At 36.8% G+C, this 144,179-nt stretch overlaps 1 protein-coding gene across 1 annotated transcript; it reads right to left on the bottom strand.

The window, feature by feature from the left end:
- Nucleotides 1-45,351: 45,351 nt before the first annotated feature.
- SLC6A15 (solute carrier family 6 member 15) lies at nt 45,352-81,300 on the bottom strand. The gene is made up of 12 exons (XM_064655535.1): nt 81,042-81,300; nt 70,182-70,662; nt 61,092-61,249; nt 60,515-60,641; nt 58,499-58,680; nt 57,163-57,273; nt 53,440-53,681; nt 53,142-53,334; nt 51,781-51,973; nt 50,491-50,650; nt 48,137-48,299; nt 45,352-46,711 (listed from the first exon to the last, which is right to left on the bottom strand). Exons 2-12 carry the CDS (start codon nt 70,468-70,470, stop codon nt 46,340-46,342), a joined length of 2,190 nt encoding a protein of 729 aa, XP_064511605.1. The 5' UTR covers nt 70,471-70,662; nt 81,042-81,300; the 3' UTR covers nt 45,352-46,339.
- Nucleotides 81,301-144,179: the final 62,879 nt, after the last annotated feature.

Below are 144,179 nucleotides of genomic sequence, written 5' to 3'. Positions count from 1 at the left end.
CTGTGCAGCAGGTTTGGTCAGTCATGCTTGTCAATCCTTTGCCTCAGATTATTGAAATCAGAGAAATTATTGAGCTGGGCTCATCTGGTTTCTAGCCTGCACAGCTTGATTTTACTCCCATAGAAACTCAGATCTAATAATGAAGGGAAGGAGTATGCACCTCAATCTTAACTTCTAATACAATCAGGTCACAGATAAGCCATATGCCCACTTCAGGAACTGGGAGGCACATTTGGGGTCCCACAGTGCGTAGGACTAACAATGACTAGGTAAATTGGTTGACAGATTGATCGGATTTATTTCTTCACAGACATTTTTATGTTTTTATTTCAGCTTTTTCCATAAACATATACTTCAAGGATGCAAGCATTTTGATGTCACAGTTTGCAACACAGTTAAAAACAATCAAAAAACCCTAAGAAATGGCAGAAACTGAAATGTTATTACTCTTCCTAATATTTAATTTCTAAATTTACATAGTTAAACCACAATGTATTTTTTGCTATTAATCTTGGCCATTTGAAAAATGGAACATATGGTTTGACACATACAGTTATTCCTATGTTAAGGAAACCAGATACCCTTGCAAGTGAGATGTGGCAGGGAAAAGAAATATGTGTAGTGGTGGAGGTGTTTAAAGGAAGTCTTCTGTTTGCCCCAGTAGCTCCTAGTCTATCATATATCATCCACTTCTACTTGCATCTACTCAAGGAAAGGTGCAGCAATTTATTATTAAAACCATGTACCAACATTACTATGTCCAAAATGTTTTCATGTGTGATTCAATTGAAGTGGTAAAAATACTGTCTTTGTATGCTGAATTACAAAATAATCAGCTAAAGATCTCTTCAGTTCTACTGACACAAGTAGTTGTTTATAATATATCAGGATAGAAATGATCAGAAATATTTCAAATTTTTCTTGCCCAAATAATGCAATTTTCATTATTCCCCATTGTATAAATAGGATATGGTTTAGGAATTTTTTCAGTTATACATATTTCAAAAATTGAATTCTCTATCTGTAGGTCTAAAATTGAGTTTAAAAATCATAAAAATGGAATTAAAATCTTCAGTATGACCAAAATGTGTTGATTTGATAAGCCTTGACCTATTTGGGTTATAACTTGCTTTGAAGGACTTTTAAAAGGTTTCTGATTTGATTTGGAACATGGGAAGATATGAAAATCATGGAAAATTTTATGAAATAGAAAATCTTGATCTTGACCAGTCTATTCCAATTCCTGCTCATCTAAATCCCGTTGTTTTTCAAAGTGCAAGTTAATTAAGTTTCTTTGTCCCATAAGTGTGTTCAATGACTTCATATTTTTCTTCAGAATATTCTTGATCTCTGCCACAGCCATCCAGGCCTAGCTTTGGGGTTTTTTATGAGAATGTCTTCTTAATATGAACAAAAATAAACCAGGACCTTTAAACTCTGGCTTGAAAGTCTACTCATAATTTGTTTTTCTTTATTCAGTAAAAATCCTGCGTCATGTTGAATCCCATGGCTGTTGTTTACAAATAAACTGAACACCTTGACCACAGAGATTTCTAGAAGAGTGGAAATACCAACAGATCATTAATTTGCTGAAGTGAAAGATTCAACAGATATTAGGAGACTTCATGTTTCTGAAAAAAATATCTTATGTAAAATATAATGTATTTTAATATAATTTTGAAATCTGTGTAGTTGGAAAAGTTCTGTTCTATCATACTACTTTTTAGTGTATAGTCTTTTCATCATGGAAACAAATCCCCAAGTAGTATTTAGTATTATTTGCTTTTTTTATAACAGATCAAAACATACTGACATTAGTAAACTTACTAATAAATATGTAGAAAATAAAGTTTGGGCATTTTTCTCTTCATGGTTTAGACACTTTTGTAGGATAATAGAAAGCCCCAAAGCTAGTGCTGCAGCATGTTGTTAAAAATGTGGGTTTGCTTGCATTGCTTATATTAGGTAGGTTTTTCTGTCTATTGAATGAGAAATGGATGAAATAATTTTCAGTGTTTACTATGGCAAGGAAAAGCAGTAGTTGGACCTGATGGATTTTCTACTGTGTGCCCATCAATTCAGTGGCGCCAGTCCTAACCAGCTATTATTAGCCAAGGAAAGATTTCATAATGTTCTTGTCTACAGTTTGTATCTGAGGTTTACCACATACTGTAGTGTCACCCTTTACAGACTGAACTGTGTTGAAGTTACAAGAAGGCTTTCATGACTGTGCATGAAAGCATGGACTGTATAGAAGTGGTAAGTAACTTGTAGAAAATAACTTATTTAACTGGGAATTTTTTTCTGGTTTTCAGTTCTCTAAGTAAATTTTTTTTCTAAACCTTTATAAACTTGAATGTCTTCATAACTCAGTGAATTTTTATTTTCTCCAGAAAACAATTAAGTCACAAAAAAGTACGTTGAAAATATAGAAAATCCTGTGAACAGTCACTTTTACAAGGAAATCTAAATCAAATTAAAGAGGTGTTTACAGAACAATCCAAACATCAATGCTAACAGCAGGCATTTTAGAAGATATCAGGAAGACATTAGACAAACCAAATAGAATTTTGAAGGGTAAAATGTAGGAGATATTTGGCATGATTCCTTTCACATACAAAGCAGAGTTTGTCCTTGTAAACACCTACACTGACAGGCAATATGAGTTACGCTTGCATTTATTTACTTATGTTTAACTACGTTCCTTAGTTAAAGGACATTATGTTCTTACATTTCTGAAGAACATAATGTCCTGAGGATTTGCTCAAAATATGTTTCGGATTTTTTTAATATTTATTCCACTATTGCATTTGCAATATATTAAGGAAAGTCCCATTTTATCATATTTCCTTTTATTTGGAGATTACCACCAATACAATTCCAGCCAAAGGTTACTGTGGCTTTGTAGTCTTCTTTAGGCTTTGCTTTTCCAAATCATATTATTTTTAGTGAATTATGTATTTAGAAGTGTATTTTTGTGCTTAGGTGAAGAACAGTAACAAAAGGACAAAGTTCAATGCATGAAAATCAAAGGTAATTTTTTATGCATTCTCTATTATATAAATTGCATAATGCAGAATATGTTCAGATGATAAGGCAAATTTTTGAGGTCTTTTTGGTTAGATACCAGATACTTCATGACAGTACAAACATAACACCCTCTGACACCCTCATCAATCTTCATTTTTTTTAACAGATCTAGTAGACCACAGCACACATGCTAGACTCTCTACAGGGAATTGAAATCTTACTTTTCCAACAGGTGATCTTAGAGCTGCCTGAAGCAAATGTAGATGCTATATCACAGAAAATAGAAAGACACATACATCACTTAAAAGGAGGTTGAGAGCAACCCATCTCTTCCAGGAACAGAAACCCACAGAGTGAGAAAGAATTTACAAATTAAAGAAAACCCAAGAATAAAAAACTAGCTCTTCAGGAGGCTAGAAAGATGCAAGGAGCTGCCTGGCAGTGTGTAGAGATTTCAATATGTTGTGCTCTGTAGTGTTCATGATGGCCGTAAAGATTTTAGAATGCAATGGATTTGGAAAAAAACCTCCAAAATCAGTCAATATTTTTATTATTATAGCTAAGGAAGTTGGATTGTTTGGGTTCAATGGATGTGTAATTGCTTAGGAATGTTTCTAGAGTTATAGTCATTTAATCCATTTTAATTTATAGATGTGGCTTTGTTTATTATTTATTAAGCTAGCTGATTTGCAACATAACCTCTGTTTTCTAATCAGTCCCTCAGAGTTTAATCAATGTTTTTACCTACCTGATGCGTAAAAAAATCAATTGTATCTTATGACATCATGAATGTATTTTCAAAAGAAAATAATAAAAATTAAAGCAGAAGATTAGCTTTTCTGTTTATATAGTCTGTTTATTATTTGATTTATTGTTTTAATATTTCCTTTCCAGTTTGTTCACACCAATCTTTACGAATTTTCATGTTATACCTGATTCCTGACTTGCCTATCTACTTTTTTCTTTTTTAATTCCTGTTTCTTTTTCTACTTGGTGCTTCCTCAGCTCAGTCTTTCCATGACTGCCTCACATACTGCTGCTCTCTTAAAACATAGACATTTAGATTTCACAAAGTTTGTAGACTTTTCTGTTCCTTTATGATCTGTACTTTTCCTTGACTGTTCCTGTGTCATCTCACTATGGAATGTTTGGGGAATACTATAATCCAGTGTTACTTCATGCAATTTACAGAGTGTGAAGAAGAACAAAGGCACAGTTTTGGCTCAGTCATGAAAAATACCTGTTATAAAGTTATAGAAAAAAAGGATAAAAAAGGAAAAAAACAGAAAGTTTTTCTCAGATGCTCTCATATTGGGTAAAAATTTCAAAATATTGCAAAGCAATTGACCAAATCCAATTGCAAGTGATAGAGTCACGATGATGTCAGGTACTACACAAAACCAAAAAATTTTGATAAGTTTCTTTAGTTGTGATTGTCTATGTAAATGTTCTATTTTTTTTCGTTTGGCTACTCATAAAAATTTACAAAACTGCCTGCAATAGTTCATCACATGTAGTTCGAAAGTAAGCAAGTTCAATGACTTTTGGAAACATCTCTCAGAAAACTGTGTTCAGTACCAAAGAGACTAGACAAATATCAACTTGTCTTAATATTTAATATAGAATATTACACAGGATGTGAAAAAAACATCTTCTAATGAAAAATGTTTTATCCTGCAATGTAGTTTGGGAAGTATTGAACTTTGAATAAAAACCAAATATTTCAGTAAATCTTTAAATGCTAAACAGTAAAAGCCATCTAAAAAATACAGTTAAATTTTATCCTTTTACTAAGAGTTTAGGGGTTTTTTGTTAATAATGCAGTGTTCATTAATAGTGAAAAAAATTAATTTTAATAGAATATTTAGCAAAAATAGAAAAAGCATCTGCTTTTAATAATTTATGTTAACAGGCTCTTAACAGATACAGAGATAGCACTTTTATTAATATTTAACACTTAAAAACCTTTCAGCAGCTAAAAAAGAAAGTTAGACTATACAGCTAGACAGAAACTGGAGGATTCCTTCTATGGTATTTCATGTGAAACTGTTCAGTGACTGAAAAGTAACTTTAGAAATACCTTTAAAGCCTAAGTAGCAAGAACAGTATGTATGATACTACGCATCCCCTATCTCTTCACACCTAAAAGAACATATTCCTGATGGCAATCACTGTAGTGTTCCTCTATTCCTTCATTTATCCCAGTCTTTGCTCAATGTCCCCTCTCCCACTGTCCACCCTTCATCCTCCCCTGACCTACCACCAGTCAATATTTCAAGCAGACAGTAGTTTTGAGGCAGTATTCTTGAGAAAGGGCTCCTTCATGAGATTTTCTTTCAACTCAAGGAATATGTTAATGCAGCGGGTCACGGGGGCTGTGTGTGAATGCTTGGATGCCAACAGTCAATTGCACTCAGCAGTGAGACAGGAGTGTAACTTTTTAAGTGCTTTTGCATGTAGCATTCTGGACATTCATCCTGTAATGCTTCATAAATTGATATCATACTCCACTTTTTCAGACTTTATCTCTTAACAATTGAAGTTTAAGCTTTTATACAAAACAGAAAGTGTCACCTTTTACCTGTCCAAGGTAACCCTGAATGTGATTAGTGGAGACAGTGTTAATAGTCTGAATTTATCACAACTATTGAAATACTTTTCATATAATCTCTTCTGATTAATTATTTTTCCCTGATTCCATCATGATCTCTGGAGAATGGACAAAGGCTGCTGCAACTCAAGAGTTGTTCTTTTTCAAGAACTAATGTGGAGGTATTTCCCAAAACTATAAGAAAAATACACATAATTCATTTCTGGCTGGTCCAAACCTTGAGCAACCTAAAATAAATTACCTCTGCTTTGAGAAGATGTAGGACCAGACAGCTTCCAGAGGTTCCTACCAACCTGTATGAATTTATGTCTATACATTATGTTAGATACATATATGTTATTTCTATAGATAATGCACCATGCCTCAAGCAAAGAAAAGAAATAGTTAAGCGACTGATGGGGAATAATTTTACATAAAAGTACAATTCCTTCTTGGAATAAATTTGTCAGAGAAGTCACCACAGCAAGGGGTGCAACAGCCAGAAATGGAAGACATAAGGGAGAGAATCTTTATTCCAATCACCCAGCAGCTGGTTTAAACTGCAGCTAATTTCATGCTAAATATGAAGAGATGTACTTTAAAAATAGTTTTATGAGAAAGCATTTTTTTAACCACAGGGTTTGGAGAAATGAACAAAAATGGATTTGTGAGTTTTGAGATATATTTTGCTAGCCAAGTCGAGGATAAATTCTATCCCTTCTCACAGTTAAATCCATCAGGTTGTGCTGAAGGTTAGCAACATGGAAGAAAGACAGAATATAGCAATAGGGCATATAAAATGGATGTGCTCTGTCAGATCGCATCTAGTTCAAGGTAAATATTTTGTGCAGTATGTCACCCTGCAAAAGTCAGGGGTTAGGTTTGAAGATTGCCTTTTATACAGAGGCATCCAGGAATTTTTTGTTGTGGTTTTTTTTTTTTCTCCAAAGAGAGGCAGGGACATCCAGCAGAACTAGCAATAAGCTTTTACTGTCATGCACTTGGATGTGTACATTTTGTTAGAACATTTATGTTTTCAATTGTTTTCATACACACTCATTTAAAATGTAGCCCATCTCCATTTTTTTATTATTATCTTTATATTTTCTTCTGAATTTTTAGGGATATGAGGTTTTAACTGCAAACTCCTATGACACACTAGTTCTGTAAGTTACTCCTGGTGTGTACTTGATGCAGGGTTAAAAGAGTGAAGAAAAATTTGAATTTTTGAAAACTTTAATTGCCTATTGAGCTTGGCTAAAACTGCTGGAAAATTCCAAAGGGTCACCAGCAGCAGTGAATATGTCTTGCCAGGACAAGATTTTAAATCATGTGAAAATTATATCTATTGATTCCATATGCAATGAGGTAGATTAAAATCAGGTGCAGGATTTCCCTTCCTCACAGAAACCCAAAATTCAGGGCTTTAAAGCAGCATCTGCCTAGCAGCATTACTTGCTTGACTGTGTGTTCAAAGTTGGATTAGTCAGCACCTTTATTTTCATAATTTTCCAATGCCAGGCATTTAGTTTACTTCTTGTGGGCTTAGATATATACTTTCCTTGGGAAGATGTTGCCCTAGGTACTAATTAGAAAATCTGTGAGGAGACAATTTTTGCTACTTATTCACAAAGAACATTTTTCTTCTTGAAAATTGAATTGCTTTTCTTTACAGTCTGATGAGTACACTTTTTTCTTTTTTTTCTTTTTCTGAATAGCTACATGATTTTCCTGTTAATTTCACTGCTCATAACTCATTTTTTGGCCATCATCTCCATCTCCCTTTTAAGTGTCCTACTACAGTGGGAAAAGCAATATGCTCATCTTACTGGTATCTATCGAGCTCCATGCCTCTACCTACCATGGTCTCCTGGCAATGAACACACAAAGCGTATGAATCTAAGCAATTTGGCTGACACCTACTGACCTCTGTGGGAATAATTGTTTCATCTAGATGAGAATTTGATCCTTCTTTTAACAAGGTGTTCTTCTGATAGTTTCTTTGAAGTAATTTAACTTCTTACAAAAATCTGCATGAACCATTTTTATTGGCGAGTCCTCTCTTCTTATGTCACCCACCTTTTTTTTTTGGCACTTGTTTTTTGCGCTACATTGTTTCTGCAAGTTTTTAGACTGTACCCATATCCCCATATCATCTCAGATCATGCAGCACTTTAATTTACAGAGCTCTAACTGTACACAAATGTATGTGCGTGACGGGAAGTAGGTGATGTGTGGAGGGGGGAATGTTACCACTGGATGAAGAAAAGAAAACGTTGCAGCAATTTATATTTCTTCAATATTATGCTTTTCCTGCAGATTAGTCCTGGTAAAGATCAAGTTTTTGCTGCACTGTTTTAATCATGACAGCCATATAAGACTTGAGCTTTTTACTGCCTTTATCTTATAAACTGTTTTAATCACAAACATTTAAATTTCTGAGAAAATATATGGTGTGGTCTTCACATAAGTTGCATGCCGGACTGCTCACGGGTAAATAACACTGCTGATGTATTAACATTCTCACTGCTGCTGCTATTTGTTCTAAGATGGAAAGCTTCATAGTATTTAAAATATCAAATCTTACATAAGGTTTCTTATACTTTTTTTCTTATATTTTTTCATTACCGGAAAATACTATTCTTAAGATTCTTATAGTTATTTACGTGGGCAAATATTTTTGTAACTAAATTTTATTACTAAATACACAGAAAATTAGTTGTATTACAATGTCTCATTATAAAATAAGTGACTCCTTTATATACAGTCTTGCATCTGGTCATTTTCTGTTGAAATGTTCTGGGAGACAAGGCATGTCAGAATCTGTCCTAAAATGTGAATACACAGTCTGAGTCTCTGACTTTTACACAGAGACTTTCACACAAATGTGTCTGTGGGTGTAAGAAAATAACCTTCTCAAAAAGTCACAAGCAGATACTTACAGGAATTTAATTACTCAAGCTGAATACAAAGGCATTTTCAGTCACCACTTTGTCAAGACTAAAGCAACACAAAAGGCAAAACAGCTTGCAGAGACAGTCAGCATTTCAAACCCTGTTTTCTTCTTACCTAACTTCTTAGCACCAAGAAATGGGAACACACATCAGTACCCATCAATATAAGTCAGAGCCAGGATTTGCTACTCATAAGAATGTGTTTAACTTTCTAATAGTCTGAATCACTATCAGCACTCAACCTGTCCAACAAATCCAGGGTATAGTTGAACAACTCCCATTTTAGTCTGTCTGGGTCACCCAGGACTTAATGGTTAAATTCTTCCATTTTCAATACAATTTTTACCACTATTTAAGCTACTAATCAAATTTTATTCTATCTATTCCTTGACACAAGGGGTTTTAATGCTAATGTGCTACAAGGTAAACATGTAATCACTGTCAACATTTCCCAACAGAAATCTGTCATCAATCTGATGCAGCCATTTAAGTCCCATTGCACAAAACAACAGCTTCCTTTGTAAGGAAGGAAATTATGATGAATTTGAAATGCCATTTTTATGTCTATTTTGCTGCTGAGTTAATTTTCATAGGAAACAGGTTTTCAGGTATTCTTTCCCAGGAGACAAAATATGTTTTGAAGAATATAACTGTGGTGAAGGACTATAAAGTTCATCTCATTTTATTCTTCTAATCACATTGTTACAATTGTTGAGGCTAGAGGAAATATATCATCTGCATAACACAGAAAACATATTTTAACCTACAGGGCTAAGGCTTTCTATCTGAAAATGGATAGAAAATGCAGCTAAGAATGAAGTATGAGAATGAGTGCAGGAATTATATAGGAAGTCAGGAAATCTTGCTATCATAACTATAAGCTGCAACTCAAATTTAGAAATTAATGCATCCTGTCCTTGAAAAGTTATGCTTTCTATTCTAAAGTTATCCTCCTTGGGTATTCTTGGGATACTGTTTCTCCTAACCTTCAAACTTAGTAGAAAAAGAGCACTGTTTCATAAGACTCCTAAAGTAGATGATTCTTGTTCATTAGAGATGCTGTGATTTGGAACTTAAGACAGCTTTACACAATTTTTCTTTAAGACCATTAGTGGTGTGTAAATAATTGGAAACCTATTCAATAGTATGAGGAGGGTAGGGGGGGACCAAACAGATCTCTGTGTGAAAACTCTGGATAGAAGTAAAAATGTGAAGAATTTCTGCCTCAGTTCCAGTCAAAGGCACATATTTTATTCAGAGAGCAAGACACTTCAGCATTCTTTGTACTTTTGGAGAGCTATTCAGAATGTAAGTGAGATAGAATATGTTGGAAATTACTGTGAAGGATTACTTATTTCCTTTGAAGGAAAATAGGAATTCTCATTTTTCAGCTTTTCATTCCATCTATTTTATCTAAGAAGGAAGGGTATGATGAATGAAGTGATGTGCATTGGCTATACTTTGGTTACATTCTGCAAATCTTCTGCAAGAAACCACAAAAAGCAGCATATATTTTTTTTCTATGGCATTGAATGCTGATGAGACAAAACTTGATGCAACCACAAGTGTTTATTCTCCTATAAATATGCTCATGATATAACCAATTATAACTTCTCTGACTATATGGAGAGATGGGTTATTCTCTTACCATCAGACACCTTGGCGCTATCAAATGATTTCAAGCTGATGAGATCAGTACTAAGATTTCTTGAAAAAATTTTGGAATGTATAGATATTTTTAACATTTTAGCAATGTTAAAAGGTAATCACTTTAGTTTTCTGCTGTTTTTCAGATAGCTTTGTAGGTGCTACTAACAAAACACCTCTCTCTCTTTTGAAAACAAAATCCATGTTCGTTGTAATAACTGCAGAGAACATAGTTAGAGAACTTCTACAATTTCAAAATGCAATTCATGTTGTATTACATTTGAAACACCGTTACTTCAATGCTGATTATAGGGTTCAGTACATATATAAGGGACTTTGAAATCTGACCACAAGTGCTCTGAGCTGATGCATTCTTCTCATCAGAGTTCGTGAAACTAAGCAATGTGGTAAGACATTAATTACACAAATCTGTTTTAAAATCTTCTTTCTGCCATAAATACCATTCGTTTGTTATTAGTGCATTTGGTTTGACCACTTAGATGCTGTGACAATCCAAGAAGCTGGCAGAAGTTGCAGCTTGTGTGTGTTATACAGTGCTTCTTTTGGATAGAATTAGTTACAAGAATTCATTTTATTTATGTTACTGAACAGCTAGAAAGCTCAGATCTTGAATGAGGATCCCACAATGTTAGATGCTGCCTACACTAAAAAGGGAAATGAAGGGAAGGGCAAAGGAACAGCATTCTTGCTTTTTAGAAAGATAAAATAACTTACATTGAAAAAGGGAGATCATCAGCTCAAAGCAGATCCACTTAGATAAGGTAATGCAACCTTTTTCCAGGTGAGTTTTGAGTATTTCCAAGGATAGAGACTCCACCCTCACAGAGAATAAGGTTTTCTTTCTATCTAATTAATACATTTTGAAAAGAATCTGGTTCTATCATCTCCATACTCCGCAATACACAGCCAAACATGGCAACAGTCTCTCTCCTTTGCAGGCTGAGCAAGCCCTAGTCTCAGCCTCTCCATATGCTTGTGTTCTCTAGACATCCTGGTGATCCTCTGTTGAAATTGCTCCAGTCTGTCAATGTCTTTCTTGTACTGGAGAGGCCCAAATGGGACACAGGCCTCCAGATATGACCTCACAAGTGGTGAATAGAGGGAAGTCCAGTCTCCAGACCCAAATAGAGGTCTGGAGGCTGTTGGATTCTTCTGCAAAGACACACTACTGTCTTATGTTCAATTTGCTGTCTACCAGGACCTCCAGATACTTTCTGAAGATCTGCTGTCTCCCAGACAGGTCCAGGCTGAACTGTTGCATGGGGTTACTACATCACAAGTGCATACATATCTCATTGAATGTCATGAAATGTCTGTCAGCCCACTTTGCCAACTTGCAGAGGTACTTCTGATAGCAGCAGTGCCCTCCAGGGTACTGGCTTTTTCTCTTAGCTTTTTACCATCCAAGAACTTGCTGAGAATATGTTATGTCTCATCATTCAGGTTGTTAGCATGTATATTTTTCAATATTGCTCCAATATCAGGCCCTGAGAGATGTCACTTCTAATCAGGCCCCAGTAGGACATCGTAAATTGTTCACAACCTTCTGTGTCCAGGAATTCAGCCGTTTTTTACCTGTTTTATTCTCTCTATTATCTATTCCATAGCTAACCATTTTGGCTATGGATGTGATGGGGGACCATCCATTGCAGTTTTATGACAAGCAAAATCCTGCAGGAGCTGGCCCCAGGAGTAACAAGACACCAGAAGTTACCCAAAGTTGATCACTGAACAAGCTCCTAGATTTTTCCTGATTTTTCTTAAAGGAAAAGAAGTCAGGAATCTTCTGAAAAAATTGATGCGTTTCTGCTCACTTGTATCCTATTTTTCCATTTTTTATCTGGTATCTCAGAACAGGACCTTATGGAGTCCATTCTCCTTCTAAGATATTTATTCAACCAAAACTGCCTCAGTCCTTTGGTGCCTTGACCATTCTTCAGGGTCTCTCATTTGATCAATGGATAGATTTCAGACAACTTTGCTTCTCTGATCAGACAAATATATCCATTTCAGCTGAGACATTTGAAGGAGGCAATGGAAAACAAGAGATAAAGATAAAAACATAAGGGTGAAAATTGTAAATAATGAATGATATGATTAATATCACATAAAAATCACATAAGGTCATATAACTAATCATCATCAAATGTTTTTAATAGGTATCAGTTCTGACATAATTTTTAAGAAAGGAGATAAAAAATCCTGAAACAAATTTTTGCTGCATATGTCTCATGAACAATGGGATTAGATATGAAAAATTTAGGGAAAATTTGGGAAGACTAACCACAGTGATAGACAGCTGCTCCTTGGCAGGATGTTGTGCAATGCTCAGTATTTAAAATCAAAAAAAATAATTTCTGTTTATTTAAGTGGAGAAAGAGGAGCCAGATAAAAAGCAAAACCAGCACGTTCCAGTGATCTAGCAGTGAACTAACAGGGTGAGCCATTCATTTCCTGTGATAGTTCTCTAGCACATATTAATCTTGCAGATGATAAAATGAGGCTTAAATTCCCAAAGTGAATTTAAGGTTATTACTGTTTTAAAAAGTAGTATTTTCAAAGTGTTTTCTTCTTGCACTTTTCTTCTGTTATTGTACATTTCTTAGGACAATAGAAAAGAGGTAAAATATATAATATATTCTGGAGATAAAATTAACACTTTTAATAATACTCAACGATTTCTGAGTTAGCAAAGAACTGTGCATGACAGGTATAAAATTACACAAGATAAGCAATATAAAGGTTTTTTTTATTTTTTTGTTTTTCCTTAGTCTTGTTGATGTGAAGAGATGTTTTTTTTTCATTTCAGTGTCCCAAATTCTTGTAATGTCTTTTATGGACTATACCTACTGTTCTTGCCCTTTTTTAAGACCCTTAAGTGATAATGGATTAAAATGTTCACAGTACTATCATTTGAATTTCTCTTTGGTCATAGAATCATAGAGTAATTCAGGCTGAAAATGACCTCAGGAGGTAGCTAGTCCAATCTCCTATTCAAAGCAGGATCAGCTTTGAAGTCAAAATAAGATGCTCAGGGCTTTATTCAATTGGGTTTTGAAAATATCCCATGAAGTTACTTTGGTAATGATACTCTCTCAGAAAGCAAAAAATCTGAACTTGCTACAGAACTGATGACTGGATTAATTCCATTCCTATATAAACAATAGTCTCTTAAACCATAGTGTTAAAATAAATAAGATATTATAGGTTTCAGTAAGAGTCTCTGAATATATATTTTATGAACTTTAAAAACTTCCAATAACATTTTCTTATAAAATGTAAACGTGAAAAATAGCTCTAGAAACAAAAGATTCTCCATCTTTACCCCATCTAGGATTAAATTTAATTAGCTAAAATATACAAAAGTAACATCATGTGCAGAAAAGGCAACAATATAAAAGTTACTATATTTATATTTTTAAATTACTTAAAACAAGGGGTTTATATTTTATCCTCTTACATTTTGTACTGGTTGGTTCTTTCTTCCTTTTCTAGCAGATCTCACCATGTGATCCTTTTGAAATACATATTTTTCACTTCATACTACAGCCCTGTAACTTCAGTAGGGGAACTACCTGGGGTCTCCTTATTCTCCCTGACTCATCCATGAGACTGAGGAAACTAAAACACAGACAAAAGGCTTTGGTGACCTGGCAGCATTTTTCAGGCTGTCCTTCATCACTTCTAGATTGTGACATCATTTAGAACAGCATGACGATTAATTGTACAAGCAGTTCCCAGGCCAGTACTCTCTCATCCACGATTTACCAGCTGCTTTCTTTTCTTAGTTACTGAACATGCTCTCAGCCAACTATCTTAAATTTTCACGCAGTGGTTATATTCCCTGGAAGTCCATAATCATATTCTTATCTTCCCCCTAACATCTTCCTTATGCCAAGCAGCTGTTTTCTAGCTTATCACCTCCCAATCAAACTATCCTTGCAAACCATCCCATCTGTTGCCTTTCTGTTACAAAATTCAGTATCTGAGAAGGTTCAGAGGAGGCTACAACTCCTGCGTTACTAAGCGAATCTCCCTCCAACTTCAGAAACATTGCCTCGACTTTCTGGCCTAGGCTCAGATCCTCTCAGAGATTTTAAGCAGTGCTTATAAATGTGAGGGAGGTGGTTTGAAATGAGACTTGTGAAAAGGAAAAAAAAAAAACAAACAGAAAGAGATGAAGAAAAGACCTGGTACCAGTTCCTTCTTAAAAGTCTGTGTTTAAAGATATCAGATATTTACTGGAACAGAGATGGGGCTTTGGAGCAGGTTTACACATAATTTCAGATATGAAATTGTTCTATATCCTGGTACTTGTGTGCATTTCAACAGTGACACTTGTGTTTCATTTAAAATTGAGCTTTGTGGGATACAGCACAGTATGGAAGGTGAGGAGAAGGCAGGGCCAATGTACAACACACACAAATTTCAAATGAACCTCCTTGCTTTTGCACTAAAATACATCATTCTGAAAACAACTGCATACATCATAAGAACATGTTTCAGTGTTCCACTAGCATTATTTCAGAATCTGCTGTCTTCCTAATATTGGGGTAGATTAGTTTGGTGAAAAATATGCCTACTCATATCACTCTTCTTATTGAATCCAATCACTGTCCTCACCCTCTTTATGGCCTCTAGTATATTCTGCTGGCCTCTGTAATCAAAATAAGACAGCTTTTTGCTCTTGCTGTTGTCTTTTTTTCAGTTTTAGAAGGTAAATATCTTCTTTCAGCTGGTCATTAAAGCTTGCTTCCATCACCGTTGATGGATTTTTTTATGCATATGTTTTCTTCTTGAGAGTCTTGGGATTAATTTCCTGTAAACATTTATAAAACTATCCCAATTTCCCCTTAAAATTCCTGTTTGAAACCCTTCTCTTTTAGGAATAGAAGATATCTGAAAATTATTAGCTTGGTCTAAATTCATGCTCCTCATACCTGGACATTGTCCAGGCGAGCTGACACTTCCTTACTGTCTCCCTGGTTGTCTTTTTATTTATATTTAATGTCTCTTGTCCCCTTCCAAGACATTTCATACACACACACATACATAAACAAGCCTACTCCAATTAATGTAAACCTACCCTTCTTACCCCCTGAGATTAGCTCAGTTGGTTGGAGCATGGTGGTAATAACATCGAGGTTGTGGGTTTGATTCCCTTACAGGCCATTCACTTAAGAGTTGGACTTGATGATCCCTGTGGGTCCCATCCAGCTCAGAATATTCTGTGATTCCTTCAGTTTAAACAATTGCCTCTAGTCCTGTCACTACCTGCCTTGGTAAAAAGTCTTTCTCCATCTTTCTTGTAAGCCCATCTTATATAGTGAAAGGCCAAAATAAGATCTCCCCAGAGCCTCCTCTTCTCCAGACTGAAAAACCTCCACCCTCTCAGCCTCTCTTTGTAGGAGAGGTGTTCCAGTCCTCTGACCTTCTCTACCAGGGCTGTGTCCTTCTTCTGTTGGGGGCCCTAAAACTGGATGCAGTACTGAAGGTAGAGTCAGACAAGAGTGGAGTAGAGGGGCAGAATCACCTCCATCAGTCTGTTAGCCACACTTCTTTAAATGGAGCCCAGGATACTATTGGCTTTCTGGACTGCAAACTCACATTACCACATCATATCCAATTTTTTGTCCACCAGCATCCCCAAGTCCTTCTCTACAGGGCTTCTCTCAATTAGTTCATTCTCCAGACTCTAATGGTATTGGGAATTGCCCTTTGTCCAGGGGGAGGACCTTGCACTTGGCCTTATGGAATGTCATGAGGCAAAATAGAAAAGTGAAGAGATGCAAGTTCAGTGAGGCAGCCTGGACAAAGTGCTTGGTTACCACATCTATTAATAACATTAAAAGCTTATGTAGTAAAAGTTTTACAGAAAAAAAGTCAAAACCAGATAATCAGAACTTTGGTTAAATGCTTGTGTATGTAAATTATTTACATAAAATATTAAATATATGTTATAGTAGCTCTAACAAGGCTTAAAGATATACTTAAACTGCTCAGGCCTGGCAAAAAGAGTGAGCTAGCAGTTCAAAAAAAGAAAAAGTAATCCTCTCTCAGAAAAATGAAAAAAATACCTGCAGTTATATAGATTCTACAGCTGGTTAAACTATAACTATTTTTTCAACTGAATTGAGCCATCAAAGAAATATGAATTTGTATCCACAGTCTAAAATCTAGAAAGTAATTAAGAGATAAAGATGTACATCTTAAGGCATACATGTATTAGACATGAAACCAGGTTAAGGATGAAAAAATATTATGAATAACTCAGAAGAGGAAGAGGATGCCCAGTCATCAGTCCCAAAGCCTTGCAGTTTCTAGCAAGTTTTGTCTTCAGAACTGATGGAGACCTTTAGGCAGGTGACATTTCCTGAAGTGTCTCAGGGAGGCTAGCTCAAAAATACTGCAGAGACATCTGGTTGTTGTATTTAAGCAAGACCTGCATTTTGTATTTGTTTTACTTGTAATCTTTTGCCTCTCTTCCTAAATAAATCTTTTTTGTTTTACTATTAAGTTTGTCTGATGTGAAGAAGCACTGTAAGTCAGCACCAGGTGATTTAGAGACTATGCCTTGTAGAGCTGCTGGTAATTGTTATCAAAGAAGCCAGCTTGATAGGCCATTTCAGGGACGCTCTAGAGCATATATAAAGACATAGAAGGTAGATGACTATTAACTAGGTAATAAAGCCTAATAAATTTGTAGGATTTTTTGGTTTTACCTGTTAAGGGGTTTCAGCTCTTTACCTCCTTGCTGAGGTGGGTAGTTGGTTGGTTTTTTGTGTTTGTTTTTTTTTTTTTATTCAACTTGGGAGGGAGGACAGCCCAGGATGAATCAGAATAATGCAAACTTCAGTGGTCTGTATGAATGCCTTTGACATCTATATGAAGTGGCATGCTATGACTGGATAACTAAATAGGAAAAACAGGTAGGTGAAGCTGAGAGTAAGGAGTGTTGTCTTGTAAAATGTTAAGTTTGTATGTGAATCTTCTTATAAGTCCAAAGTTAGTGCCCTTCTTGTAAAAATCGGTTACCTCTGAGTCTCTGGGTCTACTTTTAACCTTCTGTGAGGTATGGGGAATAGTAAAAACATCTAGTCTTTTTTCAAAGTAGAAAAGAGCATTTATATTAGTTTTGATGCAAACCTCTCCCACCTGAAAGGCCATGCAGCTTAAAATCAAGGCTGATCATGATAGAAACAATGTGAGATGCTAATGGTGCTAATTTGAACATAGCAGTTGAGGTGAGGCTGCTTTGCAGAAAGTCTGAATACCATGTTTTTCTCTTGTACACAAAACTGTTTGTATATGGTTGAAAAAACAGTTAATATTTACTTAAATCAACTTGTTTCAAATGCTGGGAATGGACTGACAAGAGGCAAAAGTAGGGTCAAATGCAGACACAGGGACTATTATAGACCTGTTTGCTGTGACTGGTACAGATGATACTTTCTGACTCTGTCACCTGAACACTTACTAGGGGTGAAGCCCAGCTGTGATACTCCTGTGTTTCCTCTCTACTAAGCTTCCAATAGATCATTACTCATAAATAACAGTCTTTTAGCCTGATTTTGGAGGGATCCCAAGGCAGTCTCAGACAGTTCCCACAGATGTTTTTCTGGATATGCTGTGCCTAGGCCTAAGAGGGAAATGGGCATAAGAATCCCCTAGAACTGATTGACTCAGCAGAACTAACATCTTTCTGTTTCTATTTCTTTTTGTTGATGCTACAAAAAAGTCATGGATGGATGCTGTGTAAGATGTTTCATCTGCTTGGATTCAAGGAGTACATTGTAAAAATCCAGTCCACAATGCCTTTATTATAGTGTACTCTTACACCCTCAGCAACAGCATTCTTGTGTCTCACTTTTGTAATCCGTTCATGGTATTATTCCTATGTGTGTTTCTTATCAAATCCAGATGTTGCACAATCTCTTGTCATAAACTTTGCCAAGGCATCTGATGCTAGAGCTGTGATGGCATCCATCTTCTATCCACAAACACATTAATACACTGGTCCCCTAATCATAGAGCTGAGCACCTTTTCAACTCACATTCATACTAAACCAACTTCTACAAAATAGTAGTTTTGAGAGCCCCTTTTCTCTTTGATGTTGTTCTTGTTGTAGCACATCAAGCACAGATGGTTTGATACTAGGGAAAGACTTGCCTAGCTAGAAATCAGGATGGTAAGGGTGACCCATTGGGTAATCCTGACACAAAGTTTCAACCAGTTTAAAGACAGGGCTGCCATGCGTATCCTGTCAGTATGCCCCTTGTACACCGTGTGAAGAAAGGTCAGGCACAGTGATTTGCAATCAGCTTTCAGACAGCTGTTCAAAGACAATGTTCTCATAGTACTGATGTTTTACCTCCTTGAAATCAGTGAACTTAGAACCCTGCTGAATTTCTTTGATGGTGACCTGCATCTTGAAGTGTTTAAGAATCTGACTCTGAATTAGTAATTAATTTAATAAATAATACAAATAAACCAGCTATGCTTTCCTCAGAACAGAGCAGATATTTATGCCCTCTTTAATAAATGTTACATCACCAGTGAGCAGCAAAAAGAAGTCCCTCTGAAAAAAAAATAGTATTTTTCCTTTTTTTATTTGAAACTGTAATATTGCATTTCTGGCACAATGGGATGCTGTTCAAAGAAGAAAATTGATGGTACTTCCCATATCACTTTGTCACTCAGAAATCTGCCCTTCAGGAAAAACTTATTTTTTCCAAATTTTTAGTGTAAATGAAATCCAGAGCAACCAGCAAAAAGAACAGGCAATACTGTCCTGCAGTAATGTAATACCCACCTCTGCTGGAACTCTGTATTAAACTTCGAATTCCATTTTTCATGTTATCCAGATTTTTTTTTCTTTAATATTTTTACTGAGTTTTCCATTGAACTCTCTCTTGCTGAGATGGTAGATTACTGCCCCACTGAGAATCTCTGGCTTATACTTTTATTTACTTATCTGTCCATCTAGTTATACATTTGTGGCTATGCAATATATAGAAACATAAACCAGAGAGTTTTCATATTGAGGTCTTATGTAATATATTGAATTCACACATTTTGTTATGTGGCTTTTATTACCTTAAGCTAGCATGAAGGAAACGAGAGGTTAAAGGGAGAATTTTTAGTCTGATCAACTACAGACATTTCATTTTTTTAACTATTACATTTTCCTTAGCATCTTTTGTCCCTTCATCATCTTGAAGAAATTTTTGGATACCTTTGTATTTGAAGATGTTGACAGTGAGGACAGCTGTTTAGGTACCTGTTACAATTTCTTTTTCTGTTTAGTACACAGCTACTTCTGAAAAGTACGAGAACTAAGCAAAGCCCAGAAAAAGTGAGCTTTTACATTGTAGCTTCACATAGATACCCCCAGGAGTAAAAATACAATTCCTCTGTGTTATCCATGTAATTGCACACATTCCTTCAGATGACACATAGGAGCAAAGTGATTAACTGGTATTTTTTATTATATTGCATGTATTACAAGGATTGGCTATTAACTAACTTTTTGAACTATATTTCCTAGTGTGAAAACATATACTGATTTATTTATTTAGCCTCTGTTGGCATATGAGCTCAGACCTGTGCAAGTCCTCATTCTTGAAGTAGACTTGTCCTTATGAAATTGTTGTAAGTCTGATAATACTAAAGAAAAGAATGGCACATCTGATGATTTATGCTCTTAATATAGAATTCATGTATATCAACAGAATAATGCCAATTTTACATAATTATTAATAATAGTATAGGAACCAAATTTAGGCAAGTCAATAAAATGCAAATATTTATTAGCCCTAATAATGTGAATCAGTTATAAAAATGTGCAAGTCTCAGGATTTCAGCTAAAACAACTGAGAAACTGAACAAGTTCAAATGTCAGTTTACAGGGTATCATTTTATTACTTGCAGACTTTTATAAACTCAACTTCTTGCAAAATAGTAAAGTTAATTGGAAAGTAAAGATGGAGAACATTCCTCATAAGCATATTTTACCCTTTCCTCTACAATTTTTTAATGGGAAATCTACATTTTTTTGTCAAATCTAAAAACCCAAACACTGATTTTTCTTCTTTAGAAAACAGAAACCTAGACATTTTTGCTCATAAAATTCAGAGATTTGTATATGTGTTGGCTAAAGATTCAGCATTCTTGCCAAAATTATGTGTTGGTCAAAAAAACATTTGAGGAAACTATGCATTCTTTTCATTTAATTGAAAATTAATTTAACTATTGAAAAAATATCAATAGAATATATTTCTTAGCACAAATAATAAGCCAAATACTGTGTGATTTAGGTTGCCCACCCAAAGGAGCAACCACTTATTCATTTTTCTGCCATCAAACATAGTTTTGAAAGTATTTAATGGCAGTGGTCACCAAGATAATAAGTTTTCATGTTCTACAATTCTATTCAGAATTTTTAAAGAGCCTTTGAATCATTTTCCTTATTTCTCTGCAGCCGAAATACTTCAGGGAAAATATGGGCTCAAAAAGGGAGAAAAAAAAAGCAAGTCATTATAATGAAATTTTTAGTTGCACACAAACATCAATTTGGTGTTTCATTTTGTTTTAAAGGGAATACTATAACCTTAGGAAGCAAAGAGATTTCTGAGTTTTTAGGTTATGTAATTATCTAAAGTCCACAGAAGAAGCCTGAGTCGCTTGAAACTTGTGTTTTTTCTTAAAGAAACATTTAAAATGTAACAGCAACTCAGTTTATGAAAGTACAAATATTAAATCTCACATTAAAAAAAAACCACTTTCCTGTTTTGACCTTGAGAAAGATTTCACTGTGTGGTCTGTACAGGTACTTCTGGTCAAATTACAATAATGAGGCAGATTTCCTCTCTACTTTGTGCTGTGAATAGGGAATGCAATTAATGTGGAAACAAACATTGCATAAAGCAATGTACTTTATTACAGGATGCTGCAACAGACACGAATTCATGTAATGAATTGTTATTGACTCACGTTCACCCATTCTGCCTCATGGAATGAAGGTTGGATAAACCACGTTTCCACACCCAACCAATATAACTGTAATGTATACTGTAGCTTTGGGAACATCTGTGCACCAACTTTGTCATGCCAGTAAAGATTAAAGATCAAAATGCTTAAATCATTTACCTGTTTTACAGCAGAGGGAAATAGGTGCTGACACTACAAAGCTAGCTAAAATAAAGAGAATATAGAGGACAACAAGAAATTCCGGTGAAAGTCATTGAATATTCCAGATGTCATTGTATGATTATAATCTGAAAAAAACCCAACAACCAACAACGTGACCAGTTTAATGTCCTGTAAAATAAATGGCAATCTTTCCTTCGAACAATGTACCTGTCCCATACTGCACAGTGTGCATTCACCATTGCATTGGTTCAATTTTTAAAGCTGTACTCATTTCAAATTATGTGAAATTGAAATCTAAAAGGAAATGCAGAATTGTAGTATATGTAGAAGAAAATTTTATTAGACTTCAGAAATAGTTAATAAAATGCAGTCTTGAAATAGAAAATAGGTTTGCAAAACAGAAATATGAGATAAGACTTTTGTCTCAATCAAGAGGACTTTTCCAAAAAGTGTGAAATGTAACGGAAAACAGGGTTACATTTTTATATCATTTTTAACAACTTGGAAAAAAGAGTACTAGAGCCACAATGTTGCCTTTAATGTTATTTTCAATATTCCATCATGATTTTTATCAGTCATCTCCCTTTGTAACAAGTCCTTTTTTCTCTTTCCATGTTCAGGCCAATCTTACTACAAAGCAAAACAGATCTTTATTTCCTTTTTCATCTTTAGCACAGTCAAACACTGAGTAGAAACATACCATCCGAGACTGATATGCTCCCACCCTCTCTTTTTTATTTTGTAAAATGAGATGTCAATAAAACCTTAAATCATTTCAAAGTGTTAGGTAGAGAAAAGTGAGCTATCTTAGGTGCTAAACACAATAGGAAAATCACAAGCCATATTTTAAAAAGCATCAATTTTCAACTGGTTTTACAAGGACTAGGCAAGGAAGGTGAAAATAAAACAATGTTCAAAAAAAAAAGAAAAATATTTGAAGGAAGACTTCTTTCAGCAAGGAGGAAAAAGCTAATACAATAAAAATCAAGTTTTTTTAATAGATGTGGGGGAGGTACTTGCAGGCAGTTGAAAAGAATTGGAAAATGAGAAATCACAGGGAGAAAAAAAGTTTAAAAGGTGAAAATAATGAAATGTAAATAAATGAAACATAAATCAGAACCAGACTGGCTAGAATAAATTGAGCAGAATTTACAAGGGAAGAAAGAAATAAAAAGAGGCAGATTTACTTCAGAAACAAAGACCCTTCAAAGCAATCAGAAATGTGTAAGAAAGTTGACCTAAGTGAAATGATGTGCAGTTAAAACTGGAAACATAATTAAAAGTAAAGTAGTTGGATATATTATTATGAACAAAATCTGAAGACTTAAAAATTGAAAATAACTAAAGAATAAAAATTAATACTGGGAACTGAAATATAAAACTCCAAGCAAATAAAATAGAATTTGATTCAGAGTGCAAAAATAATAGCACGAAAAGCTGTAAGAATTGAATTTGTTCATTTCGAAAACCTAACCCAATGGAATAGATCTGATCTTCATTTAAATATACAAATTAAAATGGGAAGCCATTCTTTTCCATGGGCAAACCCAAGAGCTGTCATTTTTAATTTGCAGCACAGTTTTGGTTTTTTTCTTACAATTTCTCAATATAGTAGTTGAAACTCACACTGAAAACACAGATCTCTTTTTTTATTGTTATTGACATTACATTGGCAAGTACATACCCTGAAACAAGCCAAGACAATACTCTTTATTCCCTGATTGATTCTCTCTTGACTGACATGTGGCTACAACAGGGCACAGAAGTTTGTTCATACAAAAGCTGTTTTCTTTGCATATATATTTATGCCAAAGGACAAAATTAATATTTTGTTCAATAAGTGGCAGAATAAGTGAGAAAAATCAAATTTCTAGCAACTTTCTTGAAGTCCCATGAAAGTTGCTATTGAAGTTCCTTAACTGATCAAAAAGGCAGGATCAACTTCATCTTTATTTTATGTACTGTTATAGGCTACATGAGGTAGGTAACTGTTCTTTTTCTGTACTCAGTAACTCAAGATGAGCTCTGAAGATGGCACACCTTTCTGAAGGTTCCTATAGAGGAAGACTAGACTTTTAACTCATCAGCAGCTTAAAGGTATGTATGTGGACATAAATGCCTTTTCTATTTCAGCTGTTCATTAATTTCAACTTGAAATCAGTGAAAAATAAGAAACTGCAGTGTGAGTTTGGTGAAATGAGGCTGCCAGGATGTGTTTCAGGTATTTTTACTTATTCTGTTTTTAAAGTTTTAAATTTGCTAATAAGATTTTATTCATAGTATTTCCTTGAATCTGCTTATTTGAAGTATCACTACAATAAATAACTCTATTTCTTGTTTCAGAGTCATTTTCAGGTTATAATATGTGGATCAGAACTAAGGAAAAGCAACATTTCTAAAACTGAAATACCATGCCACCTTTGTTTTCTTAAAAAAACTTTAGGAATGCAGTATAAAGTTATTCTGATCCACATTTACAGTAAGTAAGCATGTGAGAAAGAGACTTTCAAGACATAAAATCTTACTAATGAGTATTGTATTTCCTACTATTGGAATAATAATATGCCATTCTCTTTTAAATAGAGTATTTTATTTCAAAGTATTACCTTTGGTTACGATTATAGTAGCAACCCCAAAGGTTTAAAGATCTTTTTAAAACTCACATTGATGACAATAACAGTGAACATGTGTTTCCGTTGCCTGATGATTTGGCTAATGTTCTCATACTAAGAGACATCATTTTTCTATTGTCTCCAAGTCAGCTGGCACAAGGACTCATGATAGAGAAAAAAGGTATTCTCTCATTTCATTGGAAGAGATAAACTTCAAGGAGATCCTACATCAGGAGTGCAAATCCTTCATGATTCATAGGCTGACATACAGGATCATAGGGCTGTCACAGCAATAAAAGCATTGACACAGTAATAGGCTAGGAGAGGATGATTCTTACAATGAGGGAAAGGAAGGATGAACATCTGTTAGTGCAGACAAAGGCTACACTTCTGCACATTCCTGGATAATGTCCTACAGACTATATTCCACAAGACATAAGACTAGGTGTCAGGATCATTAAACCTATTCTCGGTTTCCATTTGCCATACTCCCACTATTTCAGCAGTGCCAGTGCTGCTGGGTTTTGACCTATTCAGACAAGAATTCTGTGTCCCTAAGTTAGACCCTTCATTGAAGGAAGGGAGTCTTTGCTATAGACACTATCCAACTTCCACTGTCTCAAGCACAGTTTCTGAAAAACATTTGTGAAAACGAACTTTTCCTAACCAGAGGAGGGGAGTTAAAAAAAAAAAAAAAAAGCACTCTTTGCTCTTTTGTCCATACTTACTGCACCAGAGGGGGGTTTAGCAGAGTTTCAAATTATTAGTAAGTCTTCCAGTTAAAATATGGCCCTATGCTTCAGTGTAACTTACTGTGGATAAGAAAACACACTACTGAAAGTTAAATCATCTGTATCAAATGTAATTATGTCGTATGAAAACTATCTAAAGGAACACTATCAAAAGTTTATGAAAAAAAGGTATTGAAATTCTAGAAAGATGATTAATTGCTACTTGCCACAAACCTGGTGCATGATTTGGAAGTTTTAAATACATTTATCAGTTATCTAGGGAAAATGAGCAGATATGAATACAGCATGCATTTGTCATTAAGCTGAGAGGACAGTTAAAAATAAAGAATGAGAATAAAGAATACAAAGGAATCTAATATGTACGTGGCTAGTGATTTTTAGTATATTTATTGAGAGAAAACACAAAATTGTTCTTCATTAAACTTGTAGATGACACAAAAAGAGAAAGGGTATTTGTATTTGATTAATGTGGCAGAGTTTGGCAGCAGAGGAGCTGCTGGGGTAGCTGCTGTGAGGTCAGAGCAGGTTAACACACCACAGACTTTTCTGGTGCCACACGTGGGCTCTGGAGGAATTCAAGAAAAGGACAGCAGGTAATGGGCAAATCTTGATCTGGACACTGCTAGAAAGGAGAATATTTGTGGGGAATGTTTTGTTGTTGTAATTTGGTATAGGAATGAGATGTGTGGTTTGCACGTGTTGTCCACCGTAGTTAGTGCAGCCATGATATCTGTTCAACCTTGTTGTGGGCAATTCTGTTTATTGATGTGAGTGAAGTTTATGCAGACTGTATGATGAATGTATACTTTATGATAATTCTTAAATATGTGTTTCACAAAGGTGAGAGGTGGATGTCTGGGGTGCAGATGACCCGGTGCTGGCAGTGGGGGTTGCAGAGGCTCCTTGAGGAGAGGCCAGGGCTGCCCTGGGCCGGTCACGGCCAGTTGCAGATGTCAGACTGTCCTGCAGGGCACAGCTGAGGCTCTGGCTGAGGTGGTGGCACTTCTGGCAAAACAGATTTAAGGAAGAGTAAAAGATGCTACATGGCAGCTGGGAGAGAGGAGTGAAAGAAAAGTGAGAGAAACAGATGTGCAGGCACCAAGGTCAGGGAAAAAGGAGGGGGGAGGAAGTGCTTCAGATGCTAGAGCTGAGATTTCCCTGTAATCCATGGAGGAGATCATAGTGGGGCAGGCTGTCCCCCTGCAGCCCATAAAAGACCACATTGGAGCAGATATCGATTCTGCATCCCATGAAGGACTTGATGCTGCAGCAGAATAGATGTAACTGAAGGACACTGCAGCCTGCGGGGGACCCCCACTGTAGCAGTTCCGGAAGAGCTGCAGCCCATGGGAAGGACCCCACGATGAACAGGGGAAGAGCATGAGGAGGAAGGAGCAGCAGACCTGAAGCATTATGAACAGATCACAATCCCATTACCCATCCCAGTGCTCCACTCTGGAGTGGGGAGACAGAGGTAGAGGAGTCAGAAGAATTTGAGCCTGGAAAACAGTGGGAGTGGTGAGAAGATGCGTTTAGTTTTGGCTTTGTTTTGACTTTGTTTCTCACTATTCTACTCTATTTTTAATTGGCAATAAACTAAATTAATATCCCTCAAGTTAAATATGTTTTGCCTGTGACAGTAATTGGTGAAAGATCTGCCTCACTCAACTCATGAACTTTTTCATCTTATACTGTTCCCTTGTTCTGCTGAGGAGCAGAAGAGAGAAAGTAGCTGGGTGGGCACCTGACAGTCAGCCAAGGTCAACCCATTGTGGTATTGAATAATGAAAGATTAGTTCTTATCAATACCCATGTTCTGTGCAAAGTTTGTGCAGATAAAAATAAGGTCAATCAGCTAGTGATTTTTAAAAAGCAGTGACTAAGAAAAAGGTACTGAGACAGCCATGTGAATGATAATCAGTTGAAATTGCCTTCTGGTAAATGTAATTTTTGGGAATGTCATGGTGAATCTCTTATGTGTAAGCAGAACATAAGGATTGAAAGGTGCAAATGTATATACTGTCATTTCCTACTGCTTTTCTCTGCATAGCATTTGTGAAATCATTATTTGATGATGATGTCCACATCTGGTGTTTATTCAAGAGAAAAATAAGGCGATTGCACTACTTTCTGTAGTTAAGTGTGGAATAAATTTCTTAAAGTATGAGCATCTTTAACAGGCAGAAACTTCACAGTATGAAATGGCTGGAGGCTAATGTAAGACAAATTCAGACAGATATTGAGGAAGACATTTTTTAACACAGAGTATCTAACCACTGAAATAGCTTTTCTAGTGAGGCATTGGATTTTACATCATCTGCAGTCTTTAAATAAAGCCTAGATAATTTTTCTAAAAAATCTCTAGCTCAGAAGTTGCAGACTGGATAAATCACTTACCAGTTTAAAGTCTACAGCTTCTACAAGCAGGTCAAGCTAAGGTGATTCCTTGCAGACTTGAAATCTGTGCTAATTCTTGAGAGATATTAAATGTGAGTGATAGTTTGGAAAAGCAATTACCAAGAACACCAAGGAAATCTAGGCACAAATTTGCAGTGAGACGCAGAGGTGAAAAAGGCAAACATAGACTTTTTATAAACACAAAGGTCTGCATCCAGACAAAATGTGTGGATTCAATGCATGACTAGTGATCTTTTAATGCATTTTACTATAAGTGTTACCTTATAAGACAAACTAGAAAGATTTTGGAGAAAATCAACAATTCCATAGGACAGAGTTGCTTTTTTATAGTAGTATTTGAATTTAATTATGTACATTTCATGTCTGAATGGTAACATTTTAGTCAATGGGTAAAAATGGCAAAGAAAGTAAAGATAACATGGTGCAGGATGCTTATATTTCTGTATATTTACCCCTACACAAACCTGGTTTAAAAGTAAGATCACTAGTATTTTAGCATGTCCAGATTTTGGATGTTTTCAATTTTCCTAATTCAAGTGATATTTATTGAAGAAACAGTTCTAAAATAGGGTGAAGCCAGATGCTTATCACAAACCATATTGCACATATAGTCGCAGATCGTTTGCTATGACTATAGATATCCACGTACCTCCATTCAGGCTGAGACTTTCACCAATTTTTAGAGGTGTTTACAGAATGCTTGGAGGAGCTACAGAAGAAATTGCTCATAAATGTATCCAGCTTGGAATAATTAGGAAAGTGTTTCTCCTTGAACTTTTAGACAACAAGAAGCTGACTTTTATGCAGTTGCTTACAGCAGGAGAAACCGGCAAAAATAAGGCATCTACCATTAAACCTGAAGCAAATTTACAATTAAGCAAATAACCCTAATAAACTGGTATGTCTGACACCATGCAAATGGTTTCTTGCTTTCCAATCTACTTATTCCATCAGAGTAGCCATATGCTGTTATTAACGATAATGATTTACTCCAGAAAATAAGAGTGATTAATGATGATTTGCCATTGTACCATACTTTACCATGTGGTTCTTACTATGCTTCAATTTAAATGCAGGTTTTATTGCCAACAGCTTTGTTCTACATCCCTCTAAAATTGCTTTTACACAGTAGGAATAGCAAGGAAAGCTGCCAAAAGAAGGCCAAACTTTTCACATAGCACCTGTGCACACAAGAGCTGCACATCACTAGTCTGTCACAGAGCAGACCAAGTTGACCAGTATGGTTCTCCTTTCTTTTAAGGACAGCATATCTTGTGGAAAAGCAATGTCTGAAGTTTTAGTGACTCTTTCTTTCAACCTCCTGCTATGCACTTCCTAGTCTGACAAATAGAAATTAGAGTTTTTCCAGTTCATATGAGGGCTGTTCAGATTTGGGAGTCACATATAGTGCAAGTTAGTTAGTATCAAGTCCATTTTCAGTTCTGATTTGATTATTCCCCCTGCTATTAGAAGTCTACCTGGTCCAGCCAAACTCTGTTCTCTCCTTTTTTTGGATGGCATTCACAGGCAGCTCATTTATCACTTCCACACTGGAACAAAGGTTTCCTGGAGCAGTTCTCCTTTCTCACAATTGAGGATGACAGCTCAAATGTTCTTAGAGCCTTTGTTAAATGGATTTTGAGTGGTCTCTTAAGAAGAGGCAGAGCTGGACAATGATTAGGATGTCTTCCTGTACTAAACTAAGATGCATGGGTGCAGCAACCTCAACCTTTTTTTCATTTTCTCCTTGACTGCAGGGAAAAGGCATTGTGCTAAACCACAGCAATGTAGATTCAAATACAGGCAGAGTTTGAAATAATTTTATGATAAGTATCCCTTGATTCTCCCTCTTCTTGTGGACCCTACTAGTTCTGCCTCTTAACTTACCTGGCACCAAATCCCCATACTTGAATCCCTTAGGATATAGGGATTATTTTTAACAAGTGGAGCTGATGTTTTCCTTATGCAGTAGGTGGAGTGGCAGCCACTGACACATTCCAATATTATATCCTGATTCTAGACAATGTTTACCCTGTAAAACACATTCATCAAAAAGAATTCTACATCATCATGAAATCTTTTAGCATTCGTGTTATATATCAGCTGATTTCCACTATCCACTATCTGTCCAAAAAAAAAAAAAAAAAAAAGAAATCTCTGATTACTGGGTGTTGACTATGTGTGACTCACTGGGGAAAGTATATCACTACTTGTGAAATTTGAAAAGATACACCAGTGTTCTCATTGTGCAGTTTTATGAAAATATGAAGCAGTGAATTGGTTTGCTTCAAGTTATTCGTTATTTGGTTTCTGTTTTACAGGAGGATAAAAAGTACTTTCCAAGTGCGAAAACCAAACAGACCATTTTTATATCAAATCATTCATCTCCCTCCACACAAAAAAAACACTAACCCTGGAAATGTTGCAAAAAAAAATTGCACAGTTGATTTAGGAAAATTGGGGTTTGGTCATAGTAAAATGTAAGTATGAATTCCTTTACAGTAGCAAAAGGAATGAAATCTCTTCCTGGCTTATACTTCTGGATTGAAACAAAAAAGGGCAAGGTTCTCAAAGTGGGGGTGTTGTTCGCCTTTAGAAACATCTCCCTTCATGTTTTAAAATTAAATTTATGTTCTGTATATGGAGAAAGTAAATTGAAGATCTATTGATAACTGGCTTTTTCTGCATCTTAAGGGGTTTCCCTAGTCCATTGTTACTAGATATAATGAAACTCAACAGCATGACATGTAATTCATTTTCTGCTTAACTTACTTGGCTGGCAGTACTGTACGTTTTCAGCAGCTACATGCCTATGCTGTACTGTGTCTTTTTGTGTCCATGAATTGTATGTTTCCAAAGCTCAGAAATCTGATTCAAAGAAGCTATTAAAATGCACGCACAGCAGAAATGGTAACCTGCAATATCTTCTCTGGTTCACGATAATGTGGGCCATGACTTCTTACTCTTAGTTCTTTGCGTGGGTGGTCACTTGACAACTTACACAAGTTATCTACAGGGATATTACGAACACACTGATTCTTTTATTTGAAGTCCAAGCCTATCTGTTAGAATGAAATCATTCTGAAGAACAAACACATTTTATGAGGACAGGGAAGATTTTGAAATGAAATTTAGCCTCATGAAATCCACAGCTCTGGCAAGTGTCTCCAATTGGCTGACCTATTTATCACCAGCAGTTTCTGCAGTGGGTTGAAGAAAACTATCAACAAAACACCTAATTCCCACAAGCATCAGAAAATCCCTGCTGCCAAAAATAGCCTCATTTTTATGACTACATAACCTGCCAGAGTCTAAATATGACTATTAGCCACAACACTATGAAGAAAATAACTGCTTTGATTTTGTGAGGTGTTCCCCATGACACAATAGTCCTAATAAGAAATCCAGGTCTCATATGGCCTGAATTTCTAGGAAGAGCTGCTCCAACGAATTCTCAACATCTGCATGCACATTAGCTATAGAGGTATTTCACCAAAAAGCCACCAAAACTGCTTGTACCAGTCTATAAATGGTACAATTTTTCCAGAAAAAGATGAATAAATACTTCCATTAAAAATAAAATCAATCCTTAATAAAAGGTTTCAAAATGTGTTGTTCTCACCCAACAGGGTGCTTTTTATTTTATTTTTCTTACCAGAAATAACAGGGGAAACTGTCATATTTTCAAGAAAATTTCAGTACCAAATTAGCATCTTTCTTCCACAAAGAATTTCCAAGCAACTACCAACTTCAGCTTGTCAACTTTGCAAAATGATTACGAAGTTCCAAACCCTCCTTGAAACCTGCACATAAATTATTCTTTTCGTCCTGCAGTTCTTTGAATGAAAGCAGCCTTGCCTACATTCTCCTCTATGTGGTGTGACTGGAACAAACTTGGACTAACACTGCCAAATTATGGTGTTAAACTTCTCGAGAAGAGCTCCAGCTAATGCCCCTGCTGGATGCTTTTTCAAGTTACATTCTGTATGGGGACAGCATTATGCATCATTCTGTCTAACCCACTTCGTACTTGATTACCTCAAGCCTCTTTCCATAAAACTGAAATATTATGCACCACACTGTATTGAATGGGCTGGAGGTACACTTATGACTGCACTTGAAAATGAAATGGGTAGACACTCTGCCCAGAATATAGTGCTTTATACTACCATAATGGAGAAAACAGATCAGTGTCACAGGCAACTCTCAGGCATTTCTGACACTGAGAAGAATGGTTCTCATGGGGATTCACTGATCTATCTGTCTCTGTACCAATCCATATTTCTGTCTTCATTAATCTATTTCCAGAGAGATATGCAGTGTTTCTCCAGATGTGCTGCACAGATTGGAATCTGTGCTCTTATCAGCAAATCTTTAGACCCAAAGCACTTTAACAGTATACCATGACGGACCCACAAGAAATGAAAATCTACATTTGTTTACAGATCTGTTAATCTCAGCTTGTATTTTACTATTTTGCTTTGCTTTTGCTAACAAACTGTTGATAGAAAGGTTAAAAAATTAATTTCATTTACCTGAATCTCATTTACCTGACTCTCATTCCACCTAGGGAGGGGCATAATTTTACTGTTCTGCAGATCAGGTCATTCTTATTGTTATTACAATGATCAGCTTCGTGGATGTACTATTTCACTCCCAGTGTGGTAGAAAATTTGAGCAGTAGATCAATGACTCCTGCCCTTACAAAGACAATTTCTGTCCTGACCAGCCACAGACTAATTAAAAAAGAAAGTGAAATTACTTATGCACCTAATAACATAAGTGCAAAGCCAGTTTCCTTCAGAGAAAGAGCAAGCCTATAATTATGTCTCCAAGTGGCCGCAATATATGTGACACAAGACATGAGCAACCTGAGCATTATCTTAGATCCTAGGCTATGAAAAATCTATGTTTTGGCCAAGTAAGATGGTGGTGAATGTTTTTAGTGGAGAGCAAAACCATAGAATCACAGAACATGCTGAGTTAGAAGGTACCCACAAGGACCATAGAGTCCAACTCTTAACCCTATAGAGGACCATCTCCACGAGTCACGCTATGTGCCTGGACTATGGAAAGCTTGGTGCAATGACCACTTCCCTGGGGAGCCTGTTCCGGTGCTCAACCACTCTCTGGGTTGAAGAATCTCTTTCTAATATCTAGCCTAAACCTCCTCAAGGCCATTACCTTAGGTTCTGTCACTGGTCACCACAGAGAAGAGATCAGTGTCTATGGCTCCTCTTCCCCTCACAAGGAAGTTGTAGACTGCAATGAGATCTCCCCTCAGACTCCTCTTCTCCAGGCTGAACAGACAAGTGACCTCAGCCACTCCTCATACGGCTTCCCCTCAAGGCCCTTCACCATCTTCGTTGCCCTCCTTTGGACACTCTCTAATAGCTTAATATCTTTCTTATATTGTGGTGCCCAAAATTGTACACAATATTCAAGGTGAGGCCAACCCAGTGCAGAGCAGAGCAGGACAATCCCCTCCCTTGACCGCTGGCGATGCTTTGCCTGATGCCCCCAGGACACGGTTGGCCCTCCTGGCTGCCAGGGTACTGCTGACTCATATTCAACTTGCCACCAACCAGGACCTCCAGGTCCCTTTCTGCAGCACTGCTTTCCAGCATGCCATTCCCAGTCTGTACATACATCAGAGGTTGCCCCATCCTGAGAGCAGAATCCAGCACTTTCCCTTTTTGAACTTTCCGTGGTTGGTGATTGCCCATTTCTCTAATTTGTCGAGGTCTCTCTACAGGGCCTCCCTGCCTTCGAAGGAGTCAACAGCTCCTCAGAGTTTTGTGTCATCTGCAAACCTGCTTAGTATCCCTTGCAGTCCTATGTCCAAGTCATTTATTATGATGCTGAAGAGCATAGGGCCCAAGATGGAGCCCATGTTTGACAGGTCACCAGTCTGATGTTACCCCATTCACTATTACCTTCAGTGCTCAACTCGTGAGGCAATTGCTCACCCACCCCACAATGTGTTTATCCAGCTGTGTGCTGGACATTTTGTCCAGAAGGATCTTGTGAGAGACAGTATCAAAAGCTTTACTGAAATCCAGAAAGATGATATAAATTGGCTTCCCTTGATCATCTAAGTGGCTAACCTTGTCATAAAAGGAAATCAAGTTGGATAAGCAGGACTTTCCTCTTATGAAGCCGTGCTGGCTGTGACCAAAAACATCTTTCAGATGTTTTTCAGTATCTCCCAGAATAATCTTCTCCATAACTTTACCTCCTTTAGCTGCAAGAGTCGCTGTACCATCCTTGTCAGAAGCCTCCAGACAGACAAGACCTGCTGATGGCAAATGCAGCTCTCCAGGTCACAGGTTGCCAGGAGCGTCTGATGCCTCTTTGTGAGGCTGGGGCTGACAAACAGTTCTTTTGCAGAGGGTGTGCTGTGGTTGAAGAGCTATGTCACCAGGTGAAGGAGTTTCAGGACGAAGTGAACAGGCTTTGTAGTATTCGAGTGAATGAGCAAGAGAGACTGATTTTTTTCAGAGACGCTACAGTCTCAAGGCTCACGGGAGTCTTGAAGCTCCATTGCAGTGGAGAAGCAGGTGGATTCAGAACCCTGCAGGGTAATTAGTCAAAGGACTGTTACTCAAGGGTCTGACGAAGGTTGGAAGCAGGTCACTGCACGTACCAGGAGGAAAATTCCTCCTCCTTCTCAGAATTTGACAGGTAGGACTGGCACCTTCTACAACAAATATGAGGCTGTGGAACTAGAAGACCAGACAACTGATGAGGTGAGCAAAGGTTCTTCTGGGGTAGTGAGGCGTCCCAAAACAACACCACCCGTACCCCACACAAAGACCTCCTCTGTTAACAGGTAAAAAAGGGCAGTTGTAATAGGAGATTCCTTTCTTAGGGGAATGGAGGGCTGGATATGCAAACCAGACCCAACTCACAGGAAGGGTCTACTGTGTCCCAGGGGCTTGGGTAAGGGATACTACTGGAAAACTCTCCAGTCTAAGAACATACTCTGATTACTATCCTGCTGTTGGTTGTTCAAACTGGCAGCAATGAAATAACAAAGAGAAGTCCGAGGACAATCAAAAGAGACTTCAGGGCCCTGGGACAATTGGTAGGAGGATCAGGAGGACAGGTAGCAATTTCCTTGATCCTTCTGGTGACAAGGAATAGTATTGAGAAGAATAGGCAGATTCACCAGGTAAATGAGTGGCTCCAAGGTTAGTGTAATCAGAAAAATTTTGGGTTTTTTGACCATGGGATGATCTACTCAACACCTGCTCTACTGACACTTGATGGGATATACCTATCTCAGAGGGGAAAAAGAGTCTTAGCACAGGAGTTAGCAGGGCTTGTTGACAGAGATCTAAACTGGCTTGGAAGGGGGAAAGGGGCATAACCAGGCTGGTCAGTGATAAGCAATGGGATTGTGTGCCAAAACTCGAGAAAACCAGCACTCATGGGATCACTCAATCTACCTCAAGAGGTGTTGGCTACAATGCACCTGAAATATACCTGAAATGTTTCTATCCCAGTGCACATAGCATGAGGAACAAACAAGAGGAGCTGGAAGCTTTAGCCCAGGCCCAGAAATTTGGCATCATTGGCATAAGTGAAACTTGTTGGGATGAGTCCTGTGACTGGAGTGCCCTGTTAGATGGTTACAGGCTCTTCAGGAGGAATGGGCAGGGCAGAAGAGGCAGAGGGGTGGCACTGTGTGTAATAGAAGGGGTAGAATGTATGGAGCTCCCAGTTGGCAATGGCACAGTTGAGAGGCTCTGGGTAAGAATCAAGAGGCAAACAAACAATGGAGATGTCATTGTGGGAATCTGCTATAGACCTCCTGGACAGGAGGATGATACCGACGAATTATTCTTTGACTAAGAAGAACTTTGAGGAACTAAGGGACAAAATATTTTGGAAATAAGGAAAAAAAGGAAGGTCTATGCCCAGTGGAAGCAAGGTCAAGTGACATGGGAAGAATACAGAGATGCTGTTTGCCACTGTAGGGAGAAAAATCATATGGCTAGAGCTTAACTGGAGTGGAAGCTGGCCAGAAATGTGGGTGACAATAAAAAGAATATTTTCAAATACATAAATGGCAATAGGCAATAGAAATATCATAGGCCCATTGCAGGATGAGAATGGTCACCTCACAGAGACAAGGCAGAGGTGTTTAATCCTTTCTTTGCCTCTATCTTCAACACAGATGATCGACCAAGGAGGTCTCAGTGCCCTGCGCTGGAGGACCATGACTGAGGGAATGATCAACTCCCCGTCAACACTGAAATTATGCGGGATATGCTCCAGATGGATCCCTAAATATCTACAGTGCCTGATGGGATTCATCCCAGAATCCTTAAAGAGATGAGTGATGTAGTCGCAAAACCTCTCTCAGTGATTTTTGAGCGGTCTTAGCAATCTCCAGAGGTCCCAGCTGACTGGAAGCTGGCAAACATTTTCCTGATTTTCAAGAAGGGCAAGAAGGAGGACCCTGGAAACTACAGGCCTGTCAAGGGATAGGGATTCTCTACTGCCAGTGGAGCTGCCTGAGTCCAATATTGACTTCAAAAGACCCAGCACTTTATCACTGCTGATCTAACTTTCCTTCACTCGAGTGCAGCTAGAATTCCTTATGCCTTCTTGGAAAGAAACTATATAAAACCAGAAAACTTTTATTAACTAGAAAAAGAATATTCACTCTCCTATTTTCACTGTCTTCAATGTATCAGTGAAAAATTTATTATTATGGGAATATTAAGATCAGTGTTGCAATATATTCATACTCTATGCAGAAAATGACAGATAGAAGATAGATGAAATAAAGTCATACAAGAAATCTCTGTCAAAGTTAGGTTTAGAACTCGTATTGCCTGACGCATGATTCCATAATTCTGTACTCAGACCTTAAGAAATTCTCTTCTGTCAGCTATTTATAGCAATTGTTTGTAGATACCTGCTGAATATGTGGAACAGGCTTCAAGCTTGCTTGCATTCTATATCTGTCCTGACATTTTTGGTACTCAGGTCTTTGGACGTTTGTGCACAGAATGTCGCAGCTCCACATGTGCCTTGTCTGTACAGCATCTTATTCTCAACACAATCTTGTTCTCCCAAAGGATAGTCGGGTGCTATATTTAACTGCACACCATCAGGAAATATCAACATGTATTTAAATTTTCTACTTTTAAAATAAAAATGCTCAATTAGTTTATTTCCACCTTAAAAAAGAAATTACCAGAAAAAAAAAAGATAGCTAAATCCCTCAATTAAAGTAGGTAACTGCCTGCTCCTTCTGTTAGTTCATAAACTGCTATAAAAACCTATAGTAAGTACATTTTCCAGGGGTTATAGTACCAGTCAGCCCTGCATTAGACATGTGAAATTGTATAATTATCCAGTGTCTCCTAATCCCACAAAATTATATTTGAAAGTAAGGACACATTTCTTTTTTTATCTTAATAAGGAAAGTGTCAGCTTCTTTCTGTCCTTTCCAATGAGCATGATCTGATCTTCATTTCTAAATTTGTCACAATCTTCATTTGTGGTCTTTCTAGTCCTTTTCTTCCCTGTAAAATGGAGATCAAACATCCTATTTCATGAGAGCCTTGTGCAAGTACAGATTTAAACTAAAAAATAAGAAAAAAAATCAAAACAGAAAATGTGTTCCATAGGTCTCACAGTTCTGGGAAGGAGCTAAAATGATCTAAATTATTCTTGCATTTTCATAGGTTTGAACTGTTGGAGAGTCAACTTCAGCAAAGAGGCAAGACCTGTGTAGGTTGTGCAACACCCTGTGCACTGCCTGTTTTTTCCAACAGCAGTAACAACTCTTATTCCCTCATTCCCAGTTGCTGGCAGTGTCCTGACTCCTCTAGGTTGGCACCTGGCCCCTTTCCAGGGTCAGGGGAAGGAGATGTATCTAATGGAAATTGCACAGCTCTATCTGCACCAGAAGAATCCTCACTCATGTTGATTTAGAGAATTTTACAATATTACCAAGCATTACTCATTACAAAGATGCAATTTCACAGGTCTGGTAAAAATCTGACCTCACTAGAATCAATTCCCAAATCTATTTGTATTCCTTTTTTTCTTTTTCTGTTTTAATAGAAAGATAGAGATGAAAAATTAAAGGTGGGGAAATATCACATATACAGTGACCTACAAGTATACTTGCCCCTGCATGTAAGATATTGTCTTGGCAAAATTGTCTTTTTTTACAATCAGAATAATTTAATCTTAATGACACCTATCAGTGAGTAGAACTGTCTCCTCCATGTGGAAAGGAAGCACTTGCCAGCACAGATGAATTCTTTCTAATGCTAGTGATGATGCAGTTATATTAGTTCAAGACTAAACTGTCAACACAAATTAGGGGCCAGAGCACTGAAAATTAAAAATATACTGGCACACACTGCACAGTTTGGCACAATTATGTGACAGGCAAACCAGGATGTGTAGTACATGAAAGATTTAAAAATCAAAATCTTCATCCTTAATGGTTGCATAAGGACATGTTTTCACGGGGTTAAGGTGCATGACACCCATCAAAGTAAACAGAAGTTTAAAGCTTAAATCTTCTGTCCCACTTTCAAGACCTTCCTCTTTTTATTATATATAGAGCATGAAATATCACATTTTCCTCTTAAGATTAACTTGCAGCCCACAAAACAAGGGGTTAATCCATTTGGTTTATTATGCACCACCTGACTCACCTCCTTAACATCAAATAAACAAAAAAGCTGTAGAGAGGCGTTATTTTCTCAGTTTTGGAGGGGTTTACTCCTGTATTTTGTCTGTTAACAAAGGAAAGTGGAGAGGAATATAACTGAGCATCTCATTTAGTGACTCATTTTGTTGCTTTTTCATTTTTCTCCCTCTTTTAACAATTGTCGTAAATCTTCTGGGGTTAGGGAGATGCAGACTCGGAGGACAGAGTGATGCTACCCCACAATTTGCTTCTGTCATAAAGGACAATTGTAAGACTGTTCAAAATCTCTGAAACCAAATGAGGTTTCCTTGGCTTTTGTTCTATTTATATTAAAGATTTACATCTAGGTCTCACTAAAGCTGAGTACTCATTTCTACTAGCTCAGTAAAACACTGCCTTGAGGGAACAGTAAGTATCTCCCACTGAATAGGTTTACCTATACCACTGTCTGTCAGTACCTTGCCTGAAGAAAACCCCATTTTTCTTCATTTCTAGACACAGTCTTAAAATCTGTTATACCACATGCTGAGTTGCTAAAGTATTTGGCCTGGACAGCACTCAAAACTTCGTATATGTCTATAAATGTGTTAGGAGTCAAATCTCAGATCTGGTTTTAAACACATTTTCAGTCTTTAAAGAAATGGCTTCCCATAGCTAAGTAATGCTATACTGTTAAATAAAATTAGCTATTCAGTATTATGACTGTGATGATGAAAGGTCAACAGCACACTCAATCACATTTCAAAACAGGGAAACTTATTGAGTCAGTTCAGCAGCAGCAAGAAAGCAGAGTTAAAAACTAAAGGAGTGGCAAACTATCATATTCACTTTGAAGACATGACAAGGCACTAACATATCTCTCACAATTTGTTCCAGAGACTATTAACATGCTTTAATAAGAATGTGTTTTACCAATTCAATACATAATGTGAAAGTTCATGTACACATAAGATAGGCTTTTTATTATATAGGGGATTTGAGAATTGTTCCTACTAGGCCAAAATTTAGATTATCCAGTCATACATCTCTGTCTTGGTCTAATGTTACATGATTGAGCACATATAATAATTTCATTAGTACTAAAAGAGAGAGGTCCATCCCCTATCCCACTCCGCTGTCTATTCCTTTCCTGACTGTACAGCACCTCCTTTCTCCTGCATCTGTGCTTGCACTCATTACATCCTTGTGACCAATCACTTTGACTCACAGCTTAACAAAAAATAAATTGGAATCAAAAGTGAAGTAGTCTGCTGGGCTAATGAAATGGATCTGTCTGTGAATGTCTGATGAATGCCAAAGTGGGAAGGAATAAGAGTAGGAAGATAAAAAACAACCTCCTCCTCTTCCTCACCAAATTGCTAGATTTGTTCAGTTGCTTGTTCAGCACATCCCACAACAGCTGCTCCATCTAAGAATGGTCTGAAGTGTTTCAGAGAATAAGAATTATATCCCTGTGTCCTTTACACAGACAATACAAAGAGAAGCAGCATGTGTACACAGTCAGACTGTGATTTGGACCAGACTCTTCTGACCTATGCAGTGCTGGCACAAGGTTTTCTGTCCAGCACAGCAATACAGACTCAGCTGCTCTGCATTCAAACTGTAAAGGCAATGAAGAATGTAGATAATTTGAAAGTCATTTGTACGTGTGTGAGATAAATGCTCTTAAGTTGCTTCTACAAGCTCCAGGTACTTCAACAAACTGGTGAGTCCTGAAGGTTGCTGACTCTGTAGTGGGTAAAAGACAGATACGGAAGGCTAGAAAAAGTTATCCCTGAAAACAGAAGAAAAAGGCTGTGTAAAGAAATTTGAAATTCCAATTCAGTCCATTCTGTTGTTATTTAGTGATTGTTATAAAGTCATGATTTAGTGCCACCAGTGTTTTTTATATGGCTATATGGCCATATTATCTGTATGCCATGTGTTGTATAATTTTCAGCTACCTGACAACTTCAAATTATCTAAAACCTTTAAGAGATTGGATATTTTTGCTATTGTTTATTTGTTCATAACATAATTTTCATAGAGAGTATTGAACATTTCTAAAGCTGAAACAAAAAATCCATGTTTCTTTCTTTGGTGGCAGTACAAGTTTAAGCAATTTCTGCTCTCAGCTTTGCCTTCCTTTCTCCACACCATCACATCCATTGTGTCAGCACAGCTGTTTGTGCAGCCCATGGTGAAAATGGGAACCATCTGAGAAATCCTGGGGCAGCAGAGACGAATCAAAATCAAAAGGAAGCTTATAACAATGTGTCAATTGAGATGTATGAGAGGCTGACCTTGCATTGCAACATCTAGGAGGTCTACGGAGGCCTTGTTAAGTTGACTCCAGAGGATCTGGGGAAAATTTTAGAGTCTCTCATGATATTTCAAAATTTCATACGAGAACCTTCTTGGTTTTTTAGTTCAAAACCTCTTTCTTTATCTAGTGACCTCACTTTTAGCCTTTCACTGCTTTGAAGATTCTTTATGGAATAATATTAATCTTATTTGAAAGTAAACCTTCCGGAGGAGTAAAGACAGATCCTTAAGTGCCAACTCTTCTATCCCCTTTTTGCTCTTCTCTCAGAAAGTAAGGTGAATTGTAGCTATATATATGTTTATCTATACATATAGATAGATACAAGGAATGTGTACAAAATGTTTGCAACATTTTTCACAAACCTCTCTATTTTTTGTGTGAGGTAAGCAGTTTGTCTTTTATGTTTTTGCTACCTATGGGAGAGCAGAACATTCGTGACAACTTTATTATATACAATATTTGTGTAATTAAACTCAGATTTATTGAAAATATTTTATAGTTGAACAGAGTTGAACATTCAGTTTCTGTAGTGATGCACAGACAGTAATGCCTCACCGCTCCATCTGACAGTTTCTCCAGAGTGCCTCAGTTTCTCCTTTTGTGATAGCAAGGGGTTGTCACACTTAAGTTTCACACAAAATGTTGCCCATTTATAGGCATATAATTTTGGGACACTTCACTGCCCAGATGCATTGCATATGGGAGGCTGGGTATCTGGTTTCCATTCCAGGGACCAGGCAGTAAAATGTGTATCATTTAGGTGCTTTGAGTTTTTGGCTAATTTCAAGGCTGTGAGTAATGGCGGGTACTATTCATATCCTTGATGCTAGGCAAATGCTCTGGAAATTTACCACAATGCTAAATCACAGTAACACAGTGGTCTCCATATCAGAGCTTTTAGTAATAAACTCATTTTCCTTCACCTCCTATCATCATACATTGAGCTTTCTGTGCTTTTAAGTAATTATTTTTCTCCTTAAACCTTAAATTTATGGCACAATTTAGCTTCTATTTTACCCTGATAGTTACCCTGTCCTCAAATCAGACAGCTAAAATGAAATAATTTTGGAAGGCTGCATTTCTTTAACATCTTTCCCCAGAACATCTCAAAATGCTTTATGAAAAGTAACTAAGCTTTTCAGTATGTCAAAGGCACTTGAGTACTTGAAGGGAAATTGATTCTGACACTGGCCAAGTCTTTCCTCCCAGCCCAGCATTCTCCTGTCCTGATTCATTCCTCCTCTCTCCTTCTTCTCCTATGCTAACAAAACTTCAACTACCTTTGATTCATACCTCTATTTAACAGCTATATCTAACTGAAGACTATTTCTTCTGAAGGCTTGATTACATCATACTTCACACAGCCATCAAAATCTGTTTTCTTTCCGAAGTCCTTTTTTTCCCCTATACCTCTTAATCTTTCCGATCACTTACTTCCTATTCAATTTACGTTTTGTCATTTATGAATGAGCCTTATTTAATCAGTATCTTTTTCCTTCTCCCTTCTTTTAATACACTCCATTTCAGTTCCAGTCCCCTTCATCAGTCTTTTGACATGTTTCTTAATTCTGTATTTGCAGGATTGCAAACCTGACTCTTCTTTTGCATATGTTTCCTTTTTGCTTGAATCAAAAATCTGAAAATCAACTGGACTTGCTTTGAAGGAAATTTCTTTTGTCTTTTCAAACCATTTTTCTTTTCACCAATTTGTTCAACTTGGTTAAGAGTAGTTCATATTCTTGAACTTCTAGTGTTGGAAAACACATTCTTCTTTTTTCCACCTGTTGAGTTTGGAATGGACATGAGACATTCGGAGGACTTCACAAAACCAGAAAACAACATACTGAATAAAAAGGGAGAATGTTTACAACAGTTTTTCACTGAATATATTATTTATCTTAACACTAATTTATAGACTATGCCATGGGAGCTTTCATTGCCATTCTGTGCACTTTGTTGAGAAAAAATCAACAAAGACATGTACTGATGCTGATTTCGGACAAGAGTGTCTTGGTTAATATTTTTCACTCATTTCGCAGTAATGACGTATACAGTATAAATGAAAGGCATGGTGGCTCTGTCAGAGCTAGTGAGAAATGCTTTACACCTTCCTTACCAAAATGGTTAAACAGCTGCCCAAGGCATGTTTTACTAGCCGTACTACTTTTAAAACACTACCAGACATCTCAGTAGCTCTTTTCCTCAGAAGCAAAGTTGCAGGCTCAGGCTTAGCAGTCGTTCTGCTGCTGCCCCTTCTGAGGGCTCCTTGCTGCTCCCCCTCCCAACTTTCACCTACCTCCTTGCAACTTTCAGCATTTACTGATGATGGCAGTGAGAAGCACTGCAGTTTTCAATGAAATTATTAGTGTTAGCAGTAATATTATAGTCTGGGATTATCTTATTCCACTAATTAATTTGTCAACTAATTAATCTGCTAATTTAAGAAATGAGACTAGCAATTAATACAATATTAAAAAAAACATGCTAGAAAGTACTTATTTCAAAATATTGAATCAGGAAGCTACTGCTTGCTCTCAAGAACCAAAAGTGTACTACCTGGCAACAGGATACTGACAGCATGTTGTTGCTTTTGTTAGCATTAAAGATTTGTTTAGTCTTTCCTTTTTGAAAACAACCCCCAAAATATTATGAAACCAGCAGAAGGTACAGATTAGTAAAGTTGTGAGCTTTAGAGAGACCATGATCATTCTAAAGAGTTCTGTTTTGGTAGAGAATAAAAATACATTATCCTGCCCTTTTCAAAACTCCTGAAATTGCCATTTTACCAACATACATGAAATATGAGCACCATCCAGTGGCAAAGCAAGTAAATTACAGCTTATATGTCGATTTCCTTCTTTTTCCTCAAACTACATAACCTAACTTGACATTTAGCTGTTTATATTAAAATTCCTTCATCTTTTTTAAACTAGCATAAGTATATCTCTGCTAATTTCTCAAAGATGTGGTAGAAGTAGAAAGCTTTTTTTTTTGAGTACACTGCATCTCAGCTGAATTCATTTAGTATTCCATTGTGGATAATACACTCAAATATTTTCTGAGTATTTAAAACCCTTTTGCAAACACATAATTTTTTCTCTGCTTACCACTATCGCAATCATAACTGATTTCTCCCTAGTGTGACAAGATCAGTGTTCTCCTTATGCCAGCATGAGGATGGCCTAACATGTATCTGCTTCTCCCCAAGAGTAGGGTTACAATTGTTCAATCAGATCTCAGAAAGCATATTGGTTAGAGGACCCTTAGGCCCACTGCAACAAATCATATTGGAAATCTATTTTCACTTTTCACATGGATGATTTTGTTTTAGGCCATTTTTGATTGTGTAAGACCCAAATAGGATTTTCTTTAATTTTAAGCATGGCTGACTTTCACAGTGATCTTTTCCTTAAAAAACCCCCTGCAAATTAATTTTAGTTATGACTGACACAACATACAGTCATTCTGGCTTTTAAGTAGAAAAATATATTAAACCTCTCTCTCCTGTCCTCTTCTTTCACTACTTTGCTCCCAAAGTTGAAGTATCAAAGTGCTGTGTATTTCCTTGACTTTAACAGCAACTGTACATGCAATTTCATACTTTTGCTTCAGCAGTTCTTTCATTAATATGGAAGGACTTGGATGTCTCACTTTATAGTAATTATTTTTAATTTTTTTAAACCTTCAGATCTAACTTTTTTTTTTTTTTCCAAGTCCTGTTTCTTTAGGCTGGACAGATAGTGTCTTTTTAAGCCCATCATACTAAACAGGTCAAAGAACTTCTGCACTTGAGGGCGTTCAGTCATGGTTATGATCAAATTATGAATCGAACATCTGGCAGTAGACAAGACATACTTTCTGGGCTTTCTGAAGCCTGAAACATTTCATGAGGCTGAGGTGAGACATGCCTAACTGAAGTTAATAGGAAGCAACCAAATGAGAAGTAGTTGTTTAAATGAGTGGAAAATTTTAATACTCATTTAGTGTTCAAGGAAACAGCAAAGGGGTAGAAACAAGACATATATTCCCCAGCAGAATAATCTTCAGCAGTCTGCTAAAGTAGAATTAATCCCCGTTGTGATGCTTTAAACAGAAGTAGCTATTGCACTTTAATAGGAAGATCTTGCTACATTCATTTTAACAGATCTTCTGTAGCAGCAGACATTTGGCCATGACTTCACATCTAAAACTAGAGTCTATATAAGTAAAAGCATGTGTCGCTACAAGTAACTAACCTGTAAGAACAGACTTCTGCACCCTGTGGACTGGGCACAGAGGGATGCATGACAATGACCCTGAACAGTCACTCTAGAAGCCTGACGTTTTATGATGTTAGAAATTTGCTGCTGCTCTGCCACAGCAAGAATATTTTGTACATGCTTGCCCTGTGTCTCTACTGGTGATCCATTACACACACACTAATATTGCCAACTGGTCAGTTATAAAAGAATAACCTGCTTAAATTATGCCAGTTCTTAATGTACCATTAAGTGCATTTTAGAGGACTATTTTAAATGCTATTTTATGTTCACAACTTTTATCAAATGTAAAATAAGCCTGATAATTAAATATAGCTTTTAGTCAACTAATGCTAGTTCAACTTTTAAATGATTGGAAACATTTCAAAAGCTCTCAGGTTAGAAGCTGAAAATTATCTGGGATTATTCTCCTATGACAAAAGAGATAAGGAATTTTATCAAGTTGCTGAAGTGCTTTGGTTTAGGATTTTGCTCCTTTTCATTTGTTTGACATAGCTTTTCCACACTGACATGCTCAAAACTGTACTCTTGAGGCACAGAGCTTCAGAGACTTGCATTTATCTCAGACAAATTAATCTAGTTCTTTGATGCTGGGACAATGTAACTAGGTTCTGCCCTTTGCTTTATTAGAGGTAGCTAAGTCAGAATTTATGCCTAACTTTAAAGCTCTCTAAGGTAAGGAACAGATCATGTACTAGCTTCCAGAGCATCCTGCCAGTTTATAGTGCTACATCAACTACTGTATTAACAGTAAATGCCCCTAAGAATAAAACACTGTCCAGTAGTTTATTAAGATGATTGATTTAGCGTTTTGTTTCCAATTTCTTTTAACATCTTTATTTGGCCATTCTTTCAGATAGTACAGATGAGGGAAAAGCAGCCTGTGTTATATATAGTAAGTGTACTAGGAAATCACAGACAAACACCTTATCAATCTCTTTATTCATAGGTTAAAATGTAATGCCATACATTTCTTAACAATTACTTACTGAAAAAGAAATATCTGCATATAACAGAAGCAAAACTGAAGGAATCTAATAAAGAAAGCCATCTTGCTTCAACTTTTGAAACAATTACATACAGAATAATATACATATTTACATTATTAGTATATTATATAAATATAATATATATGTAATCTTGTAACCACAATAAATATCAAGGTCTTTTTTAGGCACACAGCATAGAAAAAAATGCAGAATCTGCACAATCTTTAAGATTCTTGGAGTGACTCACTCTAACATTGTTTTCACACTGAAAAAGAAATATTTTACACAAAATATACAGCCACGGTTTATGCAGTCCCCAGTGAACAGGGAATCTTTGATCGCCTTCCTGTAAGTCTACTCCTTGATTTTCTAATACTATTGCTCTATACAGCTATTACATAAGAAAATAGTTTGCAGGTTTGTTTTTTACTCAGCTAAAAGCCTAAGTAATTATCAGTGCTAACAAAATAAGTACAGCATATCTACACAAAGTATATACAGGTGTTTATACAAACACAGGTGAACTACTACTGAGTACACCTTTAATATTGGGGAGTTGACCTGAAATTTAGTTGAAAAAAGGGATTTTCAATTATATAACCTCGGAAATATTTCATCATTTGAGTGAGACCTGGGCTTCAGAGACAGAGAGCTTTAAACTTAGAAATTAATTTAAAAAATCAAATTCTTGGCTATGGTGGTAGAGTAGGCTGCCATTGAATTTGAATGTGTTTCCTTCAGTGCAAATAAAAGCCCAGAGAATTTAAAAGGAGTTTTCTCAACCTGTATGTACAGTCATGACATTTAAAAGACTGTCACTATGGAGCACCTGAGATCACACTCTAGTAAGTGAAGCTGACCACTTCTCATAGGAGAACCATGATCAGTGAGAGAAGAAACAAACAGCCATTTTTTTTCTGTAGTTACAAATCAGACTCCGGCATGTCAGGCATATCTGCCATCAGGTACCCAATACCATAACGTCCATTTGGAGCAGTGTCCAGAGTTGGTGAGCCAGTCTGTTTTCGATATATGTTTTTGCCAAAGTTTGGAGACGGCACTTCACTTGGACTCTTCCCATGAATCAGACTTGTACTATCTCCCTCCAGATTAACAGGTTCCTTTATTATCCGACCTCTTTTGTAGGATACAGATGCCAAACTACCAGAACTGTCATCGATAAGGTTGCAATGGCGCACCATGAAGACTATTGGGACTGGCAGTATGGCCAACACCATCAAAGATATACAGACAATCATTCCCCATGTTGGATAGCTGTGAAACTCTTCCGTAGCCTGAGAAACACAATAGAAAAACTATTAATACATCTTTACCAAAAAAGAACAACCAGGCAGTCCTCACCAAGGCCTGAAGTTTTCAAACATATACCTTTTTGTCACTCTGCACCCATGACGTGGGCACCACTGTAGATATCAAATTTGAACAGTCATGGAGGTGTAGGATTTCTATCTGTCTGCCATTGAGTAACACTAACTGTTGCACAGTTTCTGAGACATTCAGAGCATTCTAGAGGCACCCAAATCAAGATTTTCACATTAGGTTGCTACATTTCTCTGTAGTTGTTCACTGATCCTCTAAAGGATGGTCATAACAGACAAGGGTGCGGTGGTATCTCTAAACTATGCCTGGCAAATAAGTCCTTGTTCTGTAGGCTAATAATTGGCCTTAACAGAGACTGTCTCAATTATTCCACTTTAACAGAGACTGTCTCAATTATTCCACTTTGTATAAACTTCATGTAAACTATAATATATTTACTGGGGCACTGACTATTCCTCACACCTCCACCGCATCCATGCATCACTGGCCAACAGGCTTCCTTTGCCTAATTTTGTATGTGGAAAGGAATGATACATTTGGTATTCTAAGCTATTTCTCTTTCTAATTTTTCAAGGCAAGAATCAAATGCAACAGGAGTATTGTTCTGAGAATCATGAGAAACCAGTAGTTGTCTGGATAGAGGCAGGCATCTACCTATAGTAAAACCAATCTCTTGTATTTATCTTTTACCTGTCTTTGCTGCGGTTTCCCCCCAGCTATTTTGGACAATTGTCCCAAGATTATTTTCTCTGACATTTTACTCTCTATATATTTTGCATGACAAGCCTGCAGAAACAGCTGAGGGCTGATGAGCCTATAACTAGCAGAACTCTTAGAAGTTACCTTAAGTGAATCTCTTCTTGGAGCCAATGCACAGAACTGATTGCTGCTCACTCTGGTAAGTTTTTTTCAAATCCAATACTCTTATTAGAAAAACGTTTTAATGCAGCTGCTACCTATATTTTGATATGTGTTTCCAAAAGGAAAATTTATGATATGGCTAAATTTCAGTATTTAATGCCATGTAAAAAAACACTGATGAGATATCAAAATGATTTATTCAGTGTTATCACCCAATTCTTTTTTGCAGTAAAATAAGACTTCATGAATGTGAACAACGTCTCCCAGACTTAAGAATTTCTTAATCATACATCAACAAATTAAAAGTCACCAAAAGTATGAAGGTTTGTGTCAAAATTAGTTGAGACAAAAAAACACATCATTATTTATACGCATTTTGAATTTCTAATTCCAATTTTTTTGTCTGTTCATGTATTTCTGAAATACTTCAGATACGGTCATTATGATGATGATGGTATAATGTATATATACATACCACATATATACACATACATACTATATACATACTATATACATACCGTATCTTCAATCCAAGCATTGTAGCCAGGAGGACTTAATCCCATTTGGACAATGCTAGCTACCAGCAAACATAACAATACAAATGGTGAAACATACTTCCACATGTAGTAATAATACTGGCTTGGAGAAAACCCAAGCATATCCTTCAGGTCCTCCATAAATCTGTGAAGGGATTAAAAGGTTATTGTTAGTCCAGACACTGAGATTTTGAGCACTGTAATTGATACATATCACCTAACTTGAGGGAACACACTGAAACAATGCATATATAGAAACGGCTGCAGTTTAAATTACTTGATGGGCTGAAAAAACAGAGCTTGTATTACTAGTTCTTCAGAACAGATGAATAAAAGGCATTGCTTCACAGTACAGTGACTTAGTAAGCTGCTTGCTGGACTGTGCTGGAAAGATATTTAAACACACCTTTTTTTTATAAGATTCTTTTTTATATCTTCTTGTATTGTATACCGAGTTGTTTATTGAGGCATATGTCATTACTTCTGAGGACATACACAACCAGCACCTCTTACAGATTCTGCAAAATTAATTTTGAACTCACATGTGTGCTGCAGTGTAAAACACCAACTTTATGCATAAGCTATGGTTTCCATCATATAAGCTGCTTAAATAAAACTTTGCCAAGTTATAAAACTGCCTCCTTGTTCCTCAAAATTTTAAGTTATAATATGAACAAAATTCCTATTTTTGTACTTGTGATGGAGTATTCCAGAGCCAGAAGAAAGAGAGAATACTTCTAGAAATAACTTGTTAAAAGTGTTCACAAGCAATGATTGTTTTAACTCCCTTGTGGTCCTACTTCCTTTTGAAATGTCCATCTAGAAAAGGCTCTTATAGTAATAAATATGTTTTCAAAGAAGTTACACATATGAAGTTTCTGTCATATAGACTCTCAAAACATTTTTTTTAACTGCACAGCTTGGGCCATTCTATTGTTTGTTTACACTGAAATTAAACACATCATTAAAAAGAAACTGAATTTACAAATGGATTGTGCCCTTTACAAATAGCCCTCTTTCTGAGATCTCCAGTTCTTTATCCAGTTGAACATAAATCTGTTATCTTTAAAGTTTTTCATTGACTCCATCCTACTTATGCTCTTCTAAAAGCTATCAGGCTCCGCTAGCAGTGATTCCAGATTTTCTTTTTTGTTGTCTCTTTTCTATCATTTGGTTGTAGTCCCTTTGGATGCTATGTTTTGGTTTTTTACTATCTGATCAAAGACAATGTGTCTAGTAAGACATATATGTGGAACTTCATCTACAAGGAACCCTTGGTACTATTAGCCAATGACAACCTGAGGTTGTTGATTCTGACAGTGTTTGCAAAGAAGACTGCCATGTTCCTTAAGGATATTCTGAAGAAATATACATCAGAAGAAATATTAGGAGTAGTCCAGAGGGAATACTTGGGTGTCATTATGAATGAGAAGTCTGGCTGTTAACTTTAGACTGCATCCTGTCAGAACCCCTTCTGAAAACATGAATCACCTGCACCCTGAGTCAGAATCAAAGGATTACCATATTTTAGCTATGCCTAAACATCAAATTCCTCACAGGTAAACTGCTGGCTTTTGGCATGTCTATCTCCATTCACAGTGGAACACTCCCAGGTCATTTGTTTCATCTTTTGTTTGCCTGTGTAAAATCATATACATGGCATTTTTATATTTTTGGTCATAAAATGAAGAAAAAAAAAAAAAGGGGGCTTGATGGTCTTTTCTCTTCACCCCATCACTGCCAGGTCACTTTACTTCATTGCCAACTGTTCTGCTTCCAAGTAAGTTTTGACTCGGTTCTTTGCTGTCATTTCCTCTATTTCCTCTCTCACAACTAATGCAAAGAACAATTAATTGCTACAACACCCCAAACTAAATCTAGTTCATAAAATGAAACTTTCTTCTTGTTACTTCCATTGAGTTTGCTTTGTTCCTTTCTCAGACTGCCTGGAATACTGCAGACCTGTTCAGAATACTCATTCTCATCTGCTGCTTAGACCACGGCTATTACTTCTTTAAATCTTTCTTTTCATGACTTATTTTGATACAAATTCCTCATACTTTCATATCCAGCCTCCTTTCTAACTCTCTAATTTTGCCTCTTTATTCTTCTTTCTTTGGACCTCTTACAATCACTCTGGGTTTCAGTACACTGTCCTGATGTAATTTATGTTGCTCCAAACCTGTTCTTAATAACAGACTAGATTCTTGACCAGTTTCTATTTACTTGTATTTCTGCGTACATCACAAATACTTCACAAAATATAATTAAAATAGTAATAATTATTGTAACGAATACTGTTGATATGGACAGGGAGATACATTTCCTTCACTTACTTGTCTATTCCATAAATTCGGATGACCGCAATATTCTCCAAAATGACCACAATTAGCAGGGGCAGAGTAGCTGAGTAGTCATCAAACATTGTCACAAAATAATTTCCAGAGCGCTGCACGAAGATCAGGCCAATAAAAAATGCTACCAAGCAGCATATGACTGGAATAAAGAGAAATTCATTATTTCATATAATTGAAGTTGATAACATTTTACTTTTTAGAGAGTTTCAATTTTAACATTAGGTATTCTACCTCTCCCCTACATAATGGAAAAGTTATGAAATTAGAATTACTCGAATTGCCATATTACAGCAGTCCTGATTAAGCAGCAGACATTAATCAAGTGACTATTTCTCACTAAATGTAATGTGAATGCAAGGGTAAAATGAACTGGTAAGCAAAACATCATACATCACGTTACTTGGTCACTACTTTTTGAAAATCAGAAGTGAAAAGAACTTAGAAGTGAAAACACGGAAAAAGTGAAAACATTTCAGACTGTGATTCTAAAAAATATCAAGGCTGAACAGACTTCCCCAAAAAGACCATTCATGGCATGAAGTTCAATTAGGATCTGTCTAAATGTATTTGTGCATTAAGCATCAACATTTTCATCCCTTCTTTTCGTTAGAACAACCTGAAATGTATTCTTTAATGCCTGATCCTGCATAATGGATCTCAATATAATTTTTTCCTACTAAATTTGTCAATAATATTATTACAAATAATATTATTACAAAATGCTTAAGTAGACATAAAATAAGTCAAATTTCAATAAACTGTGAAATCAACTGTAGGCTGAGCATCAGTCAGGCTGATTATTCCAGTTAAGGTGCCTTCTTTTCTCCCCACTGGAAACTTAGGCTAAGGATGATCCTCATCCCTGAGTGAGCTGTGGGATATGCAAAATATTTCAGCCATTGTGTAAATAAGCACCTGACCACTCCAGTGCTGAGATAACTGGGCTAGTAGCCTGGAATTAGAGGGTAGGAAAGTCAAACAGCTGGGATCACTTTCTATGGAAGGGGGCATTGACAAAGCGATTGGAAAAGGGACACAAGTTCTTAGCCTGACAGGATATGATCCTGTCAGGCATGAAGGAAAGATATTCCCTCATATAAAATGTTATATGTCACCCAGGCAAGTGGACCATCATGGAAAGATGTATTCAGTATCTGATAGAAATGATCTTTACACTTTCATGTCAAAAAAAAAAAACAAACAACTTCATACTCTCAAAAAAAAATTAGCTTATTCCTCTATGGAGAAAAGAAAGTTTGTGTAACTCACCAGTAAGAATTTCTTTCCTGATTTTGAAGGTATCAACAATGGGTGTGATAATGCCTTCAATGGTTCCAAACATACTTCCAAGTCCCAAATTTACTAACATGAGGAAGAACATGACTGACCAGAAGGGAGAAGCAGGGAAGTGGGTCATTGCTTCTGTAAAGGCAATAAAAGCTAAACCAGTTCCCTGAACTGCCTGTCAGTGAGAAAAAAAAAAAAATTATGTTATTGTTCCTGAACTTTTTTTTTTGTTTTGGTAGTGTGACAGTCTGACTTGGTGATCATGCAGTGTCATCAACTACATCTTGGAAGGCAGAGTGGGAAGCTGCTATCTAATATGCAATTCTTCCACTTAATTAATACTATTTAGTGAAACAGTGGATTTGGCTGAGAATTTGCAAGTTGAGTGACATTAACAGTTCTTTCATAAAATTATAGAATACTAGGTTGGAAGGTGTCTCAAGGATCATCTGGTCCAACCTTCCTCGGCAAAAGCAGTCTAGAAAAGATGGCCCAGCACCCTGTCCACCTGAACCACATAAGTGTTCAATGTTGTGGAATCCACCACTTCCCTGAAGAGATTAGCCCAATGTCTGATTACTCTCATTATGAAAAATTTTCCTCGAGTCCAGTCAGAACTTATTCCTCTCTTTCACTGACGATTTTGCATGAGAGCTATTATAAAGGACTGCTACAAAATACACTGTTTTCTCCAGTAAGTATAAAAAAGACTTAATTTCTGTATCTTTGCTTCAAATTTAAATGGCAGGAATAGTACAGAAACTTTTAAAGTCTAAGTCACAGATTTTACATTTTATCTTCAGATCCTGGTGCAACTATATAGAGATCAGTGTTTAAATATGCAAGTCTCTCCCTAAAGCAAGAAAACTATAATTTCTTTTACAGATCTGTCTTACTGTAAGATTTCAAAACAGGATGCTATTCATTAAACAATTACCTGATAAGTAAAGAATAATTTTTTACTTTCAGTATAGTAGTATTTATATCTAAAAATGTATCTTAACATTGTAAGACATTGCAGTGTGAGGCATCGAATAAGTGAACCTCTGTTTAGTTTTTGAAAAAATCCTCATGGTCAATTCTTCTAAAAAACAGAACTTTAAAAACTTCTCACCTCATAAAGGGAATGATATAATGATCAAAAAAAGTGAAGACTATATTAAGACATCAGATCCAAAAGTCCACAAGTGAGCTGGAATGCTCATCTAGGTATTTACAGATGCACAACTCATAGGTACATTGTACTGATAACTCGCTGTAGGTACACTTCACAGTTCATTTCAGGCCTAAAAATACGCATCTGTTCATATTCTCTGTATTTAAGGTTTACTTAACACTCTCACCTTGTTAAGCTCATCTTCAATTTGACAAGATTTCAGACCAAGGGAATCAAACTCTTCTTCTTTAACTTTCTGTATAATGTCATAAACTAAATTGTAATCTTCTGCTGTAATGCTTGAGAAATTGATATGATGTGGGATCATATCCTGGCTGAGATTGCCCATTTTCAAAAGTTTTAAAATCTTCTCTGAATTCCTGTAAAACACAATAAAATAGAAAGATCAAACTCAGTGTTCTGTGTTAATTCATGAATGAAATAAACCATAAAAATAATTTAAAAAAAGAAATGGATATTCATACTGGATAACACATTTTTCATTTATGATATTGGCTTTGAAGCCCAGAACTGCAAACACCACCAAAGTTGCCAGCACAGAAGTGAAAAAATTGATGAAGGACACCAGTACAGCATCAAAATGGCAGTTGTTGTCTCTCTTGTTGTAGCTTGAAAAGGCAATGACTCCACCAAATCCAAGCCCTAAGGCAAAGAACACCTGAGTAGCAGCTTCTCTCCAGACCTTGGGCTCCAGCATTATTTCAAGCTGTTTGAAATTAGATATAATATATGTCAGCTACAATATGCATTTCTATTATATGAAATAAAACAACAGAAAAAAGATCAGGAAGACAATCTATATCACAAAATGATCATACTCCACTACAAACGTATTTTCATTATGATAAAATGAAAGCTGAGGCATCTAAATTTGAGCAAACTTATGGGCCAGAATTTCTATTGACTTTATATTATCTAAATGTCAGAGAAACATGCTACACATTATGTTTCCAACAATGACACACTACTGGAGCTATGTAACTGAAATAGCAGCAAGTTACACTGAGAAATAAGAGAGAACTTTTTTTTTTACAGTATATACTGTCTTTGATTTACAGTATATACTGTCTTTGATATTTGTTAGAATTAACATGTATTTTGGGATGATCAACTCTCATAAACTCAATAAGTATGATGAAAGTTGCTTTGTTGTTACTTTTCAAACAAACATAAAAAAGTGAACATAAGATACACATGCTTATATGGAATTCTATTACATGCAAATATGTAAAGCAAAACGAAATATATGAAATGAACACTGCCCATCACAAGCTGTATAGTCCACAAGTCAGATCTTCCTTAAGTCAGATGCCTTGAACTTCACCCAATATTAAATGGTATTTGAGAGCAAAACAGTTTTTTATCAAAAAAATTGAACTGTATTGCTCATTTAGAGGAATTGTATTGCTCATTCAAAAAAATCTTTGTAACAAAGTTACAAGTCTCCATTTGTCTACCTCAAATTCTTCTAGATACTGAATAACAAAAAATAAAAAAAAACTAGATGTCAAACTTAAACATTAGATTTTCTCAAGCTGATTCAGGGCCTCCATTAATGCATATGATTTTTATTTTTTTTAAGCCCTAGGTTTACTGATAACAGTAAAACTAAAAAGCATCAACACAGATGACAGCATCATTAGACTTACTGTCTTACTCTGAGGAAAAATACATCTGCTACTGTTGTAACATTTTGAAAAACTTTTCAGTTTTCCATGAAGATATAATATTTATTACAGATAGGTAGCAGATAGCCGCTTTAGTCATTTATATATAGGTAAAACACAATATATTTGGGGAAAGAAAAGGTATGTATGGGAATAAACTTGTTCCTGACTTAAAATTTTTATTATAATTACAATGCACAAGTAGCTATTGCAAGTAGTTCAACCTGCCTGTATCACAGTCATGCCAGAGTTTTTCCACCAGAGGGAGCTCGAGGAATATGCAGAATTCTACCAAATCTCCAAATGGTTGAAATATCAAAACACTTATCACTTTCCTCAGTGTATCATTTGGTACCATCAAAAGTATTGTGTTCTCAGATACACATCATCTAGACTTTCAAAATAAGCTTGTAATTGATTTCCTATTAGATACTGCTTGTGAAATTTTGGGAGCTCTGCATTTCAGTTTCAGTTCTACAGTTTAACTGCAGTAGTTGATTTAAGTGGGTTTCTCATGTATCTTTCTTTAGGTTTTCTGTTAAAATTATTATTTAGAATTTCTGCTTTGTTCAACAACCATGCCAAACAGAGAAATTCTCCCCTTCTACATTAGCCCTGGGCTTTCACATATGGGCACCAATGCGTGCCAGTCCTCTGCCATGCTGGCACAAGTCTTGTGGGAATGTGCTGTGATCGTCTGTGGTCAAAACGTGGTCATTTGCTCAGCTAACTGAAGCTGAAAAAGATGTCTCCTCTTCCTCTCTCACATCTATCTACCTGAATAATTTTCAAGCTAGATTGGTTTAGCACAATTTTGTACAGTCTGCCTGCCCAAATAAACTGTTAGCACTATGGAGTAAATGGAACAACAGATGGGGCAAGTCCGAATTTCTTCAGGTAGTCTTATATGAACCTACAGTCCAAATTAGCGCCCAGGTACAGAAAATTATAACTAAAATACTTTTGAATGTTTACATTCACATATAATACACGTGACATGGAGGTCTCCTAACTTAAATTTAAACCACAACTTAAATTTTGGGATACAGAACTAGAAACTAGCAGATAAATTAAAAACAATTTTTCTTTCGAGATCATTTATCTGAACACTTGAGACAATTGTATAATTAAGTATAACGTAACTATAAAGTAAGCATCAGCTGCAACTTATTTTAAGTCTAACTCAGATGAAATAGTGAGTAGTGAAGAGGTGTTGGTATTCAAGGGAAGTTTTTGTATTTATATTCCTTCAGCATCTAGCGGTACTTCTCCAGTCAAAGAAAGGATTAACACTGTGGTTGAGAAACCAAATTATATTTTCAAGACATCTGTATTCCACCTCTGTTCTAGACATCCTCTCATTAGTAAGCATAACATTTTTCTGTTCCTCAGGTTTCCCAAACTTGCCTGAGCAGCCTGCAAGTTCCTGCAGAACCATGACTCTCTAAAGTGGTGACAGTGACATGGAGCACAACTGCGCCAAGGTGATAGTTAACAAAGGTCATTTTTATAGAACGACATTTCTCTAGACTCAGAACACCTGGAGTCAAAACAACTGACAAGACCCTGTCATCTGGCATTAGCCACTATGTGCATTGATTTTGATCATCTTATTATTTAGCTTTCATTTTTGAAATGTTAGTCCTGTTCTTCTCAACTATATTATGAAATGGACCTGTTGGAAAGTGCATTTCACAATACAACAGGAAGCCCAGCATTGTACATTCCTGAGTACGGCTCAAACTACTCAAACATGCTGTTCCTGTAGTATAGATACAGTTGCAAGCATTTGAGATGGGTGTGGGTAGAACTTAGATCTTCAAGCTAAACAATGATTCATAACATCCCTTATCACCTCCATAGTTAGAAAATTTAAAGCCCTGTAAGGCATGCTCCTGGTAAAAATATTGGCAGTACAAAATGTATGCTTAGAACTGCTGCTATCTTGGCGTGTCAACCACAAAAAACAGGACAAGGAAAGCTGAGTGGTGAGTACTTACACTACTATTAAATACAGGTCTCCTGTACTTGGGGCTACTATGCAAACAGCATTAATTTATTTACAAAAAAGGAAAAAAAATTATTCTTTTTCAAAAGGGATGAGATAACTATGTAATGTCATGTGACAATTCAAAGTAAGGCACCGTGACATCCCAGGACAGAGCATTTCAATACGAGAGAATGGCAAGATATGAAGATTCACTTCTTCTCCATATTTGGAGCTCTCTAAACATCCTGAATCCTGTAAATAGCACTTTTAGTTGCTTTGTAGAGGCATCTAACTCCAGGAATCCTTATCTAAGGGAAGTAACTTTACACAGTCCCTTAGAATACTTAAGGGCCTTTGGACTTTAGGGCTTGATATTGTGCCACTGAGGTAAACAACAATTTTGTAATTTAACCCAACAGAAACACAGCCAAATGTTCTATGAAGACAATAAGCTTAAATGAGAGCATTCATAAATGGTCAAATTGCCACCGAAACTTTTAATACTCTACAAGCAGAAATTAAGCACATACCTTAGGTGTGAACATGTGACGAATTCCATCCACTGACCCATTAAGGAGCAGTCCTCTGATCAGAAAGCATAAAAGTACCACATAAGGAAAAAGGGAACTAAAATACATGATCTGAAAAACATTAAGAAGAAATTTAACATGACATTTAATGTGGACTTTATTTTCAATAGCTTCATTCACTACTCAGTATCCTCTGGATACATGACTGTATTGATAATCATATGCTCCAAGAACTATGCAGAACACTTCCCATTCCCCTCGTTTTTGCAGAAGAAAGCAAAGTCACATGACTATAATAGAAATTCTGTACTTTACTAAAATAATACAGTTGCCAGTGTTCACTAACTGATAACAAACCACTGGGCTTCTGGGGAAATTCAGTATGAATCCAATGAGATGACAACAAAGACAGAAGCAGACTTGTAGAAATGCTTCGCTTTACAATTGCACTTTGACTCAAGTACTGAGGATCGTAAAGATATGCAGTGTGCATAGAAACTCATTGTGTCTTCAGAAGGAAAGAAAACAAAGAGTCAATAGAAAGTACATAACCAATGAATTCAATCACTAAGTAATGCTTACTGCCAAAACAACAAAAAATATTAATCGAATCTGATCTTTCATTCCCCATCACTGAAAAGAAAACTTATTCTGTTTAGTTTAGTAAAATGATTCTCTGGTTAAACTTGCTACTTCTTTAACTGCAACGCTTTAAGGAGGCCACAGAAATTGGCACACCAGTGCCAAACTTTCTAATAGCAAAGAATTTTGATACTGGAACAAATTATTTTTCCTCTGAAAATCCCATTGAGATCAACAGATCTAGCAAATCATTCATTAGCCAACCCAGCTGGCTGCATGCAAAGCAAAGAAGACAAGGTGACAGTACTCAGATGGCAAGCGATGGTAAGTCATTAGTTAAAAGAAACAATCCAGAATCCTACAAAGTAGCTGTGTTAATGACAGAAGCTTGCATACGTGGGTGCACTGCAATCATAATGTGAGTACACATGGAAACCTAATTCCTTAGACATTCAAAACACACAGACATGCTGTACAATAAAGCTGAGGTACAGTTAATTGCAACAATTATGCTGATGAGAAGCAAAATATTTCCTTAGATCTCAATTCCCACTATATTACTACAATTCCCTCTAAAATTACTGTAATTCTAATGCTTAACTAACATTCCTCTACTTGAGGATATACAAATACTGGGGTGAGTTCCCACCTGCTCCTACAGATTTCATGAGAATAAACAGAGGGTTCAGTGAACAGAAATATCCTGAAATGCTTCAATGTAAAACAATACCATGCAGGTAAACAGTATACTCACTTTGCCTGAAGACTGAATGCCTTTGATCATGGCTAAGCATACCATGACCCAAGCAGCCAGCAAGCAGATAGTCATCTTCCAATTTAAACCCCCACTCTCTGAAAGAGAGCTGGAAATATTCAGTGCTTCTCTGTACCAGTAATAAGTGGTTGCAGAACTTTTTTCACACTCTGGCTCCACAACTGTCAAAGAGATGTTAGCAAGTAAAAAATGGGTTTGGGAGACATATTTCATAACCATGTTCTACCAATTCTCAATATTTGTAATTGTGTCATCATCATTTACTGAGAAACTAAACTCACAAAAAAGTCTTAAGACATTCTCTAGAAGAAAAAGTGACTGCTATCAGTTAAAGGTTCTGGGTATATATTTTAAAACACCCCTTTGGGCTAATGTATTTCCTCCACATTATGGTTAATCCTAGTCCAAGACAGAATTTATTTCTCACTTCACTACTAAATAGTAGGCAGGTTTAGATGAAGACATACATTCCACTTATCACACATAAGATTACATCATCTATCCATGACTTACATATTATGAAAACTATTTCTCTGAAATGAACACAAATTTGAAAACATGGAAAACAAAACCTCGATTGTATCCACTTTGATAAGACACTCAAATAAACAGGGACTTAATTACTATTATAAACAGTAAAATAATAACATGATACCAAAGTGATAAGAAAAGGAAATAAATGGCTCCTACACAGTTATGTTAAATGAAAGTTGCTATGTGTATTCCAGAAGTGATTTTTTTATTATACTGTAATTCTGTTATACTCATGTTTCCAAACAGGTTAAGAAACTGTGTGTATCTAGAAATATAACACATAAAAAGATTTCTTCAAAGAAAATGTTTAAGTTTTTGTAAATTATTTATAACTAACAATCAAGCACATAGCTAAGGTATGCCCGAGTTAACATAATTAAGGGAAAAAAAGGGAAAAATATACTAATTTTAAGCAACTTAACACAGATGTCAGATCTTCACTGAAATAGCCTATCAAAAATGATGTTATCAAATACAATAACTTTCTCTAAGATTAGTTCAGATGGCCTCTGCTGAAGTTAGCTGACATTTTGCATCTTAATATTTAGGCAGAATAAAGAGTACATAAACAACCACTGTGGCTCAATTAGTGGAAAATAGCTTGTGGACTACAGTCAACTTGACTGTGTGTCAACATTCACAAATACTGATTATTTCAAATAACTGAAGCACACAACTCTGGAAAAAAACAATATAGAAAGGTACAACTTTTCAAATGTCCCTAATTACGTTCTTTATTCAAGTGGTAAATAAACCCAGAAAAGATAAAGAAAATTTAGGATCTGAAATAAAAACAAAAATAAATAATTCATATTTCAATAGCAACAATAATGCAAAATGTGTAACTGTTACAAGATAACCAAACTCAAGGAATAAGGAACTTTTAATGCTGTTACATAATAAGCCCATGAAAGATCATCCCATTACAGAACAACCCAATGATCAGTTATCTCATCTATATTAATTTACAAAGCAAATAGTGCTTTTATCATTTGCATTTCATTGATGTTTACAGTTTTCCATTTTCTCCTTTGTTAGTAACACAATAACTTTTTGCTGGGAAGTATCCTACTAATTGAAATGTAAAAATATTCTGCCACCTTTGTTTTTCACCAAGTAAGCATAAAAAGTAGTATCAACATCAGAAAAAAAAGAAACCACATTATTTTTCTTCTCCAACACACAAATAGCATTCTCCTAATTTCATGACCATTTAAAATGCTGTTGACAGTGATGTTTCTTTACAAATACAGTGTATTTCTCTTAGATTAAGCTTCTCTGTTGTATTTTTTCCAAATACTGTAATGTGGCATCTTTTTAAGACAAAAAACCAGCTTTGCATACAACACTTTTGCCCACAAATACCTTTTTTAATTGTATTTTTTCTCCTTTATGTTTCAAAATCTCAAATTTTATATATTTTATATAATTTTTAAGAACCTTATATTATTACAGACTTACAGGTATGAGATGAATTTTTAACTAAAGGACACTGGTCCCATGGTAGTGGATGCTGAAAAGACTGGGAAAAATAAAACAGACTCCATCCAATAATGACATTGTAGTATAGAGCCACAAAGAAACATACCTATTAAAAAAAAAAAAAAGAAAAAGGTCAAAAAGTTACATTTCTAAAGCAAAATTAAAAAATCCCTGCTGAACTTCTGCATATTCTGCACGTTTGCCACTGAACCCAATTTTAATTAAGTCAGAATAAAAAGGGAATAGCTTCTCCCATTTAAGTATCTGACATTTTCTAAATTTTCATTTTTCTCTGTCTTTATCACATCACACCTATACTTTCACAGGCCTTTTTTTTGCCCAGAAGGCTACTCCATTCCATAGCTCCTAATTTCAAAAGAACCATAAAACACAGGTTGACTGGTTTAACAGACATTTTTAATGGACCAATTCAAGTTTTAAGATCATTGTAAACTGACCTTGACACCCGGCTACAAATAGAGGGCCTTTCCCTGCAGCAAAACAAAGTCTAAATCATGCAGCCTAAAAGCAAACCACACAATGTCAAAAAACTTACTACACAGCTTGCAAATCCAATTCCACCAAGTTTGGGGCTGATATAATTCCACACACCAATACTCCCTCGGCGTATCCTCTGCCCCACAGCAAGCTCCAAGAAAAAGAGTGGAATCCCTATTATCAGTAGCAAGATTAAGTATGGCACAAGATAGGCACCTATGAAGGGAACAAAGTATAAATCAGAGTAAATGAAAGAAGAGTCATAACTTGACAGAACAAATGTGAAAACTCCTAATTGCTTCAAGGTTGAATTACTGTCATGCACTGCAAAGCTTTTTGATCACATGCAAAGAGTAATTTTACCAGAACCTTGGTCATACATCTTTGTAAGATATTAAAAACCCAGACACACTGACTTTCTAAGGCACTATAACATTTTTGAGGCAAACCTTACTGAAAGGGGGATATTATTAAAACTAGTTGTTCACTTGTGTGAAATTCTGGGCATTTGATCAAACTTTTTAGAAATATAAGCATCAGGAGCCGACTTAACACTTCTTAAAAAACCTTACACCTTGACTTGTATTGTAGATCCAGATCTTACAGTACTCACCAACTCTCTCCTTCAAGGCATATTTGAAAATGCAACTATTACTTCACTGTTATGCAAACATATATGTAAAAAGAATTCCTGATTTTTGAGGTCTTATTCACATGAAGTGATCATACACAATCCTAACCAAAGGATGTATATCCATTTATTTCAGTAAGTCTAATTGCAAGCAAATATACACTAAGTGCACTGAAAAGTTCAGAGCCTAACCTTCTCCTTAATGTTGTGGAATACTTAGTACTAGAGCTAAGAACACATGTAGGCATCAGCAATTAGCAATGGGGCACTCAACTTTCTTTCACGTGCGACTCTTATACTGCAATATAGACTACAGCGCTGGCTGGCCAACTAACTCAAAGGGCTTAGAATTTCTGTTTGCAACCATTGCTTAAGAAAAGCATTTAAGAGATGCAGACTGCAGCATGTTAAAGCAAGACCACAGAAGCTTAGACTCAGAGCTATTAACTTGTATGATCAGTCTATTCATCTCTGTAATGAGAGAGATGCTGAACAAAGTTCAGAAATGAATTTGACATTTACCCTTAACTCCAACTAAGTCTTAATTCAAGTTTATTTATCCAGTGTCAACTTTCTAGGGCTTGTTTAGGAGTCTATCAAAATACACTGTCATTTTCATTTACCTAGTGGGCAGCTTATCTCATGGAATACAGTTTATTTTACAAAACTTAAACTTCCCTAGGCTCAGGGAAGGTGGTTTCAGATGTTTTGGTACCATCCATTCCTATTCAGGTCCACTTGCTATTTTGCTTTTCATGAAATACACACTGATTGGACATCCCCTTCCATCACAAGTATCTTACATAGATACAAAGCACGGAGTAACTGTAGTCTTAAGGCCAAGACTAATGGGAAAAAAAGACAGAAGAAATAAAACCTGTGAAAAACTAGGGCCCCCAGCACAAGACATTGACCTGTTGGAAGGAGTCCAGAGGCAAGACACCAAGTTGATCACAAAGCTGAAAGACAGACCTGAGAAAGTTGGGGTTGTTCAGCCTGAAGAAGAGAAAGTTCTGGAGAGACCTTACAGCAGCCTTCCTGTAGCTAAAGGGGGCCTACAAGGGAGCTGGAGAGGAACTTTTAACAAGGGCATGTAGTGACAGGACAAGGACGAACGGACTTAAGCTGAAGGAGAATAGGTTTAGATTAGATATTAGGAACAAATTCTTTAGTATATGGTTGGTGAGGCACTGAAACAGGTTACCCAGAGAGGTTGTGGCTTCCCCATCCCTGGAAGCATTCAAGGCCAACTTGGATGGGGCTCTGAGTAACCTGGTTTAGTGGAAGGTTCCTTGCTCGTGGCAGGGGAATTGGAACTAGCTAATCCTTAAGGTCGCTTCCAGCCCAAAACATTCGACAATTCTGTGAAAAACTACTGGTGGACCAGACAAAGAATACTAATCTTACATACCTCACAGTCTACAGGCTATGTTAGCAATGAACTAGCTTCCGTGTTTTATTTTCATGACATGATAACATGCTATGCAATGATAGTGTCTGAGCAGCATTTGGTCAAAACCTATGCCAGGCTCTGAAAAATATACCTGTTTTGAGGTTACAGTACTACCTTCATAGAGCCAAACATCATGCCCTATCTACCCATTTCAGCACACTACAGTGTCTACTGAAAGATTGTTTTTACTGAGGTAGCAGCTACATTCCCATTCAGTACTTTGGTGTCTCTTGTGGCTCATCTTCTATGTGCACATAATGGAAAGAATACAAAGGATTTACTTTCTACTAGGAAAAGAGAGACAGCAGAGACAGAAAGAAAAAAATGTGAGGGAAACTGAGGAACAGAGCAACAACCACATTCCAAAATGAGGGGTACTATCTGTCTTAAGAATATGTAAGACAAATACCATTAAATACCTGTGATTTATCATCAACATCCGCTCAAAACTTCTGCAAGGCAGAAGTCAATTCATATTGCAAGTGAGAAGCTCTGGCATCACTATCATTAAAAATCCGGTCATACAATTAATTGAAAGTCAACAGTACATAGTTTTTATATCATATAACTGTAAATTGATACAGTAATTGATACAGAGCTATTGTAAATGATACATTAGATCTTAATTAGGCAGGTGTGGCATAGCTGAGCAGAGACAAACCTAAACAGCTCAAAAAAAATTGGGGCCTAAGTGACTTACCCTGTATCCCACTGGATGACTGTACTAGAGCAGGAACTGAACCCAGCTCTTCAGTGTCCCAGTCCACAACCTTAATCACAAGGCTGCAAAGTTAAGCACATGTTTAAAGACTGGGTGGATGTGGGTATTTTATGGTGCAGTATGAATGTAAGTTGCAAGATTTATCAGTTGGATTCTACTAAATGAGTTAAATAAATGTGGTGTTAAATCTACATTACATTAGACATGACAAAACCCTGTAATTCAGCGTGGGTAGCCAGACAGCAGAGTTCACCACTATACTGCTAGGTTTGTGCAAAGCACCTGAAGTGCTAGTCTTCTGCTGAGCTCCTTTCAGATCTTTCCCCTCCCCAAAAAGGACATAGGGAAAGTTGTGCATGTATGAGTTTCAGTATGATACAGTTTGGATGTAGCTGGATTATACAACTGTATATCACAGGTGCAAAGGGCTTCTGTGTCTAGAGTCAACATGAAACCACAGCATCTCTGGGCATATATTTTGCTGAAGTCTTCCCTTGAAGCTAGACATACTTCAAAGTAAGACATCTTCCCTTCATCCTAAAACAGAATTACTATGGAAACAGCTCAGCATGTCTCTTACTTGTCTGGGCATGAAAACACAGGTCCTTGCAGTATTGGATAAGGACTATTTTCATTTGAATTAGAATAATAAACTATACACACTGGTCTTGAACAACATCCTCCAATCAGTTGTCTGCTACCTCTACCAGCTAAGCTGCCTTCTGAATACTACAATTCTGTGTAGTTCTGGATCTCCAGGTCTCGTTTCTACATATACGAAATTATTCTACTGTGAAGTCACTTTTTTTTTGGCATATTTTGGCCTTAAACACTGGCTTCCATATTAAAAAAATAATCTCAACTTCATAAGGAAAAAACATACCTCTTCCTTCTTCAATAGAATGAATAACAATGATACAAAAGATTTCATGAACTGGTGACTGTTAACACTGTGCACAGCATTGCTTTGATTTCTTAATTTTTTTATTTAATCAAGCACCACAACGGGATAGCTGGTAAATTGTCTCTCTTGATATTACAATAAGTACTACATTTAACAACATTATTGACAGAAGTGGAATAACAACATTTCAATTTAAGCTCTTATAAATGCTTAGGAAAAAAATCATAAAATTACATGACTCATAGTGATTAAAGAGCTGGAAAATAATTTCAAAAGCAGTAATGCAAGGTGACATAACCATTAGCATCTTGATAGTACAAAAGAACTTTTCTTCTTCTAACCATTTGTGATGTAACCTGAAAAATATATTAATTTTCCAGATTTGTTTCATCTGCTTCTGTGTGAGATTTTAATTGCCTAGTGTCCGATTTAATTCTTAGTCAGTCAAGGTGAAGTTTATCTCTGTCTTGAAGAGAGATCCCAGTTCTTATCACTTACTAGACTATTACTAATAGAATGCAAGCAAGAAGCTAACATATAGATGAATATCAAGTTATGTTCCATGTCAAATGCTAAAATTTTCAAAGTTATTACAAGCGGGCAACAAAACACTATAGGTTAACAGTCTGCTAGGCTTCTGTAAGTGAAATTATTTACCACTACAAAAATATGAACTGCTTTTATCAGAAAAACTCTGATAGATGGTTTTATGATCTATCTGTACTATCCTACTGATAGGATAGTCTTCCTGTGACTAGTTTCACTTAAAATGTTCAGGTATGCCTTTTTACAAAACTGTGCTTAAAGGATGAAAATCCCCTTAGCCAATAAGCTTCAATGAAGAATTACACTTGCAAAATAAAACCAAAACATTTTCAGCACACTACAGTACAACTAAATTTCAAGTCTGATAATACAGAACTCACAAAAAAATATTGAAGTCATCAGTGAACTCAAGGCATGGAATATAAATTATTGATCAAAAGCTAAATAATAAAGCCATTGAATCCATACTCAAGTGTTGCAATACAAGGAAACTCTTTGCTTCCATTTCTCTTGTATTAGGACATTCAAACTGCAGCTCCTAACAACTCCCTAGTCTTTAACAGGTTTTATATTTCTCTCTCTGCAGTTCTTCACTATAACTGCCATGCTTTTTATGAAATCACAGAACTGTTCCATCTGCTGGTATTTCAGTAGAAAATTCAGACTATTTAACTGTAAAAACTCAGGATGTGACTCTACCCAGGTCAATCTTTTCAAAACATACTGATGATATGTTCTGCTATAATTTTCCCTACACTGCTCATAGTTTTTATCTGTTTATCATTGTTTACTAGTTCTTTTGACTTTTTACATCACATAGATATTAAAGATTGACTTAAAAAAAATCAGGACAATTAAGTTAACGCTCACAAAAATACAACATTAAATCTTTGGGTGTGCGGTATTTTGTGGACTCTTCACTTTTCTTCATAAAAACACTTACTCATTTTAGCAGAACAGCTAATTTAATTTGCTTTTGTTACTTCTACTTAGCTGAAAGAAATATTCTACTTCTGCTAATCCTAAAGGAAAATGACAATATTTCCTTTGTTTGAAAAAAGTGAAAGGTGTGCAAGCTGTTCTCCAGATGACAGCAATGAGCAGCAGGAAAATATAGGTCTAGTTTGTCACTATTTATTAGCCTTCTCAGCAAGACTAGGTAGATAGACCTGAGGGGTTCATTTTAAGGCTCACTATCAATCACAGAAAGCTGAGGCAGCTCTAAACCTATGGCATGCTAACAGAGGTTATGAAACTGTTATATAGGAACTGTGCCTATCTGAACAAACACACGTATTCATCTTTATGTAGTAAAAGAGTAATAAACAAACTGTACAGTGCAAAATGGATATTAAAAACATTTAAAGCTAACAGAGCATACCCAGCTCCAGTGCAAATCACCTCTCAAGAATCAAGAAGAAAGAGTTTTTTTTATCTATTGGGCTGTAAAGAGTGGAAGAGGTCCCCCAAGTGTCAGATAGGGGCTGGGCATTGCCCATCAGGGGTAAAGAGGGTCTGTGGTGAGAACAGAGAGATCTATAGTCAGTTCCTCAAAACTTTACTGAACATCTTCAGCCCCTCACTCCCAGAGCTTAAAATTCCTTTAGGACTTCCTTCTCAAGTCAAGAAAACGAGCACCCTCAAGTGTGCTCAGTTACCTCCCAGCCTCTTTTTTTTCCTTTCAATACACTGTGCATTACAGCTACATTCCCAGTGTGACAAGTTCATCCCATGCATGATAGCCTTTCCTCTCACCTCTCCCAACAAACACTTTTCTGGGAATGAGATAAGTGTGAGTCAGCAAAGAGCTGCCCAGTCTAACTGTAACTTACTTAACCACAAAAAATACCTGATGTTACTCTAAATATTTATGAGTTTATATTAATTAAAGCAAGAGGAGAAACTGTTAAATAATCACAAGAAATAAAGTGCAGGAAACTGGTTTGGTGGTACAGACCAGACTCAGAAACAGAGACTGCAAAAATACCCAGGGACGCCCAAATTCTTTGTGCAGTGTAGCACTACACAAGTTACTTTTAAAGATAGTATCACAGGTATCTCATGAAGCAGTACAGAGCTCTGAAGTCAGGATCGTAGGCATACCACAGGCCATAGCCATTAACAAACTAAATCTCTACAGAAAAGAAGGAAGGAAACACCCAATTTTTTTCTGCACATAATCCTTGAATAACATATCTATTTGGGCTAATCTGACTGTGCCTTATCTATGTTTATTTTGTTAGTTTTGCTGTTCTTGTCACAGAGGTTTAAAAAGAAGATTACTACATATTTAGGATTTGCCTTTTCTTTTACCGGTGGCTTTGGAGCACAATATTGGAAGAAACCTGCGAAGCAAAGTAGTGATAAATGAGTAACTATGTTTTATACTTCTCTTTGGTTTAAATTGGAACAGGATTTATTGGTTTACCACTTTGTAATATATTCCCCTCACCTGATGGTATTTGCCAGATATAAGTTCCTTAAACACAGGGAAGAAAATGAAAAATGTTTGGACTAAACTGAAGGTGGAGACATAGTCACGCGCTTCATAGAAAGGCTGTTCACCTTATATTAAGAGACTTCAACAGGTATTTATAGTAAAGCTTTATCAGCAGAAGATTACAGAACAGTTCTGACACTAATACTTAGAATGGGTTACATAAAACCACTCTAATTTTACCTAGAATAAAATATATTTGAAATAATATATGTAGGAGAAAAACAGAACCTCATATAAAATGTGTGTAGGTTTTCTTACCATGTGTTTGAGGTTTTCCCTCCCTCCCCCTACTCTTTTATACACTTGCGAGAATTATCTGTCCATCTGTGCACACATAAAAAAGCACCAATGTACTTTACACATTTCTAAGTTTTGTGTCACCTTCTCCATCTTGCATTATGATTAACTTGAAAAATCCAGCAAGCTTTAGCTCTAATAACCACTTCCTTTTCCCTGTTGTTCAGAAGGCTGCAATTTGCTAAAACGATGCAAAATTATTGTTAAAAGCTAAAACCATCCTTGTCTCAGCCACGTGCAGAAAACATATCACCACAGACTACATTACACATCCAAGTTCCTGCAATCACAGCACAGGAGAAAACCTTCAATCTGAAGTGACACCATAGTTATTTTTTCAAGTCTGAGTAATGAAGTGCCATAATCCCTGAAGGTTGGTTGGTTTGAAGTTTCAGGGGTTTTTCGATTTTTTTCTAAAATGAGAAATTATTAATTCCTTTAATACATTTATATTTGATCTGAATTTAATTTACCGTCACAGGCAGAGTAACTTTAAAAGCACCTGACAGTATGAAACCAACACCCTAAGAAGCACACTAATGGATCCTTTCTGTTGGTTCTAAGAAGAATCCAAAGGGCTTGCAAAATTAGCAACTAACTACAATAAACACTGACTTTAAAAGGGACACAACTACACAAAATAAACTGTTGCAATGCATTATCCTTGAGACTACATCTTGACACCATATTCCGGATGAAATTATAGAGAATATAAACATCTTCATGATACACTTTAAACTATGAATCATTTTGTTTCAAAAATTGTTCATTAACAAATGTATTTCTTTTAAACTAGTAGTGATAAGTGATTAGTTCTATACTGTGTCTAGTAGTCTAGACAGGGTTGCTATCCACTGAAAAGCTACAGGTTTTGAGAAACTACATTCAACATGTTCTCTCAGTTAATATTAGTCATAGATGAAGAAAATTTTAGGTTCCACACAAATCATTAATCAACCATTTAATGACTTACTCTCCAGAATAAAAGAAAAAAAAAGGGCAGTTAAATGAGTGAAAAAAAATTTACAGTAACTAAATATAAAAGAATTTAGGCTTTATCGTGGAGATAGAACATTTGAAAGTAGAAACTTCATTTTTACTGCTTGAACTGAGAGAAAACAAATTGAGAATTATACATTTATTATATTCTAAGTTCATTTCTATCTTCCTTAATTACATCAGTTGTGTCATTCAACTTCTAAAATTCACCATGAGTAAAACGCTGTTCTTTATTTTCTGTACACATTCACTTTCTGTATCATAAAAAGTGACCGGTTTGTTTTGAATTCATCTAAGCAATTAGCTACAATAGGATGTGCCTTAAGGTAGTATAGCAGGGTACAGTATAGCATAGGATAAAAAAAACTAATCCTGCACTCATAGAGGAAGGAAAGTCTCTAGCCTCATACTTCAAACTGCATACAAGACCATAGATGGTCAATGAATAAACAGCCTGATGTTACTGTTCTAAGTGAAAGGTAACTTGTTATTTAGGAAAATAGTTAACCGTCTAACAGCACAAGAACAGATGCTGTCTCTTAGTGTAATGATTTAAATTATTCATTATCAGTAAAAGAAAAAAAAACAAACAAAACCTTTTTCCCCCCTCCTACAGAATTTTGGTCTTCTTGCCAATAGTAAATCATGAGCAAATGGCCAGGAGCTAAAAGCTAAAAAGCTAGGAAGTTAAGGTGTGAAGCTCAGAACTGCTAAACTCTAAAAGACCAAAAGCCTTGATTTATTGACCAAGTACTATAAAGAACACTTTAGCACAACAATAACCAGGTCCAATATAATGCAACCCTCCATAAAAATGTGTTTTGCTTAGCCGTTAGTTTGACCACTAGTTAAGGTCATATCAAGAACTTTCACTTGTAAAATGAGGAAATGGTATCTTAGAAGAATCTGCTACTAACTTAAATGGATACCTCTTTCTAAATAAAGAGAATATGGGTTTTTCCTCATAGGTTCTGGCAAAAATTAAAAGAAAAACCTGACAGAAAAATCAGGTTTTACTGTGGCTATCTTTGCTAACTTCAAAACCTGCAAGGTTAGCACCATCATTTAGGTACAACTAGCTATATCACAAAACTTACCTCCACCATTTTTCTGACACAGATATGGGAATCGCCACACATTCCCCAATCCCACAGAAAATCCAACTTGAGCAAGGATATACTGGAGTTTGCTGTTCCAAGCAGGTCTTTCATCTTCTACATCTGAGCCTTCTTCAACATCTACATCTTTTTCTTCCCGGTCATCAACCATAAGTTCACTCTTCTTAAAGGCATCATCAGAAGAGTCCTCATTAGAGAGTAGGTCCTTAACTGACTCAATGACCTCATCATCTAATTCTCTTTTCACTACCTTGCTGTTCTTAGGCATTTGTAATACGAGACAAAACACCAAGAAGTCAAGTTCAGCTGAGACAGACAGACAAACACTGAAGTAAGCTCTCCCTCTGCTTGGACAAAAATACTGAAGAAACAGATTGAAGACGGTGCCTGATGAGTCCTTGATACCAGCGAATCAAGAGTAATGACTTCGGTTTCTGAACGTTTGTTCTACCAAAAGTATCTGTGGGGAAAAAAAAATAAAAAAAGATATTACACTACTATGCAGAGGAAACTTAATTTTGAAATCACGTGCTTTGTTTTACCCATTTCTGCTTAATGATTTGACAAGAGGAGAAAAAGAGAAGGAAGGGATGTTAGCCACTTCCAAACTGTAGGAAATAATTGGTCTTAAATATTTACATAGAGTACATTTCATTCATTTGCTGAGGGTTTTGTTTTGGTTTTGTTCCTGAAGACTGATGGGCTAATTGCTCGTATTTTGATAGCATAACAAGATTCTTCTTAGCAGGCATAATGGGATATACACTTTACATAAAATTTAGGAGCCCAATTCCATTACTTCCTGACTTTACAGCTGTACTTGAATTTATTAAAAGTATATTTTAACCTAAGTAGATTAAGTTGTTCAGTCCATTTCAGAAAGTCATGCATCAATTAAAATTTTGATATATGGTATGCACTTGGTGCTTCAAAAGCAAGAGTGACTTATTTTCCCGTTATTCTTCACCAAGGAATATATAATCACAACCATAGTTTCGAAGGAGAGATGCTCGTCTCTTACGAGCTTTGATGCTTTAGATATTTTTAATTATTTCCTATTTCTAAGAAACTATCTGAAATATCTGAAAAGCCATAACCAAATACACTTAAAAGGCCTACTGTTTCAAACTTATATGTACGGAGACAAAAATGCCCACATTTGAATATGTGTTTTTCTTAAACACAAGGAATCTTTTAAAAAGACAGTCAGACTTTCTTGCAGCTGCTGTACTGAAGGTAACCATAATATTTTGGGGAGGAATGTTTTTCAGTAAATTCTTCTCTAATCACATGGGATAAAATAAGTATGTGCAAAGCCATCTGCACAATTAAGAGTCTTAAAAGGGATTTAAATTATGTGTTAAGCTTCATGAAAGCCCTAAAGAGGGTATACACAAGAAGTCTAATCAAGAACTGCTAACTGATGAGAATCAGAAATTACTCCAGGAAACATAAGACCTTTCAGCTTTTGCTTATGGACTTGCTGCAACATCTGGTCTGTAGTACAAAGGCTGTATCATGTCCTGACAAACTCTCATGCAGTAGAGAACTGCAAGGTACAGTTTGCACAGTAACTGAGAGATGAAGCACCTCATGGCTGCTTCTGTGACTGACCCAAAGGAAAGACACTAAGCCACTGGAACCCAGCACAAAGCTTATCAAGATGAGACTTTACAGCAACAGAAATAAAACCTCTGTCACCACAAGTACTATCACTAGCCTCCTAGTCAACAGGGCAATTACCTTTTCCAATAATTTCCAAGGATTTGGAAGTTGAACTTCACTCCAGTTGCCTACTGAACTCCATTGTAACCTCTTTTCACTCATTCCCTAGACTCCCAACACTGTCTTCTCACTTTTCCTTATGTTACTGCCTCCTCTCAGCAACTCCAGCTCTGGCAGTCAGCCCAAATTTTTTAAGCACAGTAGAGCCTACTTGGCTTGTGATCTGTTTCATGTTCACCAATGTCACTGGAGGGTTCAGGGTCCTATAAACCGTTCTTCTGCCATGCAGTGGAACTAGTATCAGGCTTTGACTTAATACCAGTTCTTAAAAAAAAAATTAAGCATATGAGCTATACACAGAACAGTAGAATGGGGAAAGAAAGTTGTTTAGACAATAGAGAAATCTTAACACAGTATCCTTCATATCTGGGCTAAATAATGTCTGTTTGAGCCTCTTTTTATCTGTTCTGTCCTTTGCATTGCGAAGTCTTCAAAGGACTCCACCCTCTTGTAGTTCATATATGATGAGCTCTTAGCTCTGACTGAGATACCTATGTAGACACGAAACGTATACACCAGTAATACATTATGTTGAAGCATTTAAGCAGTCCTAATGGAGCTTTGGACTATAAACCACAGCATCTGGTACTTCAAACACTACTTTTAGTCACATTTCAAACATTTTTTTTCCTTTTGTTCCACTGATGTAAATTAGAGCAGCTTCTCAGTTCCTGTAATTAGTAACAAGCTCAGGGATTACATTAAAATGAAACAATTTTTTCTCCGTACTTAATATAACAGCTGCACATGTGGAACTGTCTGTAGGTCTGAAATCCTTCTCTAACTGCAATAAGCAAAAGAGATTTTCAGTCAAAAAGGCACAAGTCATCCATTAGTATTTACTGAAATGTTCTAAAAGGCCATATCTGTATTAATTATTTCATATTCAGTAACTTGCAGGGCAGCAATATGATTTACCTGGAGCTCTCACAATTGAGTCAATTCCAACAGAAATTGCATCATTCTATCCCATCATGCATTAAACATTGTATTGCTACACTTCAAGATAAACTAGGCTTGATACTTTTACTCCTAGCATAATACCGTATTAATTTCCCTTTAATTAACCTTCCATTAAGCAGGACATCATCCACAGAACTACCATTATACAGACTTGCAATACTTGCAGGGCTTGAGAAAATGTGGGAGACATGCTCAGCAGAATGGTCCACGGTTTTAACAGTACTGGTTTTCTAATTGAATATGTTATTATTGGCCAGACTGCACCAAGGATACAGGACAGTCCTTCAGGACACATCACAAATCCAAAGGCAGTCCTCAATTATCAGAGTTAACAACTTGGTCTCTGTATTAAAGGAGTTGGTACTAAACCAAACGAGGAGTCCTACCTCACCAGATGCTACCATCAGGTACAAAGGTTTGAAGTGTGGTCCCAGCTGGTTTGTGCAAGGACCCTGCCAGTCTATGCTCGGCGCTCCCAGATCACAGTCAGTGATGTGCACAGAAGCCTCTCTCTTTGATCCAAGTTAAACCCACGCAGAAGGCTGATATCAAACTACTCAGCTCAAGCTCAGTCTAGATATGAATGCTCCCGAGTGAAGACTGAATAGGGAGAAACTGAATAAGGTTACTCGCCAGCACAGTTTAGATAAACATGAACCACTGAACAAGCTTGCTTTCTCTTTTTTTCCCCGATTATCACAGTATTGAACTTTGGTAATTCAACATATAAAATGTTATTTTAGGTTCCCACATCATTTGGATGTAGTCCAGTATTGAACTGAAGTTCTTCATCAGCATCAAATTAGGAAATATCACACCAAATTCTCTTAAACTCCTTCTTCAGTTAGTTCCACCACTAGTTACCTTCTACACTGCCCCATGCAGTAATATGGCATTATGTGATGGACGTTTTCTCCTAAGTATCATTTAAAAACTTAAATAACAAATCACCATTTTACTAAGGATTTATAAAACTAAGTATTGTTACATTAGGACTCCAAGTCCTAAATCCTGTCAGGAATTTTAAAACATTACTATGCTATTACCAGCACCTTGGATTAAAAGTAAAATGTCTAAAATATCATTTAGCCCTATTAAAGCTGTTTGTAGGTTGGAATTTTTTTTTCTGTCTTGAATTTGATCAACTGGCTTAGCTCTGATTTCCAGGCAGTTTGTCATCCTTTTCGTGACTCAAATGATATCACCTGTCAGATAAAACACTGAAGGGAAATTTTTATCATCACTTTTACTGAAGAATATGTTTCTCTGGACTTTTACACAACTGAAATGAGCAAATAAGGATGGCATCCCTTTTCATACGTAAAATTACATCTACAAAAAAAATCTGAAATTAAACGGACAAGTCTCTGTATTGTTTGAGGGAATTTAACTGAATGGAAATTGATAAACAGCTAGAGGAAATTGGTTCAGCTAGAAGAACATTTAGAAAATTATTCTGTCAGTGAAGTAACACCAATCTATAATCTGAGTTAGTGTAAACAAATTTTTGGAAAAAACTTACTAAACCAAACACATAAGCTAGATTTTGATTAGGTCTTACTAGCATTGTCCCAAATCTTCGTTCGCGAAGCCTAGCCACGATGACTAGCATTGTCCCTGATATTTTAAAATCTATTTCTTTCTCTTAGTGGAACATAAAACAGAGTGAGTCTTTTTTGACATATCAAGCAAACTCTAGACTCCAACTTTCTCTCTCAAAACACAGTGAGAATTTTGTTATTTTCTTCTATGGAGGAAGAATCAAGCCTTAATGCATCAGCATGCAGAAGTAAAGTAACCTGATTAGACTGCCACATTACTAGCAGATTAAGCAGTAATAATCCCTTGCCACAAGGAATTCAGATCCAAATTAGCTCTCTGGGAGATCCAGGCTCACTACAGAATTTTTACTTCAGCTGCAGGCCTGCATTCGGACATCCTGGCAAATTCACAAAATCCACTGAACAAACTGCAAGCATTTGCAGTAAGACCCAAAGGAACTTCATTAGTCAAAGCACCAAAAGACACACTGAAAAACTTTGCTTCACACTCTTTTCTCACAATCTTTCTTGTATGGAATGTGTAGTAAGGGAGTTGTGCTGATTCTGTCTGACACTCTCTGCTCCTCTTCACCGTTACACTGGTAATGAATCTTGTATCAGGCTCCTTTCAACACATCTCTATCAAGCAGTTCTGCATGCCAATATACAGGCACCCACTAGAAGAACATATACTTCTAATTGTCTCAACTGTGTAATACAAGTAAACAACTAAAAGTTATGAGGCTGGAGATTTTGCCAATATGTACAGAAAAACAGGCACAAAAAAAGTCTCACCAATTTGAAAGTATAAATGAGTACAACTGCCCCATGCATTTGTAAGGTAATTTCATGTTTAAAACATCCCACAATATTATTGCAACAACTAACTAAATGTTAAAGAACTTCTAGTGTTGCTTTTCTGACATAAATTACAACACAATAATTTTACATTGTGTTCCTTTTTAAAACCAGCAGTTCCCTCTGAAAAGGAAAGGCCAAAAAACTCTCCATTCTTTTCTAACACAGTGTACTTTTTATATTTTTATAATCTTACTTTTACATACGATGAAAACATAGCAATTTGGCAAAATTACCTACATTTAATTTTTAATGCATTACAAATAATCCTCAAGTCTTCACTGATCAATAACTGTTTCAATCCTCAATATGAGTTGGAAAGAAAGGGGAAAAAATTAAAATCATGAGTTCATACTTCATAAAAGACTATAAAGAAAGTCCAGACTTTCTAGAAGGCTACCGTCATATCATAAAACCAAACAAAAAACACAAACAAAAAAAACAGACCAAGAAAAGAATGGGTACCTTTTTAAGTTCAATGTTTGTCATTAAAGGAATAAAGATCAATGTTCTGTTCTTCAGAGCACTGTGTTCTTCTCCTATGAAGCAGTTAACATACCAATATGCTACACGAGGGTAGCAAAATGCAATAAAAAGCTGCAACCAGTTCACATTACTTTAATCTCGGCTTTGAAAAAATGCAGTGTACCAGCCCAGTCCCACAAGCTTACGTCTCACATTCCTGTTCACCAAATCTTCACCTTGACTCCCAATGAAGAAACCAGGATGATTCAGCAGAGGACACAGAACTAAAAGCCAGAATCCTCATCACGGCATATGTTCACAGAAGATTTTTATTGATATTCATGCCAAAGGTTTCAGTCTGTATGAAATCACTGCAGGAGAACTATACGCAAAGGTAAAGAACAGGAGCCTTTGCACCAAAAGGAAACCTACAGAATGCATTTTAAACATGAGTCTATGAGCTGAGAAGAAGTACAATGGGAACAACCAATATAGAAAAACAAAAACCAAAATTTTAGGAGCAAGGGACTGCTGTGAGTCTACAAAAAGGAATCTGGCCACTGGTGCAGACTGGCTGAGAACAGCTAATGACCATCACATTTGAGTGAGAAAGAGAGGAAGAAGACTGCAGGAGCAGACCAGGTTTTGTGGGAGTACTGTGATTGTGAAGAATGGCTATCGCTGGGGGAATCTGTGTACAGATAATTATTTCAGCGAGAGTTACACTGTGTTACAGTACTCATTGCACAGACTGAATTACTGCTGCAATGCAGCATTGTGTTCTTTGGCGGAAATAGGAATATGCACCATAGCCTTTTTGCCTAGCCAAGCCCATTTGTATCTATCTACTGAAGCAGCCATTCTGCTGCTCTTCAGCATGAACTACATGATCTAGCATTTTGCCCTACCTAGTTTAATACAGCCTGTCAGTAACAGATAGAGATTCGATAGGTGCTTATCGTAATTATTCTACACAAACTCGCATTAGCATGTCTCAGAAAACATCAGTGAAGAATGCAGAGAAATCAATGTTATACGTACACAACACCATTAAAAAAAGGAGCTCTGTGGGCTAGGGGAGACTTGAAAGCATTAGAAAAAGTGAATGTTTTTTATTTTGTTGTCTATATAATGAAATAATTTACACTATAGCAAAACTATTTAAAAATGCAAGACTAAATTCACACCTTCTGCAGATATAGGTAGTTACACAGACTTCAGTAACACTGCATTTGTTTCATATTGCTGGGAAGTTTATTCTCAGTTCCTACAAAATGTTCTTCCTGGCTTCATCTTACATCAAGACCCTGCACAGACTCAAATGCAGACAATTTCTGGCCCAGATTAGTCTCCTTAAACTTTAGTTACAGGAGAATACTTTCTACTATTATAAGACAAACAAAATGATTTGACAAAAATAGCAAAATTTCTTTCTCAGGATTGTTCATTATCGATACACTTGATCTTAACAGCTTGTATTACTACTTTCAAATCACTGGCCAAACAGAAATACTTAAGAGACAGATTGTTACAACCTAGAGCTAAATGTCATTTTGCTCTTTTCATTGAACATAAACTCTAAAGATTTTATTGCTTTACTGTAGTTTCTCACCTGCTTTCACAGATTTCTCAGTATTTTCTTCTCACAAATCAACTTCAATTATATACTTCACAGACTTACAGTATGAGCTAACTGTAATCTCCTATTCAGATGGAGAAAATGTATCAGTTATTCTGCAGTCTTTTATTTACGTGTACTTTATTGAAGAAACAAATTCAGTAGTTACCACTCTTCCAGCTGAAGACAAGTAAAGTAATCTCACCAACTATGAAAAAACTCTACCCCTTGTTGGTCAAACTCGAAAGGTGTAACTACTGGCAACTTGAAACAAAATCTCCATTTTGTAACTTCACCATATAAGATACAAGAGAACCATGGGTTTATTGTACAATCTTATCACAGTTCTCAGAACTGAGAGGATATAAAAGTATATTTAGTATTTCATTAAAGTACTAATGTTACTTTAAGTCGTAAAATCAAGTACTGAAAGTTTGACTTTATCAGACACATAGTTGCCCTGAGACCCTAATTGTCTGCCCTCAGTTTACTTGTTTTACAAGTAAATCAAGCAGTCCTTGGGAAGAATTTCTGTGATTATTTCTTCCTCTGTTTTTTATGCATAAGCAAATAAGCTGAACTGATCATAGATGAGTTAGCAGAAATCTTAGTTCCTCTGATTATTTAATTTCATTATATAAATCATGCTTTTAAGTAATGTTACAATAAATCCCTATGTTTTTAAAAAGAAACACTGCAAATGTCTTATTGGAGTTACCATCCCTTCTCCATTTTGGCTTAAGGAGAGCATGCTGAATCATTAACACTGCAGTACACATTTCTGACTCTTGAAATGCAAAAATACCATTTGCCAGCAGCAAAAAATTATTTTCCCAAATTGGGAAGTAGAGTAGTGGCACCATGACTCAAGGCACTGCTGTCCACAGCGTTACATAACCTTTTCCTTTGCTTTCTCCCGTACAAATAAGGAATCCCTAGTCTTAAGAGTGAAGGATAAGAATGCAGAGATCTGTTTCAGTGTAGACATATGGGAAGTTCAGCCCAGTTATTGCCATCGCCTAAAGCAACCATTCTGGTAGTTACCACCGTGCTTTCACATTACTTTGTATGGGCTTGCCAGGTTTTGTGCTCCCAGCTCTTCAGTAGAATAGCACTGTTTTGTCAATGATACTTTTTTTCCTAAATTATTTGAGAATATTTTTCGAATAATGGCAACGTTACTTTGAATCAATTTTCAAGGAAGAAGGAAGTTGCTCAAGATGCCACCTGCTGATATGTCAAAGTTATTCTGCAACTGAGAATTCAGAGATCTTTAAAGTCACATGGAAAAGCTGCTACCATTGCTATGGTGATCTATAAAACACAGGACTGAAAACTGTCCTTCTAAAATCAACAGGTATTTTGTCTTTTAATTAAGAACACTAGTGCTTGATATGAGTGAAACAGCACAATGGAAAGTACTTGGGGATACAGGTGAACATGTCCTTATATTGTGTAAACTTCTGGTTGTACTCTAGAGAATTTCAGAAAAAAAGTCTTCCCAAAAAGATTCCTACCATGAATACTTCCCAAGTGCTGTAATTCCTTGCCACCTGAGCAGCAACTACTCCAACAGATCTTAACAATGCAATTTGTATCAAAAGGAATAGCAGCAATTAGTAGGTTGTGCTTCTGAATAACCTGTGATATTTTTATTTTCTGACAAATTCAGTATTTTAAAAGTTTTGCGCATACAGGCTTTTCAACGTGAAAAGAAAAAAAAAACTCTCTTAAGAATAAGACATGAAAGGTCAACAGGAATCAGCTTATGCCGTAAAACTAGTTTCAAGATGCCTTGGCAGTTTCACATACTCAAGTTGCACTACTGGTGACACATCTGAACAGCTATAAAACGGTTTTGTTTCTCATGCACAGATCAAAACCCATGGGACTTTTTGTTCTCGAGTCTCAACTGCACAGCTGAGCCCAAAGGGAGTGTGTGATAGGCACTGAATGCAGGCTGTAATTCTATCATTATCTTAAGATGGTCTATGTGCAAACAAAAATCTTCTGTATTAGCCAAGACAAAATTAAGCAATCTTTCCTAAGTATTTTTTACAGTTTCCTTTTTAATGTGATGCTGATAATGGGAAATACACTGCTAAACAGAAAGAAGCTGAGTATGTTGTCATTATTTTTTTAATCAAATGGAGTAAGCTGGCTGCAAAATACATCCAGTGTACATCAGATAACAAAATCTTTACCTTATTTATAATTTTCTTTGGAGGGGGAAACAGAGAATTGGATCCCTGTCACAGCAACTCATCGACAGTGACGTACTACTTAAAAATTATTAGGCTTCTCTTAGAAATCCACCTTACAGCAGTGAACTTGTTATGTAGCAATACCACATGGAAAATAAAATGGCGGATGTGGTCTTTTACAAATAAAACAAAGTGCAATTTACTTAAACACATCAAATCCCATCACAACCTCTCATATGGCAGGTCAATGTGACTGTGCAGCCACATTTCAATTGTCTCATTTACTTCCACAACAAAAGCAACAAAATTCTTCTTGTGCAGAAATTGCAGTCTGCTCTAATACTACAAAAATCAGAACAAAACCAGTCAATGTGAGCATAGAAAATAAGAAGGATTAACAAGCAAATCAAAGAGAAGAAGAAGGAGAAAACTGAAGGTCTGAATCCAGTCGGTGGATATGCCGTCGCACACGGTGGGCTGCAACCATCAAAATCCTGAACAGAAAATAAATCCAAGAGGCACGAAGGCAGGGAGAAGGTCCTCATTACCATACCCACCCAAACATGGCTGACACCGGGGCGCACCAGCCCCCCGCCCGCCGGGGTTGCCTCCGCCTTCGCGGGGCGAGAGACGCGGGTGGCGCTGCGCTGGGAGGCACCGTGCCGGGCGACGCCCACGCTCCGCGGCAACAATGCAGCGCCCGGGCCCGGCCCTTGACCCCGGCGGCGATGATGCCCCGGGCAGCTTCCTCACCGCCCGGCACGGTGAGGCTCGCCCTGCTCTCCCAGAGCCCGGGGCAGCCCGTGCGGGGAGGCGCATCTCCACGGTGCTCCCGGGAAGGGAACAGCCCTCGCCCCCGCTCCTTCCGAAACACGCGCTACACATGCATTCGAGGTGTTTTACGCAACACGCGGGAGATGAATGAAATTTCACTCGCGGTAGAAAAAGGATGTAAATTCTTCACCCTTCCCAATAACAGTAACTGAAACAGCCCTGTACATCCTTTTAACCTACCGCCGAGTTAAAGCACATGGGCGGCTTCCAAGGGGCGCTCGCTATTGTTTCCCGAGGGCCGGCTCTCTCCCCACCAGCGAGAGCTGGCGCCGGGGCGAAGTCAGCCTCTCTGGTGGGCTGGCGACATCCCCCCGCCCCCCGCAGGAAGGTGGACAGCGGGCAGACAGGAACCCCCCGCACATCCTGCCCCTTCCCGCCCGGCGACACACACGAGGCCGGCGGGGCGGCCACGCTGCCCCCGCGGCGGGGCCGCACGGCAGCACTGGGAAAGCCCGGGGCCGCCCCGCCGCGGCCACTGCCCGCCCGCCCGCCCCGCGCACACCCGCACAGCGCTCGCCGCCCTGCTGTGCCGTGCCTTTTTCTTGCCCTGCCGTGCCTTGCCATGCCTTACCTCCGCCCGCCTGGCGTCAGCTGCGGAAAGGGGGGGTCGGGTGCCCCCGCGGGCGCGGATGGCGAGCGGGGCCGTGCGGGCGCGAGGCTCAGCGGCGGGCAGGCGGCGGCAGGCACATCTGCCCAGCCCTCGCTGCGGCGGCGTTTAAAGACAGACATAAAAGCGGCGGGGGGAGAGAAAGGGGGAGGGCAGCGCCGGGCCGGGGGAGCCGCACCTCCTGACGCAGGGAGGAGCGCTCACCACCCCACGCCGCCCCCCCCCCCCCCCCCCCTCGCCTGCAGCAGCATCTCCTCCGCCGGAGGCGGGCGGGGAGGAGGTAGACGCGGCAGCGGGAGGAGGAGGAGGGAGGCGCCATCAGCAGCGCCGCGCCAAAATCCCTGCGGCCACGCTTAGGCACCGCGGGTGCCTCATTTCTATGCTCATCTCTATCCTCTGCCGCCTTCGCTCCCCGCCCGAACGCGTGACGACTCCCAAGTCCCTTGTGCCGCTCACACGGGCTGCGAGCGGCCCGCCCTGGGCTTCCTGGCGGCGGGAGAGAGGAATATGGTCAGGGGGTGGCCTCCGGGGAGGCCTGGAGGCGGGAAGTGGGCACACAGGTGGGAGCTTCCTTGGGGAACGCAGAGGTTTTCCAGAAGAAGAGGTTGAAGGGGAATGAGGAGTGTGAGTCCGAGGAAGGAAGAGGGGGCAACCAGGAGCAAGGGGGCGATCGCAGCGAGTACATCTGTGTGCTAGAGTCCGGGAGGCGGCTGGGAGCGACCAGGGGTAGAGAATCACAGAATATGCTGAGTTGGAAGGGGCCCACAAGGATCATTGAGTCCAACTCTTAACCCTGTGCAGGACCGTCCCCAAGAGTCACACCATGTGCCTGAGAGTATCATCCAAACGCTTCTTGAACTCTGGCAGGCTTGGCGCTGTGACCACAGTGGACTGAGTAGGAGCAAGCCTAGAGGCTGAAGGAATGGAGAGAGACTGCGAGGAGGGTGGAAGGCACCGACCATCCCCGTGGTGATAGCGCACAGGTCTTGTAGCCCAGATTCTGGTATTTACTGCAGTCACATGAAGGTGATGTTTCGCTTCAACACCCCTCCTAAACATTCTGTCTTGAAGTTTGTTTGTTCACTGCCCTTCTGTCAGTTTTTTCTTGGCTTGCATTTTACTTTGGGAAATGAAAACAAAAAGGCAGATCGATCATGTCTGGAAAGGAAGGCTTGTAGTAAAGATGAGGAAGTGAGCTGTTCAAAGGCGCAGCAGCCAGATGGGAGAGACACATGACTTTGATGAAGATAGGCACGGTGGAATGGAGGGTGAACTGGTTTTAGTGCTCACTATGTGAGCAGTTATTGCAACAGCTTCAATCTTAACACATGCTGAATAAAAATACATAAGCTTATTAAACCATGTGAATCAAGGAGGCATCTTCCTTGAAAGAGTAAGGAAGATAGTCTGCCTAGCTGATTTGCATTTCCTTCCTATTTTAGTGAGAAACCTGTGATACAGACTTATTTTCATTTTTGCTTCTTTACAAAAGTAATTCATCATAGCATTGTGCATTTCTCATTGTTGCTAGTACATTTAACTAATGATTTCCACAATGTATGTCAATGATGTGTAAAAACAGTCCTGTAACAGATTTTGCATGGAATGATTAAATATTGTTTGCAATTCAGTAAAAATGAACTTACCTTGAGTAAGTTTCTAATTGTGAAATAAGCTTCTTTTATAGTAAGTACTAATAAGAGGAATAATTCATGCTCTCTTTTGGCAGATCATGAGTGATACTTTTATTTAGTAAATTAACTAGTAGTGTTATCAGATGACTGCATAGTTAATAGAAATAGGAAAAGGTCATTCCTGGATCCCTTTAAATTCTGTGTACCGTAATGATGAGCTTAAATCTGAGTTGTGGTCCTACACACACACAGAAAAAGCCTCATTTGCTGGTCAGACTTTCAGTGTATCTGTGCTTGTAACTCAGAAGGTTTGAGGACAGAGAGAAAAAAATCTAAGTGGAAAGCAAGAAACGCCAGCATGACAAAAAAACATTATCCTAAAGCAAAGGTGAAATGCTAATGTACAAAACCTCTACCTTGTCAAAACTTTAGAGACAAAAAAGCACAAGCAGAGAAAACAACTGGAAGAAAAGCAGTTATGCCAATTTTATTTTCCTGCTAGGTTTTGCTATCTTGTCACTTGCATAGAGGTTTTAAATATCCTGAGTTGGAAGACACCCACAAGGATCATCGAAGTCCAACTCCTGTCTCTGCACAAGACAAGCATCAGAAATCACATGTGTCTGAGAGCATTGTCCAAACACTTTTTGAACTCTGTCAGGCTTGATGCTCAACCACCCTCTGTGTGAAAAACCTTTTCCTAATATCTAATCTACACCTCCTCTGACACAACTTCAGGTCATTCCCCTCAAGGCCCTTCACCATCTTCGTTGCCCTTCTTTGGACAATCTCTAATAGTTTAATATCTTTCTTGTTTTGTGATACCTGAAACTGCACACAATATTCAAGGTGAGGCCAACCCAGTGCAGAGCTGAGCGGGACAATCCCCTCCCTTGACCGACTGGTGATGCTTTGCCTCATGCCCCCCAGGACACAGTTGGCCCTCCTGGCTGCCAGGGCACTGCTGACTCAGATTCAACTTGCCATCAACCAGGACCCCCAGATCCATTTCCTGCCACTGCTTTCCAGCATCTCATTCCTCAGTCTGTACATAAATCTCGAGTTGCCCCATCCCAGGTGCAGAATCTGGCACATGTCTGTGGCAAACTTCATATGATTGGTGATTGCCCATTTCTCTAATTTGTCGAGGTGTCTCTGCAGGGCCTCTCTGCCTTTGATGGAGTCAACAGCTCCTCCCAGTTTAGTGTCGTTGGCAAACTTACTTAGTATTCCTTTGAGTCCTGCATCCAAGACATTTAAAAACACATAGAAGAGAACCGGGCCTAAGATGGAGCCCTGCAGAACCCTGCTAGTGACCAGTCACCAGCTTGATGCTACCCTATTTACTATAACCCTTTTCACTCGACCCATGAGGCAGTTGCTCCCCCATTCCATGATGTATTTATCCAGCTATGTGATGGAAATTTGGTCTCCTATATAACAAATATGTAACAAATATATTTTATAATTTTGTTGAAAGTAAACATGTATGAAATAAGTCACTTAACATTTTTACACCTATTTTAGCTGTTGAATAAGTGCAATCTTAATTAGCAATTAACTGAGTTCTCTAAAAGTCTCTTCTGCCCTGAACTATTTATATTTCTTAGATTAATGGTATGGTATTCAGTAATAGGTGAAAGTTAGGAATAACATTCTTGTAACTAAAATGAAGTAGACAAGCCCATACTAAAAAAGGAATAAATATGAGTCAGTATACACCAGTATATTTGAATGGAAACCATACTAAGTGGTTGTCATTATTACTGGTTAAAAATCATACCTCAGGTTTATGGTCTTGAACTTCCAGGACAGATCAGTTTAGTGATTCAGGCTTCTCTGTAAAATCTGTTGCATATTTCAATAAAGACAGTTTCTTGTTAAATGAGCCTTTTGCATACAAGTATCATTAATATTCTCAGTGCATGTAAATGACATTTTTTCACATGCTGGCTAAATGTGAAATTAGATAGTATTGCATCTTGCTCCTTTTGAATCTGTCACTGTTGTTAATATTCTCTCTTTGTCTCAATGTTAGCTCAGCACTGAATTTCAGCTTCAGCTATTGCAATTCAGAATATTGTGGATTGTAAACTGAGTAATATCAGTAATTATCAACTATAATGGTTTGTATAAGAGGCAGCCATTCCTATTTTTTCCTCTTTTTTTTCAAAAAACCTCATGATCCAGTAATTCTGAGTCACTTACATCTTCTTCAACCTAAATTTTTTATTTTTAAAATAGCTTATTTGGTTAAGAACTGAAGCAGTCTATTCAAGAAATTAAAATTACACTTTGTCTCCAACCATAGCAGAAGGATTAATTAAAAAAAAAAAAGTAAAAATGTTTTATGTAAGTTGCCTATTTTGACTGATTTTATGATAACGAACATGTTGAGAAACTTCAAGTGAACAGCACAGAACCCCTAAGTCACTGTGACTTCTTATTGCAGCATCATTCTGGCTACTCTTAGTTCTCAGGAGATGGCATCTGGTCAGGATTCTGAAGAAGTTTTTTCCTTATTACTCAGAACATGAATTATTTCCTTGGACATAGTAAGCATGGATTGCTGACTGTGGCATCTAGTTTTGTGTTCCAGAGACATTTAGAAAGGCACCTCCCCAGTCTGGGGCAAATCAAAGTGCATTGCAAGAATTGGGTCTGTATAGAGATTAAAATACTCATTTCCAGGAACACTGTAAATTGAGGGTATGGCTAGTTAGGATTTGAAATGTGTGTTTGAAGTTTAATTTTCACTAAATTGAAAGTTTAAATATAATTAATGGAATGGTATATTGACCATCGTTTCTTCAGCAGAATAAATGAAGTACATACCCTATTTTACTCAGAGAAAAATGAATTAGCATTCAGAATATTATTCAGATAGATACAAACTGTCATGTAAACAAACATATGAATTTTGGTTTTGAAAATAATACAGAAGGTACTGCTTACTAAGGAATGCTTCCATGTGTTATCACAGAATCACAGGATATGCCGAGTTGGAAAGGGCCCACAAGGATCATTGAGTCCAGCTCCTGGCCCTGCACAGGACCATCCCCAGGAACTCACACCATGTACCTGAGGGTATCATCTAAATGCTTCTTGAACTCTGTCAGGCTTGGTGCTGTGACCACTTCTGTGAAAAGCCTGTTCCGGTGTCCAACCACCCTCTGGGTGAAGAACCTTTTCCTAATATCCAATCTAAACCTCTGACACAACTTCAGGCCGTTCCCTCAGGTCCTGGCCACTGGTCACCACAGAGGAGAGATCAGTGCCTGCCCCTCCTCTCCCCCTCACAAGGAATTTTAGACTGAAATGAAATCTCCCCTCAGTCTCCTCCAGGCTGAACAGACCAAGTGACCTCAGCCACTCCTCACACAGCTTCCCCTCAAGGCCCTTCACCATCTTCATTGCCCTTCTTTGGACACTAACTGATAGTTTAATATCTTTCTTAAATTGCAGTCCCCAGTATTCAAGGTGAGGCTACATCAGTGCAGAGCAGAGCAGGACAATCCCCTCCCTTGACCGACTGGCGATGCTTTGCCTGATGCCCCCAGGACACAGTTGGCCCTCCTGGCTGCCAGGGCACTGCTGACTCATATTCAACTTGCCGTTGACCAGGACTTATACAAGACATTATGAGAATCTCAGAAGTTATATTCTCCATTTAAATCCAGGAAACTTATATGCTTAACATAAAATCATAAAATCATAACAATAAAATCATACCCAGAGGAAGTTCTTTCTGATTCCCAAAACTCATTGAGACTAAAAAAAAAAAGGTTACAGCAGCTCAAAAGGGTACATGAGTTAAAAATAATTTCCTCTCATGATGTATTGTATCCAAGACAGTTCATTTTCCAGAAAATTGCTGGGAACGTGTTTTTCAAGTAAATTAATACTTTTATGACAGAATGAAACAGGTAGGAGCTACTGTTTCAATTACTGCATTTCAGAATAACATGTAAATAGCTGAATCTAATATTAAGAAAAAAGAGTGTTTATTTTCAGAAATCCCCAAAAGACTTTTACAGTTTTAATTAATGATAAATTAAGTTTTGTGACAGCAAGGAAAAAAAAATAGGATGTTCAGTTGCAAGCCATCCATGAGAGATAATTAAATGCACTTAGGCAAATAAATGCACACCTCTGCAGAGTATTGGAAACCATCAAAGGAACCTGAAGGTGCACAAGTCCATGAGACCTGATGAGATCTGCAGGTCCTGAGGGAACCACTATCCATCGTATTTGAGAAGACAAGGCAGTCTGGTGAAGTTCCCACTGATTGGAAAAGGGAAAACATAACCCCCATATTTACAGAGGGAAACAAGGAAGTCCTAGGAAACTACAGACTGGTCAGTCTCACCTCTATGCCCAGCAAGATCGTGGAGCAGATCCTTCTGGAAACTGTGCTAAGGCACATAGAAAATAAGGAGGTGTTTGGTGGTAGCCAACATGACTTCACTAAGGACAAATTGTGCCTGTCAGATTTGGTGGCCTTCTATGGCAGGGTTACAGTAGCAGTCAGTGAAGAGCAACTGACATCACCCACCTGAACTTGTACAAAGCATTTGACACTGTCCTGCATGACATTCAAGTCTCTAAACTGGAGAGACAGATTTGATGCATGAACCACTCAGTGGATAAGGAATTGGCTGCTCAGAGTCACAGGCAATGGCTTGATGTCCAAGTGGAGACCAGTGACGAGTGGTTGGTATTGGGGCTGGCACTGTTTAACGTCTTCAGCAACGACATGGACAGTGGGATTGAGTGCACCCTCAACAAGTTGGCAGATGACAGGTGTTGGCAACATGCTGAAGGGAAGGGATGCCATCCAGGGGGGTCTTGGCAGGTTTGACAGCTGCACCAATGCAAACATCATGAAAGTCAACAAGGCCAAGTGCGAAGTCCTGCAGCAGGGTCAGAGCAATCCCAGGCACAAGTACAGGCTGGGTGGAGAATGGATCAAGAGGAGCTCTGAGAAGAAGGACTTGGGGGTGTCTGTGAATGAGGAGCTTGACATGACTTGGCAACATGCACTTGCAGCCCAGAGAGCCAACCGTATGCTGGGCTGCATCAGAAGCAGCGTGGCCAGAAGGTTGACACCTCTACTCTGCTCTCGTGAGACCCCACCTAGAGTATTGCATCCAGCTCTGGGGTCCTCAGAATAAGAAGGATGTGGACCTGTTGGAGCAAGTCCAGAGGAGGGCCACGAGGATGATCAGAGGGCTGAAGCACCTCTCCTATGAAGATAGGCTGAGAAAATTGGGGCTGCTCAGCTTAGAGAAGAGGAGGCTCCAGGGATCATGAAGAGGTATCATCTTGAGTCTTAAAAGAACGTGCATGTGATAGTTTACTAAAATATTATAATATTGAAGTGTTATCCCTAAGGTAATCTGTTACATTTCTGTGAAACAGCAAGTAGCTCACACACAGGACAACTGTGCACATTGTAGCACATGTTGTTTCCAATTAAATATGGGACCAGAGTAAAGGTCCACCTGAACGGTATTTGTCTTCAGCAGTGGTAAATGCTAGATGTTTACAGAAAAGCATTAAAGAACAGTGCAGATATGATTTCTGGTACTATGTCAAATGTTTAATACATTTCAGACATTTCCTATAATTAAAATAAAATACTAGTTTATCAGATAAAAATATGAAGCTAATATGCATGAACTGTGCTTAGTAAACCCATACAGAGCTTACTGATTTTTATTTTGTTCTTTGACTACTTTTTCTTTCAATTTAATTGAAAAATCTTCATATGGTTGAAGTCAAATGAGTAGTCTCACTGTTTATCCTTAAATATATTTATTTCCAGACATATTTGCAATCTTGAACTTAATTTATTGATTTTCAAGAATTGCTAAGGAACTTCTTAGAAACATATTAAAACCTATCATGCATAGTACTTACTGGTATGCAGTAAGTACTTACTGGTATTCTGGGGCGGAAATAATTTGGCTTTTTCCTCCCTCAACTGTCTCCAGCTACACAGAAATGGAAGTTTTATTGTTGAGGTTTGCTCCATTTTAATCATTCTGTTTAGCAAAGCTACCTTTGCCACCAAGAATTACACCACCAGTTTTGCTTGAAGACTATAGCAAGCTCTCTTAATTTTTGCATATTTTACTTAAGGAAACTCTGTGCTTTCTTGTTGTGTAAGTCCACAAACTTCTGTAATAAATTTCCTAACTTCTTACTCTTGGCTTCTTTGAAACCAAAAACATAGTCACAGAATTACTTAACCACTCTGTTTATGCAGTTGAACTAGCTTATGATAACTCAACTCTTCTTTAGTTGATTATTTCTCTTATGAGTTCACTATTCCCCAAAACAAGTTAATATATTTTTGCTTCATTATTTATCTATAAATGAAAGCAATCTGTCACATGTCCTGCTCAGGTATAGTTGCTGTTGATAGTAATATTTAGTTTCCCAAATGTCTATAGTTTCTACCTTTATTATGCAGGCTTCATTAATATTTATGTTCCCAGTAACATTATTTTCTTCATATTAGTGTCCTGTTCTGAAGGTTTATAGTAGACCTATGGAATTTTAACAACCAATCAACCCAAAAAAAAAAAAAAAAAAGAAAAACATACCAACTTTCCATTACTACACCAACAAGTTTTTTTAAACAAATGGATTTTATTCATGTTCAATTCTGATTTAATTAAGGCTTGCAAAAACAGCTTCCAGAAACTACACATCATCTTAACTTTTTCTCTTTTCCGTATCTTACACGAGCAGCTCTAGTTATTTCATTTTACTTTCAGAGGTCTTTGCATTAATGTAAAGATATGTTAGTTATTTTCTCTTGAGTTTGTCCAATTTCCCAGCTGAATTAGGCAGTCTTCCTCTGTCTTATATCCCTGACTTCTACTCTTAACACTCTCATCACTGTTCATATTTTTCCTTTCTCCTAGACTACTGTTCTTCATTTTCTGTAACCTATACCACTCCATTTGTCAGTTTGTTTCTTCTTTATTAAATGTAAGTAGACTGGTTATCTGAGACTCTCTGATTTAAAAAAAAAAAAAAAATCCCAAGGGACCAGCTTTGATCTTAGATATGATACCTGGGCTTACTTGCATGAATTGACTCCATCTGTTGAGAAGAATTCATTTTTCTGTTAATGCCTCCCAGAAGTTGGACATCTCCCCTCAATCTCCTGTTCAGCGTCGTTATCTAGATCTGGATTTCCAAAGAACTGCTGCCTGCAGGCTCCACTTCTGAAGGCTTTATAATCCCAAATACCAATTTTAATAACCAAAGTAAGTTTTTGTTGTCTCACTCAAAAATCCTGAAACTTCATTTGTGGTGAGATTTCTGCTATGAGAACTGTTGGACTAGTAACACTCTTGTGTTCAATGACTTCTCACTTATATGAATTTTGCCCATGTCTCCTATTTATTCATGGTTTTCAATGGAAATCAGGAAGTTGTTTGGCAGCACATGAAGAGCAGTCAGTGGTTTTTCTGCATTTGAATCCTTCTCAATCCACAGTCAGCATGTTAAGTCTTTATTATGTCTGAATCTGCTCAGTGGGCAGGCCTCTTGATTCTTAATGTCTAACCACAAAGACCCAACTCTTTTGATGTCGTAGTGAACATTAGGCTCTCTCCCATCTGTTTTATTCCTATCTAAGGATCATTCTGCCTTGTAGAAATTCTTATGTTTCCTATGTATCATCCTGCCATTGTTTTTTATCTAGTTCATGATGATCTCTTTTCTTCCTCAAATTATACTATTGAGACGAGCTTCCCTCCTCCTATCTATGCCACTCCTTCTTATTTTGGCAGAAAGGAGGATATATTACTGCTACTGATTTGCAAAGGTACTTTGCAGTTTCCAGAAAATCCCAGTCCTTCTAACCACCTTAATGGTGCTAATTAAAAAAACAAACAAACAAACAAACAAAACTCCACTTTTTTTTACCCTATCTCTTTTACTATTGGCTTAATCAATTTTTGTGTATCTTTTAAACAAGGATTTTAACATTTTTGGCCTTTCAGTTTATAGGAACATCACTTAGTGTTAATGGCACTGGCTGTTGTAAAACCCCAACTAATTTAAGTTAGTACTGATTTACATTCTACTAAATAATCAAAGATTTTGATGTAAATAGCATCAAAACAATTTTATTTATCCAAAACTTAGATTCAGTCATTTTTTATTTTCATTGGCCCACGGGAACAATATTGACAATAAGTGGTTTATTCAGACAATTCTTTTTTCTCTACACTACTAGAAAACTTCAAGTCAAATACATACATAAAGGGTCTGGGATTTGCGTTTTAACTATTTAACTGTTTTGTTAGACGTTGCACTCTACAGACTATTAAATAGTAACACTAATTAATTTAGCAGTGTTTTTTAGTGGGAAAAACCATAAAACTGCTCAATTGCTCATTTTTCCATGAAGACAGGTAGTTGCTGAAGCTATACAACAAGGGTGTTTGCTTGTAGTTGTAAAGGCCTATTTTATGCTTTAATACTTTATTCCTTTATGGAATAGCAATTTATTTCTTTAACAGGTTAACATCATGCCATCACAAGGGAAAACAGAATTGGTAAAAAAAGGAAGATTATTTTTCCATTATGTAAATAATTGCATTTGTATTAACTCTGAACATGTGAGTGTATGTTCTAATATTGAAAATAGTTTGTATATAAAAAACCTGATGATTTTAGTAGTTATTTTTTCACTTTTGTGAATTACAATGCATCATACCCGGTATTTCTTTTTTTTTAAATTTGTCTTCTTTATTGTCAATTATAATATGTGAATTTTAAACCAATTCAAATTTGCAATGGTGCTTTTATTTTGGACTAGAAAAATCAATAATTCTTTCAAATGTTAAACACTAGCTTACTCTTGAAAATCAGGTGCTTTTTTCATTTTGATTTGTATTTGGGTGTTTGATTGGTTGTTTTTGCTATAGCAAATGAAAAAAATATATGTGTGTGTCACAATTACTTCAAAGATAGGATTTATCTAACACAGTGTTAGCCATCTCAATATTATTGTTACTTATATTCCTCTGTGGGGTGTGATAGGTTGCTCTGTGGATACCTGTTCTGTCCAGAAGCTGTAAAGAAGTCAAAAAGTTAGGTTAATCCAGACTCCTAATTTTGAGGCAGCTAAAAAATTCCATTTTATGTAGATACATATATGAGATCCCAAGTCCTTAATTTAGTCTCATTACAACAGAAATATTTTGACATGAACTTGAGATTCAAGCTATCTAGCTGTGTGCTTTGACTAAATCCATATTATGAGAATTTATGATGAGGAAGGATTTGAAAATGACAGAATGTAAGAATGCTGGTTTAAAAATAACAGACTGGAAAAAATCAATCTATATATTCACCTCATATATTATTTTGCAACCTATGTATTGTATTAATATGAATATTATATAAAGACTGTTATGATTCAATTTGGGCATGAAGCTTTCTCAAATTATGTTTTTCTGAATATACATTTACAAATGCTGGAAATCTTTAACCCATATTTGCTGAAAATAAATATTATTTTCTGTATGCCGAAGTCAAATTATGCAATATTTACACTGATATTCTTATTGGATGTTTTCTTTACAGGGTGTTCTGATTTCCCTTACTGCTAGACAAATGAGATATTAATGAACTTATATTATTTTGATGAGACTTTTCTTTGAAATTATACCTAGACTTTGGAGAGTCATTCTAGCAATGTTTTTAAAGTTTCAAAGTGAGAGATATTAAGCTAAAAAGGGCTTGTGACTTAAAAGCAAACCTTAAATGCAATTTGCAGATGTGATAGTGCACTAGCTGGGATGCCAGACCTTGGCTGGAGGGTTTGGAGTTTTGGAAGACCTTGTTTGGTTAGTTCTTTTTCCTGGTGCTGTTGCTTTAGCCTGGACACTACTGTATACCTGAGAGCAGTATGGAGTGTTCTACTGTGGAATTGAAATCACAAACTAATCAGTAGACTTTGAGTTTATTTCCCTGTACGTGTGCTTTTCTTATGATACTGCCTGGTTTACATGGTTCAGAGCTATGACAGCTGGGATTGATCCTGTGCTTAGTGAAATCAACAGCAAAATTTCCATGGTAAGTAACAATTAGAGTTTCACAATCCTTGAAAATGTTTAAGTACACATGAACAAAAGCTTTACTTTGCTGCAAGTATGAACTAGCAAGAAATAACTCCCCAGAGTAAGAGAAGTAGTCAGGAATGTGCATCATGGCCATGACTGCCTCAGGGAAGACAGGCAGAGTACTTGTAAGCACTGCTGCTTTGTGCATCAGACTTGCTTTAAGCCAAAATCTCTCAGGAAGTCAGTACACAGAACCAACTTTTCGAGAGGTAACTGATTGAGAAAGTTTGGCAAGCTCCATGTCCATGTTCGGTGAAGTATGATTAAACAGACAGAAAGATTCTTTACATATACACATTCACAAAAATAGTATGTCCAAAGTAATGTATCTATTGTGAATATGTAAAAAGCAAAAATTAATGCTGGATTCACATGAAAGCACTACTTAGAAAGCTGATTTTCCTGGTTTCTTATCTTTAGAATGCAATGGTCTTACTGACATGACAAATGAGGACCACAAGACCCTGCAAAACAATCTCTGTCTGCTTCCTAGTGCTGATATTATTGTTTAATCAATGAAGAGGATAGGTTTTGTTATAAAAAGTGAAAATATATTATTGACTTCCTAAGGGATCCCAGTGAAAAAGCATACAAATAATATTACTATTTTATCTGTAAAAGTAAACAGAATACACAGAAATAAACTTGAGTCTTTAATTATGGGAAATGCTTATTCAGATTGGGGGCAGAGAGTTACAGTCATGTTTACCCAATAGAACTGATAAGTGCTACTAAATTCAGTTGAGTATTTTTCCAGCTGTTTTCAAAAGCTTTCCATAAATCTGTCGAAATCTGGAAAAAAGTTAGTAGAGAACAGAACGTCTTGCTAAACAAATATGCTCATTACTATGCCAGAGGGTGGGAGGATGAGATTTGGTACATACTTCATGGTGGCAATATGACTGTTGTGTAATTTTGGCCACCAGATTCACATATGCATAATGAGTATGGCACTTTTTGGAGGATTAGCACAAAACATGGGTATGGAGAAGCAGCAGCACCGAGGGCTCAGTTCAGCGTTTAGTGAAAGATCCAAGAGTAGACTATGCTGAAGAAAGTGATTTAGTTTAGCAAGTGTAGTTCTTCAAATATATATGTACGTATGTTTGCAATTTTGTGTAAGTGTAACGTGCTCTGTTTCACTTTTTATTCATCAATAGAAATTGCATTCTCATTTGGGGATTTTTGCAGAGAGAATCCTTCAGTCATTGCAATTACTCAATTTATTTTCCTTATATCAAACTACATTTATAATTACTTTGAGTAAGCAGATACAGGCATTTAATACATAGAGAATTGTTGAAAACAAAAATTTAAAGACAAAGCTTTAAAAAAGATAATTTAAAACTCTGTCATCATTCTAGCCTAATTACTTTCTGCACTAGTAGAATATTTATATCTTTGAGAATTTAACCTTGTATTTAAAAGAGCAAATTATCTGTTGTATAAATTCATTAGGCCAACTCTTTTGTTTATGCAGTTTGAATTTGGCTAGAGTTATAGTACAATACATACTCAAGGGATTGGCATTAAAAACTAATATGAGGTTAGAGGAGGGAAAGATGATTTCAACCCGTTTTAGCTTTGCATATTTTTATTAAAAAATATGAAGATAAACAAACAGATGTTCCTAATTTCTCTTTACAGTGATTTAGCAAATTAGAATTTTCTCTCTTATATCTGAGCTAAAACACTGTAATCTCTTCTATGTCATCTCCTTTGATCTGAGAAATAGAGGGATTAAAAATCACAGAAGTCCTGCAAACAAAATCTAAAGTCCCTTGGAAAAATTGTGTAAATTAATTTGGATGCATCACTGTGAAACCCAAACTCAATCAGCTTTTGTTCTAGCTAGAAAAAAGAGAGAGCTCTCTGTACCTCATACCAGCCAAGGGATGTTTATTACGTGCAGAGTGCCTGGTGGGAAAGAGTTAGCTATAGTTTTTACACAGGTTAGCAAGAAGGAAACTTAATAGATCTGAATTAATAATGTGAGACGTTGGTAAAAAAATCCTGAGACTACATGCAAAAGAAAGGTTATCTTTCTACAAATGCAATTAAAATGTCGTGTCATTGAAAATTATGATGTCTATGTGATGAAATTAAGACTGAATAAATAAGTGTTTTCATTAAATGCTTCTGAATAAAATAAAACACCTATGGCTCATACTCAAGTTCATTGAAAAAAAAAAGAACTAGTAAACTAGCATGTAGTGTTTTAATTTAACAAACAGACTTTGTTTGTTTTACAATGGGAGAAGAAAGAGTATGACTGTACCTTTGTGGTACTTAGATGGATAGTGATTATATTGCTTATCGTCATATTGCTTGCTTTTTTATTCCAAGTCTGACAGGAATCAGATCAGTCATCCTACAAATAATGGACTAACATGAAAACAGCTTCAAAATATAACTCTTGTTGACTGACAGGTGTTTTTATCAGATAATACTTATAGAATTATATTTACTTTTACTGAAGCTGACATATTCTCTCTATATAAATATGCATACATAAACTATTCATCTATATGTACACCTGTATATATACATTTTCATATATATACATGGATATATGTGGATATACATATACATACATCTCTCATGTGTATGTGGCTGTGCATATACATACATACCCTCACCTATGAATAAATCATGTATCACAGAGAGAGAGAGGCAGACAGACAGACAGGCAGACAGACATGCATATCCATCTGTCAGGTTCACCGACTCTCACAATTCGGCATTGCTTGCCTCTAAGGACTGTGGCTGACAAGCTGCTCTTGCTAAGCACAGTGTGGATTTGCTTCAGGAAATGCACGATGACATTCGATGGTCAGGACACCAGTCAGGCCTGATAGTGTGGTCAGTGGAGAGAGTTAATCCAAGGGTGGCATCAAATTCAGAACTCTGTGTCTTCTGGATGAGAACATAGCTACAGGGATCCTGGAGAGACTGTGCCTCTTGTAAAGGGCATTAGGATAAAGTAGTGTATGATAGAAATGCTATATGCTTTCCACATCTATGTAAGTGTATTCTCATGTGAATTACTTAAAAACAGATCAAAGTAGGGTGATGGTAAAACAGCATGTGGCAAATCTACTTAATTGATATATTTGCTTCTTTTATTTGCCTGGCTTAACTGAACAGCTAATGCCAATTTCTAGAGCATGTATTGGACAACATTATGTCTGTTGCATATAATCAAAAGAATGATATCCTGCCAGCTTCCCAGTTGTGAGCTGTAAAATTTGTCCTCTGGCTACATAAATCTCAAATTTAAAATGTTGTCATAATTTGCAAATATGCAGAAATTATTTACTTTCTGCATCTTGTTAGACTAAATATAAACTCTACTATTTATTGTTCATTATCCACTTATTTCTTTTCTTGTGAAGTAGAAGAAAGTCGTCCTGAAACCTGTAGGGGATGAGAATCAGTGCCAAATGAAATCTGAAATAAAATCATCTGAAAAAAGCAGCAAAGTTGTACATTCCTCTGCCATGTTTTGGTATATAGATTATAATCATTTCCCTTTAGGATGTAACCCTGTTCTCCTGACAACAGGTATTTGCTTCTGGCTATGGTTTTAAAAAGCATGTAAGTTACTTTAAAGCATGATTTTTATCAGTCTGAAACAGAGCCGTGCTTCTGAATCATGGATATACTTTAAAATTGCTTTTCTTTCACCATAGTGACATACTCTCAGATTCTCTAATATATGGACACAGATTACTTTTTATCTTTTTACCATTTCTATATATGAGAGAAAGTGTATAATTTTTTTTCATACTGCACATTCTTTATTGTCTGAGAAACAAATTTTTGGCATGATATATAATTTTAGATGTTAGCATAGAGAGTACTCCAACTCATCCTGTAGGACTAAATGTACTTTTTGTGACATCTCAGATAAAACAGTGATGACAGTAGAATGAAAATAATACTCAACCATTTGTTTAAATGACTGAATTGTCCAATAAGTTAAAAGCAGATGCATTTAGCTTAAAACAGACACGAGTTTCTGACCACAGAAATTTCTGAGCTGGCTTTTATTATGAAGATGAATTTCAAAATTAATTCAGCATTCAGGTTGTGAGGAGTAGAAAACATTTTAGATGTCAACTTAAATATACTATATTTTCTTAATATGGGATTCAGTCATTTTTTCTTCTCTCTTATTTGTAAGTTGACCATTGAGTTATGAAATGGAAAAAGCTACTGCAAATCCATGCTGAGAAAAATGAACCATGAAGGACTGTCTTAGGGCTACAAATCTGTGGGATGAAGCAAGGCAATCCACAACAGGATGGGCAAACCTCGGAAGCAGAGACACTGAGCAAAAGAGTTTGTCTTCCTTATGATTCCACATTTACTCTACAATAAAACAGATACTACTCAGAGCCCATTTTTATTCTCTTCTGTGAGTGACAATATTGCAGTAATAGAACAGCACCGACAAACTGGATATATCATCCTTTAGGTGTAAGATAACTCAAAAAGTGGCCCAGATTTTAATTTTCAGCTGCCAGGTTCAAAATCCTGAACCAGGACTCTGGCAGGGTACATCCACTCTGCAGTGCCATGATAACAAGTACAAGGTTCCATTTCTTGTACCAAAGAAGGTAGTCACCTTCCTCACTTGTTTTCTCACCACTGGCTCATAACAGTTGTTTGGCAATCGGTTTAGGGTGGGCAAATTCACAAGTACTTTGGTCATAACTTAGATAAGTAATTAATTCCTGTGTTTCTGTAAAGTTCACATCTTTGGCACCTTTGAAGTCATTATTAGATTGAGAGCTATTCAGGATCTTCCTTACCTTTGCCTCCTTTTCCAAAAATAGTCTGGTACTTTTCTCTGGTTATAACTATACACCCACTCAAAAGCAAAAAAAAGGTAATATGGTATCTAAAAGAGAATTAAAATCTGTCTTCAGTGAAAATCAACTTTCCATTTAGCAAAATTTGAATTTTGCAATGTTGTAATATATTTAACTATTGAGTCTAAAAATCACTAATCCCTCAATTTTTCAGGCTGAAAATCATTTGGGACAAGGACACCTATTTTCTCACGCAGTATGGAACACAGTGGACCTCTTATACTTCTGTTCTCAACTCACCTAAATGTGAAACAATGAGTTTTAAAATATAACCTATCTTTAATGTACACTTGCCTTAGATTTATGCCCTTGCATTATAAAATATGGGAAATAAATTTGAATGCTGGAAATTTTTTCGTAATAAAAGTCCAGACTATTTGGGTCAAGTTAATACAGAACCAAAATAGTATTTGCAACCTTGAAAGTTAGTATGAAAATAGTTTCTCTCCTGTGTTCTCCAGAAAGGACCTGATTCTTGGCCTAGGTGATTTCAAACATACAGCTGTATTTTCTCATGATGAGGACACCTGCAAGCAAAAGAAATTAACTAGAAATATTGGTTTGAAAATTCTAACTGCTCAGAATTTTTCGCAAAACAATGTTTCTTTAAATAATATCAATCTACAAACAAAGAAGTGAAACCCACTTCATTAGCAATCATAAATTGTTTTTTACCTAAAAAAGGTCTGAAAGGTCTAAATAAGCCTGAAAGCTGAATGAAATACATTATTCAGAAAGTGTTTGTTGGCCAAAAGATAGAAAAAATTAAGTCAGAGTATGTATAGTCTTTGCTTCCAAAATCCACTGATACTCAAATAGATGAAGAGGCAGAGAAAAGCTCCTATGTCATGGCTGAGCAGTAGGTAACAATGAAAAGGGGAGATAACTGAATCCATTATCAGATAATCACTGCTATGATGAAAGTGGCAAAATACAAGATGTCTCCACATATTAATGAGCATGGAAATAGTGTCTTCTAAAGAGGGAGGAGAAGAACTATCAGCAAAAGCAGTAATGTGGACTTAACACTTATTCATTGAAATTTGTCAGCTAAAACATATATTTTTTTAAAGCTATGGTTCAGTGAAATACTTCATATCAAGTCCAGAAACTTTAAATTTTTGTGAAAAATCTCAGAGAGCATCTAAATTAGTATTTAATTTAGCTTTGCAGTTTTTGGTTTGTTGGGTTTTTTTCTCCTTTAAGATCTTGTTAGGAATATTTCATCATGTTCAAAGCTCAGGACAACATCACATGTTACTCTGCATGTCTTAGCTTGGCTGAAAGAGCTTTTTGTCTACATTTTTTCTCTCTTATCTGATTAATTCAATTTAGCCATTTGCTCCTCCTTTCCATAACTGAAGGTTTGACTGATGCTGTGCATTTTGGTAGCGAGAGTAAACTGCTTTCTGATACAACTCCATTAGTACTGATAGAAAACTGGATGGATGCATGCTCCTCCTGTCTCATCCTCCTCTCTTTCATTCTTTTTTTTTCTTATTATTACACAATTTGTATTTCAAAGACCTATCCTGATGTTCAACCTTTTCTCTAACTTGGTTTGTGAAATTTTATAGGAGTTCAAATCAAAATGGTTACTTACAGCATTTTCTGCTAACTGCAGGATACTAAATGTGTATTGAGAAACAATGCCCACAGTGTTGCTGGAATTAAGTTTGCGGGTTTAAGGGCATTATAGAGACAGATAGATCTGAGGTCTAGAAATAAAACAAGAACATGTCATCCTGAAGTTTTGACACTGGTTTAACAGTATAGAAATTCTTCTTTTTAACTTTCATTTTTAAGAAACATGTTAAAATACTAAGATACTTACCAGCTATACAATTACTACATACACCCAGGTATAGAGTACTACTAGAAAACTAGAGTTTTCTGTTAGTAACAGAATTTTGCAATCAAGAAAAATGTTGTTTAGACTGTACTTCAAACTACTTCAAGCACTGAAGAACAATGAGTTATTTCTGCTACTTAAAAGAATTTCATGAATTGCAAATGTCTTCATTGAGGGAGAAGGATATATAATGTAAAAGTACAGCTAAACTTATAACCTAAATGCTTACCTTTTACATGGACAGAGCACACATCCTTGGACTGGAGAAGCAGCATGCTTTTGTTCCCCGTGACTTTACCCTGATTTGCATGTTGCACCATGATTCACGGCACTGCAGTCGTCTGTGTGAACATCAGCATGCCCACAGTTACCCATGGCACGATACCTGCGGACAAACCTACCAAGGGCAAGTGGAGCAATTGCTGTGACTCACTTACCTCCAGCAGTGAGTCTGCTGCTGTGGTTTGTTCCTCTGTTCACACACGTTCATAGACACACACAGTGCACCCCTTTTCTTACTCAGAGAGGTAACCCTACCAGGGTGATGTTAGTAAATATGAAAAACAAACATCAATATAAAACCTAAAGTGTGCCACTTCTAGCCCATTTACAATATGCCAGTACTCACTCTGAGTAGTTTTGCTTAGTAGAAAAGGGAAACAATTGAAGAATAACCTCAGAGGATAATTAAAGAAATAACCTAGGGTTTCGCTTTAGCTTTCCTTGACATATTTTCTTTACAAATTTCCCTTTAATAAAGTTTTGCTTTGAGCTTCTGAACCTGCATCAGTGGATTTTTTTTTCCTCGTAATGTAAACTTTACCTTGCAGGTAAAAAAAAAAAGAAAATTAAGTCATGGAGCTATAATCATCAGATCATAAAATGAAAGGATTATGAGTTTTATACAGGCTAAAAAAATCTTGGAATTAATTATTGTTTTGTGAGTTTCAAGTACATGTGAAATATCAGATTAATAGGGCCTTATTCCATTCCTATTTGATGTTAGAAGAATGTTAAGTGAGAAAATGTAATTTATGCTGAATTTAAGAGCTCTTCAAACCAGGAAGATGTTGGAAAGTGATTAAGGGCTAGGCCCAGACAGCTTCACCAGCTTTAATAGTTTAAATTAATACAAGCCATAGGTTTAGGAGTTTTAACCTGAATAAGATGAATAAAATTTCATATCAAACAAAACACCCGTTTAAACTGAAATATCTTGTCTTCAAATTCACATATATAATCTCTGATATGAGCACTATCACTCTCAATCTTTCCTTTCAATGTAGGATTACAAAGCCTATACTGTTGCTCATTATATACTTCTGTGAGAGAGATGCAGTAGAAAGAAGTGAAGTAATCAATCAAAGGCAGACATAGTTACAGCTCTGAAAGATCACAGAGTATGAAAAATTACTAATAAGGTACACATTTTCTTATATATTAAACAGGCAAATCATTCTCATTTATGCTATATATGCATGTCAAGCATTTTAAAGACAATATCTAAATTGTAATCTAGTTATGATCATGAAATATGTTTAACATTTCTACAGAGTTTTATGTTTTTGAGTCCCAACAATATTCAGAACTTCTTTTTTCATTGTTCCAACAAAGCAAAGTTAAGTTGCCAACAATCATAGAGTAGTATGAGAGTTGTATGAGTTGCCAACAATCATAGCCTTTGTATGAGAATAAGAGCTAAAGGTTTCACTGTCCAAAGCATAATCTATTCTAAATTCCTTTGCTGAAAATATAAATAATGGAGTATGTCCCTGTATATATTCAGAAACTCAAACCAATTTTATAATTTTTCTTTTACAGGTATTACAGATGGCTTTACCATGTAATTTCTAGAACATTTAATGTCCCATTAGCATCCTATTACTAAAATAAAAAACATGAATAGATATTGATCATGCCAAAAAATAAAGGGTCAAACTACTAACTAGTTTCTTCAAGGGGTGCGGAAACGTATAAGTCAACACTGATTTCAGAGAATAACCTGACACATTCCAAGGAAATTATTTTCCAGTTCTGCAGCTGAGACTTATACCACATGTCCTAATAGCTACAGTAAGAAAGTCAAAGAGAAATTTTGATTTGAGATGAACTCATTTTTGGAACTGTGCTCTAAAAGGTAAAAATTGGTAGGAAAAAGGAAAAGACACAATCCTAACATATATTTAGAGACAGTACTACTTCATCAATATAATTTTGATTTCATGTTGAAAAATCTAGATCTGAGACAGCAATTTTTTTCAGAAACAATAGCCCTAACTTAACTTTGTGCCCTTGTGCTCTGTTGCTCATAAACGTAGCTTCAGATCCTACCATCCAAATTTCTCTTTCAGTGCAGCAGCTTGCTACAGCTTCTTGCTTAAGAGGAAGGTGGAGATTGTGGGACAAGCTAGATTTTTGGAGAAAAATGGCAAGTTCGCAGAAACAGAGGAATCTCTCAATAATGCAGTGTTTTATCTGACCACTATATAGATATTTCAGAATCTTGCTTAGAGATTAAAGAGGCCTGTTTTATTATGCATATGTGACAACAGGATGTATTATGAACTGTTAAAAGGTCTGTCATTTTTCCTCTGTGAAGATCAATAATTATGCTGGGGCTAACTCCGTTAAGCAGTTAAACTCATCCTCTTCATTCACTTCTCCCATCTCGTTCAGCTTCCTTATGTGACTGCCAAAATGTGCTCTGATCTGAACATTAGAATAACATTTTGAATCAGGGTTTAGTATTGTTTTGATGAGTACAAGAAAATTACACTTTTTTTCGCTTTTCTTCAGTTTTTATTTTCTTATCTGCGAATTTGCTTTGTTAAAGAAAATTTGGAATCCACAGTTTTCAGACTCATTTGAAGATGTTTGCCTTCTAATTACAATCTGCACACACATTAGTCAGAGGAAAAAGTAATCCACTTTCCATCAATGTGACTAAAATCCTAGTTAGCACATTTCTTTTTACGAGGTAATTTCCATTCCAAATAAGAAAAGCCAGCAATCTCTTGCCATATTACGTCAAAGTGTAAATCCAAAGCAAACATCAGGATGTAATAAATCATCACCTTTTAACACAAATTTCTCCAACGTAGCCCATACCCCTTGACTTTCTTCTTTATTAAATCATAAGGCACTATACACTCTGCTATGTGCTGTTTCACTTGGTCAGGGGACCATGTGCAGCTGGGAAGCCAGCACCATAGCTCCAAACAGCTCCTTGACCTTTCAGGATGCTACTGATCAGGTCCATCTGAATCACAGGAATGCAAAAGCACTGAATCTTGCAAATTCCAGGATAATACCATATTGGCATCTGAAGAAGGCCAAGCTCTATTTTCCCTTCTTTGTTCATAGCCATTGTTCCAAAGGGAAATCAACACGCTCCATGCATTTGCTCAGTAGCCCTGCCATCCTTTTATCAAAGTGTTTTTCAGTGCTTGATCTTGCTGCAAAGGTGGTATGTGCATGAAGTGGGAATGGAAATTTGGAGACACATGGTGAGGAAGAGGCTGTAGTAGTGTGCTCTTCCACAAAGCAGCACGAGCACAAATTGTAGGACATTTTATAAAATGGCAACAGATGTTTACCTTGACTATACAGACCTAAGGTGTTTTTTTCCCCTAACCATATAAAATTAATATTAATCATCAGTGTGATATTAAACAGTACAAGTTAATAGGACTTTCTACACAGAGATGATGAAAAGGAACTTTCTTTAAAATGCTCAAGCAAAGAGAAGATGGGTTATTTTACTAGCAGTGCCATGCAGGTTCTTGTCCTGTTAAAATATTTTTATTATTACTAATTACTTATGTTCTAAGGGTAAAACAATGGTTTCTCTGTTCATACTTAGATCATTTCACACTGCCAGAGTGCACATGAACAAGCTTGTGTTTCGTCAACTAAGAGTAAGCCACAGTCTTGATGATATTTAAGGTGCAACACAGAGTGCAGATTTGACCAGTTCTATGTGCTTTTCTCTGGAAGAAATTTGTCCTACAACATTTGACATTTTTTATTTATTCGTTTCACATAGTCCTAGTAACAGATTCATATACTTCTATATATTATATATATTTTCCAATAGGCTAATTTAGGGGTGCTGAGCTTTTTCCACAAGGACCTAAGAACTTCTAAGATCAGTTTTATTTGGCTGAAGTGAGAATGGAAATTCCATTTTAAAGCTAAATTATGCATCTCTCAATTAGAGAAAATTGAAATAAGGGAAGAAAACAAAAGCTAGAAGGTTTATACACCCCTCTCCTTCTGCTATCTGTGTTCTTGAAGGTCAGTCCTTGCTCTCAGTCCCTGAGTGGTGTTTAGTGAATGCCAGTGACTTTCTCAGTGACACCACCTCTGCTCTGGTCCCTAGAAGCATATTCTGGTAAGGCTGAAATTTGTCTCTTCCTTGCTGCCCACTGCAGCCTCTTTTATGTCTGTGTGAGACTGAGCAGCTCTCACGGTTGCCACTGCCCCTCTGTAGTTTCAGAGGAAAGATGCAATATCCCTCCGGACATCCTACCTGATCTCATCTTGTCAAGTACAAGTAAGCCCTCTCCAAAACAAGACAGAGCAGCCAATGCTTTGCCTTATATTTGTATTTGTCAGTAATTTTTACTTTGTTACTGCTTAAAAATAAGTCTTGATCTAATTGTATTAAACACTGCATGTACCTAACTGATGACAAAGTGTGTGTCCCTAAAACCTTTTAGTCTAAAGGATAAGACATAAATACCAGATGAAACAATCACCAACTGGATGAACTTGAGGGACAATGTGCTCAAAAAAAAACCAAACTAACTACAGTTTAATGCATTCTGCATCACAGCCACAATTTTCCCATTTGTTTCTGACTGATAACAGACTGAGAGGTAGCACTTCCCCTGTTAATGCTTAAGTTGGTGAAATGTTATGTTAAAAAAAATGTTGGGACATTAGTGGAATGAATACAATCCTTGAGAGGTTTTGGCCTTCTAGTTACTTTCAAATGAAAATAAATGCAGTAAGCATCAGAGTGATTGTTTGCTGTCTTATACTATTAACAAAACTGGTAGTTCTAATAACAGGCAAGTCAAAGAAACGGAGTGCTTCTCAGTCTCTCAGCCTTTCTGTGGGTTATCCCACCAAAGCCAAGAGTTGTACAAGATTGGATTCAGGCATAAGAGGTTGAAAATTAAAGTTTTGGTTTAGGAAATTAATGTAAATAAACCAAATCAAAGTGCAAAGAAGGGAGAGATTTCTTTTTCCTTTGCCTTTCCAGAGGGAGGAAAAAATCTATTAAATGGTACTTCCCAGCAAAAGTGAATCTAAGGAATTTTTGCTTAAAATAGCTAAATGTATATTATATTCACAATTCTTTTATCAGTCCTTTAATATATTCCCATAATTTTTCCTCAGTGGAAACCAGCAACTTATGTCCATTGTAATTATGATTCACTATAATTGTGTTTTCTTAAAGAATTTTGTCAAAATTTTCAAAGGATAGCAATCCAAAAAAAAATTAGAGGCATTATTTCTGTAATTATTCACCTTAGAAAAAAGCTGAATTTTAATATTGTAATGACATCTAGACAATTTTCTATTTAAAATAAATCTTAAATTTTAGGTTTATATCCCAATGTAGGGGGAGGGATGTAGAGAATTTGTGTCTTGTTTAGCTTTATAAGCAACATTTAAAGGTTCAGATGTATTTATCAAAGTGATTCTTCATTCATTTCTGCTTCTGCCATGTGGTTTATTGATTTATTTGTTCTACTGAAAATTTTCTGTCAGCTGTTCACTTTGACCACCTTACTTTTCAAAAATATAATTAGTAAGCAAGCACTTCATCCTGGGTTATGGATGTGAGAACTTCTGGCAGAGGCAGCTACATGCGTTGTGGGCAGCTGCAGTTTGCTAAGTGAGCCTGTGTCCACGGCCAGGTGCACTGTGCCCCTGTGCTGCAACTGAACTTCTTCCCTTCCCTCAACTGGGTCTTGTAAAGGTGGTTCAAGGTCTTCTGTCTGACTTTGTGATCTTTAACATGATAATGATAATTATAATATATTGCGCTATATTTAGGTACAATAATTTATCTACACCTCAGAGGGCTATGTTGCTTTTGTGGTTCTTTCATAGGTAATGGAAAAAATGTAATCCCATCTAGTAGTGCATTTAAAAGTGAACAAGTTTTCTGGATGTGTTTTGAAGTGTCTTCACTTTTTCTTTCCTTTCCTCTGTTATGATCAATAGTTTTCGATTTGTCAGTCAGGCCACCTCAACTCGGCTGTTAATTTAGAAACTTCTGGAAATAGAATTTTTCACCTTCAGTTTTCTATTTAACACATTCCAATCATCACTTCTCAGGTAACATGAAAGATAATTTCTTTCTCAGCACAGGAGAAAAAAAATTTCTAGCTATTTTCAAAATTATTTTGAAAGAATGGATGGGAGCTGGACGCAGTTCTTGGCTCATCTTCTTCCTTTTTCTTTGTTGGTTGTTTTTTTTGCCTTTTTTTTTCCTGGAAACCCTAAAACTGATAAGAATAAAGCTGTTGAGACAGAGTGATTTTGAAATATTAGTTTGAAGTCTTATATTTCCCTGGTATCTTTTTAGCTAAGAATAGGTTACCCAATTATGTACTGAATAGCATCAACTACACCAGTAGGAGAGATGAAGAAATTATGTTTGCTTCATTTAATTTATTTTGGCTTTTGAGTATAGGCAGAGGGAGGACACAAAGATTTGTGTAGTTCATAAATAATAATAATCTTTAGGACTAATTGTTTTCAAGATTTTGCTCCCACTACCACAAAACCAGGATACAAATCATAAGGTAAATAAATATCAGAAAATCTGATGTCCATATTATTATAGTATAACATAATACCTCATAAATATGTTCTTTGAATATTCATAATATACTTGATATTTTAAACTAGTACTTTCTTTTTCAGTTGTACTCAAGGGTCATGAGACCATTCTTAAACTCAAAATCTATAGAAATTCAAAGACAAAAGCTTTCTGGTTTTCTACTATAGTAGAGCTAAAACAAAAAATATTTGTTAGAATGTTATGAGAAGAGACGTAGAAGGAATAGAAGGAAAGCAAAATCAGGAACTATAAAAGTGAGGTAAAACATTAAGGGAAGAAAATAGTGATACAAGAATAAACTTGTCTGTAATTTCTTCTCAGTCTTGGCTTACGTTTTTGACGCAGACAGAGACGTTTTAAATACTGTTCAAAATATAATCATTTATATATCTGAGATAACAGTCTCAACGGAAAATAAGATTATCATATACCATTTCATGCATCAAATACTAATCTCCAGCTTAATGTAGATCTTCCAGTTTGGAGTGGTTCATTAACCTCAGAAGATCTTAAGCAGAGGTTCACTTTTAAGTCTACAATTAAATTCCAGTTACTGTTTTCTTTTACATATGACATTAGCCGGTCCTTATCTTTTTAGTAGATTTGATTGTGTTACTATCTTTTATTTTGTTGGTAAAATATGTAGGTACCCATATATTAGTTTTTCTATATGCATTTTATTGAGGCATAAGGGAAAATAAATTTTAATGGACAATGCATTGGGAATTGGTCAACAATTGCATTTATACTTCTTCTGCTGTCTTTTTGGCCTATATGCTTATATGGAATCTTTTTACTGTTATAGTTTAGAAGTCATTTAATTTTATAAAACACATCATGCTTTAAAGACAATGAAAGGAGAAAAAGAAGGTGTACAGTTTATTCAAACTGTAGGTAAAAGGAAGTCTAATGAGTCATTTTAAATATGTTACATTTTCTGTCAAGGCAAAGGAATGTGGATTTTTATTTGGTATTAAATAATTTTATATAACCTTACTGGACTCTTTATTCCTGCTAGCAACTATAATGCCTTTTAAATTACATTACACCATTGCATATGGTAAATAGTGTCTTTTCACAGAAATGTATACTAAACCCAGTAACAACAACACATTATTGTGAGGCATAATTAATAGCTGTAACCAGTAGCAGTATTTCAGCCTCTGGTCATCTTATAGCTGATAAAATATTAATTCTTAGGTTTGTCATAGAGAATTGAGATTGCTGAGCTACCACACTTACCAGGCATTATCAACTACTAAATATTTAATCAAAAATGATGTAGCAAATCAGTACTATTATGTATTGTTGGTTCTTTTTTAGGCATCACATATCAACATGTCAATACTGCCCTTGGCTAGCACCATACTTACTGCTCCTAAAGAAGCCAAGAAGTTCCACACTAGGACATGTGCTACCCACAGCATGTTGCCAGTTAACCCTGAAATATGGGTATGGGTGCATTGGTCAGGCAGCTGTTTTTGAAGTGCCACAAAAGACAATCTGACATATTACAGAAAACTGGAATTGTTGGTGATGACAGGCTGTGAACTGTTGTGGTCATTACGGTTTTAAACTGAAAGAAAATAGATTTAGATTCTTTACTGTGGGGGTAATGAGGCACTGGAACAGGTTACCCAGAGACGTGGATGCCCTGTCACTGGAAGTGTTCAAGGCCAGGTTGAATGATGCTTTGAGCAACCTGGTCTAGAGGAAGGTGTTCCTGCCCATGACAGGGGGGTCGAAACTAGGTAATCTTTAAGGTCCCTTCCAACCCACATCATTCTATGGTTCTATGGTTTCAGAAGCAGCTGAGCAGCCCCAGAAGCTGTTTGGTACCTGACAGGAACAGGGAGAGGTAGGTCAAGCCTAAAGCTTCCAAAACTGGAGACCAGAAGCTGGGAGGATGTCTGTTCCTCCACTGTAAAACTAAACAGCTCCTTTTGTGCATCCTTCTGCTAAAATAATATATGAGCTCAAAATAGAGCTTTTATGACTTAAAATGGACAATGCTGGAGCTTGATGACAGATATGGACCCAAAAGACAAACACCACTGCTGAAATACTTCACTGCTGAATTTACTTGGCTGTACCATAAACACTGACAGCTGTTTTGTTCCTCTGTAAGGAAGTGAGAGAAACACTCAATTTTGCAGTGCAATTCCCTTTACTTCAGGACAAGACGAGCTGTTCCTGAGATGCCCTAGTTTCTGTACATTGATTAGAAGGGGGGTATGGGTGACTAGAGGAGACATATTGTGTACATTGCGTGTACTCCTTCGCATGTTATAAAAATTACTTCTCTATTCCTTGCCTTAATCCTATTCTCTAAACTTTACTGGTATATAAGCTCATGCAAAGGCATGGTCTCAATATCACACATTTGCTGCAGTTCTTCTGAGACAGAGGTGTTTTTTCACCAAGACAACATTTGTTTCTGATTTAAGAGTGTCTTAGCCTGACTAGGGCACACGAAATACTAATCTGCAACAGTTTTACTTGTAAGATTTTAATTACATTACTCATATATATGCTAACTCTTACCAATATTCACATGTAGATACCTTTTTAATATCATATTACATAGAAGTGCATATGATCATTTTGAATGAGAACAGAATACACAGTCATCATTCATCCATGAAATGTTTATTCCTTAGTTCTGTCTCCATGACTCAAGCTGAATTGTATATTACCCCTCAATGAGTTCTATGGCAGTCCTTTGGCAACTTGCAAAAAGAAGCAATTTAAAGATGCATAAAATATTTTTAAATATCTGCACATCTGATTTTCTTAAGGTTCATACCAAAATAGATGTCTTTTACAAGCTATGAAGTACAGTGACCTGACAAGGCATAGGCCAGAACTCACTCTTAGTTAACTTCCGTTAATAAGTCTTTTAGTGTTTCCAGGGCTTTGTTCATGCATATATATATGCAAGTAGATACATACAATTTTAAAAACTACCAGGCTGTTCTGTTTTCCCTCTACATGTTTAAGGATCACCTGGGGTTTTCTTTACTCAGCAAGCTGGAATTGATTCACATTCAGTTCAGTTTGCTTTGTGTTGAAGAATCCAGAAAATCTAATTAGTTTTTCAAGAGATCCTTTGAACAGAGATTCAAGAGACCTCATCCAGATATTTCTTGGAGAAGTTCTTAGAACCACCAGGCACCTTTTTTTGTAGATGGACCAAGATTTGTAATGAAGGCTTGACATACATGATGCTATTTGGTAAACCTATTGTAAGAGAGAATGCCACGGAATCTCTAGGCATTTTATTCAGTTTTACTTAAAAGTTTGGAAAGAGCATGCTAAAGGCTGTTGGTTAAGGGGTTAGTGTTGGGGAAGGGGGTGCAGTGTTATTTTTGTTTTTTGATTTTCCATTTCTGGTTTGTACTCCTTTTCAATATTGCTGGGGGGCATTATTTATATCATGAAACAGCTCTGAGAGCAAACTATTTTTATATCTACAAGAAAACTGCATATGCAGGCACAGTTGGATGAGTTTTATAGCAGAGGTATCTGTTTTTCTTCAAGATAAATATTTATTGTATTTCGTTTTGCTAATTTTTCCCCCCAGCACTGGTTTTTCATGGGTTTTCACTTCTTACTTTTTCATGTTTTGGTGCAAGAGTATGAACCAAAATAACAGGAATTAAGTTTTTCTAGCCCACTCAGGTATAGAAACTCAGTCCAGGTCAAGGCAATGCTGTCCTGGCATGGACCAGTACTCTACAAAGCCCACCTTCAAGAATAGTGGAGAACAGCAACATGCAGTATGCCAGGCTAGAGGCAGGTTGCAACAGGTAGTTCAGTGATTTCAAAATTTGGTTTAACTTAGCCTGTCTGAATTCTTCCTCATAATCATGGACTTGTTGAACTATATAATTATTGACTTTGCAGTGAGAACTTGTTTAGTGCCAGCATTTGTCACTGTAGATGCATTTTCTCTGATTTTGTTAATCTTTCAGGAAATTCCCCAAATATAACATTCGTGTGTCACTCACTTTCCATAGCAAATGTCTACTAACTAAATGTCTACTAACTCCAAAATATTTACACAGATCTGTGGCCTAGCATGTGGATTAAAGGTACAAAAGGTAATTGAGATTAATTACAATGCATTACTGGTACATGAAGCTACACATTCAGGAAAATTTGCCTTCCAAAATAATTGAATGCTTCTACAGTTATGCATTTCTAATTGAATATAATTTTCAGCATCTTAATGTATCTACAGCTCTTGACAAGTTGCAGCTATACTTGTACTTCTAACCTATAAAATATGCTGCTTTAAAACTATCTCATCATTATGGCAGAAATTTCATTCCATTGTTTGATTCCTTGATGTCAAGATGACAAGAAATTGAGCATTTTTCATTCATAAATACTCTGAGTACCTTAAAAAATATCTTACAGATAAATCTCCCTCATCATTCTTCATCTTAAAAAAATTATATCTACCCAAATCCTAAAACAATTAAATGTAGAAGAAAATCTAATCCTCTCATTACGAACTTAAAGAATCCATATTTTGTTGAGCTTGCAGAGAAGAACACCCAGCTGTCAAGGATAGAAAAGTTCTGTATTATACTGACAGGCCATTAGTAATCCCCATTTATCACACTCTTTTTTCCTCTTCTCAGAAACATGATACAAATGTTATTGTCTCAAACTGTGTTTACTACACAAGCTGTGGCAGAAAAGTTAGTAGTTATAATTTTGGGGCGGGGGAGGATGTCTTTTACAAAAATGTTAGAATAGATCCATGAGCCATCATGGTTTGAACGGATTTTCCATCATACAATTTATTTCATTTGGGGAATTGTTATAACAATAGCAGAAAAAACATGGGGTGGTGGGTTTTTTTGCTGTAGTGTATGCAGATCTTTGCTGTTACCCTACAGCTCTCATGTCCATTCCAAACTTTACTGTACTCTAATGAGTTACGCCGGTATAAAGGGATAAATCCAAGAATATATCTTGAGTGCTTTCCCAGTTAAGTTGCTACAGTGAAACACTATTTCACTCACAGTTTCAGTGGCTGGCCTACGAGTGAACTGATAATCTGAACAACCCATATACATTAGGTGAGGAAATATAAACCTTGTGAAGTTCACTGGAGGCAGAAGTATTGCCTAGCTGGACACTCCCTTTTTACCCTGAGGATACCGTTGGTGGTGGTAGGAACATTTGTCCACTTGGGATCTCATTTGCCAGGAGAGAAGCATATGATAACTATATCTATCTTGTAGCTCAGCAGTCAAGTTAGATCACTTTCTTGGGAAGTGAGAGATCTGGCTTGTAGATCCCACATAACCTACCAGTCAGGCTACATCCTCCACCTAGCAGATAATTGGTAGCCCATGAGGTACATTCAGTGTGGATGCTCCAGGGCTATCATTCTGAACTTGATGCACTGAACAGCTGGAGATCAAGGATGATGCTCCCAACCGAGCAACAAAAAGAGCAAGTTTCTCATCCTAATTCCCAGATCCTTCAGTCATCATCTGTACAATAAAAAGAAATGGCAATTATTCCTTCTGTTCATTCCAAGTTGTTCAGTCACTACTGCTTGGCTAGCTAACTAATTAGGAAAATAAAAGCCTATCACATACTGAAAACCTCCCAAGAAACAAAATGAATATCCCATCCACATTGTGCTCAGATGCAGCTTGGATGCACTGCCAGCAGGGCCTCAGTCAGCAAGTTTCAACACAAGGCAAGCCACACTTACAGTGGCCCTCTATGCTGCTTTGTTCAAGGTTAGATTGAAATACCTCAGGTGACAATGCAGTCATATAATAGCAAGCACGTCCATCACTTTGCAGCAGAAATTATAGAACTTTGGGTTTACAGATGGCTTCCACAAATTTTGTGGTTCTGTATATGGTTTTGTTCAGTAAGTACACTTAATATCATTTAGAAGACTTATTTTTAAGTATTAGTAGTGTTCTTTAATTCCAAAAGTGTTTGCATCTTTTAATAATGTGATGAACTAAGAATACATTTGCAGCATATGCTTTGAATTATGCTACTACATATGTTTACAGTATCTCTCTCTTTTTAGGGGACAACTATAATTAAAAAGTGTTTATTACTTCTTTCAATCCTTTGGAGTCATAAGTTGACATAAATTGTTTGTTCCCTTCTGAGTATTTTGTGCTGAATATTTCTGTCACATTGGACTCTCCTAAGTTTTTCCTTCATTTTCCCTGCAACACAATGAGTTAAATGTTCTCAGACAGTGTGTCCACAGAAAAATATCATCCTTTAGCAGATTTTTTTAAAGTGCTCTCCTAAGGTCAAAATAATAATTCTTCATTTTACAGTGTAGATATTCACATGATGTTCAACATTCCTTTGAAAGACTACAATTTAATCTCTCTCATTTTTTCCTCTTTGCTGTTTTGAAGTGTTTATTTTGTGCAGTCATACAGGAAGGTTGAACATATGTGATATTTTAGTAATCTCAGAGAATGAATAACAAAAAATTCATACTCTTTGGAGCTGCATTTAAAAGATACAGAACTAAACTTCTCTACCAGTATCTTACTGCTTAATCCATGGCAATGAAACTATTTTTATTTAAAGTTAAATGTGGAAATGTTTTTATGTTCTTGTTAATCTTCATAGATGAACACTGTTCTGTCTAAGTTCTGCTGATGCATACATCATCCAGTGACATGGCCCAAGGAGGGAGATCCAACAGCAGAACACAGTTCCTCAGCCTAGGAAAAGACATTGAGATTGTATCCTGGTGAAAGGAGAGGTTTCATACTATACCTGGAAATAGCCCTCTTCTGCAACTGGTGATCAGCAGGTGTAGAAAAAAACGTACCGAAGACATAACCTAAATAGAACTCACGATAAACATAAGCAGTCAGTCTTTGTTTTCAAATCCAAATTCACACCTTCTAGCATATTTTAAACCGCTTCTTTTAAGAAGAGATTTTCAGTTAGTGAAAATTAAATCCAATTGTATCACAAGATTTATTCTTAATACTTAGCTAATATAAACTATTTCTGTCAGGTCTCCTTGTACAGCCTGAGCGGCTCAGACATAACCACAAAAAATCCCTTTTGGAGACTAATTTATAATCTGATCTGGGGTGTGCATATGCATCTGTCAAAGGATATTTGTCACCTGATTACCAGGTTTCAACTATAGACTAAGAGTCAGTTTTTCAGTTTTGTCTTGAATCCTCCAGGCATACTTATATGCTAACATTATTTTGCTATAAACTTTGTAAATTATGAAGAAAAAAAAATGCAGAACAAAAAAAATTAGTAAACTGAGTTTTCTCAAGGCTTCTCAATAGTGAGGGCAAAATAGATTTACACCACTTCAGAAATGAGAGACAAGGATGAGGATGCTTATGCCAGGGTAAGGAAAGGAAACATGGAAGGACAGGAATAGGAGTAGGCATGGATATACTGCCCTTGGAAGCATGGGAAACTTGAACTGGGTGACTAAAGGAAGTCCCTCGTCCTCACCTCTAGCAGGTTTCCTCAGCAATTTCCCATCCCAATTCCTCCTTTCATAGCTGAGAGAACCAATAAAGTAAAAGCAAAGATGGTTTTGTGCCAGTTACTGTAAATATTGGTGATGGAAAAAAAAAAATCAAATCCTAAAGGTTGTATCAGAAAATAAGTTAGGAAATCTACATTCTGAAGTATTCCTAAGGAAAAGAATGTCTTTTGGTGCTCTCCCACTCTCACTGAACTCAAGTGACAAAATTCCTATGGGCTTAATGGGAAACAGAACCAGAGTCTATTTCATGAGACAAGTAAGTGTGTTGTATTAAAATTTCATTATTCATTTTCAAATGTAACTTCAAAAGTTAGTTCTGCTATTTCAAATTGTAAGATTACATAAACATTCATAATGTCAATAATAAGGGATTATTGAAAAGATTTGAATAAAATCGTTTAATCACCATGTAATTTTACTTGTATGGTCAGGAGAAAACGAATGCATCACTGTCGTAATTATTAAGAGAGACAGGAAGTATCAGACACATCTTGTTAGTATAGATGGTGTACAATAAAATGTTCCTCTATCTTCTCTCAGTAACAGGATGAAATAATATCAAACAAAGATTGCCTTCAGAGAACTTTGTAGCAACAATGAAAGGTCATTTGGACTTTGCACAATATAAAGAGAACAGAGACCTACTGATTTTTAACATCTTTTTTTTTTTTCCCAGAACCTGATGAAAAAAATCACCATATGCAGTCTCTCTATGAAACAATTTTCTGACAAAAGAGCTGCCTTTGCTTAGCTTTAGCCAAGCTACTGACCTTGGCTTTTCAATGCCAAAGGTTTTATACCACAACTGAGAACTCCAATGGTGAAGCTTATTTTACCTTACACTTCCCTACTAACAACTGCATCTGAGTAATCACATTCCAGAATATGAGTGTGATTTAGTTTTCAGAACTTATTTTGAAGTATGGGAAATACAAGAATGTATAAAAATAGGCTGAGGGGCCCCAAAACTTGTGTTGTCAGCCAAGTACAGATAATTCTCTGCTTCAGAGGAAACAAAGAGTGGATTATATACATGTATTCATCTTCTTATTCAGAAGACTTTTTTGACCCCCAAGAGAGAGGAATGTACAGGTAAGTACATGTGTATTTGTATTCCTGCTTCATTTTTATGGGGAAGAGAGGAGAGTGCAGGGGAAGAGACAACTCTTTTTCTGCCCCTTCTCTGAAGCAAGCAGCTTTATCTTCCCTGTCCATGAAGAAATGCATGGCCTCTAATATAGTGCACAGGCTTATACATATGCTGCTAGCATATGCTGAAAGCAACAATTGAAGGAAACACTTATTTTTATATTCCAGAACTCAGCTATCAAGTGAATCTGCTTGAGTCAACAAGGAATTTTTTCATTGGGGCCATCAGGACTTAGAGGAAACAAGCAAAATCTGATGGAATCCCAAGTTCAAAAGAGATTTATGCTTAATTCTAAAATTTAAACTCTCATTTTTCACATAAGTTAGAATTTAGGGAAAAAATTTGTTGCCTCCCCTGGCTAAAGGATTTTCTTCAGAATCTATTTCTCTTTCCTGTTAAAACATTCATAGGCAAGCCTCATTTTTCTTCTATAACTAGAAATAGCAAAAGTAATAATGAATCTGATCAAGGTCTGCCAGCAAGCCTGGAGTACATGAGGCTTTCATATAGTGATTAGGAGTTTTGACTCTTTCCTTTGATCTCTAGTCTTGCCTCTGGCAGCTGAAACATTGCCAAATGGACCTTGACAACACTTCATGTCCACTCTGTGCTCATACGCTCAGGCTTCTGTGAAACTGTGCTGTAATTAAATCTGTCTCCATCAACAGTCATAAGAGATTTTCTTAGGCTGTGGGGCAGGATGAAACATTTCTGGCTTCTGGTTTGTTTATATAATGATCACAGGTTGAAATTAGAAGTCTCAAGGATTTCCCTTTCTCTTGCTTATACAGAATCTTAAATTCACCATAAAATGAAACAGAAGAGAGCAGATATGAATAAAAACTAATGTAACAGCAACAAATAAAAGGAATGTGCAGAAAATTAAGGTCAAATCTTAGTTCTGTTAGCATTAAAAGCAAAACATCTAGCTATTTCAAGATTGAGCTCATTTTGATTAAAATAGTATGAGTGAAAATACAATTTGTAAGTCTGTACCTTTGTAAGTTATGATTTATTTTTTTTTTATTGTAGTTGTTTGAGATAATTTTTCTTGGGATCAACAGCTGAACAAAAGAAAAGATTCCATTAATTACAATAGGTGACTATAACCCAAGCAATGAATTGCTACTTTCAGCTATAACTCAATGAGCGTCTCAAGTAGTAAGATATGTCATACATACCCATATTCATCTTTATCAAAAATCATATTTTTCTCTGCCTTTTTTTTCTTCATTTTTTCTTTGTTTTTTCTTTCCTTTTCCCTCTTCCTTGCACACAATTTACTACAAGCTTACAAAGACAGAAAGATGTTTAGAAAGAAATAAGAAATATTAGTAGCACTGATAGGGTAAAATATGAGTTTAAATTTAATTATGACTAATGTTTTGTCTGTATTCAGTCTCCCCAAGTTATATGAGTCTGCAACTCTTAGCAGTTTATTTTCCTGAATCAGGTTTTGCAAAAAAAGTTACTTTTATGCTTTTACTTTATGCTTACATTATAAAATAGTGTTTATTGCTTCAACTTTGGACATAAAAACTTTTAGAGCACCACTGTAGCTCATTACTTTGGAATAGAGCAGGTGTCTATCACAGATCTCAAAATTAGGCTTTTGTGTAATCAGAGTAGAAAATTCTTCATTGGCTTTTCCCATGGACTTTTATTAAGGAGATAACACATTCATTTGAAAATCTTCATCACTGCCATATGCTTGTAATCTCCAGGCTGCATTGCTATAAGTGGACCATTATAAACCATTATAGCTATAGCTATAGCTGGGATCAGGGCAGAACTCCAGCTGGATGAGATGGGACAGGCAATTAGGTGAGTCACTACCTTTACCCTGTAGCTCTAATTCATCCATCAGGTCCTAATCACTTCCCATTCCCTGCTCAAAAAGTTGCATTGCTCAGCTTCCTAACAAGTTCAAGAATGTATCAACACTTTGCCTCCAGCAACAATATTTCCAGATTTGCAGCACATTTCAGGATTCCAGGTGGAGTGAGATCTGCTTTTGTGGGGAGGGAAGGGTGGTTTGGGAAGGATGGGAGGTGGAGAGGGGGTTTGTGTTATAATGAATAAGAGTACTTTCCTTTCTCTCAATTTAATAAGCAATAGTTTTACAATTGTCACACTTGTCTTGTTGATGGGGGACAGGGCTTGTAATTATGTTCTTTCTGATTCAGATTATAAAGTTAGTTCCCCAGTTTCTCAGGCTACATACATAATTTGTTTTCAGAGGGATACTGATCATAGGATATTGAGATGGAAGAAACACAGTTCATGTCCTCATTTGAAATCATTAAACCAAGATTTAAACTTGGGACTCATATAGTTGAATGCTTTTACTACAAGTATATAGGTTATGAGCAGTTAACCAGTATTTCTGAATCATATCTAGACAAGATCTAGACACATCAGTGGCTGTACCTTCCCCTATGATCCATCTAGGCAACAAGGAAGTACAGTTAACTACAGTAAACACAAAATACTTTCAATTTGGACAAATTCTTCTAAAACTGCTCATAAGACATATGAGCATATTCAACAGCATATTCCACAGCATATTCAAATAACTGAGTAAGGGGTAGAGTGCCTCCTCAGCAAGTTTGCTGATGAGACAAAACTGTAAGGAGCGGCTGATACCCCAGAGTGCTGGGGAGCCTTTCAGAAGGCCCTCAAAAGGTTGGAGAGATGGGCAGTGAAGAACAGTCTGAAGTTTATAAAAGACAAATGCTGGGTCTTGCACCTGGGATGGAATAAACCCAAGCACCAGTACGAGCTGGGGGGCAACATGCTGGAAAGGAGCTCTGCAGAGAAGAACCTGGGGGTCCAAGTGGACAACAAGCTGTCCCTGAGCCAGCAGTGTGCCCTTCTGGCCAAGAAGACCGGTGGTATCCTGGGGTGCACCAGAAAAAGCATGCTAGCAAGTCAAGGGAGGCGATCCTGTCCCTCTACTCAGCGCTGGCGAAGCTGCATCTGGAGTGCTGGATCCAGTTCTGGGTTCCTCAGTACAAGAGAGACATGGAACCCCTGGAGCAGGTCCAGCAGAGGCTACAAAGATGATTTAGGATGAAACATCTCTCTTACAGGATAGGCTGAGGGAGCTGAGCCCTTTCAGCCTCAAATGAGGCAACTGAGGGGACCTCGTCAATGTCAATAAGCATCTGAAGGGAGGGTGTCAAGAGGACTTGGTGGTGCTGAGTAATAGGACAAGAGGCAATGGGCAGAAACTGTCCAGATTCCACTTGGATATGAGGAAGAACCTTATTGTGCAGGTGACCACATACTTCAATAGATTGCTCAGAGAGGTTGTGGAGTCTCTGTCACTGGAGATACTCCAGAACTGTCTGAACACAATCCTGTGGAATGTGCTCTAGAATAATCCAGCTTGAGCAGGGAGGCTGGACCAGATGAACCACTATGGTCCCTCGCAACCTTATCCATTTTGTGATTCTGTGATTCTGTGAAAAATTTGAATGCTGGAACTTTGTTCATACTTAAAGTTCAGAAAAATTATGTTGTGCTACTACAGAACAAAAATCACATTCTGCCTCTCCTGGAGCCTAAGCAATTTCTTGAACTGGAATATAAAAGTTGCATTCCAAGGGCTTTGGAAAATATTTCACTCACTTCTTTATCAAAAGAGCATCTTGATAAAGAAATTGAATGACTTTTGTAAAATCAAACATGAAAGAGCACTAAAGAAAAAGCTGGACTTCTCATAATGTAAGGTTCATTATATGTGGTTAGTTATGGACAGTAGATTTTCTTTCTACATTGTGTTCTCTTTTTATTGGAAGCTTGCTGAGGGAATTGTAAGTATAATAGAGAGAAATAGCTTTCATGTGCCCTGGCATGCAACAGGAATGATTAAAGGAATGCAAATTTAACCGACAGAGTTTCTGTGTTTTGGAGAGCAATGATTTTAGTCGGTGCTTCTTTTTTGTTTGTTTTTCAAATCTGGGTGTACAGCTTAATTCAGAGACTCTGCAATCTAACATTTTTCCACATTTGTCTTGAAGTGAAAGAAAGAGAAGTCCTCTTTCTACATTGCTTGACGCTGGGTAAGTATATATATCCTGTGGAGTTCAACTAGAGAAAGAATAGAGATGTTTTTAAAATGTGCTAAATGAGATGACTGTAACATTTCAGCATGAAAAGTGAGTTCTCTAGTCTTCCTGACGTCACATTCCCAGTCTTATCTGTAGCCACGTACAGCCTCAACTCCATATTGACATTTCAACCCAGGCATTTTGAAAAGACAGGGTATAAGTGGCTATTTTATGATGATTATTAGGTGTGATTAATTTTGATGAGGCATTCAGCTGAATTGATAAACACCATTTCTTGAAAAGCAGAATTTGACATTCAGAACATGCTTACATTTCTTGACATTAGAGCAGAAATTAAAAAATATTTAGTATTCACTCCTCCCGAAAAAGATCACATACTTCTGGTTTCTGTATTGTTCTATATGTTTTCAGCATTCTGGAATCTATGTTTAGTCTCCTAATTGAAACCACATAAACCCAGCTGCCAGAAGCCCCTATCATACCCAATATGGGTAGACCCTCTTGACCTCCATAAGGAGAGCCAGGAGTCACCTGCTGGAAACTCTTTGAGCATCACTAAATTTGATGAAAGTTGGTGAACCTGAAGATATTTTGATTAAAACATTTCAAGTGAACCAGTATTAACAAATTAAATATGGCTTTGTGGTTTTTTTTTAGAAAATCTGTAACCAACTCAAACAGTAAAAATACATATTTATTGATATACTAGGTTGCTGGGTTTTACTTACATTCTTATGCCCTAATGTGGAAAATAAGAATATAAATCTGAAAAAGAGATTTTTTTCCAGTGATACTCACTGTAATTTTTCTGGTAGTGACAGAAGTTCATTTCAGAACTGGGTCTTGTACTTCTGCCAATGCACAGCATGCTTGACCTGCATTGCCCTTGCTGTTCCAGAGCTAAGCCTCCCCTGAGCAAACTCTAATAGTCATGCAAACTATGTCAGCAAGGATCTAGCCAGTTAACAGGAAAGTTACATCAAGAAATTAATTTCCACTTGTGACTTGAAGCAATCCTCCAGATAAGATGTAACCTAGTGTTCTCCAACCTATAACACTTTTGCCTAATAACTGGTGTTCAGCTGGCTGTAATTTTGAAGCAAGTACTTCAAAACTATAATTTGATGATAAAACCAAATTTGAGATACCTTCATGGCATGAATAAATAGAGTCAAAGTAAGGCAACTAATTCTGATTAGCTGATTACCCCTCCCTTTTAGCAGAAAAAGTCAGGCATGTGTTTGAGGCAGTTGCTATGCCATTATATTACATAAACAAGAAAAATATAATTTTAATTTTCGACTGGCACTAGTAAAGTTCTTGGGAGATCACGTGGTCTTGCCATCAGTTTAAGCAATTCAAGGAGAGGCCATCTAAAGCCCTGGTATGCCAGAGCTTGCCACGTGATATACAGGGACCGCTCTCACAGCACCATTCCCCATGGCAGCAGGGAGGCGTGTGATGACTCTGATGAGTGACAGCCACCCAGCAACAGCAAGAGCGCGGGTTTGAAGGAGAGGGGTGGAAATATTGATTTGGACAGCCAGAGTTTCCCAGGGAATTGCAGTGATAATGCAGATTGGTAATTCTGGTGGAAAAGAGGACAGGTATTAAAAAACCAAACCCTGTGAACAGAAGTGCCAATTAATTTTCTAAGATGTATTTCCAAGAGTTATTTATTAACAACAAAAAACCCCCCACAACAAATAAACGAACAACAACAGAACCCCAAACAAACAGACAAAAAGAACAAAACAAAAAAACCCAAACAAGCAAGTGCACTTATCTAGCATTAAAAACACTAACTTGGATTTGGGTTTTTTTTCATCTTTGGCTACTATATCATAATGCAAGAAAAAAGAATGACTAAAACATTTAACAGAGAAATCAGCATATATTCAGTAAGGAAATTAGAGAATGAAGTAGAATGTATAAAGCTTTAAGAGGAAAAGGTAAGATTTATTAGTTTTTCAGTGTCCTTTTATCCCCAGGCACTGAAAACGTGATAAAACAAAGAACAAAGCTGAGAAATAGTGTTCATAGGCTTCAAGTCAATATATCCAGATATTAAATATCAAAGTCATCAACTTCATTTTGCATTCATCTTAATTCCAGTAGGTTTCTAGAAGCACCATGTGTGCAGTAAGTTAAAAATCTCCAAGTAGAATATTGTAATATCATAAAATGCTACATATCATATTTTTATCAGATATCATTCTCGATATAACAACTCAGGATAGTCACACAAGCTGGAATTATTTTCTATGTTGCATGTTTCAGTGTTTCATTTTTTCCCTTACATTTGAATTTTTAAATTAATTTTTTAAAGTTATATTTTTGATTATATTATCTTCAGTGATGGTTAAAAGCACTTTATAGATATTTGAGTAACTTATAAATAATTTTGAGATTTAATTTAATATAAATTATTTTTGTTTTTCTAAACAAAAATTTAAATTGTGAACAGTTTGCAGAAATTCAAATCCTTTTGTGCTCATAACCTTATATTTGCAGCAAAAAACTACTCGTTAAGTTAATGTCATCTTTTTACCCTATTCTTTCTGAAAATGTATATATTTGACAGAAATACCTTAGCCCTACATCTCTGCAGTTATCATGTGTATATGTCAGAGAGTATATATTACAATAATTAATTATAGACTGTGTTCAAACAGCAAAAGCAGCAAAAATCACTTAGATGTCTGATGGATAAGAAAGACACTCAGTAAAATTCTCCAAAACATTGCATTGGAGCCATTTTACTTTTTTGCATTCATCAAAGTCATATTTCTAATAGTAACAGCTTATTTGTTGGACTTCAATTATTTTATTTAAAATAGAAATATTTCCTGAGGAAATGCCTCTTTTTTAACAGAAATTTCTTTTTACAAGAACAGAATTAAATGCTAATCATAGAAACCTATGGCATTTGACCAACACATTATACAAGTATTCAATGAGCTGATTCAGTCCTCAACAAGATCTTTCCATTAGATGTAGTAGAGGACCTAAGCAAGCAGATCCGAGATATCTAAACCAAAAAAATCCCCTCATACTCCCACTCAATGGTGTCTAAACCTGAAGGCTGTTAAGATCAGTTGGTTCCTCCCTGTTTGATTTTAAAGTTATCTAAACTCTTAAAATTTTGTTTCAGTGCATGCCCAGGGCTTCCCCAGCCCCAGGAGATACTTATCTCCTGCCTAGACCTGATGCAGATCCAGAAACGAGCATTTCTCTGCCAGGCTCCAGTAGGGTCTGACACGGGCTGGCATGACCTCACAAAAATGTGAGGCTGCTTTCTTTCCAATTGCAGGTGAGGGGAAAGGTAGTAGCCACAGAGATTCAAGCATTCAACCAGGAAAGAGACACTCTGGATTCAGTTCTCTCCTTTGCCTGAGGGATTCAAACAGACATCATCTACCTCCCAGGAGAGTCATGTAAGAACGAAGCTGTAGGTTATTCGAGGGAACAGAAGCAAAGCAAGTATGTGAAGGGGTGCTCTTGGCATATTCTGCCTGCATTTTACCTCTGAGGAATAAAAACAGAAGGCAGAGGGGTTTATGGGTTCTTTGTTGGGTAACCACCTGAGCACAGTGAGTCTGTGTTGTGTTTGATTTAAAGTACAGAAACAGTCTTTGGAGAAGGGAACTGGAAAATCCTCCAGCTCTCTTCAAGTCCTGGCCATCAGCTTATGGCACAAAGCCCCTCTTCCATTTGCCTCATGAATTTCAATACTGACACAGGACAGGAACAGTGAAATGAGATCTAACCATGCATAATAATAATTGTTCACTGAATGTGTGGCCTTGCTGCCATATAATGAAGCTTTATGGCTTTGAACAGCTCTTACTAAACTCTGACTTCTCTTACTAAGGAGAATTTTGAACCCAAGTGGGTAACACTTTCTAACAGTAAAACACAACTTCTCCATTGTTCTTCTTTGTCCTTCTCTCCCTACTTTTCTCTCTCTCCCCCTCTCTTTTTTTCTAAAGAATAGTAAACCCCACAGTCCTTTAAAATACTGGATAGAAGTGTCTGATGCCATTTCTAGGTACTGAACTGGACCTTTTGAAAATATAATATCCTTGTGGAGCCACTGTTCTTCATTTGCAAACCACTATTTAATATATACTGTTCCTCAGTGTGCTGTGCAGACTGGCCCTTTCCCAATGTCTTTTCCTTTCTGGATCCCATTCTGAAATACATAATTCTCCTCTTCCTCTTCTTTGGAAGCCTAAGTGCCTCTCTCAAAACGTAATTTTCACCAGGAAAAAAAAATGCCTAAAACATAATTAAACATGCACATTTTTATCTATAAAATGCATTTCTTCATTAAATGCAGAGATTCAAGAATTGGAAAGAACCTGTCTTAACCCTCAAAGCTTGTAAGTAATTAGGAAAAAACCCTCCCAAATATTATTTTATATCAAAGCTAAATATTTGTGATATGAAAAGCCTTGTGTTACTTTCTAATTTAGATAACTTTCTCATTAGATTTTCTTTCTTGGTGCCATTATTACTGGAAATCACTTGTAGGAGACATTTGGATACTGCATATCTGGCCAGTTGCATTCAAATGGATGATTGGAGTGAAAGGGAGATACCAGTTTGAAAATGAATTATTATGGGGTTTTTTTCCCCTCCACATTCACTCAAGCACCATAATATTATGCAGTTTAATTCTGTGAATCTTTGTGTATCTCATATCAAGATTACTCTCTTGATCGTTTGCAGAGCAGCAAAGAGGGAATCTAAAGGATTACTTTGATTTTAGTATACCATCACCACTTCTGTTCACATTTCCCTTGCTTCATGGTATCATGTAATTGGGAAAGTCATCAAAAGAGGAAAATAGAATACAATTGTAATAAGTCCAATAGTTATAAAAGTTTAGCACCAGGAGGCTGAATGAATTACACTGGTACCATATTACAATGGACAACAACACATGCAGACATATATAGAGGTATATGAATGAACATACAGGGATATGAACGCATAAGTACCTATTCCATCTAAAAAAATATATCAAAAGGATGGTGACAAATATGCTTGCATTTACATGACAGACTGTTTCCTTTTTTTGTTCATGCGTTTCTATATCTTCATATCCTTAAATAAAGTCTCATCAGTTACGTTCATATAGAAAACATTCTTGTAACCCCCCCAATTTATTATTGAATTTTGACTTTTGGCTTACCTTTTATAAGTGCCATTGTGTACCTTTGGATTGTTGTTTAACAGAAAAATAATGTTTAAAATTAATGAACAATAACCAAAGGTATTTAAGAGTCTACTGCTAGGCAGAATGATATCATTAAATCATCTATTGTTTAGCCTGCTTTATTGGAAAACTACAGAGGAAATAATTTGCAAGGAAGGAACCTGAGCATTCCCTGACATGCATTCTGAATATATTTCTCATAGCTTAGGAATTTTAAACTATAGGGGATCCTGGTGAAACAATGTAACATAATTGTCATTTGTATTTACATAAGCAAAGGGCAAGTTAGCAGACTTGGAGACTATAATCATAATAGTTGATACTTAGGACCAACTCATACCAAATGTTTGGAGAGGAGTTTGAAGAACTAGATTTACTGTAAAGTATGGCTTAATAAAAAAAAAGAAATTAGACAAGAACATGACACCAGAATTCTGTTTTCAGTTCAAGCTTTCTGTGTCTTCTCTAGATACACCAGATTGGATATCAAAAATCTTGATTTTGTTCCAAATTCTAAAAATTCTTCCAAAATGTGTGTAACATGAGAAATTGCCATAATGGAAAAAATCATTTTCCTTGACTTGTTCTTATAACATTTCAGTGACCTCTAAAACTCTCTAAGGCCTTTTGGAGATGCAGCAGAGTTTGCAGGCTGAAAAGAGACAGTTAAAGCAGTTTCAAAGACCTTGATTTCAGCAAGGCATTTGACACTACTTGCCACAGCCTCTTCCTAGACAAGGGAGACAAGATACAGACTGGACAGGTGGCCAGTGAGATGGGTGGGAAATTGACTCCCAGGCTGAAGTCAGAGGATTCTAATCGGTGCTTTTTACTCAGGCTGGCAGCCTGTCCCACAGGGTCCCACAGGGATCAATGCTGGCCCCCACACTATTCAACATCTTCATAAGTGGTCTGGATGACAGGTTTGAAAGCAGTCTCACCAAGTTAGCTGATGATTGTAACATGTGTAGTGTATTTATTGTTCAAGGAAGTTCAATTTCTTATTGTAAATGTGCTATAGAGTACTTTTTAGGCTGTCTTTATGTCCTGTCACTTTTTTAGATACTATTTGTCCATCACTCCTAAGTCATAAAGATGCTACCCACATGTAGTCTGCATTAACTTTCAGATTTTGATATTGCATGAACTCTACTCAGCAGTGGTAGAGAAAGCGAGGAACAAAGAGAGCAGTCATGTTGGATTTTTTCACAGGTATTGTCTGATGGCTTTATACTAGAGCTTAATATTTTGTCTGAATCAGAACTATTCAAGCCAGATTTCTAATGTCATTTGTAAGAGGATTGGATACTTTGGTGTCTACTTAGGAATGAAAGCAGAGTTTGGAGAAAGTTTCCTCTGTGAAAGTTGTTTATTTTCAGCAAAGTTGGATTTCTATGAACATAACAGTTTTGAGACTTCTGTTCTTTTTCATATTTGGTAACTACAAATGGATTCGAAAGAAGGGAGTATGACTGCACAAGCACTCACACATGAAGTATGACCACATAGAACTTCTTTTCTTGAGGAAGTTGAAATCCCATTGGAGTGACAATAAAAGAAACAAACAAACACTTTATAGTATTATTATTTTCATTGTTAAATATATATTGTATTGTAAAGCAGTTATTTTTTTTTTAAATGTAGTTCGTCCATAAATATTGCCAGAAGTCAAATTCAGGTTTTCAGAAAGGTGTTATGTCTGATTAGAAATCAGTCCTACATAAGATTCTGTTTTATTTAACTCTATGGATAACCTGCAGAGTTCACCTACTGAGAATCACTTCTCACCATGCAAGAGCTGCAAATTGTATTCGAAATTAATATTTTTGATTAAAATTGGCACTTCTGAGCCTCCTGTTGACTAACTCCAGTTAGTCAGCTCAAAATATCAGCTCAAAATATCTTCAGCAGACATGCTTTTAAGTTCTGTACCTCAAGCTGCTCTAATGTTGCAGGACAAATCCCAAACACTTACTCTAGACACAGTTAACCAGGCTATGGAGATGCCTTGGGTATTTTCCCTGCCATTTTTGCAACTGCTGTGCTGAAAAAGTAGCCAGTGTAGTAACTGAACATTTCTACTTTCCTCTCAGCCAGTTTCTCTTATGATTCTTCTGATTACCTGCTGTTCTGCTACTGTCTGGTGAACACTGGCCATCTGGACTTCCTGTGCCAGCCCTATTGTTTCATTACACCATTCTGATACATTTCTACAATTTCTTAGATGTGTTCTAAGATACAGCAGCAGCCAGGCAGAGAGCTCATTGCCATGCTTCTCATTCTGTGAATGTAAATATATTTCTATCCCAAACACAGATGAATAATAAAAATTTAAAAATAATAATTTTTAATCAGTTTGTAAATCAATTTTAATATTTTTAAGTTTGTACTACATCTGCATCCAGCTTCTAAATTGTGCTCTTTTTGACTGAATTTTTTACTTTTGAAACATTTCTTCCTTTTCTAATTAGAAGTAATAACTTCTCCAAAATGAAAAATGTAGAAGAAATTTGGCAAAAAAAGTATGGGTTTGAAGTTTCCCTGTTCTAGTTTTTGATTTTGTTTCTTTTTAATCTTTTATGTGTTTTGTTTTACCTTGAGAATTGTAGATAACCTTATGTCAGTGCATCTTCATAATATCCTCTCAGAAACACTTTTAACATTTTCATTTTCCGACCGAACATAATGCCAGAATTTTCATCGTGACTCTAAAGCAACACAGTCCTTTAATCAATATACTTCAGATCACCTGGAAGAGCAGAGAAATAACACTGTTCAAAGCTTACAATGTAATTTAGTGGCAGATAGCATTATTTATACTCAAAAATAACAGAGCTTAGCTGCAATATGGCTCTTCAATAAGACAAAAAGGTACATGCTTTACAGTCTCTGCTTCTGCTGCATTAGTACAGAGGTGCAATTAAGCAACTTCATGAAACTCATTTCATGGTCATTTTCCAAAAACCCAACAGTAGTAAGCTACAGCTAACTGTAGTAACTCAGATGATAATTAGTTGGCTTAAACAACAGAACTATGCTAAGTCCTGGTGGTATAAACTAGAGATTCATTCAGGTAGCTTCCTTTCCATAGTGAGTGACCTCAGTGCATTCAGATTTCCTGGCATCACAAACAATAAATAGTAAGTAAATAGAATACATGATGATTTCTGTCCTTCTGTGTGTTGTTCACAGACAACAGTGAAAAGTTGCAACCCAGAAAGCACGTATTTCTTTTCAACAGAAGTCATATTTCATAGAGCCAGTGTTTTAATTGCACTGATATCATGCAAAGGTGATCATTTTCCCTAGCAGCCATTTTTCAAATGAATAAGTGTAACCTATCAGATGAGTAGTTTTCACACAAACTGAAAATAACTGCTTAGGTTTTCCCACAGCTGCAGGAATACCAGCATCTGTGGGCTTAAATGTGCATTGCAGAGATTACTAGTTGAGAGATAGGTGCCCTCACTCCTAAAATGGGGTATTTTTGTTCACTGTGTAATTGTCTAGAATAAGATATCTAGAGAACTATCAAGTAAATCTAAAGATTTCAAATGCTTTGAGCGATAAAAGATATGGACTGTTGCAGCCTAGATCTGGCCATATGCCATATACTCTGTCCTGGGCAGCACAGTAGCCTCAAATAACGGTGTCTAACCAACTACTGAGATTGTTCTCAGTGTCTGTGACAGAGATACACCCATTACTCCCAAGGCAGTGCTTGGAAAGGGTTGGCATGAGCTTCTGCTCCTGGCTGGCTCCTTTAGACAAAGTCTACACTCAAAAATTTGGTGGGCACAGGAGAATCTAATGGACAAAGGTAAGTGAGAAAAGCTCATAGGGAAAGTATAATTATAAAAGCAAAGCTGGGCATTTATTGCTCAGTTGCTTTGTTCACAAGGACAATTCTAAAATACCGGTTCATTACAGAGAGGAAGGCACAGCATACTACTCACGTTGAACTACCACATCTAACACTACTGATTCCCAAGAGTGTGAACAGTGGATAAGTGTGAAGAGTGAAAATGGGATAAATAGAATGTAGTTCTGACTGTTTTTGAAATATAGATTTAAAGTGTATATGAAGCCTCTGTTGCTCTTGAGAAGTCTCAAAATTTCTTTGATAAATTAAAAATACTGCATAAAATACCTTTCATTCTCACCTGTATCTTCAAGAGAACAGTAAGAAGACAGAGAACGAAAACATAGTCTGCAGTGATTGAGATAGAGCTTTAGAAACCTATCACAAAGCTAAAAAAATATAAAAGAACAGTAAAATTATCCTTATTGCTTGAAATTTTGTCACCCTCAAGAAAAAAAGTCCATTGTAATTTCATTACCAACTAATTATGTTGCACTGACGTAATTGAATTTTAGAAAATTAAGAAAAATTTGAGCAACTGTCAGGTTGTTCTTAATTCAAGCACCACCTTTGACACAGCTCTTCAACAGTCACAGATGGGTTTTGTCTGGTTTTATGGAACACTGGTAGCTATTTTTTCCAATATTTGTTCTTTCAGGTCAGTGCCTATTTGGCACTTAACTGTCAGAGGTTAATTCAATATGGAAAAAATATGTATTTTTCACAGTACTTGGGTTTTCCATAAGTCGCAATATCACTCTACACCAATAGGAAATTCAGAGGTTAACTTTATTACCTTGACCTTATTTCAGAAGATAGAAACAGCTGAAAATAGAGCTAGGAACAACTAGACTAGGGAAATTTAGAGTATACATACATGGCTGTCAGGAGGAGCAATAGTTGAGGATTTTTTTCCCCAAGAAGTTACCCAAGGAGAGCAGTAGTGGAGGATTCTGTAGGTGTGAATTCCCTCACCAAGGTGTTGTCTCCAAAAGAGAGATAGTTTATTACTAATATCCTCCATTCGGTCTCCAGGCCACAAGGGAAATTTAGACATAAAATACTGCAAGAGTGAAACGTAGAGGTGCTGGCTCTGCTGGTTGGCTGGCCTTTCCAACTGTGTTGCCCAGTCAAAGGCATGTAAAGGGTTATGGGCATGTAAAGTATTATGTTTTTAACCCAGAGTTTAATAGAGGTCTTTTGACTGGGAAAATTTTTCTGCAATGTAAAATACTGTAAAAATCCATATACCATTTTTTAAAAGGCCTCCTAAAAATATTTTGCAAACTTTTAAAATTCTTCTTTAGAGTTATTTAAAAATCTTGTTTTCTGTTACCTATTATGAGAAGAGGTATTTCTACTCAGTCAAATATTTTAAATTGATGAACTTCCAGTAAACCTAAATATTGGACAAAAACTATTTTCCCACTACAACTTGAAACCAAATGGTGCAGTTGGAGTAATGACTAGTGCCTACACAGTTAATGTTTCTTTTGTAGTGCTTTTATAGTTAAAGTGTATATAGATGCAGCATTACCCATGTGTTATCCATATGAAGAGTCTTACATTTAAGAATGATTTATCCATGTGAATATGGAGATGAAATTCTAACAAATTCTGTAAAAATCCTTGTAAAGATCAAGCTGACAGTCACCGTGTCAATTTAAATCACTAGAAGAGCAACAAACCTAAAAAATTGGTAATTTGGAAACTAAAAGGTCTGATACTGAATTATGGCAAGCTACTACTGCAAGACTGCTCTGCACTCAAATCTTACTAAGTACAGCAATGACTAAGTACTCGCTGTCCTTAAGAATCCATTCAAAAACCCATATTTTTTTCTTGTAATCCACAGACACCCACACTTGTACCATGCTGAATGTTTATGCTAGTGAGTACTAGTATAAACTAGTACTAGTTTATACTAACTAGTCAAGCCCCCTCATCCTATTGAGTAATTGGTACAAAGCAGATTTGACAATGCTGATGAACCCAGATATTTTCAAGGGTCATAGTAGTTGTAAATTATAATCCTATTAGAGAAATAAGAACTCCTCTTGAAAGAAACCCAGACAAACCAAAACAAACAAGAAACAAAAAAGTAACCAAACAAAAACCCAAAACCAAAGCCAGAAGACTGGCAAAGAGATTGTTTTGTAGAAAGTGACTGCAAGTTTAAGACTTGAGAAGTCTTAATTCGTTCATAATCTGAGCTATAGTGGCTCAAAGCATAAATGTAGACTGTGTAAAATTTTAAGGCACCTGCTCAGTGAAAGTTTGAGGGCTGAAGTCCTCACAGATGCCCAGGTTTAACGAAAAGCTGATTCCTTACTGAGGATCGATAGCTAAAATTGACTGAAATTCTATGAACCCTACTGAAAATTAAATACTTCTGTTGAAAAACCACTGCAGATACAGAGAACACAAGATAACAGTGTATTCTTGCCTAAAGGAGCTGAGGAAAAAACTCCAAAGCAATTTTATTGAAGATGAGATAAGAAAAGGTTTTAACGAAATAAGAAGATGCGCCCGCTCATGCCTCAGTTGTTACAATTTATAATACTGCCTGTCCAATCCGAAGATCTCCCACCCTGTGGTTTTTGCCCTGGACCACTCTCAGTCACGCCCCTTGGGAATTGGGGCTAGGGGCTTTTTGAGACCCCTTCTTCATCATCTTCATCTTCTTCAGTGTACAGGGGGCACACATTCACCCAGTTCTTGACTGTACTCTTGCGGTTCAGGCCAAGGTACAAGTGTTCTCTAAACAAAATGGTCCTACTTTGACTAAACATTTTCTAACGGAATTCAGGGGATATCGATATGGGGTGCATGGAATGGGGTAATAGGGGTTGAGGAATGTGTAAACTACTGTGCTAAAGGGTAAAGGAATAAGGGCTGCTGCTTCTAAAATCTACTATATAACTACTTATAAAGCTTATAAAAACTAGAAAAATCAAAAAAACCAGATGGACCTAAAGGCATCAGTATTGACATAAATATGAAGATACCCTCTTCAGTCCATTTAGTGATTTCTGTATTTGATGAAGACAATTGGTGTGTAATATCTGAGAAATTACTGTTATATTTTATTTCCTGGCCCCACTCAGTATTGAGCTCAACTCAATTACTGTAGGTCTCCAGTGGCACCTTGAATACTGAGCTAAGATATTCTAATGGAAGAGTATATAATGAGAAAAAAAAAATAGCTTGTGAAGTGCTCTGAAGAAACATAATGATCTATGCTGGGAATATTCTTGGGATAGCACGATTAAAATTCAGGCTTGAGGAGGTTTCCATCCTCAACATTAGCACAAATGAGTAGTGGCTAGGAAGATCTGAAAATGACAAAAATTCTTTGGAGCTGTTGGAAGGATGAAGCACTCTGAGAAACAGTACGGGAAAGCACTCACCCAGTCCAAGGTAGTACCTAACTCATCTCCCTGCACTACAGATACAACAAAAAAGGTTATGGCTTTCCGACTAGTTACACCATTGGGAAGCTTATGTTTTCTGAATCTTTAAAAAGGTGCAGGTTTAAGATTTTATTTTTGTAACACAATTCTTTTGGGATTCATCTTATTATGGCACAAAATGGAGAAGATGTCTACTAAGTCTGATCTTTCTTCTTTCATTTTTAAGCTTCTCTGTAAGAGAATAGACTGTATTTCTCCAGTCATTATTACAGCCATTATTATATGAAATTAAGAAGATACTTTTAATATAGATGTAACATTTTTAGAACAGTCTATTCGGTTTCCCCAAAACTTGAAGTATTTGTACGACTACTGGTTAAATTCATAACACAAATTCAATCAATCTCTAATTCAGATGCAATTGTAAGTCTAAAACCCTCCTAAGCTAGAATTTCTTTCAAGTTAAGGATGAATTTGAGGTAAGTTTTTGACGAATATTTCCTATATTCTTTTCTACAGAAGGGTGTCAGAAACACCTTGGGCAAAGCCACTTACAAAATATTAGTGGCTTACTGCAGAAACCTAGCATGAACCTTTTTTATAAACACTAGTTTTAGCTTTGAATGTTGCTGATTTTCACATTCCTTTTTATTTCTCATATATGCTTCACTTTCCATCTTTGTAGCATTCATTTCCAAATGCATTGGACATAGTCCTGGAACTGACTTTTGGGACAATTGATATCGTCCCCTGAATATAACTACCATTTTAATCTTTTTTTTCCACAGAATGGAAACCCTAATTTTATTTTTCAGTCCTAATTAGTCCTTCCCATGTTACAGGCACATGAAAATTACCCACTGTCTTACACAGAAGACAACATCTTTCATTTGCAGGTAAAGGCAGGATGTAAGAGACACTTGATTCTTCTCCAATCTAATGCACCAGTCACTACAGCTCAGTCAAGAACTAGAATCAGCAGATAAGCGTCACCAAACACATATATGGATAGACAAGAACATGAATCAAAATTTAACCTAAACATTGATATCTTGGAGCTAATATGTTCTTTCTCATTAAGGGCTATAGCTTAATATTCAATCTACCATCGCACTATGCATCTTGGAACTAAGGACCATGCCTTCCTGTAGTTTTAGAACACAACTTCACAAACTCAGATCCAAACACCTTCTAGAGATGGCAAGGAAATTGATAATATATGTTGTTGGATATACTTCCAGTCCTTGCAGAAAAATATCTGCATTTACACAAGATTTTTCTGCATTTGTGTAGGCAATGAAGAAATTTTGTAAATATTTTATTGCATTTTGACAGTCTAACAAATCTTTGCATCATTCAGTAAAAATGTTTGTAGGAGAAAAATGAAGACAAAATGACTTTATATAAAGGAACCAGTAGCCATTTTGATAGTGCTTGTTTAAAAGCTTGTTTAAAAGCTTGTTTAAAAGCTTTCATTAGGATAAGGAAATTTTGCCACTAGACTTTTTTCTAGAAATTGATTAAAAGGAGTCTTGCAATTAGGATAATGAATAATGCTTTCTTGTACATTTTTCCTGTAAACATGCGGAAAAATAAAACACAAAAAGAATCACAGAATCACAGAATATGCCAAGTTGGAAGGGACCCTCAAGGATTATCAAGTCCTACTCTTAGCTCTGTAGAGGACCATCCCCAAGAGTCACATCATGCACCTGAGAGGATCATCCAAATGCTTCTTGAACTGTCAGGCCTCGTGCTGTTAGCACGTCCCTGGAGAGCCTGTTCAGGTGTCCAACCACCCTCTGGGTGAAGAATCTTTTTCTAATATCCAATCTAAACCTGCCCTGACTTCAGGTCATTCCCTTGGGTTCTGTCACTGGTCACCACAGAGAAGAGATCAGTGTCTCCCTCAGCTTTTCCCCTCACGAGGAAGCTGCAAACTGCAATGAGATCTCCCCTCAGTCTCCTCTTCTCCAGGCTGAACAGACCAAGTGACCTCAGGTGCTCCTCATACGGCTTCCCCTCAAGGCCCTTCACCATCTTTATTGCCCTCCTTTGGACACTCTCTAATAGCTTAATATCTTTCTTATATTGTGGTGACCAAAACTGCCACAATATTCAAGGTGAGGCCACATCAGTGGAGAGCAGAGTGGGACAGTCCCCTCCCTCAACCAGCTGGTGATGCTTTGCCTGATGCCCCCCAGGACACAGTTGGCCCTCCTGGCTGCCAGGGCACTGCTGACTCATATCAAACTTGCCACCAACCAGGACCCCCAGGTCCCTTTCCACAGCACTGCTTTCCAGCATCTCATTCCCCAGGGTTGCCTCATCCCAGGTGCAGAATTTCCCTTGTTGAACTTCATATGGTTGGTGATTGCCCAGTCCTCCAATTTGTTGAGGTATCTCTGCAGGGCCTCCCTGCCTTCGAGGGAGTCAACAGTTCCTCTGAGTTTTATGTCATCTGCAAACTTGCCTAGTATCTGTTCCAGTCCTGTGTCCAAGTCGTTTATGAAGATGTTGAAGAGTATAGAGCCCAGGATGGAGCCCTGTGGAACCCCATTAGTGACAGGTCACCAGTCTGATGTTACCCCATTCACTATTACCCTCTGTGCTCCACCTGTGAGTCAATTGCTCACCCACCCCATGATGTGTTTATCCAGCTGTGAGCTGGACATTTTGTCCAAAACGATCTTGTGAAAAACAGTATTGAAAACTTTACTGAAATCCAAAAAGATTGACATCAACTGGCTTCCCTTGATAACTAGGTGGGTTACCTTGTCATGAAAGGAAATCAGGTTTGATAAGCAAGACTTTCATCTCATGAAGCCATGCTGGCTGTGACCAATGACTTTGTTGTCTTTCAGGTGTTTTTCAACACTTCCCATAACTTCACTAGGCACTAAAGTGACACTGACAGATCTGTAGCTTCTGGGGTCCTCCTTCTTGCCCTTCTTGAAAATCAGGACAATGTTCACGAGTTTCCAGTCAGCTGGCACCTCTCTAGATTCCCAAGACTGCTAAAAAATCATTGAAAGAGGTTTTGCTATGACAATCAGCCAGATCTTTGAGGATTATGGGGTGAATCCCATCAGGCCCCATAGATTTGTAGGGATCCAGCTGGAGCAGCAGATCCCACACAAGTTCAGGGATTACTATATTTGAAAAAACTCTTTTTATTGTCTGCCAAATTTCTGACCAACTTCAACTCCAGCTGAGCTTTGGCCCCATGAATTTTCTCCCTACAGCAGGAGGAAATTCTACCACAAATTGAATTCACTGATTTAAAATGTAATCTGTTCTGTTATGCTGCTGGAAGCAATTACTCTGATACTTAAGGTAGCAGATAGTAAGGCATATATCTTCATCTTCTCTACTCTGGCTAACAGATGCAGATGTGATTTTCTGCTCATTGCTGTAGCTGAAGTGTATGGGACAGCCTCTGAAGGGGAGCAGGAAGTGTGCTGGTCCCAGATTTCACATCCCGTTCTCTTTAAGTCTGCTACAAGGACAGGGAGATGCATGGGACAGCTGCCAATGTCTCAATAACTCCAGCATGAAGATGATGATGTTTGACCTGTTTTCTACTGCTGTAGCCATGGTGGAAAGAGTTCATGGCTGAGGACAATAGTGAGCACCAGGGAGCCACCTTATGAGACCAAACTATTATGAGAACAGAGATTTTTCTTCCAATTTTGCAGAGTTTCCTCTAAGAGTGACAAGCTTATCTTTCCATGTTTCCCTTTTTCTGTGACAGCAATGTACTGCAGTGGTGACAAATTGTCCCCTTTTCTTGACATTTTAGCTTGGCTGGAAGCCTATTGGTCCATCCTCTCTATATTGGAGCTTCCCATGCCTTATTGCAAACTTCATGATATTTTCTATTTTTTAAGTTCTCCAAAATGTTATGATTATTATAACATGAGAATTTAAGCTTTGCTTTATAACAATATACTGCTCAAATCCTACTATGCATGAAAAAAAGCTGAATGTAGTCTAGAGACTCAGAAATCATAAACCAAGAAGAAATTAAAAATGTTCCATTACTTTCTGTTTTTTAATCTTGTGAGCATCAAGTCAGACAAATTATATTATCAGGCCTTTCTCATGATTGTCATATTCTTGGAGAGAGCAAAATTAACCTCCCTTGCCACCTACCTACTTCCCGACCATCTGCATCAGCAGAACAAAGGAGACACGGGTATAATGCTCCCATTGCCTCCAGAACCCAGCACTATACATGCTGCCTTGCAGGGCCCACATGAGATCCAACTTCTTTTCCTGATCCCAAGTGGGTACAAATTTCCTAAAATGGAGACTACCTTTAGAATCTGAGCAGAGACAGGGTATGCAGTTTAGTAGGAGACTCTTCTTCAAACTATTGAGCATTACTGCCTTCTTATGTTTGCAGTAACAGCTCCTGCTTCAGAAACTGTACAAGTCTGTACTATACTTTCTTAGTGAATAATAGCTCTTCCTCAAACACCCTCTACAGATAAAACACTTCTACAGATAAAAAAATGTTACAAGTTAAGGTTTGTTCCTGTAGCTCAAAACTGTAATCCCTCACAACTGTCTCGAAAACACCATGCGGGAAAGCGAAACAGCCAAAGTTGGGAGGATGAGTGCCTGTTTTTTCAACTTATATAACACTACCTCATGCACTTTCTTCCTCTTGGAAGACAATGTTTCTGAATCCTTTCCTAAAGGTAGTTACCTCTGTACTTCTATCAAAGATGAAACAGAGATTGTTCCTTCCTTCCAAAACCCAGCTATAGACGGTAATAATTCAGTGGTTTGAGCACTTAGACTCACTTGCCCCAGGGTTGTCTTATAACCTACCAATCCTCCAGCTGCATCAGGGCCCTGCCTGCCACTCATTAAGTTTCCAAGAGTGTGCAAGAAGGCAAACTTCACCTCTGCCTTTGGAATAGCAATGGTCTGAAACAAAATGGCACCAGATTCAGTGGTGCACAAGCAGGCAACAAGTAAAAGCTATTAAACCTACTTATTTACTTCCACCTACTCTGCATCTTATTCCAGAAGTGTGCACCAACTCTGTGTACTCATTTGCATAGACAACTGCTTCTACTCTTCTCTCTTTCATAAAAGAGAAATAGAAAATTAACCATTCAAGGTGTTCAAACTTCTTCAGCTGAAAATGAGATCAGTTATTCCTTTTATGCTTCCCTTCCCCTATTTGAACTCCGTTGCACTTGCCTGCATGTCCCTACCATTGAGTTCAGTCTGAGATTATTGCTTTGCTTCCCTTTCAGATGCCACTTTGTCATAGTAAGAGCAGTGGCAAAGAGGAGAAAGGAGAAAGTTGCTTATTTGGTGCAAAAAAACCACCCCATGACCTTGCTGGTTTTCTCTGTCCCACGATCCTGTCTCCAGTATATCCAAATGTGTTTTACAAGCCCTTGGGGATTTATCAGAAATTCTTGGACTCCCTGGAAGAAATTCAGCTTATTACTCTATATTTCACGGACCTTGAGGATTTAAAATCTTTCAGTAGATATCCAGAGATAAATGAAATTTGTGGGTTTAATGGCTAAGCAGTTTGTGCGAGAAAAGTCTTGTTCACTCTCAGCAGATCATTTAAAAATATCAGGATCCAAGGGCCTCCCTGCACCAGAGGATAGGTAAGTCACATACTCAGGTTCAACAAAATGTAGCAGAGGCTTAATGTTAGGAAAGGTATAGTGAAAATTAATTACAAAGTGATTTCTAGTAAATCTTAAATTATTAATGGTGTCTTTATTGGCAAAAAATCCAACAGCACTGTCGCAAATCTGCCATGTGAACAGAATTCATGCAGGAATTCTAAGCCTCTACATTACCGAGCATGGAAGAAAAACTGTGTCCTGTTTAGGAAAATGACTCGAAGCTAGAGCAGAAACACGTAGCTGTTTCTCCGATAAGCATGAAGCCTGGGTTGAATGTGGCCTCTTTAAGGGGAGCTGACCTTCTCATCCTGAAGTTTGAGTTTGTTTCTGCAGCTGCTGATGCAAGAAAATCGTTGGAAGGTGCTGTTAGTCAGCTGCCCTTAAGGCTGGTTTATAATTACTGAAGACAATTACAAGATATGTCAAACTATTATGTGGTGTTATCTGAACAGGTTAAAACTCATTAGAAACCACATAAAAACTTTTTTCAGTAATGCCATGAAACAGTCCAGGACCTCATTTTTGTGTCATAGGCAAATTTCTCTGCTTTTATGAACATACCCTCCAATGTACAGTACTGGCCTACAATCGTGGCCAAGTGGATTAAGTATAAATTCAAAATCATTAGATTTGGGTTATAATTTCTTTCACTTCCATTAAGGAGTAAGTTAGGGAACAAATCCATTCATGGCATGGTCTGAATCTCTTTTGCTTCTTCACTCCTTGTTCAAACCTGCTTGCTCTTGCAGCCCCCTTGCTTGCTGTGCTCTGCAGCTTCACCATGTCTGGCATAATGTGTATGCATGGCCTGAGTGTCTGTGTGTGATCTTGCAGAAATTACTTCCACTCTCTGAAACACAGTTCATAGTAATGAGAGAGTGCCGGGAAACTTTTTTATGATGTGTATTTACAATTTGTCTGCAAGTTTGGTCTTCGTAGATGATTATTGAGTGCTTAGTTGGGCTGACCTTTCGCCACAGATCAATAAACTGTCCTGTTAGTTGTTGTCTGATGACTTTTCTCACATTTGGAAGCTCTATTTCACATAGATTTCACAGATGTTTTCTTTCATTCTTCATGATGTAAAAGTTTGTAGGTTAAATACATTAGTTTACTCAATGAAACAGCATGCTTAAGTGCTCTTAAATGTCAAAAGACAAAAATAAAGTTTTTAGGTGAAGAAATTAAAAATTCATGTGTCCATTTCTTAAGCACAAGAATTTTTAAAAAATTTAAAAACACAGTCATGCCATGAATTGCAGTAAAGAACTTGAAGGTACAGAGCTACAAAATATAATACTAACACACCTTTGGTTTGGGAAATATTCGTGCTAATGTGTCACTTGGCACACTCAAGTAAGTAAGGCAAAGAGTACATAAGTAAGCTTATGTAGCACTCCATTAGCTACACAAATCTTAGATCTGAGACTATAGCAATAAGAAGGTTCTAAGAGTAAAATTTCAACAGGATTACAGTTACAGTCTCTTCTTTACATCTTGAGTGCTTGCTTTACCTTCACCTGGGATCAGATAAGTAGAAAGCAAAAGAAGAAGTGTTGGCAATTTCTGTCTCAAAAGTGGCAGAGCTGAGCTGCAGCTTTCCGTTTTCCTACTGGTGTGAGGATCTTTCTGAGATCCTGTATTCCTCTGGTTATGGAGAAAAAAAAATATGTTTAAGAACTAAGAAAAGAAGTCCAGATAACTTGAAAGGCAGGGTCAAAACTACTGATTTGAACCAAATCTAGGAATCATTCTAGCAGGGTAACTGATATATAAAAGAATTTCCCAGTTTATCAATGTTGACACTTCCAGAGGTGTTCTCGTGACTCAGTAGTTATCTATAAAAATTCTGTAAACCTAATTAGCTATGATAATCTTAAAAAATTGCATTTTAAACAGCTTAGCTGTACCAGTTCTCCTGACTTTGAGGTGAACTTGTCAAAAATATTAATAATTTCTGTGAAACATAAGGTCAGAAATCTGAGTTAGACTATGAAAAGGCAAGAATTCAGATTTTCAGATCTGTGCCTATGTTAGCTAAACATTCAAATTATGTCATTCACAAGAATCCTCTGTCAGCATGGGGATATTGCAATTAATAATCTCTATTTCAAAAGTTCTTTAAAGGCGCTTTTGCAAAACAAACCAAAAATAAACAGTTAAACAGCTAAAACCACTAGAGATTCCAACCAGTAACCATGAAATAATCTCAACATTTTCTCCACTGTACTATCATCTGACAGTAGACACTTTAGAAGAAGTTTATTTTCTGTACTTTCATAAACTCCTTTCTTTTCTCTGCCAGATACTAATGAAAATATCTATAGACATTTCCGCTAGGAATACGGTAGTAAAATATATTTTGTAGAAATACCTTGTTAATATAAACAGAAATGCTATCCAAACTTGTGTCTTTTTAGACTGGAATTACTATTGATGGTATAAGCTTTGTGCAAATCTGTGGACGAAGCTGTCTGGCCCTTGTCTGGATTTAACTGGGTTCAACAAAAGAGCTGAACACCTTTCTCACTGCTAGAGAGCAGAAGCACTGATTGTTGCTAATAGGAGCAGACATAGCCTGCTGATGACTGGATTTTAGGCAGCTTTACTTCAATTTTATAAATTACTTTATTGTGATCCTAGCATGTGAATTTTGACTTTTACCATTGGATAACCCGACTCAAGTAATCTTATTAGTAACAGTGAAACTATTATTTATTACAATAGTGCTCAGTGTCTCCCAACAAAGGCCACTACACAAATATACAGAGTTAAAAAACCAGCCCTATATCCAAAAGGCATAAAATTTCAAACAAATATGTCAAATGAAGACAAAAAGGAAGTGTTCTTATTCCATTTGGGGGATTTAGAACAATAAGAGATGAAAAGATTTGCCAACAATATGTCAGTGGCAGAGAAGAAAAATGAACCAAGAATTTCTGAGTCTCTGTCTATTGTGTTAAGTAAAGCACTTCAAAGTTGATTTCAACACTTTATTTCTAAATCAAGATTCACTTATGGGTGGTCTGGAATAACTTTTTTAACTTAAACTTCTCCTTTCCATTTACATTTCTCATAATCCTCACAATAGTTTATCCTATATATACATATCCCATTCAGTATATTACATGATATATTTTATAGGAAATACAGTCTAAAGGAGTTCTCATCACATTTTGATACATGAATATTCATCTATTGCTATAGATGAAGGTAGCAAAGGATTTGTGATTCAGGATTTGTTCTTGCTCACACTATCTTCCATCTTGAGGAACACCACTAAACACAGTGGAGTAAGCAAGACCCATGTGAACTGGTGTGAGGTAAAGAACAACCTGGCCTTTCTCTTCCTGAAGAATTCCTCTTTGGCTTTTAGAGCTATACAGGACACAATAAAATGCATGCAATGCAAATAAGATAATTACAGCATTATTTGAAAGATACATTTTTATATATTCATGATGCACTCTAAATCAACATGTCTTTGAGGGACAGGAAATTGAAAAGGATATAAATAAACATGGAGAAATATTCCAGTGGCTCTTTTTCTCTTCATGTTTGCAGAGTCATGCAAACATTCTAAATATGTTTGCTCTTAGACTTTGCATTTGTGTTTCTTATTTCTGCAAAACATAAAAAGTATGTATAGAGAAAAGAAAAATCACCATCTAGAGGTTTTGAGCAAGGGCACTGAAGCAAGAATTGCTAAGAAATCTATGGTCTTCAGCAGTGACATGACACAGCACTTTGGAAAGAGAATAACAGTGAGTCTGCTATTTGCTTTTAAAATATTGAACTAACTGTAAATTTTAGTTTCTCTAAAATATCACTTCTTTCTACTATATGAATGAGACTTATCTATTGTAAGCTTCCACCAATAACTGAATTTACTGAGGTTATGCTGAGGATTTGAAAATTATTAGTGAACACAGCTATTTGTCAGAAGTAATGTAAAAGAATACTTTACTTTCCAGTGTTATTATTTCAAGCTGTTTACATGCAGTCATAACCCAACGTAATGAGTGTGGAAATCATGTCATCGTGCACAATCACAGCACAGCAGATCTAGGAAGTGTGCTAACAATCTAACTTTTCATTCCCATTTCTTAGGAGCATGAGGCCTGCTTACATAGCCATGCTGTGATGGTATGCTTATGTGAATGCATCTGGGCACAAGTGTGCATGCAGGCATAGGCAGACACATCCTTGCCTGAGTGTCCGTCTGTCATTCCTTCCCCAGATCTTTTGCATTGCCTGCCACTCTTAAGCAGGTTTGACAGAGGAAGGTTTGAAAGGTTTGAAAATCTTAATGTTCCTCCTACAGTAATGAAAATGGATGACTGAGGATAGGAGAAAGTCCCTTAGAGGAAGGGCTGCTACATAAACATACCCTTGATTAGAAACATAAGACCTGATACAGAAAAGAAATACAGCGAAGAGGATAGAGGTCACCTTTCATTTTGAAATATCTTTAGATCACTGAGATCATATATTAATGTCACTACATCTGTTAAAGCAAAAAGGATATTATTTACTGTAGTCCTTTTGTAATTCTAAATATTTTTATAAAAATGGAGAACAGGAGCTTGACTACTGATTATTAAAGGATCTAGAAAGCTTGATTCACTAAAAAAAAAAAGCTGTTCTCATCTTACTTTTTTATATTTTCATGTTAGGTATTCCTCCTTTTTTTTTTTTTTTGTTTGGTTTGGTTGGTTTGTTTGTTCGTTATTGGATGATAGTGCCCCAACTGCTAGCATCCTTCTATTTAAAAGTGGTTTCAATTTTTCATCCCAACCATTTATCCTATATAAATTATCACTTTGATCTGTCCTGTTCTTTTGAATTTGGATCCTCAAATTCTTGGATGTCATACCTGAAATTATCCAATATGTTCTAGCCCAAACTAGAATTTAAAATATGTGAACCTCTTCCCCATGACTTTTGCCCTTGAGTAGCTCTATGGATAGTGTTATGGGAGCTTCCCATTCAGAACATACACAGGACATTCGCAGAACTGACGTTGATTACATTTGCTTTGGATAAGTACCAAACACAAATTACAAATGTCCTGTGGGAACGGCAGATTCTGTTCCCTTGGGAGCTGAGCAGAATGAGTGATATAATTGCAAACCAAATAACTATAATTTTTATTTCTTTCAGAATATGAAAACAAAATAACCAGGTGGCATTCACATTCACACTGCTATTTTTCTAGGGCTGCCTAGCCATGTAGACAGTCATATAGTTCATTTTTGTCTTGTCCAGAAGTTTTCTGGAAGCTTCAGTCATTTTGCAGTTTCAAAGTGTCTGCTACATTGGTGTGTGGCATCTAGGATTTATTCAGAACCACCTGAACTCTCCTTAAGCCCCCTGGAGAATTCCCCAAATGTTATTCACAGTGAACACCATGACTATTTGTTTGACTAATACTCACTGTGATTCCCTTATATTATCTCATGTTATAATAACCAGAGGACCAATTACAGAGATAGGCAACATGTGTTTTCAGTCTCATTCTTCTCAAAAGGTTGAAACCATCTTAAAATTTCAAGTCATGGGACATTAAAAGTGAGATTCAGTGTCCTTTTACTGAAGATTAACCATTGTGCATCCAGGCACATAACATGGTGGAGCAGATATTAAGAAAGCAAGAGGGAGCCTTATTTTAACATAGGGGTTAGAACACTCTGTGTACAGAGAGGCAGAACAGAAATTCCAGCCCCTGAAATGTATATATATTTTACACTGGATAAGCGTTGGTCAAAAAACCCCAAGAAACAAACAAACAAGAAAACAAACAAGCCCCAGAATCCAGAACCAAAATAAACAACCAAAACAAACAACCAAACAGAAAATCTAAACACATTACTTTTTATTGCAGGATTATTTTATGGACTAGTCAGAGCCTTGGACCAGTTCCTCACAAAGCTGCATGACTACCAGTGCTAATGCTTAGCCAGGGATGGGGGAGCGAGGCTGAAGACATGAAGATGGTGGGACCATCTCTGTAGCCGCAGAGTGCTTTTAGGCTACATGAAAGTGACTCTATAACTACGGTCTCTGTTTTTCCTCTGTACTGATATTTATAGAGAATTTATGAAGTTATGATTTCCCCCTGCACACTTACAGTAGCAGTTCCTTTAGGGACATCTAGTTTTTGTGATACAACTTCTAAATTCACTGAACTGGACATCACCTTATGGAGCTTTAACACAGCTGCCGGGAGTTGTTTCCCATTACATTCCTTTGAAATATACTGTCTCTGAACATTATTTTCAGTGCAGTGCCACATAGCTATTAACTTCAGACTTATTCAATGTGGTTTTAAGTGTGAGCTATGTATAAGGTGCGTATTTATGACATTCTGCAAATTTTATGCTTGTTTTTTATATCCTGCATTATTCTTAGCTCCCTGTGTCCTCTAGTGTCTACCTATCAGAACTGCATAAATTGGCAAACAAATACTTGTTTCCATTTTTGTCTCTCAAAACATTAAAAAAAAACTTTTCCATCCTATAAATTTTGTCTTTTATTCATTCTTCTTCATTTTTGACTAAATATTATATTAACATCATATTCTTATAGTTATTTCCATTAAGCACCAGCAGTATGTGGGACAGTATTGTCAATTTTATATATAATCTTCTTGCACACACACATATGTCTATTATCTAATTATCTGTGAGCTTGCTGGAGATTTTAGCTGCCAATATGAGTTGCAAATAGTGATACAGGTCTTGGTAGGTATTGTGGAGTACTTTCTTACTGAGGCACATCCTCGTCTCACTTGGG

This window comes from Pseudopipra pipra, chromosome 5 (genome assembly GCF_036250125.1).
Source record: "Pseudopipra pipra isolate bDixPip1 chromosome 5, bDixPip1.hap1, whole genome shotgun sequence".
Lineage (NCBI taxonomy): Eukaryota > Metazoa > Chordata > Aves > Passeriformes > Pipridae > Pseudopipra > Pseudopipra pipra.
The sequence above is the reverse complement of the archived record's forward strand: the minus strand, read 5'-3'. Positions and strand labels throughout refer to the sequence as shown.

Bases quoted from the DNA above. Each gene is read 5' to 3' on its own strand.
- SLC6A15 (XM_064655535.1), bottom strand. From the start codon at position 70,470: ATGCCTAAGAACAGCAAGGTAGTGAAAAGAGAATTAGATGATGAGGTC. The intron at 60,642-61,091 runs GTAAGTTTTTTG...TTTTTTTAATAG, and splicing joins TTGGATTTGCAAGCTGTGTA to GTATGTTTCTTTGTGGCTCT. The intron at 58,681-60,514 runs GTAAGTCTGTAA...TCTCTTTGACAG, and splicing joins TAAAAATTCATCTCATACCT to TTGTGGAGCCAGAGTGTGAA.